Source organism: Heterodontus francisci, chromosome 8 (assembly GCF_036365525.1).
Source record: "Heterodontus francisci isolate sHetFra1 chromosome 8, sHetFra1.hap1, whole genome shotgun sequence".
In the NCBI taxonomy this organism is placed as follows: Eukaryota; Metazoa; Chordata; class Chondrichthyes; order Heterodontiformes; family Heterodontidae; genus Heterodontus; species Heterodontus francisci.
The window spans coordinates 4,174,266-4,318,444 of record NC_090378.1 but is presented as its reverse complement, the minus strand read 5'-3'; the positions used below and the strand labels follow the sequence as shown (position 1 = coordinate 4,318,444).

Here is a 144,179-nt window from a genome sequence, read left to right as displayed (position 1 = left end):
TCACTCTATCCCTGTAACCCTGCAAGTTTATTTCTATCAAGTGCTCGTCCAATTACCTTCTGCAATAATTCATCGTCTTTGCTTCCACCACCTTCATGGGCAGCAAGTTCCAGGTCATTACCACTCGCTGCGTAAAAATATTCTTCCTCACATTCCCCCTGTATCTCTTGCCCAAAATATTAAATCTGTGTCCCCTGGTATTTGTGCCATCAGCTAATGGGAACAGTTTTCTTTGTCTACCTTATCCAACCCTGTCACAATATTGTACACCTCTATCAAATCTCCCCTCAATCTCCTTTGTTCCAGGGAAAACAATCTCAGCTTCTCCAACTGAACCTTGCAACTAAAATCCTCCATCCCTGGAACCATTCCAGTAAATTCTTCTGCATCCTCTCACATACTTCCTTGTGGTGACCAGAACGCTCTAGTTGGGGCTTAACCAGAGTTTTACAATGGTTCAGCATAGTTTTCCTGCTCTTGTACTCAATGCCTCTATTTATGAAGCCCAGGATCCCATATGCTTTACTAACCACTCTCTCAATATATCCTGCCACCATCAAAGATCGATGTACATGCACTCCCAAGTCCTCTGTTCCTGCACATTCTTTGGAACTGTGCCATTAAGTATATATTGCCTCACCCTATTCCTTCTGCTAAAATGCATCACCTCACATTTGTCAGAATTAAATTCCATCTGCCACTTGTCTGCCCATTCTGCTGGCCTATCTATGACTCATCCTCACTGTCGTACCTCCAAGTTTGGTAGCATCGGTAAAGTTTGACATTTTACTAATATCCTAGTAATTTATATACATCAAAAAAGCAGTGGTTCCAGCACTGACCCTTGGGGACCACCACTGTCTACCATCTTCCAGTCTGAAAAATAACCATTTATCACAACTCGCTGTTTTCTCTCCTTAAGCCATTTTTTATCCAAGCGGACACTGACCCTCGCATTCCGAGCTTCAATTTTGTTAAAGTACTGCATAAAAGCAAATTAACAAATGCTTTCTTAAAATCCATATAAACAACATCCAATGCATTCCCTTCGTCAACCTGCTTTGTCACTTCATCAAAAAAATTCAATTAGGTTAGTCAAGCACGATCTGCCTTTTACAAATCCGTGCTGGCTCCTTAATTAATTCAAAGCTGTCCAAGTGCCTGCTGATTTTTTTCATTGACCGTTGTTTCTCAAATCACTGATGTTAAACTAACTGGCCTGTAGTTGCTGGGAGTGTCCTTACACCTTTCTTGATTAAGGATGTCACATTTGTCACTCTCCAATCCTCCTGCACCTTCCCTGTATCGAGGGAAGATTGGAAGGTTATGACAAGCATTTCCTCCATCGCCACTTCCTTTAGCAACCTGGGATGTAAGCCATCCAGACCAGGTGGCTTTTCCATTCGAAGCACAGCTGGTCTTTCCAATACATCCTTCCTATCAATTTTCACCACATCCATTACCTGTACAATCGCCACTTCTACCGATATTTAATCAGCATCCTTTTCCTTAAGGAATACTTGTTTTGGTGTTTACTAAGTATTCTAGTCTTGCCCTGCATCTCTAAACATATATCAGCCTCTTTGTACCCAACAGACCTCACCTCTTACTACCTGCTTACTATTTACATGGCCAAAGATGACTTTTGGCTTCCATGTTGCTGCCATTCTATTCTCATGTTCTTTCTTTCTTTGCCAGTCTTATTTTCATCACCTTCCCTTTCAACCTCTTATATTTGGCCTGGTTCTCACTTGAAGAATTCACCTGACGTGCATCACACCCTCTTTTTCTGTTTCATCATATTCTCTATCGCTCTCGTCATCCGAGAAGCTGTTTTCGGTTCCCTGACCTTTCACCCTTGTTGGAATGTACCCAGCCGTACCTGAAGTATTTTAGTATTTTAAGCTCGAAGGTTTTATTCTCACCACTGAATAGTGAATTAAAAAATATTGGTTCGATTCCAGCCAATATTTATACAGTTAAAAAAAAAATTGTTAAATAGTTTTGAAGATCAACATTTGCCAACGCTGCAATAGTTAGATTAGATTAGAGATACAGCACTGAAACAGGCCCTTCGGCCCACCGAGTCTGTGCCGAACATCAACCACCCATTTATACTAATCCTACACTAATCCCATATTCCTACCAAACATCCCCACCTGTCCCTATATTTCCCTACCACCTACCTATACTAGTGACAATTTATAATGGCCAATTTACCTATCAACCTGCAAGTCTTTTGGCTTGTGGGAGGAAACCGGAGCACCCGGAGAAAACCCACGCAGACACAGGGAGAACTTGCAAACTCCACACAGGCAGTACCCGGAATCGAACCCGGGTCCCTGGAGCTGTGAGGCTGCGGTGCTAACCACTGCGCCACTGTGCCGCCCAAGCTGTTCCTCAAGCTTGTGTTGAGCTTCATTGGAGCAGGCTAATGACAGAAAGGGCAAAACAACGGCAAGCTGGAACTGAATTTCAAAACATAACTAAGAGAAACAAAACATAACCTAGTACCACCCCCACCCCCAAAACCAACCCCATCCATATACACACTTCCCTTCCCCCCCCCCCACAAACACTCTACTTCCCCGTTCCACCCCCACACCCCCCCGTTCCCCCCTCCATAAATACCCCACCCACTCCCCCCCCCACAAACACTCTACCCGCTTCTCTCCCCCCTCCACAAACACTCTACCCCGTTCCCCCCCACCACGCACACTCGAAACCCCCCCCCCCACCACGCACACTCGAACCCCCCCCCCCCACCACGCACACTCGAAACCCCCCCCCCAACCACACGCTCTACCCCCCCCCCCCAACCACACGCTCTACCCCCCCCCAACCACACGCTCTACCCCCCCCCAACCACACGCTCTACCCCCCCCCAACCACACGCTCTACCCCCCCCCCCAACCACACGCTCTACCCCCCCCCAACCACACGCTCTACCCCCCCCCCAACCACACGCTCTACCCCCCCCCCAACCACACGCTCTACCCCCCCCCCAACCACACGCTCTACCCCCCCCCCCAACCACACGCTCTACCCCCCCCCCCAACCACACGCTCTACCCCCCCCCCCAACCACACGCTCTACCCCCCCCCCAACCACACGCTCTACCCCCCCCCCCAACCACACGCTCTACCCCCCCCCCCAACCACACGCTCTACCCCCCCCCCAACCACACGCTCTACCCCCCCCCCAACCACACGCTCTACCCCCCCCCCAACCACACGCTCTACCCCCCCCCCAACCACACGCTCTACCCCCCCCCCCAACCACACGCTCTACCCCCCCCCCCAACCACACGCTCTACCCCCCCCCCAACCACACGCTCTACCCCCCCCCCCAACCACACGCTCTACCCCCCAACACACACATCCACTTGACCCCTCCATCCCTCCCAGCACCCACACACCCCCGCAGAAACCACACACATCTGGTCACTCCCCCAACACCCACCCCTGGCATTCACTCTGCCTCTCACACTTACCCTCTCTCTTGATTCTGCCCCTTGCCAGCTGTTTCCTGGAAATGAACTCTGAGGGAATCTCCTCCTCTTCCTCCTCACTTTCACTTTTGGAACAGACAGGAGCAGGCTGAATCTTACCAAATCCTGAGTTTTGAGGCTCCGAATTCTCCTGTGACTCTGTAAATGTGATATTAGTTAAACAGTGCTCAACAAGTGTTCACAATTCACTGCCAATGGCCTCACCGAGTAGCCACTAGTTTGTTTACAGTAATTCCCATCTAGAAAGTGACGGGACTCGTAACTAAGGTCGTTATGATCTGCATTTATATAGCAACTTAAAAGCAGTAAAACGTTCCAAGATGATTCACAGAGTTGTAAATCAGACACTGGGCCACACAAGGTGACATTAAGTCAGGTCAGGCGACCAAAAGTTTGCTCAAGGAGGTAGGTTTTAAGGAGCGTCCACAGAGGAGACAGAGAGGTGGAGAGGTTTAGTGAGGGAATTCCAGAGGTCAGGGCCCAGGCAGCTGAAGGCACAGTAACCAATAGTGGAGCGATTAAAATCAGGGATTAGCAAGAGGGCAGAATTGCAGGAGCAAAGATATTGGAAGGTCGTAAGGCTGGAGGAGTTTGGAGAGAGATAGGAAAGAGGCAAAGCCATAGAGGGATTTGAATATGGGGATGAAAGTTTTAAAATTGAGATGGTGCTTGACTGGGAGCCAATGTATCATTCGTGTTCTAATTCACACTGTATTAAAGAGGAATTATATTTAGACAGTGTTAATTGTGTATCAATTGGTTGTTAATTGCATTCAAGTGGTGGGTATTATTTGGAGATTTACCTGGAGAGGCTGAAAGAGGCATTGAAGGTTGGAGGAGCATGATGTGCAACATGTGTCTCTGTAAATAACACACAACACTCCACAATCTTTTGATCAGAACTGAAGCTTATAGACACTTGTTTCACTGAAGGAATCATTACATGTTGTGACGGAACTATAATTATTTTTCTCCTCGGATTAAAACTGTGCCTTTAAGACTCTGTTAAAATTGTATCTTTAAGACAGTGAGAGAAGTTTTGGATTTCTGAGGCAGTGTGCTACAGCTGCATTTTGTTACCGAGGCAACAGCAGGAGAGGTGTCACATGGTATAATGTTTCGATGCGACTGTGTGTAAAACTGGCAAAAACCGGCCTGAGCCAGCAAACAGCGAAGCGTGCTACTGGAAAAAGGAGCTGTCTATTCTCTCCGAGCAGAAATTCTACAAGGAGCTACAGGTCAAGTTAATTGCCTGGGAAAGAAAAAGCTTTTTTTTTTTTGAAGAGACCAGTTTGTATTGCTGAAGGTAGTAATACTCCTTTTCTGTACTTCCAAGCCAGGAAGTATTTGCTTCATGATTGAATCTCTCTTGACTGATTGTATTTTCTGGAATTCGCCGGTGTTTGATGCCTGTTGCAGCTGACATATTTTGAGTGCCTATTCAGAGCAGACCATTGCATCAAATCCATGTGGAGACTTCGAGTGGTCTTTGACTATTTCTACATTAGAATACCTCACCCATCAGGAATGTAACCCTGTCAGGCAAACCCCACCTGCCAAGACTGAGGCACAGATTATTTCGCCAAATGAACATTAAAACTTAAAATTGCAAGCCTTGACCAGAAAGACATTTCCATGGAACAATGGGGATCTAGCAGTTGCTTCTCCAATATACAGAAGTGGTCAGACCAGTTTTGGACATATGACTGGCTGGCTGGCGCTTTTGAATTTGAACTTCCAACCAAGTTGGAGGTTGAGGAGATGGCTCCAGATAAGGAACTGGTCATATGACTAGCCTGCGGGGCAACCTGGGAGTCTTTTTTGAATTTGAACTCCCAAACAAAGGAATTGCCAGAGATACAAAGCCATATGCTCATGAAGTAAAGATCTTCTCCTGGGACCGAGAGCATCTCCTCTCCTGCCTGCCTGCTCATCTCTCAGGGAACTGAAACCATGTGAAACTCAAAGAGAAAAGGGTTTGCCACGTGAACAAAGTTTGAGGATGATTACTGGGCCCCAATGAATTGCGAGACCATATCTTCAATCAAGAACTACAGCAAGCTCAAGAAAGAGTAACAAGATATTGCCTCAAACTGTTTTAATTATCTTTTCTTCTGCTCTTTTCTATTCCTATCTTGCATGTTTATATCACGTGTGCATGCTAACGTGAGCACATCATATATCCGTAGGCATGAACCGTATAAGAGTTTAAGTTTTAAGGTTTTAATAAATTTCCTCTTTCCGTTTTAAACCAAAGAAAGCCTGTGTGTGCTCAGTTCTTTGCCTTATAATTGGAAACTACGAACATGGATTCACAAAAAGGGGAGATCAAAACACACTGTTTAAAATTAAACCCTGTTACAATAAGACCAGGTGAAGACAGTAAGAGAGCCCGAGACACATTGCTCACCTGGTCACAACAAAGCCACCAAGACTTACTTACTTATTTATTCTTAAGAAACAGCTAATTTTTAAAAACACCACTTTTAAAACAGGTTAACCGTAGTTTTTGAATTATGCATGTGAATGGGGGAGTTAGATTAAAAATAAATTCTAAGGTCTTTAGACATAGGTTTATCTTAATAGTGTTTAAGATTTAGTTTTAATAAACAGTTAATTTGTTGGTGTCTAAGGATACCTGGTTTGGTCTGTTTTATTCTAGGGGTTACTAGAGTGTTTAATTTTGCTGTTTTTCCAGTTGGGTGGGAAAACTTTAATATGCTGCGATCAGTAGAGTCATAGAGTCATACAGCACAGAAACAGGCTCTTCGGCCCATCGCGTCTTTTTTTTTAAGAACATTACAGCGCAGTACAGGCCCTTCGGCCCTCGATGTTGCGCCGACCTGTGAAACCATCTGACCTACACTATTCCATTTTCATCCATGTGTCTATCCAATGTCCACTTAAATGCCCTTAAAGTTGGCGAATCTACTACTGCTGCAGGCAGGGCGTTCCACGCCCTTACTACTCTCTGAGTAAAGAAACTACCTCTCACATCTGTCCTATATCTATCACCCCTCAACTTGAAGCTATGTCCCCTCGTGTTTGCCATCACCATCCGAGGAAAAAGACGCTCACTATCCACCCTATCTAACCCTCTGATTATCTTATATGTCTCTATTAAGTCACCTCTCCTCCTCCTTCTCTCCAACGAAAACAACCTCAAGTCCCTCAGCCTTTCCTCGTAAGACCTTCCCTCCATACCAGGCAACATCCTCGTAAATCTCCTCTGCACCCTTGCCATAGCTTCCACATCCTTCCTATAATGCGGTGACCAGAACTGCACGCAATACTCCAGGTGCGGTCTCACCAGAGTTTTGTACAGCTGCAGCATGACCTCGTGGCTCCGAAACTCGACCCCCCTACTAATAAAAGCTAACACACCATATGCCTTCTTAACAGCCCTATTAACCTGGTTAGCAACCTTCAGGGATTTATGCACCTGGACACCAAGATCTCTCTGTTCATCTACACTACCAAGAATCTTCCCATTAGCCCAGTACTCTGCATTCCTGTTACTCCTTCCAAAGTGAATCACCTCACACTTTTCCACATTAAACTCCATTTGCCATCTCTCAGCCCAGCTCTGCAGCCTATCTATGTCTCTCTGTACCTGACAACATCCTTCGGCACTATCCACAACTCCACCGACCTTAGTGTCATCTGCAAATTTACTAACCCACCCTTCTACACCCTCTTCCAGGTCATTTATAAAAATGACAAACAGCAGTGGCCCCAAAACAGATCCTTGTGGTACACCACTAGTAACTAAACTCCAGGATGAACATTTGCCATCAACCACCACCCTCTGTCTTCTTTCAGCGAGCCAATTTCTGATCCAAAGCTCTAAATCACCTTCAACCCCATACTTCCGTATTTTCTGCAATAGCCTACCGTGGGGAACCTTATCAAACGCCTTACTGAAATCCATATACACCACATCCACTGCTTTACCCTCATCCACCTGTTTGGTCACCTTCTCGAAAAACTCAATAAGGTTTGTGAGGCACGACCTACCCGTCACAAAACCGTGCTGACTATCTCTAATGTACTTATTCTTTTCAAGATGATTATAAATCCTGTCTCTTATAACCTTTTCCAACATTTTACCCACAACCGAAGTAAGGCTCACAGGTCTATAATTACTAGGGCTGTCTCTACTCCCCTTCTTGAACAAGGGGACAACATTTGCAATCCTCCAGTCTTCCGGCACTATTCCTGTCGACAATGACGACATAAAGATCAAGGACAAAGGCTCTGCAATCTCCTCCCTAGCTTCCCAGAGAATCCTAGGATAAATCCCATCTGGCCCAGGGGACTTATCTATTTTCACACTTTCCAAAATTGCTAACACCTCCTCCTTGTGAACCTCAATCCCATCTAGCCTCGTAGCCTGAATCTCAGTATTCTCAACAACATTTTCTTTCTCTACTGTAAATACTGACGCAAAATATTCATTTAACACTTCCCCTATCTCATCTGATTCCACACACAACTTCCCACTACTATCCTTGATTGGCCCTAATCTAACTCTAGTCATTCTTTTATTCCTGATATACCTATAGAAAGCCTTAGGGTTTTCCCTGATCCGATCCACCAATGACTTCTCGTGTCCTCTCCTTGCTCTTCTTAGCTCTCCCTTTAGATCCTTCCTGGCTAGCTTGTAGCTCTCAAGCGCCCTAACTGAGCCTTCACGTCTCATCCTAACATAAGCCTTCTTCTTCCTCTTGACAAGCGCTTCAACTTCTTTAGTAAACCACGGCTCCCTCGCACGACAACTTCCTCCCTGCCTCACAGGTACATACTTATCAAGGACACGCAGTAGCTGCTCCTTGAATAAGCGTCTCTGCCGGCCATCAAGCATCTATCTATTCGAAGCCCATTTTCCAGCACTTGGCCCGTAGCCTTGTACGCTATGGCATTTCAAGTGCTCAGCTGAATACTTCTTAAATGTTGTGAGGGTTCCTGCCTCTACCACCCCTTCAGGTAGTGTGTCCCAGATTCCAACCACCCTCTGGATCAAAAAGTGTTTCCTCAAATCCCCACTAAATCTCCTGCCCCTTACCTTAAATCTATGCCCCTTGGTTATTGACCCCCTCCGCGAAGGGAAAAAGTTTCTTCCTGTCAATGCCCCTCATAATCTTGTACAGCTCAATCAGGTCCCCCCTCAGCCTTCTCTGCTCTAAGGAAAACAACCCTAGCCTTTTCAGTCTCTCTTCACAGTTGAAATGCTCCAGTCCAGGCAACATCCTGGTGAATCTCCTCTGCACCCTCTCCAGTGCAATCACATCCTTCCTATAGTGTGACAGGACTGAATTGACAGTGCATTTCTCCCACCGCGATCGTAACATATTAATTGACAAAGGTATGAATAAGGGATTCACCAGCAGATGGACTGAGGCGAGGGTGGAGATGGGTGATGAGCTGGAGGTAGAAGCTGGTCTTTTGCGATGAGCGTCTTTCTTTATATTTTTGTCATGTCCCAAATGATAGTATGTTAACTACATATCAGCAGTAATTAATTGGCTGCAAAGGGTTTTGCAAAAAGGATAATAAATAAGGATAATAAATTCAATTTTGTTCTTTTTACAACTGGTAAAGCATTTAAACTGCCTCACAGAATCAACAACATCCTACCTGGCCAATGCTCTCCTCCTGCCTCCAGCAAGCTGCCAACATCGGCAGAGATGTGGAATTCTATTTTCTTTTGACCATGAGGCTGCGGTTGGTCAAAGACTTCAGACGTTGGCACAGCGGGATGCGAGCTGGGAAGGCACAGGAAGATGCAAATCATCCTCTATGGAAACCACTGACTGCGAGTCTTTCTTTACCAAAAGACCACGCGTCCTGGAATCTATTATTAAAGAAGTCTTAACATTGTACTTGGAAAAGCATAGTATGATTAGAACAAGTCAACATGGTTTTACTAAAGGGAAATCCAGTTTGACAAATTCATTAGAGTTTATTTATTAGATGTAGTATACCAGGATTTCCAAAAGGCATTCGATATAGTACCACATAAAAGATTAATAGGCAAGATAAGGGCTCAAGGTGTTGGGGGTAATATATTAGCGTGAATAGAGGATTGGTTAACAGACAGGAAGCAACAAATGGGCATAAACAGGGCATTTTCAAGTTGGCAGGCAGTGAATAGTGGAGTGCCGCAGGGATCAGTGCTGGGACCTCAGCTATTTACAATCTATATTAATGACTTAGATGAAGAGAGAGAGAATAATGTATCTAAGTTTGCTGATGATACAAAGGTAGGTGGAAAGGTAAACTGTGGGGAGGATATAGAGAGGCTGCAAAGAGATATGGACAAGTTAAGTGAGTGAGCAACAAGATGGCAGATGGAGTATAATGTAGGGAAGTGTGAAGTTATGCACTTTGGTCACAACAATAGAAAGAAGAATATTTTTAAAAGGTGTTAAAGTTGTAAGTCTCAATGTTCAGAGAGACTTGGGTGTGCTTGTACAAGGAATGTAGAAAGTCAACATGCAGGTACAGCAAGCAATTCGGAAGGCAAATGGCATGTTGGTTATATTGCAAGGGGATTGGAGTATAGGAATGAGGAAATATTGCTACAATTGTATAGAGTTTTGTTGAGACCACATTTGGAGTACTGTGCAGTTTTGGTCTCCCATTTAAGAAAGGATATACTTGCATTGGAGGCAGTGCAGCGAAGATTCACTAGATTGGTCCCTGGGATGAGGGGGTTGTCCTATGATGTGAGGCTGAGTAAATTGGGCCTGTATTCTCTGGAGTTTAGAAGAATGAGGGGTGATCTGATTGAAACATATAGTATTCTAAAGGGGCTGGACAGGGTAGACACTGAGATTATTTCCACTGGTCAGGGAACTTTTCTGATGAAAGGTCACAGACCTGAAACGTTAACTCTGCTTCTCTCTCTCCACAGATGCTGCCAGACCTTCTGAGTATTTCCAGCACGCTCTGTTTTTATTTCAGATTTCCAGCATCTGCAGTATTTTGCTTTTACTAAAACACAGGGGTACAGTTTCAGGCTAAGGGGCCGATCACTTAGGACTGACAATAGGAGAAATTACTTTACTCAAAGGGTTGTGAATTCCTGGAATTCTCTACCCCACAGGGTTATACATAGAATCATAGAATGGTTACAGCACAGAATGTTCCATTGTTGTACATATTTAAGGTTGAGATAGACAGATTTTTGGTCTTTCAGAGAATCAAGGAGTAAGGTAAGCAGGCGGGAAAGTGGAGTTGAATCCTAAGATCAACCATGATCGTATTGAATGGCGGAGCAGGCTCGATGGGCCATATGGTCTACTCCTGCTGCTATTTCTTGTGTTCTTGTGAGTCTGTTTACATTTAGAATGGTTGGTACGATCCCTACCAGTAATGGCAGGCACATTGGTGTGAACTCCATTTAGCTGATATCAACACGCTGGATACTGTAGCCAAGAAATGGAAGATTTCCCGTTAGGATGTGTAGTATTAGGGTGGAGGAATAGGTTAAAACTCGCTGTGCATTGACAGCCTATTGTGCCCTGCCTTCCAACAACCAGCTCCAAATGATACCAGCACAATGTTCACTGTATTCAGATAGTATGACGACTTCCCAAACAACAATCCTCCACCTGTGTGAGTGAAAGACATTTTACTCCAGGGTCAGGGTTGGGTCATATGTTGGAACAATGGTTAATCTCTCTCCTTCCTGCTGTACTGCACACCAACACATTTCAATAAGCATGAAGCACCTGATAGAGGTGTATACAGACTAGAATCTATTCAGATACGACACAGGTGATTGATAGAGAGAGCAGCTTCTTAGTTTTACTGTTCTTTGAGCTCTCCAACTAACTCTTGAAAACCATGTTTCTTTAAAACACTTAGTTTCCAAGTCACAGGTAAGACCTGACAAGGTACTTGTTCCTCAATCCTTTGAGAACCATCTGTTTACATAAACTGTCTCAGCTGTTAACTTCAAAGACACTTCCCTCAAACAACACTTACTGACCTATAGTCATTTGGTAGTACAGAACTTGAGTATTCAGGAAGGAGTTTGGCAGTGTTCGGGGGTGTCTGTTTCGGTGCAGGGAGAGCAGCAGGTGAAGTACGTGGGCTGGGGCACAGATGGACACATGGCAGTATGATATCATAGCTATCATCGCCACACTAAAGGAAGGACGTGATTGCGCTGAAGAGGGTGCAGAGGAGATTCACCAGGATGTTGCCTGGGCTGGAGCATTTCAGTTATGAAGAGAGACTGGATAGGCTAGGGTTGTTTTCTTTGGAGCAGAGAAGGCGGCTGAGGGGGGACATGATTGAGGTATACAAAATTATGAGGGGCATAGAGTACATAGGAAGAAATTTTTTCCCTTAGTGGAGGAGGCAATAACTAGGGGCATAGATTTAAGGTAAGGGACAGGAGGTTTAGAGGGGATTTGAGGAAAACTTTTTCACCCAGAGGGTGGTTGGATTCTGGAACACACTGCCTGAAGGGGTGGAAGAGGCAGGAACCATCACAACATTTAAGAAGTATTTAAATGAGCACTTGAAACGCCATAGCATACAAGGCTATGGGCCAAGTGCAGGAATATGGGATTAGAATAGATAGGTGCTGGATGGCCAGCACTATGGGCCAAAGGGCCTGTTTCTGTGCTGTAAAACTCTATGACTCTATTGCTGAAAGCTTTTTGTCTTGCACTCATCAGGACAATCTGCAAGAATACCAATGTAAGGGAAAACAACAACTTTATACTGTATAAGAGAACGCTGATTGATTGGCAAGTACATTCTGATTGGAAGAAGTGTTGCCATGGAGAATGCACCAGTTTACAGTGACCAACAGTTAACTGCCAAGCTTTGTTTGAAATTTAAACTAGGCAGCTTGACTCTGATTGGTCAAGACATTGCCCAGAGGAATGAACCAGCAAATGGCTGTCACTTATTGTGTTCAGTTGAAACAGCACAATGTTTGTACATGTTCTTTCTGTCTGCAAAGAACAGGGCTCTATGTATTAATATATGTAGCTTCCAGTACGCAAAGAAATCTCTTCTCATACTGTATAAAGTTGTTGTTTTCCCTTACACTGGTATTCTTGCAGATTGTCCTCATGAGCGCAAGATGAAAAGCTTGGACAACATGTCTCTATTTTCAGCAATACTCAACTTCCTAACCTGTGCGATTCTGAATCTTTTGAAGAGTAGTTTTATGAACATCTCAGCTTCTGTACTAATAGTTAATCGGCTCCCTCTGCCTGATTATTACTCTCGCCACTGAAGTTATACATAGAATCATGGAATGGTTACAACACAAAAGGAGGCCATTCAGCCCATCATGTCTGTGCCGGCTCTCTGCAAGAGCGACACACCTTGTCCTACTCCTCTGCCTTTTTCCCGTAGCCCTGAAAATTTTTTCCCTTCAGATAATTATCCAGTTCCATTTTGAAAGCAGTGATTGAATCTGCCTCCACCACACTCTCAGACAGTGCATTCCAGATCATAAACACTTGCTGTGTAAAAACGTTTTTCCTCATCTCACCGTTACTTCTTTTGCCAATCACCTTAAATCAGTGTCCTCTGGTTCTGGGTTGTAAGGGGGTAGGGGGTGCAGGGGGAAGATGGTGCGAGGGGGGGGCGGTGAGCTGAGAAAGTGGAGCTGGGAAGGGGAAGGGGGGGGAAAAGGGGGTGCAGGTAATAAGCCATTTCCTCAGTTCCCACCATCGACGCCTGGAAGGTGAGCGACATCCTCATGCACCGGTACCAGCATTGCTGACAGTGCGCTGCAGATGCTCTCTGAGCCATCTCCCGCGAGCGCTTTGAAATTGCGGCCGAGGAGCCGTTCGTGGCTTTTTGCGTGTTCGGGGCTTCCCCTCTGTGATAGACTTATTTCCCTAGGGTCCCGCTGCTCCTTCTTCTCTACAATGGACTTACCGCACGCCGTGGCCGCGGACACTCCGGACGGTGTAGACAGCAGGATCGGAGATCAAAGTATCAGCAGCTGTACTTTTCAGTTTCATCCGGATTTCGTTCAATTTCATTGAGAAAACAAAGAGCAGGTATGGCTGGGGGAGGGCAGTGGGCCCAGGCAACATAAACTAGCTGATAGCTTGTAGTTAGGGCTAAAATGAACTGATTAAAGAGCCAGGGGAGTTTAAACTGTGTAAGAGGGTACATTGGGGGAGAAAACACTAAGAATGGGAGCAGATGGCCATGGATAGAGTTGAACAGCAAGGGAGCTTCCTAGGGAGCTTACCCACCCCCACCGCCGCCTTACAGCCCCCTTTCCCAGCTCCCCTTCGCACCCCCTTCCCTCCACCCCTCCCCCTCGTCCCACCAGCATCCACCTACCCCTGAGCAGGGGCCTTAACATCCCCACTGCCTTGTGGGCGTCTCGGGAGAGACCAGGGCTAAGGAAGTAAACCCTAACAGAAAATCCGGAGCAGAACCCCGTAGGCGGTCATGTGTCACCTTTGGCATGTTTCCGGCAGTTCCTGCAGCCATACTGTTGCCAAACGTCGTGCTCTGCACTCCTTTGGACCCCACCAGAAAGGCCGAGAGGGGGGTTTTGACAATTGGGCAACTCTCAACCTCCATACATTCACCCAGGCATGCGCCATGGAGAGGTCACTCCACAGTCGTCTCACAGCGACTGAAACAACACGGAAGGCAGCAGTTACGGGTTATAAGTCCAGCTCAACTGGCGTAAAGATTGGGCGCCACAGGTTGCCTTTGTCGGTGGGAGAGATCATCGCATCTCACTGGACAGCTACCGCCCACCTCAAATCGGGCAGCCCCCGGTCAATAAGGTTCTGTCCCGCCACAGTCCACCTGCTTCAATGGGTGCTTGGAGCTCAGGGTCATTGCCTGACAAGTGGACTGTAACACCACACCAAACAGCACAACAAAAAAAGGAAAGAAGGTACCAGCCCTTCGTTTTGCAAGCTGGAACGTCAGAACTGTGTGTCCTGGCCTGTCGGAAGACCTTACACAAATCAACAATTCTTGGAAGCCCGCCATCATTAACAACGAGCTCAGTAGACACAATGTAGACATTGCAGCACTTCAGGAGACTCGCCTCCCCGCGAGTGGATCTCTCGCAGAGCAAGACTACACCACCTTCTGGGAGGGCAGGGATCCTGAAGAACCAAGCCAGCATGGAGTGGGCTTCGCCATCAGAAACTCCTTGCTCAGCATGATAGAGCCTCCCTCAAATGGCTCGGAACGCATACTGACCATCCGACTGCTCACCACCTCTGGTCCAGTACACCTACTCAGCATCTATGCTCCAACACTCTGCTCCCCACCTGAAGCTAAAGACCAGTTCTACGAGGAACTCCATAATATCATTAGTAGCATCCCCAACACCGAACACCTATTCCTGCTGGGGGACTTTAATGCCAGGGTTGGGGCCGACCATAACTCATGGCCCTCCTGCCTTGGGCGCTATGGCGTTGGAAGGATGAATGAGAACGGGCAGAGACTGCTTGAGTTGTGTACCTACCATAACCTCTGCATCACCAACTCGTTCTTTCACACTAAACCGTCACCAGGTTTCATGGAGGAACCCAAGATCGCGTTGTTGGCACCAGCTAGACCTCATCGTCACAAGGCGAGCCTCCTTAAACAGTGTTCAAATCACACGCAGCTTCCACAGTGCGGACTGCGACACCGACCACTCCCTGGTGTGCAGCAAGGTTAGACTCAAACCAAAGAAGTTGCATCATTCCAAGCAGAAGGGCCACCCACGCATCAACACGAGCAGAATTTCTCATCCACAGCTGTTACAAAAATTTCTAAATTCACTTGTAACAGCCCTTCAAAACACTCCTACAGGGGATGCTGAGACCAAGTGGGCCCACATCAGAGACGCCATCTATGAGTCAGCTTTGACCACCTACGGCAAAAGTGCGAAGAGAAATGCAGACTGGTTTCAATCTCATAATGAAGAGCTGGAACCTGTCATAGCCGCTAAGCGCATTGCACTGTCGAACTACAAGAAAGCCCCCAGCGATTTAACATCCGCAGCACTTAAAGCAGCCAGAAGCACTGCACAAAGAACAGCTAGGCGCTGCGCAAATGACTACTGGCAACACCTATGCAGTCATATTCAGCTGGCCTCAGACACCAGAAACATCAGAGGAATGTATGATGGCATTAAGAGAGCTCTTGGGCCAACCATCAAGAAGATCGGCCCCCTCAAATCTAAATCAGGGGACATAATCACTGACCAACGCAAGCAAATGGACCGCTGGGTTGAGCACAACCTAGAACTGTACTCTAGGGAGAATGTTGTCACTGAGACTGCCCTCAATGCAGCCCAGCCTCTACCAGTCATGGATGAGCTGGACATACAGCCAACCAAATCGGAACTCAGTGATGCCATTGATTCTCTAGCCAGCGGAAAAGCCCCTGGGAAGGACGGCATTACCCCTGAAATAATCAAGAGTGCCAAGCCTGCTATACTCTCAGCACTACATGAACTGCTATGCCTGTGCTGGGACGAGGGAGCAGTACCCCAGGACATGCGCGATGCCAATATCATCACCCTCTATAAAAACAAAGGTGACCGCGGTGACTGCAACAACTACCGTGGAATCTCCCTGCTCAGCATAGTGGGGAAAGTCTTTGCTCGAGTCGCTCTAAACAGGCTCCAAGAAGCTGGCCGAGCGTGTCTACCCTGAGGCACAGTGTGGCTTTTGTGCAGACAGATCCACCATTAACATGCTGTTCTCCCTTCGTCAGATACAGGAGAAATGCCGTGAACAACAGATGCCCCTCTACGTTGCTTTCATTGATCTCACCAAAGCCTTTGACCTCGTCAGCAGATGTGGTCTCTTCAGACTACTAGAAAAGATTGGATGTCCACCAAAGCTACTAAGTATCATCACCTCATTCCATGACAATATGAAAGGCACAATTCAACATAGCGTCACCTCATCAGACCCCTTTCCTATCCTGAGTGGCGTGAAACAGGGCTGTGTTCTCGCACCCACACTGTTTGGAATTTTCTTCTCCCTGCTACTTTCACATGCGTTCAAGTCGTCAGAAGAAGGAATTTTCCTCCACACAAGATCAGGGGGCAGGCTGTTCAACCTTGCCCATCCAAGAGCGAAGACCAAAGTACGGAAAGTCCTCATTAGGGAACTCCTCTTTGCTGACGATGCTGCTTTAACATCTCACACTGAAGAGTGCCTGCAGAGTCTCATCGACAGGTTTGCGACTGCCTGCAACGAATTTGGCCTAACCATCAGCCTCAAGAAAACGAACATCATGGGACAGGACGTCAGAAATGCTCCATCCATCAATATCGGCGACCACGCTCTGGAAGTGGTTCAAGAGTTCACCTACCTAGGCTCAACTATCACCAGTAACCTGTCTCTTGATGCAGAAATCAACAAGCGCATGGGAAAGGCTTCCACTGCTATGTCCAGACTGGCCAAGAGTGTGTGGGGAAAATGGCGCACTGACACGGAACACAAAAGTCCGAGTGTATCAAGCCTGTGTCCTCAGTACCTTGCTCTATGGCAGCGAGGCCTGGACAACGTATGTCAGCCAAGAGCGACGTCTCAATTCATTCCATCTTCGCTGCCTCCGGAGAATCCTTGGCATCAGGTGGCAGGACCGTATCTCCAACACAGAAGTCCTTGAGGCGGCCAACATCCCCAGCTTATACACACTACTGAGTCAGCGGCGCTTGAGATGGCTTGGTCATGTGAGCCACATGGAAGATGGCAGGATCCCCAAGGACACATTGTACAGTGAGCTCATCACTGGTATCAGACCCACCGGCTGTCCATGTCTCCGCTTTAAAGACCTCTGCAAATGCGACATGAAATCCTGTGACATTGATCACAATTCGTGGGAGTCAGTTGCCAGCATTCGCCAGAGCTGGCGGGCAGCCATAAAGGCGGGGCTAAAGTGTGGCAAATCGAAGAGACTTAGCAGTTGGCAGGAAAAAAGACAGAGGCGCAAGGGGAGAGCCAACTGTGTAACAGCCCCGACAAACAAATTTTTCTGCAGCACCTGTGGAAGAGCCTGTCACTCTAGAATTGGCCTTTATAGCCACTTCAGGCGCTGCTTCACAAACCACTGACCACCTCCAGGCGCTTATCCATTGTCTCTCAAGATAAAGAGGCCAAAGAAAGGTTCTGGGTCCTCTGGCAATGGGATCAGTTTCTCTCTATCTACGCTGTCCAGACTCCTCATGATTTTGAACACCTCTATCAAATCTCCTCTTAATCTTTTCTTCAAGAACAGGCCAAGCTTCTCCAACCTACCCACATAAATGAAATTCCTCATCCCTGGCATCATTCTCGTGAAACTTTTCTGCACCTTCTCTAATGCCTTAATATTCTTCCTGCAGTGTGGTGCCCAGTGCTGGACACCATACTCCAGTTGAGGCTGAACCAGTGTTTTACACAGTTTTATCATAACTTCCTTGTTTTTGTACTCCATGCCCCTATTTATAATTCCCAGGATACCATATGCTTCATTGACCACTTTCTCAACCTGCCCTGCCAACTTCAGTGATTTGTGCACATATATCCCCAGGTCTTTCTGCTCCTGCACCTCCTTTAGAATTGTACCCTTTAATTTGTGTTACTTTTATCACTCATGCTTGATGTCATCCTAGTCACCTATCTCTCTACTTAGGCGCCTGGTTACATTCCTGTTTATCCTGGAAAGCTTTTTGCTCAAACATACAAGACCGTTCACTCATTAACCCTCAACTTCTAAGATCAAACAGTCAATGGCCAAGATCCTGGAGTTGGCAGGCAATGTGATGATAGTACAGGTAGTTCTGAGTACAGTCGAAGGACGAGTTCATCGTTAAACTGAGATGTTTAAACCTGATTATAAAACCAAGCTTGGAGTTTGAGAGCAGGGATGGCAAAGGAAGAGGTTCTGTGATCAGCTGCTCCAAGCCCACTTAACATGGTTTAAGAGTCGCCTGGGGTGCTGGCAAATGCTAAGTGGCATTTGCACGATATGAGCAGCTGTGTGGGATCAACTAGGATGGTGCGGACTTTACATCCAGCTAACTGCTGCTTGTTAGATTTCACTGTGTTGAATGGCCACTGAGTTTTGCTACATAAACAGGGAATTGCGAGACTAAGAATGCCCAAGCTCCATCCAGTTATCCTTCGAACATCCTGCTAATCACACATTAGAACCACAGAAAGAGACCATTCAGCCCATCGTGTCTGCGCGGCCAAAAAAACTAGCTGCCCAATCTAATCCCACCTTCCATCACCTGGTCCATAGCCTCGCAGGTTACAGCATTTCAGGTGCAGGTCCAGGTACCTTTTAAATGAATTGAGGTTTTCTGCCTCCACCACCGATCCAGGCAGTGAATTCCAGACACCCACCACCCTCTGGGTGAAAAGGTTTTTCCTCATGTCCCCTCTAATCCCTCTACCAATCACCTTAAATCTGTGCCCCCTTGGAATTGACCTCTCCGCTAAAGGAAACAGGTCCTTCCTGTCTACTCTATCTAGGCCCATCATAATTTGTACACCTCTATTAAGTCAACCCTCAGCCTCCTCTGTTCTAAGGAAAATAACCCTAGCCTATCCAATCTTTCCTCATAGCTGCAACTTTCAAGCCCTGGCAACATTCTTGTAAATCTCCTCTGTACTCTCTCCAGAGTAATTATGTCCTTCCTGTAATGTGGTGACCAGAACTGTACACAATACTCCAGCTGTGGCCGAACCAACGTTTTATACAGTTCCAGCATTACATCCCTGCTTTTGTATTCTATACCTCGGCCAATAAAGGTAAGCATTCCCTATGCCTTCTTCACCACTCTATCTACCTGTCCTGCCACCTTCAGGGACCTGTGGACATGCACTCCAAGGTCTCTCACTTCCTCAACCTCTCTCAATATCCTCCCGTTTATTGTGTATTCCCTCGCTTTGTCTGCCCTCTCCAAATGCATAACCTCACACTTCTGTGGATTGAATTCCATTTGCCACTTTTCCACCCACTCAACCAAACCATTGATATCATTCTGGAGTCTACAGCTATCCTCTTCACAATCAACTACACAGCCAATTTTTGTGTCATCTGCAAACTTCACAATCCTGCCTCCCACATTTAAGTCCAAATCATTAATATATACCACAAACAGCAAGGGTCCCAACACTGAGCCCTGTGGAACGCCACTGGAAACCGCTTTCCATTCGCAAAATCATCCGCCGACTATTACCCTTTGTTTCCTGGCACTGAGCCAATTCTCTATCCAACCTGCCACATTCCCCTGTATCCCATGGGCTTTCATTTTACTGATCAGTCTGCCATGTGGGACTTTGTCAAATGCCTTATTAAAATCCATGTAGACCACATCCACTGCACTACCTTCATCAATCCTCCTTGTTACTTACTCAAAAAATTCAATTAAGTTAGTAAGACACGACCGTCCCTTAACAAATCCATGCTGACTATCCCTGATTAATCTGTGCCTTTCTAAGTGACAGTTTATCCTTTCTCTCAGAATTGATTCTAATAAGTTAACTCACCACCGAGGTCAGACTGACCGGCCTATAATTATTTGCCTGTACCTCACACCCTTTTTAAACAACGGTACAATGTTCACAGATGTCCAATCCTCTGGTACCTCACCTGTATCTAGTGAGGATTTGAAAATGATCCTTAGAGCATCTGCTACTTCCTCCCTGGCTTCCTTTAACAACCTGGGATACAATCCACCTGGTCCTGGTGATTTATCCACTTTCAAGGATGTCAGATGCTCTCGTACTTCCTCTCTCATTATGCTTATCATATCTAATATTTCACACTCTTCCTCTTTTACTACGTTACCAGGAAAATGGATTTGTTCGCTAAACACAGTCATCAGGAATGGCGGGGGAGGGTGGGAAAATAAATCGACTGAGCACTCTGCCTCTTCCTGTGACACACACACATTCTGAAAATGCAACGATGTATTTGAACTTCACGGTGTATCATATGCAATTTGTATAAAACTTCACCGAGAAGATTAAATGAAAATTACAGATTAAACCGTTTGAAGGTGAGCCAATTTTGGGGACATAGATATTTTCAAACACCAGCATTTTCTAATTTCCGAAGTTATACTTTCCTGCCTTCAGATTTTACAATTTAATAAGGGGTGGGGAGGGAAGGATAGAAATGAGCCTTCAGTGGATTCTGTGCTGCCTTATATCTCTTTCATACATTACTTCATGCAGCTTAGAAGGATATACTGATAGGGTGAGAAGAAGAAGGTGGGAGGAGGCTCATGAGCAGCATAAACACCAGTTGGGCCGAACAGCCTGTTTCTGTGTTGGAAATTCCATGTAATCTATCACATAATCTACAATAGACCCAGATATGAGGCAAGAAAAACCCTCAGCTGTTTTAGAAAACAACTTTTATATTTTTGGTCAAAGGATTGAGTTGAGAACACTCCATATTTACATTTCTATTCACTATTTTTTTTTTAATATTCATTGCCAGGATATGGGCTTCACTACAAGGCCAGCATTTAATGCCCATCCCTTGTTGCTCGTGAAACAGTGATGATACAACTGAGCGGCTTGCTGGGACTTCAGTGGAGTGTTAGCAGTTAGTCACCGGTTAGGGGTGCAGTGTTAAGAGATGTCACAGTGTGTGCAGTGTAGTACTGCCAATAGATGGCTCACTATAAGCCAGCAAGTGCAGATTAGAGCTCCGGTGCAAGATTCTGCCTGGAATAGGAGTCCATTCGATGAAATATCCCTGAACTTGCAATAGATTCCATACTGATGTAGTATTACATTTGTTAAAAAAACAGTATAGATGAGCCAAACATTAAATTTTATATTCATTACAGAAGTGGGGGAGATGAGGATTTTATTTTCACACAGTGAGTTGTTGTGATCTGGAACGCGCTGCCTGAAAGGGCGGTGGAAGCAGATTCAATAATAACTTTCAAAAGGGAATTGGATAAATACTTGAAAAGGAGAAATTTGCAGGACTATGAGGAAAGAGCAGGGGAGTGGGACTAATTGGATAACTCTTTCAAAGAGCTGGCACAGGTACAATGGGCCAAATGGCCTCATTCTGCGCTGTAGGTTTCTACGATTGTTTTAAGTTCCAAGCAGCAGAGTTAGTTTATTGATTCTTACCTTTTCGTAGGTGCTTTTGGCACATTAATCAAGTCCTTTAATCTGGGTCGTTTCCGGACTGAAACCCGTTTTCTCTTCTGTGTCCCTTTTGGTGGAAGTGAGGCTAATCCCATCAATCGTATCATTCTGCAGAGAAAAAGGAAAGGTTTTGGCTGTCAAACAGATTTCCAAGGATGAAGGTTTAGTCACTTAGAGAGGTTGGAGAAGCTGGCATGGTTCCCCTTAGAGCAGAGAACGTTAGGAGGAGATTTAATAAACGTGTTCAAAATCATGAAGGATTTTCAGAGTAAATAAGGAGATACTGTTTCCAGTGACAGCAGGGTCAATAAGCAGAGGGACACAGATTTAAGGTAATTGGTAAAAGAACCAGAGATTACATGAGGGGCATTTTTTTTTAAAAAGGGAAATGGATAAATACTTGAAAGAGAAAAAATTGCAGGGATATCGCGAGAGAGCAGGGGAGTGTGACTAATTGCATAGCTCTTCAAAAGAATGGCCTAGACTTGATGGACTGAATGGCCTCCTTCTGTGCTGTATAATTCTATCCCTTTGGGTGTCAGTGGGCAGCATTCTCTGCTGAGTCAGAAGGGTGTGGGCTCAAGTTGCACTCTAGAACTTTGAATACCTAATTCAGGCTGGCATTCTGAATATAGCATTGAGGGTGTGTGCCACACTGTCAAGATGCTGCCTTTAAGACCTGATGTTAAACTGAAGGCCTCGTCTGCCCTCTCAGCTGGATGTAAAACATCCAAGAGCACTATTTCAAAGAGCAGGGCAGTTTGCCCCTGTGCCCTGACCAACATTTATCCCTTGCTGTGCACAAATTGGCTGCTGTAATTCCTACTTTACAATAGTACTTCAAAAAGTACTTAAATGGCTATAAACTGCTTTGGGATATTCTGAGGCTGTGAGAGGCGCTCTATGAATGAAATACCTTTTTTCCTTTACCTATTGAGGCAACTGTGTGATGCTACAAACACATGTTGAACATTAATCAAAGGGGCCTTGAACCAGAAAAGGAAAGTAAAGTTGCTAAACTGATCATAGTGAGAAAACTGACAGATGGTAGATAAGCAACCAGAATGTTCCCACACTGAATCAGGACCCTGAGCTACCGAGTCTATACTCGTGCCTCCCTGCACACCACCACGAGCCACCTGTTCTAATCCCACTCTCCTTTTTTGTAATTCATTCATGTGATGTGGGCGTCACTGGCCAGGCCAGTATTTATTGCTCATCCCTAATTGCCCTTGAGAAGGTGGTGGTGAGCTGCCTTCTTGAACCGCTGCAGTCCATGTGGGGTAGGTACACCCACAGTGCTGTTAGGAAGGGAGTTCCAGGATTTTGACCCAGCGACAGTGAAGGAACGGCGATATAGTTCCAAGTCAGGATGGTGTGTGGCTTGGAGGGGAACTTGCAGGTGGTGATGTTCCCATGCATTTGCTGCCCTTGTCCTTCTAGTTGGTAGAGGTCATGGGTTTGGAAGGTGCTGTCTAAGGAGCCTTGGTGAGTTGCTGCAGTGCATCTTGTAGAAGGTACACACTGCTGCCACTGTGCGTCGGTGGTGGAGGGAGTGAATGTTTGTAGATGCGGTGCCAATCAAACGGGCTGCTTTGTGTTGGATGGTGTCGAGCTTCTCGAGTGTTGTTGGAACTGCACCCATCCAGGTAAGTGGAGAGTATTCCATCACACTCCTGACTTGTGCCTTGTAGATAGTGGCCAGGCTTTGGGGAGTCAGGAGGTGAGTTACTCGCCTCAGGATTCCTAGCCTCTGTCCTGTTCTTGTAGCCACGGTATTTATATGGCTACTCCAGTTCAGTTTCTGGTCAATGGTAGCCCATAGGATGTTGATAGTGGAGGAGTCAGCGATGGTAATGCCATTGAATGTCAAGGGGAGATGATTAGATTCTCTCTTGTTGGAGATGGTCATTGCCTGGCACTTGTGTGACGTGAATGTTACTCCTGTTTCGAGTCAGACCACACAGGAGGCCAGTTGTCCACTGTGCCTCTTTGAAAGAGCTGTCCAGCTAGCCCCACTTATTAGAACTCAGATAGCCAGTCAGTGAAGGCAAGTCTTTATATACATACAAACCTATTTACACAGATACACATTATCTCTTTGACCAAGCTTTTGGTCACCTGTCCTAATATCTCCTTATGTGGCAGAAGCTTAAAATTAGAGCCAGGCCGTTCAGGGATGATGTCAGGAAGCATTTCCTCACACAAAGGGGTGCGGAAATCTGGAACTCATGGGATCACAAGAAATAGGAGTCGACCATTCGGCCCGTCAAGCCTGCTCCGCCATTCAAACAGATCTTGGCTGATCACATACCTCTATGCCATTTTTCCCCACTATCCCATATCCATTGCTATCGTTAGTATTCAGAAATCTGTCTATTTCTGTCTTGAACATACTCAATGATTGAGCTTCCACACCTCTCTGGGGCAGAGAATTCCAAAGATTTATCACCCTCTGAGAGGAGAAATTCCTCCTCATCTCAGTCTTAAATGGACTGCCCCTTATTCTGAGACTGTGTCCCCTTGTTCTAGACTCACCAGCCAGAGGAAACATCCTATCCACATCCACCCTGTCACACACTAAGAATTTTGTAAGTTTCAATGAGATCACTTCTCATTCTTCGAAACTCTAGAGAATACAGGCCCATTTTCCTCAATCCCCCTTCTTGAGACAATCCTGCCATCCCAGGGATTAGTCTGGTGAACCTCCGTTGCACTCCCTCTATGGCAAGTATATCCTTCCTTAGGTAAGGAGACCAAAGCTGTACACATTACTCCAGGTGCAGTCTCACCAAGGCTCTATACAATTGAAGCAATACATCTTTATTTCTGTACTCAAATCCCCTTGCAATGAAGGCCAACATAGCATTGCCCTAATTGCTTGCTGCACCTGCATGCTAACTTTCAGCTGTTGAGGCTGGGAGTCAATTGAAAATTACATATCGTGAACCTCCAGCCCAACAAGCGCAGTTTCAGCCTGCTCCTATATATGAACACAGGCCCCATTTAATACCCCTCAAACACAATTAACATCCAATTAATATTCAATTAGTCCTTGCTTTTTCCCCACAGCCCTGCAATTATTTTCCTTTTCAAGTATTTATCCAATTCTCTTTTGAAAGTTATTATTGAATCTGCTTCCACCGCCCTTTCAGGCAGCGCATTCCAGATCACAACAACTCACTGTGTAAAAATAAATTCATCTCCTTTCCGATTCTTTTGCCAATTGCCTTAAATCTGTATCCTCTGGTTACTGTCCCTCCTGCCAGTGGAAACAGTTTCTCTTTATTTATTCTGCTAAAACCCCTCATAATTTTGAACACCTCTATTATATCGCCCCTTAATTTTCTATGCTCTAAGGAGAACAATCCCAGCTTCTCCACGTCACTGAAGTCCTTCATCCCTGGGACCATTCGAGTAGATCTCCTCTGCACCCTCTCTAAGGCCTTGACATCCTTCCTCATGTGTGGTGCCCAGAATTGGACACAATCCTCCAGCTGGGGTATAACCAGTGATTTATAAAAGTTTAGCATAATTTACTTATAGTTGTTTGGTCGTACAGAACTTGAGAATTGCTGAAAATAGAGACATGTTGTCGAAGCTTTTCGTCTTGCACTCATCAGGACAATACGCAAGAATACCAATGTAAAGGAAAACAACATTGAGGCCTCTTGCTAGTCCTCAATTTCCATCATTCCACCATTGATGGCTGTGCCTTCAGCTGCCTGGGCCCTAAGCTCTCAAATTTCCTCCCTAAACCTCTGCACCTCCCTACCTCTCTCCTCAAGACACTCCTTAAAACCTACCTCTTTGACTAAGTTGTTGGTCACCTGTCCTAATATCTCCTTATGTGACTCAGTGTCAAATTTGGTTTGATTACATTCCTGTGAAGTGCCTTGGGATTGAGAGAAACTATCTCCTCTGGCAAGGGGAGTCCAGAACAAAGGGGGGGGGGGGGGTAACCTTAAAATTAGAGCCTAAGCCGTTCAGGGATGATGTCAGGAAGCACTTCTTTATACAAAGGGGAATGAAGATCTGGAACACTCGTCCCCAAAAAGCTGTTGAGGCTGGGGGTCAACTGGAAATTTCAAAATTGGGAACAATGCTTTCTGTTGTTGGGCAGGGGGTGTTGGGGTTTGCAAAACCATGATGGGTGGATAGAGTTAAGCTACAAATCAGCCATGATCTGATTGAATAGAAGAACAGTGGAGGGGCTGAATGGCCTCCTCTAGATCTTTTGCTTGACTATGTTAAAGGCACTGTCTATATAACTTACTGTTGCTATTTTACTCACCTTTCTTTATCCTCTTCACTCCCACTTTCATATTCCGATTCTTCCTCACTGGATACGTCCATCTCTTCCTCTGGCAAAGGTGGTTCCTCAGGGGGTAGTGGAGGCATCGGTGGAGGAGCAGGAAAGTACTCCTCATACTAGGAGACATAGTTCAAAAGAATTCTTCAATTACCCAGGGAACAGAAGCTAGCTCAAAATATTATAACAACTCTATGAACATAATCACAGCTCCAAACGCTTATAGGAACAGAAGGAGGCCATTCAGCCCCTCAAACCTGTCACACCATTAAACGAGAGCATGGATGATCAGTATCCAAACTCCACTGACCCACGTTGGTTCCTGCACTAGCAAAAATCTGTCGACTCCAGATTAAAAATTATTTGAACTAGCATCGTCTGTTTTTTGTGGGAGAGAGCTCCACACTTCTTGAAGAAAGAAATACTTACATTTCAGTAGCACCTGTCACCAGCTCAGGACCTCCCAAAGCTCGTTCCAGTGAATTTGAAATGTTGTAATGTAGGCAACACAGCAGCTACTTTGCACACAGCAAACTCCCTCAAACAGCAACGTCATAATGATCAGATAATCTGTTTTCATGATGTTGAGTGAGGGACAAATATTGGTCCCAGGACACGGGGGAGAACTCCCCTGCTCTTAATAATGGTGGTGGAATATTTTACATCCACCTGAGACAAAAGACAGGGCTTCAGTTTACAGCCTCATCTTAAAGTTGTCACCTGCAACAAGCAGCTCTCCCTCAGTAGTGACCCTCCGGCAGCGCAGCGCGCCCTCGGAACTGACCCTCCGACAGTGCAGCTGTCCCTCAGTACTGACCCTCTCTCGGTGCAGTGCTCCCTCAGTACTGACCCTCCAACAGTGCAGCACTCCCTCAGTACTGACCCTCCGACAGTGCAGCACTCCCTCAGTACTGACCCTCCGACAGTGCAGCACTCCCTCAGTACTGACCCTCCGACAGTGCAGCACTCCCTCAGTACTGACCTGCTGACGGTGCAGCACTCCCTCAGTACTGACCCTCCGGCAGCGCAGCTCTCCCTCAGTACTGACCCTCCGGCAGCGCAGCACTCCCTCAGTACTGACCCTCCGGCAGCGCAGCACTCCCTCAGTACTGACACTCCAACAGTGCAGCTGTCCCTCAGTACTGACCCTCCAACAGTGCAGCACTCCCTCAGTACTGACCCTCCAACAGTGCAGCTGTCCCTCAGTACTGACCCTCCAACAGTGCAGCTGTCCCTCAGTACTGACCCTCCAACAGTGCAGCTGTCCCTCAGTACTGACCCTCCAACAGTGCAGCACTCCCTCAGTACTGACCCTCCAACAGTGCAGCAATCCTTCAGTACTGACCCTCCGACAGTGCAGCACTCCCTCAGTACTGACCCTCCAACAGTGCAGCACTCCCTCAGTACTGACCCTCCAACAGTGCAGCACTCCCTCAGTACTGACCTGCTGACGGTGCAGCTCTCCCTCAGTACTGACCCTCCGACAGTGCAGCACTCCCTCTGTACTGCACTGGGAGTTTGTGCTCAGCTCTCTGGAGTGGGACTCGAACCCACAACGCAATGCGCCATATCTGATCACCCTTTGAAGAGTAGGCCCTGGCAAAGTAAATGGACAATTATTTTTGTGGGCCCCGGAGAAGCCGGAGCGACCGACAAAACTCATTGGGGCCTCCCAGGGATCACCCCCGCTCCACCCCCATCATACTGCGATGGGTGGGAGCGCAGCCTCTTCACCAAATGGACGGTTAATCTGCACATGCTCCCCTGATCAGCTTCCAACGGCCAAACCTGTCAATCACTTTGCAGCTCAGTCTTGGTCTCTTCCTGGAGCAATTTAATCCCCCTGCCTCCACCAAGCATTCCTCACGCACCCACCCCCCCAATTCCAGTTCCAACTGCCTGTAACATCTCCCACTTCTGAGGAAAGGGTGATCAAGCAGAAACGTGAGCACAACCTTTGTCCCTCTTTCCGCGGCTTGGCCGCTGCCTGACCTGCTGAGCGTTTCCAACACGTTGCTTTTATTTCCAAAATATTTTCTTATTGCTTTCGCACCAAAAGAAAATTACACTCGACTCAAACATGAGGCTGAACTCCTCAGTTTTGCAGTTGCACCATAAGATCTTAGAATCACAGAATGTCTACAGCACAGGAGGTAGCCATTCGGCCCATTGTGTCCATGCCAGCTCTTTACAAGAGCATCTCACTTAGTCCCACTCCCCCGCCTTTTCCCTGTAGCTCTGCAAATTTATTCTCTTCAGATAATTGTCCAATTTTCTTTCGAAGGACTTGATCTTTCAGGCAGTGCATTCAGATCCTAACCACAGTCATTTATGGCACAGAAGGAGGCCATTTGGCCCACGCTGTTTTACAATGCTTTTTCTCATGTGGCCTCTGGTTATTTTGCCATTCACCTTAAATCAGTGTCCTCTGGTTCTGAATCATTCTGCCAAAGGGAACAGTTTCCCCCTGTGGACTCTGTTTAGACCTCGAATGATTCTGAACATCTCACTCAATATTCTCTTCTCCAAGGAGAACAATCCCAGCTTCTCCATTCTATCCACGTAACTGAAATCCCTCATCCCTGGAACCATTTTGTTAATCTTTACTCCACCCTCTCTAAAGACTTCACTTCTTTCTAGAAGTTTGGTGCCCAGAACTGGACACAATACTGCAGCTGAGTCTGAACCAGTGCTTTATACAGATTTATCATAACTTCCTTGTTCTTGTACTCTATACCTCTATTTACAAAGCTGACAGCACAGGAAGAAAACATTCGGCCCATCATGCCTGTGCCAGCTTTTTGAAGGAATTATCCAATTAGTCCCACCTCCCCTGTCCTTTCCTCATAGCCCTGCACATTTCACTTGTTCAGCCTCAACTGGAGTATTGTGCCCATTTCTGGGCACTGCACTTTAGAAAGGATGGGAAGGCTTTAGAGGGGGAAGATTTACGAGAATGGTTCTGGAGATGAGACATCAGTTACGTGGACAGATTGGAGAAGCCAGCTCGGTTCTCCTTCAAAAGAAGATTGAGAGATTAGGTCGTGAAGCTCAAAATCAGGAGAGGTCTGGGAAGAGTAGATTGAGAGCTACTGTTCCCATTGGTGGAAGCATTGAGAACCAGAGGACACCGATTTAAGGTCATTGGCAAAAGAAGCAACGGCGACACGGGGAAAAACCGTTTCATGTAGCGAGTGGTTCAGATCTGAAATGCACTGCCTGAGTGTGTGCTGGAGGCAGATTCAATCATGGCTTTCAAAAGAGAATTGGATAATTATCTGAAGACAAAAGAAAATGCAGGGTTGCAGGAAAAGGCTGGGGAGTGGGACGAGCTGCTCTTGCAGAGAGTCCAGCATGGACACAATGGGCTAAATGGTCTTCTGTTGTGTTGCAATCATTCGAAGAGTGTAAGGATTTATCCAATTCCCTCTTGAAAGTTATTATTGAATCTGCTTCCACCGCCCTTTCAGGCAGCGCATTCCAGATCACAACAACTCACTGTGTAAAAAAATTCTCATCTCCCCCTCTGGTCCTTTTGCTAATTATCTTCAATCTGTGTCCTTTGGTTACCAACCCACCTGCCACTGGAAACAGTTTATTTACTCAATCAAATTCCTCATGATTTTGAACGCCTCTATTAAATCTCCGCTTAACCTTCTCTACTCTAAGAATAATCCCAGCTTCTCCAGTCTCTCCACATAACTGAACTCCCTGATCTCTGGTATCATACACCAGTCGCTGAAGGTAAGCATGCAGGTGCAACAGGCGGTAAAAAAGGCAAATGGTATGTTGGCCTTCATAGCGAGAGGATTCGAGTGCAAGAGCAGGGATGTCTTGCTGCAATTATACAGGGCCTTGGTGAGGCCACACCTGGAATATAGCGTGCAGTTTTGGTCTCCTTATCTGAGGAAGGATGTTCTTGCTATAGAGGGAGTGCAGCGAAGGTTCACCAGACTGATTCCTGGGATGGCGGGATTGACGTATGAGGAGAGATTGAGTCGGTTAGGATTATATTCGCTGGAGTTCAGAAGAGCGAGGGGGGATCTCATAGAAACCTATAAAATTCTAACAGGACTTGACAGGGTAGATGCAGGAAGGATGTTCCCAATGGTGAGGGAGTCCAGAACCAGGGGTCATAGTCTAAGGATACAGGGTAAACCTTTCAGGACTGAGATGAGGAGAAATTTCTTCACCCAGAGAGTGGTGAGCCTGTGGAATTCGCTACCACAGAAAGCAGTTGAGGCCAAAACATTGTATGTTTTCAAGAAGGAGTTAGATATAGCTCTTGGGTCTATAGGGATCAAAGGGTATGGGGGGAAAGCGGGAACAGGTTACTGAGTTGGATGATCAGCCATGATCATAATGAATGGCGGAGCAGGCTCGAAGGGCCGAATGGCCTACTCCTATTTTCTATGTTTCTATGTCTATGTTCTGGTAAATCTCCTCCGCACCCCTCTCCAAGGTTTTAACATCCTTCCTCAAACCCCACATCATTGGGATAACTTTGGACACTCGGCGTATTATTTTTACAGTTTTCATTTCACAAGTTACCATTGGAGGGCGAGTGGTGATTGGTCCGAAGGGAGCAGGCAAATTCATTTTGTTCATCAGATGCAGAACCTGCAAGGACAATTGCAAGATTTTCATTACTGCATGAACACAAACCACTGTCTGTACAGAAAGGCTGGGATTTCATCACTTCAGGACGTCCCGAAACACTTTACAACCAAAGAAGTACTTTTCAAATGTAGTCACTGTCATAATGCAGCATACACGGCAGTCAAGCTGCACAAAAAATCCCACAAACAGCAATGGGATTATATTCAGATCATCGATCTTTTTAGCGATTTTGACTGAGGGACAAATATTAGCCGAGGACACCAGAGAGAACTCCCCTGCTATTCTTCTAAAGAGTGGCCCTGGGATGCATTCTGTCCACCTGAGAGGGGAGACAGGAGTCTCCGTTTAATGTCTTCTCTGAAAGACAGCACATCCAACAGTGCAGCACTCCCTCAGTGCTGCCCCTCTGACACTGCAGCGCGCCCTCAGTCCTGCCCCTTAAAAACTGCAGCACTCCCTCAGTACTGCCCCTGTGACAATGCAGCACTCCCTCAGTACTGTCCCTCTGACGGTGCAGCACTCCCTCAGTACTGCCCTTCCGACACTGCAGCGCTGCCCCTCTGACAGTGCAGCACTCCCTCAGTACTCCCCTCTGACGGTGCAGCACTCCCTCAGAACTTCCCCGACAGTGCAGCACTCCCTCAGCACTGCCCCTGCGACAGTGCAGCGCTCCCTCAGTACTGCCCCTCTGACGGTGCAGCACTCCCTCAGTCCTGCCCCTCCGACACTGCAGCACTCCCTCAGAACTTCCCCGACAGTGCAGCGCTCCCTCAGTACTGCCCCTGCGACAGTGCAGCGCTCCCTCAGTACTGCCCCTGCGACAGTGCAGCGCTCCCTCAGTACTGCCCCTGCGACAGTGCAGCGCTCCCTCAGAACTTCCCCGACAGTGCAGCACTCCCTCAGTACTGCCCCTCCGACAGTGCAGCACTCCCTCAGTACTGACCCTCTGACAGTGCAGCACTCCCTCAGTACTGACCCTCTGACAGTGCAGCACCCCCTCAGTACTGACCCTCTGACAGTGCAGCACTCCCTCAGTACTGACCCTCTGACAGTGCAGCACTCCCTCAGTACTGACCCTCTTACAGTGCAGCACTCCCTCAGTACTGACCCTCTGACAGTGCCGCACTCCCTCAGTACTGACCCTCTGACAGTGCAGCACTCCCTCAGTACTGACCCTCTGACAGTAAAGCACTCCCTCAGTACTGACCCTCTGACAGTGCAGCACTCCCTCAGTACTGACCCTCTGACAGTGCAGCACTCCCTCAGTACTGACCCTCTGACAGTGCAGCACTCCCTCAGTACTGACCCTCTGACAGTGCAGCACTCCCTCAGTACTGACCCTCTGACAGTGCAGCACTCTCTCAGTACTGACCCTCTGACAGTGCAGCACTCCCTCAGTACTGACCCTCCTGAGTGGTGAAATGTGAAACTTGCCACCACAGGGAGTGGAATAGCATAGATACATTTAAAGGGATGCTGGGTAAACACGAGGGAGAAAGGAGTCGAAGGATATGATGTTGGGATTAGAGGAGGAAGGATGGAAGGAGGCTCGAGTGCAGCTTAAATGCCAGCATGGAGCAGTTGGACCGAATGGCCTGTTTTGAGCTGTATATTGGATGTAATTCAACTAAGCAGTTCAGTAAAAGCAAAATGTTAAGACATCCCCCTTGCAGCAAAATGTTAAAATATATGAATCAATTCTTTTACCTGCACATAGAACTTGGGCACACTTGCCATGGCATTGGCGATATTGGCCAAAATGACACTGGTTGGCGGTGGATACAGGTATTTCAGGCAGGGGTTTATGGAATAGGTCAACCTGCAAAACAAGGAGGACAAAACTCATGCCCTGAGTATTTCACAGCTCAGAATTAGGACTTGCTGACACCCACAACCAAACACTAAAACCCATCACAGCAACTGACCAAGACTCCTTAGACAGCACCTTCCAAACCCGCGAACTCGACCAACGAGAAGGACAAGGGCAGCAAAGACATGGGAACACCACCACCTGCAAGTTCCCCTCCAAGTCACACACCATCCTGACTTGGAACTATATCACCGTTCCTTCACTGTCGCTGGGTCAAAATCCTGGAACTCCCTTCCTAACAGCAGTGTGCACCTACCTCACATGGACTGCAGCTGTTGAAGAAGGCAGCTCACCACCACCTTCTCAAGGGCAATTAGCGATGGACAATAAATGCTGGCCTGGCCTAATGCCTTAACTAAAAGATGGCAGCTTGAACAGCACAGCAATCCAACAGGGCAGTGAACACCTCCTCACCACGTGGCCCCTCAGTACTGACCCCCCGACAGTGCAGCGCTCCCTCAGTGCTGACCCCCCGACAGTGCAGCGCTCCCTCAGTGCTGACCCCCCGACAGTGCAGCGCTCCCTCAGTGCTGACCCCCCGACAGTGCAGCGCTCCCTCAGTGCTGACCCCCCGACAGTGCAGCGCTCCCTCAGTGCTGACCCCCCGACAGTGCAGCGCTCCCTCAGTGCTGACCCCCCGACAGTGCAGCGCTCCCTCAGTGCTGACCCCCCGACAGTGCAGCGCTCCCTCAGTGCTGACCCCCCGACAGTGCAGCACTCCCTCAGTGCTGACCCCCCGACAGTGCAGCACTCCCTCAGTGCTGACCCCCCGACAGTGCAGCACTCCCTCAGTGCTGACCCCCCGACAGTGCAGCACTCCCTCAGTGCTGACCCCCCGACAGTGCAGCACTCCCTCAGTGCTGACCCCCCGACAGTGCAGCACTCCCTCAGTGCTGACCCCCCGACAGTGCAGCACTCCCTCAGTGCTGACCCCCCGACAGTGCAGCACTCCCTCAGTGCTGACCCCCCGACAGTGCAGCACTCCCTCAGTGCTGACCCCCCGACAGTGCAGCACTCCCTCAGTGCTGACCCCCCGACAGTGCAGCACTCCCTCAGTGCTGACCCCCCGACAGTGCAGCACTCCCTCAGTGCTGACCCCCCGACAGTGCAGCACTCCCTCAGTGCTGACCCCCCGACAGTGCAGCACTCCCTCAGTGCTGACCCCCCGACAGTGCAGCACTCCCTCAGTGCTGACCCCCTGACAGTGCAGCACTCCCTCAGTGCTGACCCCCTGACAGTGCAGCACTCCCTCAGTGCTGACCCCCTGACAGTGCAGCACTCCCTCAGTGCTGACCCCCTGACAGTGCAGCACTCCCTCAGTGCTGACCCCCTGACAGTGCAGCACTCCCTCAGTGCTGACCCCCTGACAGTGCAGCACTCCCTCAGTGCTGACCCCCTGACAGTGCAGCACTCCCTCAGTGCTGACCCCCTGACAGTGCAGCACTCCCTCAGTGCTGACCCCCTGACAGTGCAGCACTCCCTCAGTGCTGACCCCCTGACAGTGCAGCACTCCCTCAGTGCTGACCCCCTGACAGTGCAGCACTCCCTCAGTGCTGACCCCCTGACAGTGCAGCACTCCCTCAGTGCTGACCCCCTGACAGTGCAGCACTCCCTCAGTGCTGACCCCCTGACAGTGCAGCAATGTGAGTTTCAGCCTAGATTTTGTGCTCAAGTCTCTGGAGTGGGACTTGAACCCCGAGCTTTTCAGCCAAGGCTGGTACTAGCTGAGTCACCGTAGTGGAATAATTGAGGATCAGTATCGTGCCGATTCCACTGGCTACTGATTTGAAGATGTGTTACTAACCCCAGGCTTGGTGCGATCCCATCCTCAATAACAGGAACTTTTGGTTTCAGAACTTTCTTCTCATCTTTGTTGATCAAAGCTCTCTCTGCACTACAATTACAAGCAGAATAAAAAATATTAGGAAAATCGCTGCATTTTATAAATCATGAATATAACTTGCAGTTGTATAATGTACTGTGTAATTAACATTGTAAAAGCTCCCAAGACACTTCACGAGTGGATTTAAACCAACATCTAACTCGAGGCACATAAGGGAAGGATCCGAGTGTTTAGGACCCAGGCAGCTTAAGGCATGGTCACCGATGGAGATCGAGGATGTGCAAGGGGACAGAATTGGAGGAGCACCGAGATCACAAAGGGTTGCAGGGCTGGAGGAGGTGAGAGAGATAGGGAGGGGTGTAGGGATAGAGGTTACAGAGATAGGGAGGGGTGTAGGGATAGAGGTTACAGAGATAGGGAGGGGTGTAGGGATAGAGGTTACAGAGATAGGGAGGGGTGGAGGGGTTGGAGGAGGTTACAGAGATAGGGAGGGGTGGAGGGGCTGGAGGAGGTTACAGAGATAGGGCGGGGTGGAGGGGCTGGAGGAGGTTACAGAGATAGGGCGGGGTGGAGGGGCTGGAGGAGGTTACAGAGATAGGGCGGGGTGGAGGGGCTGGAGGAGGGTACAGAGATAGGGTGGTAAGGCAACAAAGGGATTTGAACACAGGAATGATACTAAAATGGAGGCTTTGTCAGACCAGGAGCCAGTGTAGGTGGTGAGCACAGTGGGTAATGGGTGAATGGGACTTGGTTTCATGAAGGTGGGGATCAGGAACAAGCAGGATTGCGGTCCTCCCGACTGCAGGTCGATCCCCAGCAAGTTTGACAGAGTGAAGCAACCCTCAGGAAAGCTCCAATGTCAGAGCCTCTGCTGCCCTCCTGTGGATAGGAACTGACACTGCCAATTTCTATGAATAAGGGAGAGTTTTCAATCTGCAATCCTGTTAGGAACTGAATAAAATACTTACATAAAACTTCCAGCACAGAAACGGGTCATTTGGCCCAACCAGTGCACAGCATGTATATCACAGCTTTCGTGGTCTCAGGGTACATCCAAGCACTTTAGAGCCAATTAAGTGTTTAGAAGCACATTCACTGTGAATGGAATACTCTCCACAAGTAATTCACCTCCTGAGTCCCCAAAGCCTGTCCACCATCTACAAGGCACAAGTCAGGAGTGTGATGGAATACTCTCCACTTGCCTGATTGGGTGCAGTTCCAAAAACACTCAAGAAGCTCGACACCATCCAGGACAAAGCAGCCCGCTTGATTGGCACCCCATCCACAAACATTCACTCCCTCCACCACCGACGCACAGTGGTAGCAGTGTGTACCATCTACAAGATGCACTGCCGCAATGCACCAAGGCTCCTTAGACAGCACCTTCCAAACCCGCAACCTCTACCACCTAGAAGGACGCTGGGCAGCAAACGCATGGGAACACCACCACCTGCATGTTCCCCTCCAAGTCACACACCATCCTGACTTGCAACTATATCACCGTTCCTTCACTGTCGCTGGGTCAAAATCCTGGAACTCCCTTCGTAACAGCACTGTGGGTGTACCTTCCTCACATGGACTGCAGCGGTTCAAGAAGGCAGCTCACCACCACCTTCTCAAGGGCAATTAGGGATGGGCAATAAATGCTGGCCTGGCCAGTGACGCCCACATCCCATGAAACAATAAAAAACACTGACCCTCCGACATGGCAGAACTCCCTCAGCACTGACCCTCTAACTGTGCAGCACTCTCTCAGTATTGACCCTCCGACTGGGCAGCACTCCCTCGGTCCTCTACCGGGAGTGTCAGGCTTGAGGTCAATGTATGACCTCAAGGGCAGCACAGTGGCGCAGTGGTTAGCACCGCAGCCTCACAGCTCCAGCGACCCGGGTTCAATTCTGGGTACTGCCTGTGCGGAGTCTGCAAGTTCTCCCTGTGTCTGTGTGGGTTTCCTCCCACATGCAAGACTTGCGGGTTGATAGGCAAATTAGCCATTGTAAAAATTGCCCCCTAGTGTAGGTAGGTGGTGGAAGAATTGAGGGAAGGGGGGATGTGAGAGGGAAAATGGGATTAATGTAGGATTAGTAGAAATGGGTGGTTGATGGTCGGCCTGGACTCGGTGGGCCGAAGGGCCTGTTTCAGTGCTGTATCTCTCTCTGACTCTATGATCAGCTGAGATAGGGCTGACATGTGATCAGAGTCTGCCTCATGCTTGCATTGGAAGAAGTCCTTTACAGCTGGAGGCCCGTTTCTGAACTGGATTCAAACTGAGATCTCGGAGGCCAGTGCACAATCCACTCAAGCGCTAAGTCATCAGCTACAAAAATGACTGGACTCAAAGTACGTACCGTTTGCTTTTATCGGAGATTAGCGTCTGTTCTAGTAGGTCTATGTGCTCCTGCTCCCTCGCATACTCCACCACCAGAGTGTGACCCAGGAGTCTTAACTGGTGCAGCCTGGTCAAAGCCTGAAAACAACACATTGGAAGATCACTCCCCACTGGGTTCACTCTCACGTCAGACTGCGGATGCAAAGTGTAAAGACTTACCCTTTTCACAACCCAGAGGACTGAAAGGTTCAAGTCAACAACATAAACTTGTATTTCGATAGCACCCTTAACATAGTAAAGTGCCCAAAGTGCTCCTAAGGAGCGATTAGCAAACAAAATCTGACTCTCTGCCACAAAAGGAGATATTAGGACAGGTGACTAAAAGCTTGATCAAAGACGGAGGTTTCAAGGAGCATCTGACATGAGGAGAGAGAGGCAGAGAGGTTGAGGGAAGGAATTCCACAGCTTTGGCCCAGGCAGCTGAAGGTAAAGGCCAGTAAAGGGAGTGAGGGCTGGAAATTGGGGATGCACATGAGGCAAGAAGTCCTTTGAAGAGATCTCTGATTTGGTGCTTTGTAAAATACACATCCATTCGGGAATTGGCCTCTAAATAAGCTCCGACTATGAACCATCAGTCACCAGTAACTGTTCACAATGACAAATACATCTCATTCTCGATTGTTACTGCACAGAAACAGGCCATTTTGCCGATCAAGTCGGTTCCTGATGTTATCCCTTCATGAATCGCCAAATCTAATCCTATTTTAATTTTCCACATTTTAATCAACCATCTAGAATCATAGAATCCTATAGCACAGGAGGTCATTTGGGCCATCCTGTCTGTGCCGGCTCTTTGAAAGAGCTATCTGATTAGTCCCACCCACCCGCCCCATTCCCATAGCCCTGCTAATGATATCCAATTCCCTTTCTGAAAGTTACTATTGCTTCCACCGCCCTTTCAGGCAGCACATTCCAGATCACAACAACTCACTGTGTAAAAAAACAATTCTCCTTATCTCCCCCTCTGGTTCTTTTACCAATTACCTTAAGGCTGTGTCCCTCTGGTTATTGACTATCCTGTCACTGGAAACAGTTTCTCCTTATTTAATTTATCAAAACCATGCATGATTATGACATGACCTATTCAATCTCCCTCCCATCTCTCTGCTCTAAGAACAGTCCCAGCGTCTCTAGGCCCACTTCTTATAGCATTGCTTCCTGATTGCAGATGACTTCCCAAAGACCCTCTGCTGCTCCCAACCACTAGATCCCCTTTATGTTTGAGAGCAGACACTGAGTGACATGGGTGGCGCAGTGGTTAGCACCGCAGCCTCACAGCTCCAGGGACCCGGGTTCGATTCTGGGTACTGCCTGTGTGGAGTTTGCAAGTTCTCCCTGTGTCTGCGTGGGTTTCCTCCGGGTGCTCCGGTTTCCTCCCACATGCCAAAGACTTGCAGGTTGGTAGGTTAATTGGCCATTATAAATTGCCCATAGTATAGGTAGGTGGTAGGGAAATATATAGGGACCGGTGGGGATGTTATTGGAATATGGGATTCGTGTAGGATTAGTATAAATGGTTGGTTGATGGTCGGCACAGACTCGGTGGGCCGAAGGGCCTGTTTCAGTGCTGTATCTCTAAACTAAACATATCCAGTGCCCACCACCACAGGCTTCCTTCATATTATTCATTTTTGGGATCTGGATGTCTCCAGCAAGGGCAGCATTTATTGCTCATCCCTAATTGTCTACTGAAGGCATTTAAGAATCAACCACATTGCTGTGGGTCTGGAGTCACATGCAGGCCAGACCAGGTAAGGGTGGTAGATTTCTGGCCGAAAAGGGCTTTGGTGAACCAGATTTTTTTTTTTTTTTACAACAATCGACAACGGTTTCATAGTCACCATTAGACTGGCTTTTAATTCCAGATTTATGAATTGAAATCAAATTTCACCATCTGCTGTGGTGGGATTCGAACCCATGTCCCCAGGGCATTAGCCTAAGCATCTGGATTACTGGTCCAGTGACAATACCACTCTGCCACCGCCTCCCCAGTTGACGATTATTAGCTTCCCTTGAAAAGGTGGCAGTGAGCTGCCTTTTTTTTTCATCCACCTGAAAGAGATCAGGCCATAATTTAAGGTCTCATCCAAAACACTGACCCTCCGACAGTGCAGCACTCCCTCAGTACCGACCTTCCGACAGTGCAGCACTCCCTCAGTACCGACAGTGCAGCACTCCCTCAGTACTGATCCTCCGACAGTGCAGCACTCCTTCAGTAGCGACCCTCCGACAGTGCAGCACTCCCTCAGTACCGACCCTCGACAGTGCTGCACTCCCTCAGTCCTGATCCTCCGACAGTGCAGCACTCCCTCAGTCCTGACCCTCCGACAGTGCAGCACTCCCTCAGTCCTGAGCCTCCGACAGTGCAGCACTCCCTCAGTCCTGACCCTCCGACAGTGCAGCACTCCCTCAGTCCTGAGCCTCCGACAGTGCAGCACTCCCTCAGTCCTGAGCCTCCGACAGTGCAGCACTCCCTCAGTCCTGACCCTCCGACAGTGCAGCAATCCCTCAGTCCTGACCCTCCGACAGTGCAGCACTCCCTCAGTACTGACCCTCCGACAGTGCAGCACTCCCTCAGTCCTGAGCCTCCGACAGTGCAGCACTCCCTCAGTCCTGAGCCTCCGACAGTGCAGCACTCCCTCAGTACTGACCCTCCGACAGTGCAGCACTCCCTCAGTACTGACCCTCCGACAGTGCAGCACTCCCTCAGTACTGACCCTCCGACAGTGCAGCACTCCCTCAGTCCTGAGCCTCCGACAGTGCAGCGTTCTCATCAGTTCGCTCCCTGAGTAATTACGTGGTGTTTTAACATATAACCTACCTTAGCTGCTGTGTTGGCAGATGAAAAAGTGGCAAAAGCTGTATGTTTCTGCAAAAGAAGTACATTTTAAACTTAATGGAGTTCTGAGAACAGAATGCTTTGTTATTAATTAACACCAGAAATATTAGTGCCTCATCCCCTGGGAAGGAATAGCCTGGGCACCACCCCGAAGCAGCACAGAGGATGTCAATGTGTTCTCATCACCAGTCCACAACAACCCCCCTCGGTACATTAGCAGATTCCTAACCTGTGTCAGTACAGGTCACCCTGAGAATGTGCTCAGGGTTCCCTTCTTGGACCACTAGCTAATGACATGCTAGACCACTTCAGAGGGGAGTCCAACACTAAGAAATAACAAATGAACAAACTTACATTTCTATAGCGCCTTTCACAAGTTCAGGAAATCGCAAAGCTCTTTACACCTAATGAAGTATTTTTGAAGTCTAGTCACTGTTGTAATGTAAGGAAATGTAACAGCAAGATCCCCGAAACAACAATGTGATAGTGACCAGATAATCTGTTTTAGTTACCTTGATTGAGTGGTAAATATTGGCCAGAACACTGGAAAAACTCCCCAGCTCTTCTCCAAAACAGGGCCAAGGCATCCCCGAAAGGGCAGATAGGCCTCGGTTTTAACATCTCATCAAACAACGCACTCCCAATTGTGCAGCACTCCCTCAGTACTGGCCCTCGGACAGTGCAGCACTCCCTCAGTACTGGCCCTCGGACAGTGCAGCACTCCCTCAGTACTGGCCCTCGGACAGTGCAGCACTCCCTCAGTACTGGCCCTCGGACAGTGCAGCACTCCCTCAGTACTGGCCCTCGGACAGTGCAGCACTCCCTCAGTACTGGCCCTCCGACAGTGCAGCACTCCCTCAGTACTGGCCCTCCGACAGTGCAGCACTCCCTCAGGACTGACCCTCCGACAGTGCAGCACTCCCTCAGTACTGACCCTCCGACAGTGCAGCACTCCCTCAGGACTGACCCTCCGACAGTGCAGCACTCCCTCAGGACTGACCCTCCGACAGTGCAGCACTCCCTCAGGACTGACCCTCTGACAGTGCAGCACTCCCTCAGGACTGACCCTCTGACAGTGCAGCACTCCCTCAGGACTGACCCTCTGACAGTGCAGCACTCCCTCAGGACTGACCCTCTGACAGTGCAGCACTCCCTCAGGACTGACCCTCTGACAGTGCAGCACTCCCTCAGTACTGACCCTCTGACAGTGCAGCACTCCCTCAGTACTGACCCTCTGACAGTGCAGCACTCCCTCAGTACTGACCCTCTGACAGTGCAGCACTCCCTCAGTACTGACCCTCTGACAGTGCAGCACTCCCTCAGTACTGACCCTCTGACAGTGCAGCACTCCCTCAGTACTGACCCTCTGACAGTGCAGCACTCCCTCAGGACTGACCCTCTGACAGTGCAGCACTCCCTCAGGACTGACCCTCTGACAGTGCAGCACTCCCTCAGTACTGACCCTCTGACAGTGCCGCACTCCCTCAGTACTGCTGCAGGAGTGTCAGTCTGGATTTTGTGCTGATGTCTCTGGGAGAGGAATTGAAGCCACATCCTTCTGACTCAGAGAGGAGAGTGTTTCCCAAGGGCCAGACTGAGTAAGGATGACAGGTTCTCTTCTCAGAAAGACTTTCATTGACCACTTGGGTTTTTATGATGACCCAATGGCTTCATAGCTATTTTTACTGAGATCAGCTTTTTTACCTTCACAATTATTTTGTTTAAAATCTGAATTCAAATTCATGATGGGCTTTGAACTATCCTTTTCTGAATTATTAGTTCAGGCCTCAATCACCAATTTAGCAATGTGATCCCTGCAGTATACTGCCGTACCCTAAGATTTAAAATGAGAGAGAAGCTGCTGCCTGCGGATGGGAACACAATACCCTGTTCCCTCACTAATGCTACTTTGTAGTTCTCATACCAGTCTTCCTTTGTCTGATAAAACTCGCACAGACAGCGCTCCGAAATATTTCAGCAGTTCCCCCTTCTCGCTCTGTGTTAGCTCGGATGGCAGATGCCGCACCAGGATGGTTCTGCTGCCGATGGTTTGAAGGGAAACATTCGCCGCAGAGACTGTAGCAGCCATGACACTGAGTAGGCAAAGAAACACAGGACATTAGACAAGTGGCCATCGTACTAAAGAGCACCAGGTCCGGTCATTCAGCCGGACACTGGGGAACAGGGTGGGGGCTGGGTTTCTGCCCTCCCGCATACCCCTCAGAACAGAGTGGTGTTAGACTTGGGGTGCTTGGGGTAATGAGGGGCCCTCAGTTCTCCCCAGCACAGGAACTGGGGGTTAGAGGTGGTATTACGGGTGATGGGACTTGGGGGCCTCTGTCCCCCTCTAGAACGGAAATGGGGTGGTTAGGGTGGCTGTGGTATGGGGGGGGGGGGGGGGGGTGAGAGTTTAGGCTTGTTGGGCCCATTCTCCCACTGAACAGGAATACAGGTTGGGAGGGAGGTATGGCGAGTTGGGTTTGGGAGGGGTTAGGGTGGGTTTGGGGGTCTCTGTCCCCCTGGGCGGGGATTCAGGATTTTGGGGGTGGGTTTGGGGGTCTATTCCCCCCGGGCAGGGATTCGGGGTGGGTTTGAGGGTCTATCTCCCCTGGGCGGGGATTTGGAGTGTTGGGGGTGGGTTTGGGGGTCTATCCCCCCGGGTGGGTATTCGGGGTGTTGGGGGCGGGTTTGGGGGTCTAACCCCTCCTGGACAGGGATTCGGGGTGGGTTTGAGGGTCTATCTCCCCTGGGAGGGGATTCGGGCTGTTGGTGGCGGGTTTAGGGGTCTAGCCCCCCAGGCTGGGATTCAGGGTGTTGGGGGCAGGTTCAGGGGTCTATCCCTCCCCGGGCGTGGATTCGGAATGTTGGGACGGGTTTAGGGGTCTATCCCCCCGGGCTGGGTTTAGGGATGTTGGGGGCGGGTTTGTGGGTCTATCCCTCCCCGGGTGAGGTTTAGGGATGTTGGGGGTCTATCCCTCCCCGGGTGGGGTTTAGGGAAGTTGGGGGCGGGTTTGGGGGTCTATCCCTCCCCGGGTGGGGTTTAGGGATGTTGGGGGCGGGTTTGGGGGTCTATCCCTCCCCGGGTGGGGTTTAGGGATGTTGGGGGCGGGTTTGGGGGTCTATCCCTCCCCGGGTGGGGTTTAGGGATGTTGGGGGCGGGTTTGGGGGTCTATCCCTCCCCGGGTGGGGTTGAGGGATGTTGGGGGCGGGTTTGGGGGTCTATCCCTCCCCGGGTGGGGTTGAGGGATGTTGGGGGTGGGTTTGGGGGTCTATCCCCTCCCCGGGTGGGGTTCAGGGATGTTGGGGGCGGGTTTGGGGGTCTATCCCTCCCCGGGTGGGGTTTAGGGATGTTGGGGGCGGGTTTGGGGGTCTATCCCTCCCCGGGTGGGGTTTAGGGATGTTGGGGGCGGGTTTGGGGGTCTATCCCTCCCCGGGTGGGGTTTAGGGATGTTGGGGGCGGGTTTGGGGGTCTATCCCCTCCCCGGGTGGGGTTTAGGGATGTTGGGGGCGGGTTTGGGGGTCTATCCCTCCCCGGGTGGGGTTTAGGGATGTTGGGGGCGGGTTTGGGGGTCTATCCCCTCCCCGGGTGGGGTTTAGGGATGTGGGGGGCGGGTTTGGGGGTCTATCCCCTCCCCGGGTGGGGTTTAGAGAAGTTGGGGGCGGGTTTGGGGGTCTATCCCCTCCCCGGGTGGGGTTTGGGGATGTGGGGGGCGGGTTTGGGGGTCTATCCCTCCCCGGGTGGGGTTTAGGGATGTGGGGGGCGGGTTTGGGGGTCTATCCCTCCCCGGGTGGGGTTTGGGGATGTGGGGGGCGGGTTTGGGGGTCTATCCCTCCCCGGGTGGGGTTTGGGGATGTGGGGGGCGGGTTTGGGGGTCTATCCCTCCCCGGGTGGGGTTTGGGGATGTGGGGGGCGGGTTTGGGGGTCTATCCCTCCCCGGGTGGGGTTTGGGGATGTGGGGGGCGGGTTTGGGGGTCTATCCCTCCCCGGGTGGGGTTTGGGGATGTGGGGGGCGGGTTTGGGGGTCTATCCCTCCCCGGGTGGGGTTTGGGGATGTGGGGGGCGGGTTTGGGGGTCTATCCCTCCCCGGGTGGGGTTTGGGGATGTGGGGGGCGGGTTTGGGGGTCTATCCCTCCCCGGGTGGGGTTTGGGGATGTTGGGGGCGGGTTTGGGGGTCTATCCCCTCCCCGGGTGGGGTTTGGGGGGCGGGTTTGGGGGTCTATCCCTCCCCGGGTGGGGTTTGGGGATGTGGGGGGCAGGTTTGGGGGTCTATCCCTCCCCGGGTGGGGTTTGGGGATGTGGGGGGCGGGTTTGGGGGTCTATCCCTCCCCGGTTGGAATTTGGGGATGTGGGGGGCGGGTTTGGGGGTCTATCCCTCCCCGGGTGGGGTTTAGGGATGTTGGGGGCGGGTTTGGGGGTCTATCCCTCCCCGGGTGGGGTTTGGGGATGTTGGGGGCGGGTTTGGGGGTCTATCCCTCCCCGGGTGGGGTTTGGGGATGTTGGGGGCGGGTTTGGGGGTCTATCCCTCCCCGGGTGGGGTTTAGGGATGTTGGGGGCGGGTTTGGGGGTCTATCCCTCCCCGGGTGGGGTTTGGGGGTCTATCCCTCCCCGGGTGGGGTTTGGGGGTCTATCCCTCCCCGGGTGGGGTTTGGGGGTCTATCCCTCCCCGGGTGGGGTTTGGGGATGTGGGGGGCGGGTTTGGGGGTCTATCCCTCCCCGGGTGGGGTTTGGGGATGTGGGGGGCAGGTTTGGGGGTCTATCCCTCCCCGGGTGGGGTTTGGGGATGTGGGGGGCGGGTTTGGGGGTCTATCCCTCCCCGGGTGGGGTTTGGGGATGTGGGGGGTGGGTTTGGGGGTCTATCCCTCCCCGGGTGGGGTTTGGGGATGTGGGGGCGGGTTTGGGGGTCTATCCCTCCCCGGGTGGGGTTTGGGGATGTGGGGGGCGGGTTTGGGGGTCTATCCCTCCCCGGGTGGGGTTTGGGGATGTGGGGGGCGGGTTTGGGGGTCTATCCCCTCCCCAGGTGGGGTTTGGGGATGTGGGGGGCGGGTTTGGGGGTCTATCCCTCCCCGGGTGGGGTTTGGGGATGTGGAGGGCGGGTTTGGGGGTCTATCCCTCCCCGTGTGGGGTTTGGGGATGTGGGGGGCGGGTTTCGGGGTCTATCCCCTCCCCGGGTGGGGTTTAGGGATGTTGGGGGCGGGTTTGGGGGTCTATCCCTCCCCGGGTGGGGTTTAGGGATGTTGGGGGCGGGTTTGGGGGTCTATCCCTCCCCGGGTGGGGTTTGGGGATGTGGAGGGCGGGTTTGGGGGTCTATCCCTCCCCGGGTGGGGTTTGGGGATGTGGGGGGCGGGTTTGGGGGTCTATCCCTCCCCGGGTGGGGTTTGGGGATGTTGGGGGCGGGTTTGGGGGTCTATCCCCTCCCCGGGTGGGGTTTGGGGATGTTGGGGGCGGGTTTGGGGGTCTATCCCTCCCCGGGTGGGGTTTAGGGATGTTGGGGGCGGGTTTGGGGGTCTATCCCTCCCCGGGTGGGGTTTAGGGATGTTGGGGGCGGGTTTGGGGGTCTATCCCTCCCCGGGTGGGGTTTGGGGATGTTGGGGGTGGGTTTGGGGGTCTATCCCTCCCCGGGTGGGGTTTGGGGATGTGGGGGGCGGGTTTGGGGGTCTATCCCTCCCCGGGTGGGGTTTGGGGATGTTGGGGGCGGGTTTGGGGGTCTATCCCCTCCCCGGGTGGGGTTTAGGGATGTTGGGGGCAGGTTTGGGGGTCTATCCCTCCCCGGGTGGGGTTTAGGGATGTTGGGGGCGGGTTTGGGGGTCTATCCCTCCCCGGGTGGGGTTTAGGGATGTTGGGGGCGGGTTTGGGGGTCTATCCCTCCCTGGGTGGGGTTTAGGGATGTTGGGGGCGGGCTTGGGGGTCTATCCCCTCCCCGGGTGGGGTTTGGGGATGTTGGGGGCGGGTTTGGGGGTCTATCCCCTCCCCGGGTGGGGTTTGGGGATGTTGGGGGCGGGTTTGGGGGTCTATCCCCTCCCCAGGTGGGGTTTGGGGATGTTGGGGGCGGGTTTGGGGGTCTATCCCCTCCCCGGGTGGGGTTTAGGGATGTTGGGGGCGGGTTTGGGGGTCTATCCCCTCCCCGGGTGGGGTTTAGGGATGTTGGGGGCGGGTTTGGGGGTCTATCCCTCCCCGGGTGGGGTTTAGGGATGTTGGGGGCGGGTTTGGGGGTCTATCCCCTCCCCGGGTGGGGTTTAGGGATGTTGGTGGCGGGTTTGGGGGTCTATCCCTCCCCGGGTGGGGTTTGGGGATGTTGGGGGCGGGTTTGGGGGTCTATCCCTCCCCGGGTGGGGTTTGGGGATGTTGGGGGCGGGTTTGGGGGTCTATCCCTCCCCGGGTGGGGTTTAGGGATGTTGGGGGCGGGTTTGGGGGTCTATCCCCTCCCCGGGTGGGGTTTAGGGATGTTGGGGGCGGGTTTGGGGGTCTATCCCTCCCCGGGTGGGGTTTAGGGATGTTGGGGGCGGGTTTGGGGGTCTATCCCCTCCCCGGGTGGGGTTTAGGGATGTTGGGGGCGGGTTTGGGGGTCTATCCCTCCCCTGGTGGGGTTTAGGGATGTTGGGGGCGGGTTTGGGGGTCTATCCCTCCCCGGGTGGGGTTTAGGGATGTTGGGGGCGGGTTTGGGGGTCTATCCCCTCCCCCAGGAACACTGACTCAAGCGACTCACCAGAAGCTGCTCCGCGAAGCTCCACAACCTCCACACATGCGCACTGCAATTGCAATGACGCGCTGAGCTGAGCAGCCAATGGGTGAGTGGGAGGTGGTGACCCCGCCCCCTGTGGCTGAGTGACAGCTGTGGACCACGTGGGACAGAGACAGTGCCCAGGTCCAGCCAGGCTGGGAAAGTTTCATTAAATATCCCAACTTAACATTGAAATTAAAATCCAAATACAGACACTAAACAGGCCAAAGAAATGTATGAACTGTAGAATATTTACACTAAATACCAATCTGTGTAGATAAAGAAGAAGGATGTCAGGCAATGCCAAAACAGGAAATCATTCTCAATGCTCTCTGAAGCAGAGGAAGAATATCCAAGAGAATAAATTAGACACATAGAAAGAAAGGAGAACTTGTATTGCCATAGCATCTCGCACAACCTCAAGATGTCCCAAAACACTTTACAGCCAATGAAATACTTTTGAAGTTTTGTAACTCATTGAAACTTACAAAATTCTTACAGGGTGTAACAGGGTGAATGTGGAGAGGATGTTTCCTCTGGCTGTTGAGTCTAGAACCAGGGAACACAGTCTCAGAATAAGGGGTAGGCCATTTAAGACTGAGATGAGGAGACAGAAATAGACAGATTTCTGAATACTAACGACATCAAGGGATATGGGACAGTTGGAAAAAATGGCGTGGAGGCAGATGATCAGCCATGATCTGTTTGAATGCCGGAGCAGGCTCGATGGGCCGAATGGCCTACTCCTGCTCCTATCTCCTATGTTCCTAACTGCATGTTTTGAACTGATCATCATTACAGGCACAAGACTGCAGGTTTGAATCGATAATATTAACAAGATTCATGTTCCCAACAACTCACCAGGCTCCAAGCCAGGTGAGCACCCTTGGACCATTTTCCATCACAAGTCGTGCTGACCAGCATGATACCAGGGCTAAAAGGGTTAAATTATGAGGATTGCTTGCACAGACTCAGCTTGTATTTGTTTATTTATTTTATTTAGAGATACAGCACTGAAACAGGCCTTTCGGCCCACCGAGTCTGTGCCAACCATCAACCACCCATTTATACTAACCCTGCATTAATCCCATATTCCTACCACATCCCCACCTTCCCTCAATTCCCCTACCACCTACCTATACTAGGGGCAATTTATAATGTCCAATTTACCTATCAACCTGCAAGTCTTTGGCTGTGGGAGGAAACCAGAGCACCCGGCAAAAACCCACACAGTCACAGGGAGAACTTGCAAACTCCACACTGGCAGTACCCAGAATCGAACCCGGGTCACTGGAGCTGTGAGGCTGCGGTGCTAACCACTGCGCCACTGTGCTGCCCACTGTTTGAATACGGAAGATCTCATTGAGGTGTTTAAGATAATTGATGGAATTGTTGGGGTGAATACAGAGAAACTATTTGCTGGTGGGGGACTCTAGAATGGGGTAAGGAGGGGAAACAGCCCTAGAAATGGAGCTAGGCTGTTCAGGCTGATGGTAGGTAGTAATGCTTCACCGGTGGGAATCTGGAACTCTCTCCCCCAAAATGCTGTTGAGGCTGGTGGTCAGTTGAAGATTTCAGGACTGAGATTGATTTTTGTTTTGTCAGACAGCAGTGTTGGAGGTTACGGATCTAATGCAGCGAGTGGTAATGACCTGGAACTCGCTACCCACAAGGGTGGTGGAAGAGGAGTCAATCAATGACTTCAAAATGACATTGGATGGGCACTTGAAGGAAATAAACTTGAAGAGCTACGGGGATCGAGAGTGGGGGTAGGACTGGCTGAATGGCTCTGTGGAGACCCAGCATGGACTTGATAGGCCAAATAGCCTCCTTCCATTGCTGTAGATGACTCTAAAAAGAGACTCTAAATGAAGTTACAATACAGATCTGTCATGATCTAGTTGAGTGATGGAATAGGGGGTTGTATGGACTCCTCCTCTGTCTATAACTGTGACTAGGATATGTTATCCTTCGTGGTTCACTTTGAATCCTTTTGTAATAGTCAACCACTCCACGCTCCTCGACCATCTCTCATCTGTGGTCCATCTCTGCCCTCGTGTAGTTCCATTCCGAACAGGCCCAGCACAGCTCCAACAGGCACATGGAGTTAGCACTGCGGTTGCTGTGAAGCAGAAACAGCAAAACAGAACATCAATTCCCCCATTTGATCAATATTGTCCTCTCCTCATCCTTTGGTGTTCCAATCATTGACACTATTTCATCTGGAGTTATAATCCAAATCACTAATACACCACTACAACCTGCACAGTGACGCTCAGTTTGGGTTCTGCCAGGGCCACTCAGCTCCTGACCTCATTACAGCCTTGGTTCAAACATAGACAAAAGAGCTGAACTCAAGAGGTGAGGTGAGAGTGACTGCCCTTGACATCAAGGCAGCATTTGACCGAGTATGTCATCAAGGGGCCCTAGCAAAACTGGAGTCAATGGGAATCAGGGGGAAAACCCTTCGCTGGTTGGAGTCATACCTAGCGCAAAGCAGGATGGTTGTGGTTGTTGGAGGTCAATCATCTGAGCTCCAGGACATCACTGCAGGAGTTCCTCAGGGTAGTATCCTAGGCCCAACCATCTTCAGCTGCTTCATCAATGACCTTCCTTCAATCATAAGGTCAGAAGTGGGGATGTTCGCTGATGATTGCACAATGTTCAGCACCATTCGCGACTCCTCAGATACTGAAGTAGTCCATGTAGAAATGCAGCAAGGCCTGGACAATATCCAGGATTGGGCTGATAATTAGCACGTAACATTCACACCACACAAGTGCCAGGCAATGACCATCTCAAACAAGAGAGAATCTAACCATCTCCCCTTGACATTCAATGGCATTACGATTGCTGAATCCCCCACTATCAACATCCTGGGGGCTACCATTGACCAGAAACTGAACTGGAATAGCCCTATAAATACCGTGGGTACAAGAGCAGGTCAGAGCCTAGGAATCCTGTGGCAAGTAACTCACCTCCTGACTCCCCAAAGCCTGTCCACCATCTACAAGGCACAAGTTAGAATTGTGATGGAATACTCTCCACTTGCCTGGATGGGTGCAGCTCCAACAACACTCAAGAAGTTCAACACCATCCAGGACAAAGCAGCCCGCTTGATTGGCACCCCATCCACCACCTTCAACATTCACTCCCTCCAGCACCTGCCACCACAGTGGCAGCAGTGTGTAGCATCTTCAAGATGCACTGCAGCAATGCACCAAGGATCTTTAGACAGCACCTTCCAAACCCGTGACCTCTACCAACTAGAAGGACAAGGGCAGCAAATGCATGGGAACACCACTACCTGCAAGTTCCCCTCCAAGTCACACACCATCCTGACTTGAAACTATATCGCCGTTCCTTCACTGTCGCTGGCTCAAAATCCTGGAACTCCTTCCCTAACAGCACTGTAGTTGAACCCGCAACAGATGGACTGCAGTGGTTCCAAGAAGGCTCACCACCACCTTCTCAAGGGCAAGCGACCCATTTCCCGCACCTCTACCCTCACCCCTTCCCCTCCCTCCCAGAACCACGGCAGGGTTCTCCTTGTCCTCACTTTCCACCCATCAGCCTCCACATCCAAAGGATCATCCTCCACCATTTCCGCCACCTCCAGCATGATACCACCAGCAAACACATCTTCCCCTCCCCTGTCAGCATTCCGAAGGGACCGTTCCCTCCGCAGCACACTGGTTCACTCCTCAATCACTCCTGACACCTCATCCCCTTCCCACGGCACCTTCCCATGCAAACATAGGTTGGGTGGCCGCTTTGCAGTACGCCACCGCTCAGTCTGCCAGTTGCTTGCCATTTTAATTCCCCACCCTGTTCTTACACCCACATTTCTATAATATAAACAAAATACTGCAGATGCTGGAAATCTGAAATAAAAACAGAAAGTGCTGGAAATATTCAACAGGTCTGACAGCATCTGTGGAGACAGAAACATAGTTAACGTTTCAGGTCTGTGACTTGTCATCAGAACTGGCAAAAGTTAGAAATGTAAACCGTTTTGAGCAAGTGAAAGAAGGGAGGGAGAAAGAAGAACAAAAGAGAAGTTGTATGATAGGGCCAAGGGCAGGAGAGATTAACTGAAAAAGATGTCACAGAACAAAAGGCAAAAGGAGTGGTAACAGTTGTCAAAGACAAAGCATTTGTCCAGAGAGAGTGTTAATGACAGAATAATGAACAGCACTGTCCAAAAGCAAAAACATGAAAAACCAAGTTTAAGACAGGCACATGGTTAAACAATAAAATAAATTTAAAAAAATTTAAAAATGGAGGTCATGCTCTGAAATTGTTCAACTCTACGTTGAGTCCAGTAGGCTGTAGAGTGCCTCATCGGAAGGAGGCTATTCAGCCAACCGTGCCTGTGCTGGCTCTTTGAAAGAGCTATCCAATTAGACGCACACCTCTGCTCTTTCCCCATAGCCCTGCAAATCTTTCCTTTTCATCTATTTATCCAATTTCCTTTTCAAATTTACTACTAAATCTACTTCCACTTCTCTTTCAGGCAGCACATTCCAGATCACAACAATTCACAAGAAAATATCCCATCTCTTCTCTGGTTCTTTTGTCATTGCTTCCCAGTGAAGTTACAGATGTGGGCTGTGAGCACCTTGGAGGAATTTCTGGGCCCCAAACCTTTTGGCCTGCAGAGGAGGTGACTACAGATATCTGTAAGATAGTTGATATAACTTCTCCGTCTTCCAGGCCCTATCTGCCCTCTCAGGTGGGTGCAAAGGATCCCATGGCAATATTCCAAGAAGAGCAGGGGAGTTCTCTCCAGTGTCCTGGAGCCAATATCTTTCGCTCAACCAACATCATTAGAACAAGTTACCTGGTCATTATTCTAAAGGGGGTGCAGGGCCAGAGAGACCTGGGTGTATATGTGCATAAGTCATTGAAGGTGGCAGGACAGGTAGAGAGAGCAGTTAATAAATCATACAGTGTCCTGGGCTTTATTAATAGGGGCAGAGAGTGCAAGAGCAAGGAGGTTATGTTGAACTTGTATAAGACGCTAGTTTGGCCTCAGCTGGAGTATTGTGTCCAGTTCTGGGCACTGCACTTTAGGAAGGATGTGAAGGTGTTAGAGCGGGTGCAGAAAAGATTCACGAGAATGATTCCAGGGATGAAGAAACAAAGTTTTGAAGATAGATTGGAGAAGTTAGGACTGTTTTCCTTGGAGAAGAGAAGGCTGAGAGGTGATTTGATAGAGGTATTCAAAATCAGGAGGGTTCTAGACAGAGTAGATAGAGAGAAACTGTTCCCACTCGTGAAAGGATCGAGAACGAGAGGGCACAGATTTAAAGTATTTGGTAAGAGAAGCAAAAGCAACATGAGGAAAAACGTTTTCACGCAGCGAGTGGTTAAGGTCTGGAATGTGCTGCCTGAGAACGTGATGGGCTGAATGGCCTCCTTCTGCACTGTAACAATTCTGTGATTATCTCATTGCTGTTTGAGGGATCATGCTGTGACAAATTTGCTGCCACATTTCAGAGATTACAACAGTGACTAGACTTCAAAAGTACTTGACCAAAGCAATATATTGCAAGTGCTGGAAATCTGAAATTAAAACAGGAAGCTCTGACTTATTCTATGTGGATTCCAACTGAAATTCTACCCTTTGTGTTTCGGATCCACCCACGATTGCAGATATCGCCGAGACATTCAGCATTCCTCGAACTGCTGTTCTTGCCACTTACTGAGATCCACACTCAGTGTCATACACTGTCACATTCACACTCTCGACCTCTCTCTTCAGTAGTACCGACTCACTCTATCTTAAAGCTGTCCTTGTCCAGTTTCAATTCCTCCTTTGTCTCACCCACGCTTTAACAAAAAACTTTGTTTTCTTCCTTTCAGGTGTGAAGAATCACAAGCTGCAACAACTCATGGGTACCAGCACCCCTCTGGATACTTCTTCTCCTTTACTTCCCTCTGACCCCATCTCTTCTTCAAATCTCAACCCTTGCCGTGCATTCACGACACCCTCGGACCTTTTTACTCAGTCTCCAGTATTCTCCCTGCACCTGAACCCCTTCCCTCTGCCTTCTTACTCTCTTTTGATCTTTTCATTGAGAACTGCCACCGTGACATTGGCTGTCTCAATTTCTCTGCTCCCCTCACTCACTCTCGCCAGTCTCCCTCTGAATTTGCAGCACTCCATTCTCTCAGCTCCAACCCTAACTTCATCAGCAAACCTGCTGACAAGAGTGGTGCTGTTGTTGTCTGGCCAACCGGAGACCGAACACCAACTCTCTGACACTTCCTCCTACCTTCCCCGGACCATGACCTCATCACCAAACATCAAGACATCGGCTCCAAGGCTGTCACTGACCTCATCTCCTCTGGAGATCTTCCCTCTGCAGCCTCCTCATAGTTCCCCAGACAGCCCACTTCGACCTCCTTCCCTCCTTCCCACAGGACTGTCCCAGTTCTAATGAAAAGCCACAGATCTGAAACATTAACTCTGTTTCTCTCTCCACAGATGCTCCCAAGCCTGCTGAGTGTTTCCAGCGCTTTCTGTTTTTATTTCAGATTTCCAGCATCCTCAGTAATTAGCAGTGAATTGTGAACAAATTGCTGAATTCTTGGATCGAAAGGACAGTCCGGATTTTCTGAATTTGTTCTCCACTGTGGAAATCCCAAATTTCACTGGCGTGCACACACTTGTTACATTGGCCATAAAATCCTTGGGGATTTGACTGGGAAATAGCTGGAGCGTGGAGTTTATTTTAAAGGAAAAATCTGTCTAATGGAATGGAATGTGGAGCCAACTCGGGAAACAGCAAGCACAGGCCTGGGAGCTGATTAAAGGGAAATCACCCAAATACAGCTCCCCGGAACTGCGGGAAACCCGCCGTTGCCCCGCATCCCGAAAAATCCCACCGCTTACCCGGGGGCGTGGCCACTGGGGGCGGTGTCAGCAGGGGAAGGGGTAGCGGGGCGGGGCAGCACGGGGGGGGCGGGGGAGGGCCACTGGGGGCGGTGCCAGACGGGGGCGGGGCTGAATGGGGGCGGAGCCAACAATTCACCCAGTGTCGAGGATTGGTGGCTGCTCGAGACGCCGCGCATGCGCAGTGGCCACAGAGCGTCGGCGCGGCTGTTTCCATAGAAACCAGAAGCCCAGCATCGCCAGGATCCGTACTGGCACCGGGATCAACACCGGGATCGACACCGGGATCAACACCGGGATCAGGGCCAGGAGCAACACCGGGATCGACACCGGGATCAGGGCCAAGATCAACACCGGGATCGACACCGGGATCAGGGCCAAGATCAACACCGGGATCGACACCGGGATCAACACCGGGATCAGGGCCAGGAGCAACACCGGGATCAACACCGGGATCAGGGCCAGGAGCAACACCGGGGTCGACACCGGGATCAGGGCCAGGAGCAACACCGGGATCAACACCGGGATCAGGGCCAGGAGCAACACCGGGGTCGACACCGGGATCAGGGCCAGGAGCAACACCGGGATCGACACCGGGATCAGGGCCAAGATCAACACCGGGATCGACACCGGGATCAACACCGGGATCAGGGCCAGGAGCAACACCGGGATCGACACCGGGATCAACACCGGGATCAGGGCCAAGATCAACACCGGGATCGACACCGGGATCAACACCGGGATCAGGGCCAGGAGCAACACCGGGATCGACACCGGGATCAGGGCCAGGAGCAACACCGGGATCGACACCGGGATCAGGGCCAGGAGCAACACCGGGATCGACACCGGGATCAGGGCCAGGATCAACACCGGGATCGACACCGGGATCAGGGCCAGGATCAACACCGGGATCGACACCGGGATCAACACCGGGATCAGGGCCAGGAGCAACACCGGGATCGACACCGGGATCAGGGCCAGGAGCAACACCGGGATCGACACCGGGATCAGGGCCAGGAGCAACACCGGGATCGACACCGGGATCAGGGCCAGGATCAACACCGGGATCAACACCGGGATCAGGGCCAGGATCAACACCGGGATCGACACCGGGATGATGGTGTCCATCGGATATAAGCGGGAGGCGCAGAGCCCTAAGCCGGGCGCTGCTCCATCACTGGTAAGTTAATGTTTTCCCAGCGGCGGGGCGCGGACTGACAGTCCATTCGGCCCATCGAGTCCATGTGGGCTCTCTGTACAGCAATCCAGTCAGTCCCACTCCCCCGCTCTATCCCTGTATCTTTATCGCCCTCAGGTGCTCATCCAATTTCCTTTTGAAATCATTGATCATCTCCACTTCCACCGCCCTCACAGGCAGCGAATTCCAGGTCATTACCACTTGGTGTTTAAAAATGTTTTCCTTCATATTCCCCCTGTATCTCTTGCCCAAAACCTTCAAACTATGTCCCCTTGTACTATCAGTTAATGAGAACAGTTTTTCTTTGTCTCATTTATCTAAGCCTGTCATAATCCCTGGCCTGTCAGCCATGATCATAATGAATGGTGGAGCAGGCTCGAAGGGCCAAATGGCCTACTCCTGCTCCTATTTTCAATGTTTCTATAATCCTCTACAGCTCTATCAAATCTCCCCTCAATCTCCTCTGCTCCAGGGAGAACAACCCCAGCTTCTCCAACCTAACCTTGTAACTAAAATCTTCCATCATTGGAACCATCTCCTCTGCACCCTCTCAAGGACCCTCACATCCTTCCTAAAGTGGGACCAGAATTGGATGCAAGACTCCAGTTGGGGCCTACCCAGTGATTTATAAAAGTTCAGTATAATTTCTCTGCTTTTATACTCTATGCGTCTATTTATGAAGTCCAAGACCCCATATGCTTTACTAATCACTCTCTCAATATGTCCTACCACCTTCCCCCCCCCGGCTCTGGGGGAGATGGGACCTGTACAGACCGGACGGGTTGCAACTGAACAGAGAAGCCAGGATTGAGTTCCTTGCGGGATGTTTTGCTAGTGCTGTTGGGGAGGGTTTAAACTAGTTCGGCAGGGGGATGGGGACCTGAGGGTAGACTCAGCTGGGACAAAATCAGAAATTAAAATGGAAGGCAGAAAGTTAATGGAAGAGTCTGAAAGACAGAGGAAACAAAGGTTAGAAAATAGAAAAAAGAGATTGGCAGTGCTCAAGGGTATCTATTTCAATGCAAGGAGTATGGTAAATAAAGCAGATGAGCTGAGAGCACAGATAGACATGTGGCAGTATGATATCATAGCTATTACAGAAACATGGCTTAAGGAGGGACAGAATGGCAGCTCAACGTTCCTGGTTACAGGGTTTTCAGACACAATAGGGAGAAGGATAAGAAAGGAGGGGGAGTGGCAATTTTGGTCCAAGAAACTATTACGGCTGTGAAGAGGAATGATATAATGGAAGGTTCATCAAATGAGGCCATATGGATTGAGCTAAGGAACAAAACAGGGGCAATCACACTACTGGGAGTGTACTATAGACCCCCAAACAGTCAGAGGGAGATAGAAGAGCAGATATGTCGGCAAATCTCTGAGAAGTGCAAAAACAATAGGGCAGTAATAGTAGGGGATTTTAACTACCCTGATATTAACTGAAAGGAATTGAGGAGCAGAATTCTTGAGGTACATTTAGGAGAACTTTTTTGGCCAGTATGTAGCAAGTTCAACAAGAGAGGGCACAGAGTTAGACTTAGTTTTAGGAGATAAAGATGGGCTGGTGGAAGGAGTGGCAGTGGGAGAGCATTTTGGTGGTAATGATCGTAATTCAGTCAGTTTTAAAATAATTATGGAAAAGGACAGGGATAGAACAGGAGTTAGAATTCTCAATTGGGGCAAGGCCAATTTTACTAAACTGAGGAGTGATTTAGCGAATGTGGACTGGAAACAGCTACTTGAAGGTAAATCAGTATCAGAACAGTGGGAGGCATTGAAAGGGGAGATTCAAGGAGTTCAGAGTAAACATGTTCCCACAAAGAAAAAGGTTGAGGCGGCCAAATCTAGAGCCCCATGGATGTCAAGGTGCTTACAGGGTAAGATAAGGCAGAAAAGGAAAGCTTATGCCCAACACCGAGAACTCAATACTACAGAAAGCCGAGAGGAGTGTAGAAAGTGGAGGGTGAAATCAAAAAGGAAATTAGGAAAGCAAAGAGAGGGCATGAAAGAATATTGGCAAGCAAAATCAAGGTGAACCCAAAGATGTTTTATCAATACATTAAGAGTAGGAGGATAACTAAGGAGAGAGTAGGGCCCATAAAAGACCAAAAAGGTGTAGGGGCAGAAGATATTGGTATGGTTCTTAATGAATACTTTGCGTCTGTCTTCACAAAAGAGGGGGACGATGCAGATACTGTAGTTAAGGAAGAGGGGTGTGAAGTATTGGATGTGATCAACATCGGGAGAGAGGAAGTATTAATGGCATTAGCATCCTTGAAAGTTGATAAATCACCAGGGCCGGATGAAATGTACCCCAGGCTGTTAAAAGAAACAAGAGAGGAAATAGCGGAAGGTGTGGTGCCGGAGGATTGGAGAACTGCAAACATTGTACCTCTGTTTAAAAAGGGAGCGAGGGATAGACCGAATAATTTCAGGCCAGATAGTCTAACCTCAGTAGTGAGAAAATTATTGGAATCTATTCTGAAAGACAGGATAAACTGTCACTTAGAAAGGCACAGGTTAATCAAGGATAGTCAGCATGGATTTGTTAGGGGAATATTTTTTATTTATTTTATTTATTTAGAGATATAGCACTGAACCAGGCCCTTTGGCCCACTGAGTCTGTGCCGACCATCAACCACCCATTTCTAGCAAGATGGCTCCTGGGCTGTAAGCTCCCTAGGAAGCTCCCTTGCTGTTCAACTCTATCCATGGCCATCTGCTCCCATTCCTAGTGTTTACTCCCCCAATCTACCCTCTTAAACTGTTTAAACTCCCCTGGCTCTTTAAATCAGTTCATTTTAGCCCTAACTAAAAGCTAACAGTTAGTTTAGTGTATGTTACCTGGGCCCACTGCCCTCCCCCAGCCACACCTGCTCTTTGTTTTCTCAACGAATTGATCCGGACGAAACTGAAGAGCACAGCTGTCAATACTTTAATCTCCGATCCTGCTGTCTTCACCGCCCACAGTGTCTGCAGCCACGGCGTGCGGTAAGTCCATTGAGGTGAAGAAGGAGGAGCGGGACCCTAGGGAAATCTTGAGAAAAGGTGCCCGAACACCCAAAAAATCCACGAACGGCCCCCCGGCCGCAACTTCAAAGCGCCCGCGGGAGATGGCTCGGAGAGCATCTGCAGCGCACTGTCGGCAATGCTGTATGCCTTTATATAAACCACATCAAAAAACCCTTAGCGAATGTAATCACCTCTGTAAGTCTGCCAAAAGATGCTTCACCTCCCGAAGGACGTGGATGAGCTTTCCGGACGTCGATGGTGGGCACTGAGGAAATGGCTTATTACCTGCACCCGCTTTCCCCCCCCTTTCCCCCCCTTCCTCCACCCCTCCCCCTCGCATCCCCTCCTCCCACCGGCATCATCCTACACCTGTGTAGGGGCCCTAACATCCCCACTGCCTTGTGGGCGTCTCGGGAGAGACCAAGGCTAAGGGAGTAAACCCTAACAGATAATCCGGAGCGGAACCCCGTAGGTGGTCATGTGTCACCTTTGGCATGTTTCCGGCAGTTCCTGCAGCCATACTGGTGCCAAACGTCGTGCTCTGCACTCCTTTGGACCCCACCAGAAAGGTCGAGAGGGGGGTTTTGACGACTGAGCAACTCTTAACCTCCATAAATTCGCCCAGGCATGCGCCATGGAGAGGTCACTCCATAGTTGCCTCACAGCGACTGAAACAACACGGAAGGCAGCAGTTACGAGTTATAAGTCCAGATAAATTGGCGCAGAAACTGGGCGCCACGGGTTGCCTTTGTCGGTGAGAGAGGTCATTGCACCTCACTGGACAGCTACCGCCCGCCTCAAACTGGGCAGCCCCTGGTCAATAAGGTTCTGTCCCGCCACAGTCTACCTGCTTCAATGGGTGCTTGGAACTCAGGATCATTGCCCGAAAGGTGGACTGATACACCGCACCAAACAACATGAAAAAAGGAAAGAAGGTACCAGCCCTTCGCTTTGCAAGCTGGAACGTCAGAACTATGTGTCCTGGCCTGTCGGAAGACCTTACACAAATCAACGATTCTCGGAAGACCGCCATCATTAACAACGAGCTCAGTAGACTCAATGTAGACATTGCAGCACTTCAGGAGACTCGCCTCCCCGCGAGTGGATCTCTAGCAGAGCAAGACTACACCACCTTCTGGGAGGGCAGGGATCCTGAAGAACCAAGCCAGCATGGAGTGGGCTTCGCCATCAGAAACTCCTTGCTCAGCATGACAGAGCCTCCCTCAAATGGCTCGGAACGCATACTGTTCATCCGACTGCTCACCACCTCTGGTCCAGTACGCCTACTCAGCATCTATGCTCCAACACTGTGCTCCCCACCTGAAGCTAAAGATCAGTTCTACGAGGAACTCCATAACATCATTAGCAGCATCCCCAACACCGAACACCTATTCCTGCTGGGGGACTTTAATGCCAGGGTTGGGGCCGACCATGACTCATGGCTCTCCTGCCTTGGGCGCTATGGCGTTGGAAGGATGAATGAGAACGGGCAGAGACTGCTTGAGTTGTGTACCTATCATAACCTCTGCATCACCAACTCGTTCTTTCACACTAAACCCTGTCATCAGGTTTCATGGAGGCACCCAAGATTGCGTCGTTGGCACCAGCTAGACCTCATCGTCACAAGGCGAGCCGCCTTAAACAGTGTTCAAATCACACGCAGCTTCCACAGTGCGGACTGCGACACCGACCACTCCCTGGTGTGCAGCAAGGTTAGACTCAGACCAAAGAAGTTGCATCACTCCAAGCAGAAGGGCCACCCGCGCATCAACACGAGCAGAATTTCTCATCCACAACTGTTACAAAAATTTCTAAATTCACTTGTAACAGCCCTTCAAAACACTCCCACAAGGGATGCTGAGACCAAGTGGGCCCACATCAGAGACGCCATCTATGAGTCAGCTTTGACCACCTACGGGAAAAGTGCGAAGAGAAATGCAGACTGGTTTTAATCTCATAATGAAGAGCTGGAACCTGTCATAGCCGCTAAGCGCATTGCACTGTTGAACGACAAGAAAGCCCCCAGCGATTTAACATCCGCAGCACTTAAAGCAGCCAGAAGCACTGCACAAAGAATAACCAGGCGCCGCGCAAAGGACTACTGGCAACACCCATGCAGTCATATTCAGCTGGCCTCAGACACCGGAAACATCAGAGGAATGTATGATGGCATTAAGAGAGCTCTTGGGCCAACCATCAAGAAGATCGCCCCCCTCAAATCTAAATCAGGGGACATAATCACTGACCAACGCAAACAAATGGACCGCTGGTTTGAGCACTACCTGGAACTGTACTCCAGGGAGAATGTTGTCACTGAGACTGCCCTCAATGCAGCCCAGCCTCTACCAGTCATGGATGAGCTGGACATACAGCCAACCAAATCGGAACTCAGTGATGCCATTGATTCACTAGCCAGCGGAAAAGCCCCTGGGAAGGACAGCATTACCCGTGAAATAATCAAGAGTGCCAAGCCTGCTATACTCTCAGCACTACATGAACTGCTATGCCTGTGCTGGGACGAGGGAGCAGTACCCCAGGACATGCGCGATGCCAATATCATCACCCTCTATAAAAACAAAGGTGACCGCGGTGACTGCAACAACTACCGTGGAATCTCCCTGCTCAGCATAGTGGGGAAAGTCTTTGCTCGAGTCGCTCTAAACAGGCTCCAGAAGCTGGCCGAGCGCGTCTACCCTGAGGCACAGTGTGGCTTTCGTGCAGAGAGATCGACCGTTGACATGCTGTTCTCCCTTCGTCAGATACAGGAGAAATGCCGTGAACAACAGATGCCCCTCTACATTGCTTTCATTGATCTCACCAAAGCCTTTGACCTCGTCAGCAGACGTGGTCTCTTCAGACTACTAGAAAAGATTGGATGCCCACCAAAGCTACTAAGTATCATCACCTCATTCCATGACAATATGAAAGGCACAATTCAACATGGTGGCTCCTCATCAGACCCCTTTCCTATCCTGAGTGGCGTGAAACAGGGTTGTGTTCTCACACCCACACTTTTTGGGATTTTCTTCTCCCTGCTGCTTTCACATGCGTTCAAGTCCCCTGAAGAAGAAATTTTCCTCCACACAAGATCAGGGGGCAGGTTGTTCAACCTTTCCCGTCTAAGAGTGAAGTCCAAAGTATGGAAAGTCCTCATCAGGGAACTCCTCTTTGCTGACGATGCTGCTTTAACATCTCACACTGAAGAGTGCCTGCAGAGTCTCATCGACAGGTTTGCGGCTGCCTGCAATGAATTTGGCCTAACCATCAGCCTCAAGAAAACAAACATCATGGGGCATGGGAAATGCTCCATCCATCAATATTGGCGACCACGCTCTGGAAGTGGTTCAAGAGTTCACCTACCTAGGCTCAACGATCACCAGTAACCTGTCTCTAGATGCAGAAATCAACAAGCGCATGGGAAAGGCTTCCACTGCTATGTCCAGACTGGCCAGGAGAGTGTGGGAAAATGGCGCAATGACACGGAACACAAAAGTCCGAGTGTATCAGGCCTGTGTCCTCAGTACCTTGCTCTATGGCAGCAAGGCCTGGACAACGTATGTCAGCCAAGAGCGACGTCTCAATTCATTCCATCTTCGCTGCCTCCGGAGAATAGTCGTGGGAGTCAGTTGCCAGCGTTCGCCAGAGCTGGCGGGCAGCCATAAAGACGGGGCTAAAGTGTGGCGAGTCGAAGAGACTTAGTAGTTGGCAGGAAAAAAGACAGAGGGGCAAGGGGAGAGCCAACTGTGTAACAGCCCCGACAAACAAATTTCTCTGCAGCACCTGTGGAAGAGCCTGTCACTCTAGAATTGGCCTTTATAGCCACTCCAGGCGTCGCTTCACAAACCACTGACCACCTCCAGGCGCTTATCCATTGTCTCTCGAGATAAGGAGGCCAAAGATGAACATTAAGCCCATATTCCTACCACATCCCCACCTTCCCTCAATTCCCCTACCACCTACCTATACTAGGGGCAATTTATAATGGCCAATTTATCTATCAACCTGCAAGTCTTTGGCTGTGGGAGGAAACCGGAGCACCTGGCGAAAACCCATACGGTCACAGGGAGAACTTGCAAATTCCGCACAGGCAGTTCCCAGAATCGAACCCGCATCGCTGGAACTGTGAGGCTGCGGTGCTAACCACTGCGCCACTGTGCCGCCCTTGTCTGACCAACTTGATCAAATTTTTAAAAGTAACAAGGAGGATAGATGAGGGTAATGCAGTTGAGTAAAAGCAACATACTGCGGATGCTGGAAATCTGAAATAAAAACAAGAAATGCTGGAACCACTCAGCAGGTCTGGCAGCATCTGTGAAAAGTGCAGTTGAGGTTGTCTACATGGATTTTAGCAAGGCTTTTGACAAGGTCCCACATGACAGACTGGTTAAAAAAAAATACCATGGGATCCAGGGAAATGCAGCAAGGCGGATACAAAATTAGCTCAATGGCAGGAAACAAAGAGTAATTGTTGACGGGTGTTTTGACGACTGGATGGCTGTTTCCAGTCTGCAGGGCTCAGTACTGGGTCCCTGTTTTTTGTGGTATATATTAATGATTTGAATGTAAATATGGGGGGCATGATCAAGAAATTTGATACAAAGATTGGTCGTGTGGTAGATAGCGAGGAGGATCACTGTAGGCTGCAGAAAGATATTGATGGTCTGGTCAGATGGGCAGAAAAGTGGCAAATGGAATTCAACCCTGTGAAGTGTGAGGTGATGCATTTGGGAAGGTCAAACAAGGCAAAGGAATACACGATTAATGGGAGAATACTGAGAGGTGTAGAGGAAGTGAGGGACCTTGGAGTGAATATCCACAAATCCCTGAAGTTAGCAGGACAAGTCGATAAGTTGGTTAAGAAGGTATATGGAATCCTTTCCTTTATTAGCCAAGGTGTAGAATACCAAAGCAGGAAGGTTATACTGGAACTGTATAAATCATTGGTTAGGCCACAACTTGAGTACTGTGTGCAGTTCTGGTCACCTCATTACAGAAAGAATGTAATTGCACTCGAGAGGGTACAGAGGAGATTTACGAAGATGTTGCCGGGACTGGAAAAATGCAGCTATGAGGAAAGATTGGATAGGCTGGGGTTGTTCTCCTTGGAACAGAGAAGGCTGAGGGGAGATCTGATTGAAATGTACAGAATTTTGAGGGGCCAGGATAGAGTGGAGGTGAAGGGCCTATTTACCTTAGCAGAGAGGTCAGTGACTAGGGGGCATAGATTTAAAGTGATTGGTAGAAAAATTAGAGGGGAGATAAGGAAATGTTTTTTTCACTCAGAGGGTGGTGGGAGTCTGGAACTCACTGCCTGAAAGGGTAGTTGAGGCAGAAATCCTCAACTCATTCAAAAGGAGTCTGGATATGCACCTCAAGTGCTGTAAGCTGCAGGATCAAATACTGGATGGTGGGATTAGGCTGGGTGGCTTATTTTTCAGATGGCGCAGACACGATGGGCCAAATGGCCTCTTTCTGTGCTGTAAACTTCCTATGATATTGTGACTCTATGATTCTGTATTAAATTCCATTCCCACTTCTCTGCCCATTCTGCTAGCCTATCTATGTTCTGTTGTAGGCACTTTGTATCATCCTCACTGTTTGCCACTCCTCAAGTTTGGTATCATCGGCAAATTTTGAAATTCTACTCTGTATTCCAAGGTCCAAGTCATTTATATATATAAAAAATGCAGTGGTCCCAGCACTGACCCATGGGGAACAACACTGTCTACTGTCCTCCAGTCTGAAAAACAGCCATTCACCACGACTTGCTGTTTTTTGTTCTTAAACTGATTTTTTTTCCACTTGGACATTGACCCTCCTAATCCATGAGCCTTAATTTTGTTAACCAGCCTTTTATGTAATACTTTATCAAACACTTTCTTAAAATCCATATAGACAACACCCACTGCATTCCCTTCAGCAACCTCTGTTAGCTCATCAAAAATACAATTAAATTAGTCAAGCATGATCTGCCTTTTACAAATCCGTGCTGGCTCTCCTTAACTAACTCAAACCTCTCCAAATGCCTGTTGATTTTTTCCATGATTATTGTTTCTAAAACCTTACCCACCACTGATGTTAAACTAACTGGCCTGTAGTTTCTAGGACTGTCCTTACACCCTTTCTTGAATAAGTTTGTCACATCTGTCACTCTCCAGTCCTCTAGCATCTCCCCCGTATCCAGGGAAGATTGGAAGATTATAGCAAGGCTTTCCACTATTTCCATCCCCATTTCCTTTAACAACCAGTGGGGAGACGGTGGTGTAGTGATAATGTCGCTAGAATAGTAACCCAGAGCCCCAGGCTAATGCCCTGGGGACATGAGTTCGAATCCCACCACGGCAGATGGTGGAATTTGAATTCAATTAATAAATCTGGAAGTCTAGTGGTGATCCTAAAACCATTGACAATTGTTGTAAAAATCCATCTGATTCACTAACGCACTTTAGGGAAGGAAATCTGCTGTCCTTACCTGGTCTGGCCTACATGTGAATGCAGACCCACATTAACTGCCTAGCAAGCCACTCAGTTGTATCAAACTACTACGAAGTCGAAGGAAAGTCCATTCCAAGGAAAAGAATTAAACTGGACGGAACACCCGGCATCGACCGAGGCACCGGAAATAACAACGTCAAACCCAGCCCTGTTGATCCTGCAGAGTCCTCTTTACTAACATCTGGGGGCTTGTGCCAAAATTGGGAGAGCTGTCCCACAGACTAATCAAGGAACAGCCTGACATAGTCATACTTATGGAATCATACCTTACAGACAATGTCCCAGACACTGCCATCACCCACCAGCAGCACTGCCCAGTAGCAGCACAGACCCACCAGAGGTGGTGGCACACTGGTATATAGTCAGGAGGGAGTTGCCCTGGGAGCCCGCAACATTGATTCCCGACCCCATGAAGTCTGATGGCATCAGGTCAAACATGGGCAAGGAAACCTCCTGCTGATTACCACCTGATTAATGCTCCCCTCCCCTCGGCTGAGAGTAGCAAGGGCACAGAATGTACTCTGGTTGGGGGACTTCAATGTCCATCACCAAGAGTGGCTTGGTAGCACCACTACTGACCGAGCTGGCCGAATGCTGAAGGACATAGCTGCTAGAATAGGTATGCGGCAGATGGTGAGGGAATCAACAAGAGGGAAAAACCTACTTGACCTTGTCCTCACCAATCTACCTGTCGCAGATTCATCTGTCCATGACAGTATAGGTAGGAGTGACCACTGCGCAGGCCTTGTGGAGACAAAGTTCCATCTTCATATTGAGGATACCGTCCATCGTGTTGTGTGGCACTATCACTGTGCTAAATAGGATAGATTTTGAAAATATCTAGCATCTCAAAACTGGGCATCCATGAGGTGCTGTGGGCCATCAGCAGCAGCAGAAACTGTATTCAAGCACAATCTGTAACCTCATGGCCTGGCATATCCCCCACTCTAGAACAAAGAACAAAGAAAATTACAGCACAGGAACAGGCCCTTCAGCTCGCCAAGCCTGCGCCGATCCAGATCCTCTATCTAAACCTGTCGCCTATTTTCTAAGGGTCTGTATCTCTTTGCTTCCTGCCCATTCATGTATATGTCTAGATATATCTTAAAAGACGCTATCGTGCCCGCGTCTACCGCCTCCGCTGGCAACGCGTTCCAGGCACCCACCACCCTCTGCGTAAAGAACTTTCCACGCATATCCCCCCTAAACTTTTCCCCTCTCACTTTGAACTCGTGACCCCTAGTAATTGAATCCCCCACTCTGGGAAAAAGCTTCTTGCTATCCACCCTGTCTATACCTCTCATGATTTTGTACACCTCAATCAGGTCCCCCCTCAACCTCCGTCTTTCTAAAGAAAATAATCCTAATCTACTCAACCTCTCTTCATAGCTAGCACCCTCCATAGCAGGCAACATCCTGGTGAACCTCCTCTGCACCCTCTCCAAAGCATCTACATCCTTTTGGTAATGTGGCGACCAGAACTGCACGCAGTATTCCAAGTGGGGCCGAACCAAAGTCTTATACAACTACAACATGACCTGCCAACTCTTGTACTCAATACCCCTTCCGATGAAGGAAAGCATGCCGTATGCCTTCTTGACCACTCTATTGACCTGCGTTGCCACCTTCAGGGAACAATGGACCTGAACACCCAAATCTCTCTGTACATCAATTTTCCCCAGGACCTTTCCATTTATTGTATAGTCCACTCTTGAATTGGATCTTCCAAAATGCATCACCTCACATTTGCCCAGATTGAACTCCATCTGCCATTTCTCTGCCCAACTCTCCAATCTATCTATATTCTGCTGTATTCTCTGACAGTCCCCTTCACTATCTGCTACTCCACCAATCTTAGTGTCGTCTGCAAACTTGCTAATCAGACCACCTATACTTTCCTCCAAATCATTTATGTATATCACAAACAACAGTGGTCCCAGCACGGATCCCTGTGGAACACCACTGGTCACACGTCTCCATTTTGAGTATCTCCCTTCCACTGCTACTCTCTGTCTCCTGTTGCCCAGCCAGTTCTTTATCCATCTAGCCAGTACACTCTGGACCCCATGCGACTTTACTTTCTCCATCAACCTACCATGGGGAACCTTATCAAACGCCTTACTGAAGTCCATGTATATGACATCTACAGCCCTTCCCTCATCAATCAACTTTGTCACTTCCTCAAAGAATTCTATTAAGTTGGTAAGACATGACCTTCCCTGCACAAAGCCTATCACTGATAAGCCCATTTTCTTCCAAATGGGAATAGATCCTATCCCTCAGTATCTTCTCCAGCAGCTTCCCTACCACTGACGTCAGGCTCACCGGTCTATAATTACCTGGATTATCCCTGCTACCCTTCTTAAACAAGGGGACAACATTAGCAATTCTCCAGTCCTCCGGGTCCTCACCCGTGTTTAAGGATGCTGCAAAGATATCTGTTAAGGCCCCAGCTATTTCCTCTCTCGCTTCCCTCAGGAACCTGGGATAGATCCCATCCGGACCTGGGGACTTGTCCACTTTAATGCCTTTTAGAATACCCAACACTTCCTCCCTCCTTGACCTAGAGTAATCAAACATCTGTTCCTAACCTCAACATCCGTCATGTCCCTCTCCTCGGTGAATACCGATGCAAAGTACTCGTTTAGAATCTCACCCATTTTCTCTGACTCCACGCATAACTTTCCTCCTTTGTCCTTGAGTGGGCCAATCCTTTCTCTAGTTACCCTCTTGCTCCTTATATATGAATAAAAGGCTTTGGGATTTTCCTTAACCCTGTTTGCTAAAGATATTTCATGACCCCTTTTAGCCCTCTTAATTCCTCGTTTCAGATTGGTCCTGCATTCCCGATATTCTACCATTACAATCAAGCCGGGAGCCAACCCTGGTTCAATGAAGAGTGCAGGAGAGCATGCCAGGAGCAGCACCAGGCATACCTAAAAATGACAAGAAATGCTGGAACCACTCAGCAGGTCTGGCAGCATCTGTGGAAAGAGAAGCAGTGTTAACGTTTCGGGTCAGTGACCCTTCTTCGGAACTGACCCGAAACATTAACACTGCTTCTCTTTCTCCAGATGCTGCCAGACCTGCTCAGTGGTTCCAGCATTTCTTGTTTTTATTACAGATTTCCAGCATCCGCAGCATTTTGCTTTTATTATACCTAAAAATGAGTTGTCAGCCTGGTGAAGCTACAACCCAGGACGACTTGCATGCCATACAGTGAAAGCAGCATGCAATAGACAGGGCTAAGCGATCCCACAACCAACGTATCAGATCTAAGCTCTGCAGTCCTGCCACATCCAGTCGTGAATGGTGGTGGACAATTAAATAACTGACTGGAGGAGGAGGCTCCACAAACATCCCTATCCTCAATGATGGGGGAGCCCAGCATATCAGTGGAAAAGACAAGGCTGAAGCATTTGCATCCATATTCAGCCAGAAGCGCCGAGTGCATCCTCGGCCTCCTCCTGAGGTCCCCTGCATCATAGATGCCAGTCTTCAGCCAATTTGATTCACTCCACATGATATCAAGAAACAGCTGAGGGCACAGGATTCTGCAAAGGCTATGGGCCCTGACAACATTTCGGCAATAGTACTGAAGACATTTGCTCCAGAACTAGCCGTGCCCCTAGCCAAGCTACAACACTGGCATCTACCCGGCAATATGCACAAAAAGCAGGATGAATATAAGCAGGCCAATTACTGCCCTATCAGTCTAATCCCGATCATCAGCAAAGTGATGGAAGGGGTTGTTGACCGTGCTACCAAGCAGCATTTGCTTAGCAATGACCTGCTCAGTGATGCTCAGTTTGGATTCTGCCAGGGCCACTCAGCTCCTGACCTTATTACAGCCTTGGTGCAAAAATGGACAAAGGAGCTGAACTCAAGAAGTGAGGTGAGAGTCACCGCGCTTGACATCAAGGCAGCATTTGACAGAGTATGGCATCAAGGAGTCCTAGCAAAACTGGAGTCAATGGGAATCAGAGGAAAATCTCTCCACTGGTTGGAGTCATACCTAGCTCAAAGAAAGATGGTTGTGATTGTTGGAAATCAATCATCTCAGTCCCAGGACATTACTGCAGGGATTCCTCAGGGTAGTGTCCTAGGCCCAACCATCTTCAGCTGCTTCATAAATGACCTTCCCTCCATCATAAGGCCAGAAGTGGGGATGTTTGCTGATGGTTGCACAATGTTCAGCACCATTCGCGACTTCTCAGATACTGAAGCAGCCCGTGTCCATATGCAGCAAGACCTGGACAACATCCAGGCTTGGGCTGAAAAGTGGCAAGTAACATTCATGCCACACGTGCCAGGCAATTACCATCTCAAACAACAGAGAATCTAACCATCTTCCCTTAACATTTAGCAGTATTACGATCGCTGAATCCCCCATTATCAACATCCTGGGGTCACCATTGACCAGAAACTGAACTGGATCAGCCACATGTGGTTACAAGAGCAGGTCAGAGGCTGGGAATTCTGCGGTGAGTAACTCACCTTCTGACTCCCTAAAGCCTGTCTAGCATCTGCAAGATGCAAGTCAGGATTGTGATGGAATACTCTCCACTTGCTTGGATGGGTGCAGCTCAACAACACTCAAGAAGCTTGACACCATCCAGGACAAAGCAACCCGCTTGATTGGCACCCCATCCATCACCTTCAACTTTCACTACATCCACCGATGCACAGTGGCAGCAGTGTGTACCATCTACAAGTTGCACTGCAGCAACTCACCAAGGCTCCTTTGACAGCACCGTCCAAACTCATGACCTCCACTACCTAGAAGAACAAGGGCAGCAGATGCTCGGGAAAACCACCACCTGCAAGTTCCCCTCCAAGCCACACACCATCCTGTCTTGGAACTATATCACTGTTCCTTCACTGTCGCTGGGTCAAAATCCTGGGACTCCCTTCCTAACAGCACTGTGGGTGTACCTAAACCTCAACGACTCAGCGGTTCAAGAAGGCAGCTCACCACCAAGGAGCCCTGTTCACCACCACCTTCCAAGGGCAATTAGTGATGGCCAATGAATACTGGCATAGCCAGCAATATCCACATCCCCCGAATGAATAAAAAAATCCTAGGATGCAAGGCATCAGATCAGGTGACTTATCAACCCTAAGCACAGGCAGCCTTTCCAGTCCCTTCCCCCTCTCAATTTTTACACTATCCATTGCCTCCACTCTGTCCGCTTCTGCTGATATTTTGTCATCTTCCTCTTCCTTAGTAAACACCAATACAAAGCACTCATTAAGTATATTATCTTTGCCCTGCGCCTCCCAGCATATATTGCCCTCTTTGTCGCTAGTAGGCCCCACTCCGCCTCTTATTACCCATTTACTACTTACATGCCGGTAGAAGATTTTTGTGTTCCCTTTTATGTTGACTGCCATTCTATTCTCATATGCTCTCTTTGCCAGTCTTATTTTCCTCTTCACCTCCCCTCTTAACTTATTGTATTTGGCCTGGTTTTCACATGATGAGTTCACTTGGCATGCACCATACACCCTCTTTTCTTGTTTTATCATAATCTGTATCTCCCTTGTCTACCAAGGAGCCCTGTTCTTGGCTCCCCTACCTTTCACCCTTGTTGTAATGTTCCTAGCCTGCACCTGAGGCATCTCTTCCTTAAAGGCAGATTCTGCTTGACTAATCTGATTGATTTTTTTGGTGAAGTAATAGAGAAGGTTGATGAAGGGAATGGTGGATGTTGTCTATATGGATTTTAAATTGAGGCTCATGGCATATGAGGGTCAGTGTCCAATTGGATAAAAAATTGGCCTAAGGACAGAAAACAGTGAGTTGTAAGTGGTTGCTTTTCAGACTGGTGGATGGTGGACAGTGGTGTTCCCGAAAGGTCAGTGTTGGAAGCACTGTGTTTTTTGCTATTATAAATGACTTGGAATACAGAGTAGAATCTCAAAATTTACCAATGACACCAAACTTGGAGGTGTAGCAAACTGAAGATGATGGGAACTGCCTGCTCAGATCGGCGAGCAGAATGGACAGAGAGGTGGCAGACAGAATTTAATACGGACAAGTGTGAGGTGATGCATTTTGGCAGAAGGAATAGGGAAAGGTAATATATACTTAATGGCACTGTTCCCAAGGCTGGGATTTTACAAAGATCCCGATGTCGGGCTCCATGGCAGAAGGACCGGAAGATAATTCTGGCAGCAGCCCACCATGGAGCCTGACGTCAGGAGGGCCAGACCCGATCTTCCCGGTGGCGGTGAGGCTCCATGGTGGATAAGGCAATGGGACTAGGATTAAAATATTTAAATTAGCAGAATGCATACATTTAAATAAAATTGACTCCAGTCTTACCGTCGGGCCGCGATCTTCTGAGCGGCGGCCGGCACTCACACACCTTCGCTTCCCTGTCTGGGGAAAGCAGGTGCCGAGATGATGGGGAAGGGGGGAACTTAAGATTTTTAGTGCAGAGGGTGGGAGGAACAGGGTCAAATTTACATCATTAGTGTCGGGGATGGTGGAAAGGGATGACCTGTGTACTTTGTTCAATTTGGGGAGGGGAAAGGTCAAGTGTGGTAGGTAAGTGTTTGGCGGGGATGAAGGCAAATAATGAATTTTATTGTTATTGGGGGGTGGGAAACAACCACTCTCTGGATGAAGAAATCCCTCCTCATCTCAGTTCTAAATGGTTTACCCCTTATCCTTAGATTGTGACCCCCAGGTCCTGGATTACCCCGCCATCAGGAACATAATTCCTGCAATTAGTCTGTCCATTCCTGTTAGAATTTTGTAGGTTTCTATGAGATCCCCTCTCATTATTCTAAACTCTAGCGAATACAAGCCTAATCGACCCAATCTCTCTTCATACATCAGTCCTGCCATCCCAGGAATCAGTCTGGTGAACCTTTGCTGCACTCCCTCCATAGCAAGAACATCCTTCCTCAGATAAGGAGACCAAAACTGCACACAATACTCCAGATGTGGTCTCACCAAGGCCTTGTATAATTGCAGCAAGACATCCTTGCTCCTGTACTCGAATCCTCTCGCTACGAAGGCCAACATATCATTTGCCTTCTTAACTGCCTGCTGCACCTGCATGCTTACTTTCAGCGACTGATGCGCGAGGACACCCAGGTCTCGCTGCACCTCCCCCTTTCCCAATCTATTGCCGTTCCGATAATAATCTGCCTTTCTGTTTTTGCCACCAAAGTGGATAACCTCACATTTATCCACATTATACTGCATCTGTCATGTATTTGTCCACTCACTCAACCTGTCCAAATCACCCTGGAGCTTCTCTGCATCTTCCTCACAGCTCACATTCCCACCCAGCTTTGTGTCATCTGCAGACTTGGATATATTACATTTAATTCCCTCATCTATCATTAATATATATTGTGAATAGCTAGGGTCCTAGCACTGATCCCTGAGGTACCCCACTATTCACTGCCTGCCACACAGAAAAAGACCCGTTTATTCCTACACTGTTTCCTGTCTGCCAACCAGTTCTCTATCCATGTCAGTACCTTACCCCCAATCCCATGTGCTTTAATTTTGCACACCAATCTCTTATGTGGGACCTTATCGAAAGTCTTCTGAAAGTCCAAATACACCACATCCACAGGTTCTCCCTTAGCTGTTCTACTAGTTACATCCTCAGAAAATTCCAGTAGATTTGTCGAGCATGATTTCCCTTTCGTAAATCCATGTTGACTTTGTCCGATCCTGTCACTGTTTTCCAAGTGCTCTATTACATCTTTTATAATGGACTCTAGCATTTTCCCCACTACTGATGTCAGGCTAACCGGTCTATAATACCCTGTTTTCTCTCTACCTCCTTTTTTAAATAGTGGGGTTACATTAGCTACTCTCCAATCAGTTGGAACTGTTCCAGAGTCTGTAGAATTTTGAAAAATGACCAGCAATTCATCTACTATTTCTAGGGCCACTTCCTTAAGTACTCTGGGATTTAGATTATCAGGCCCTGGGGATTTATTGACCTTCAATCCAGTCAATTACCCTAACACCATTTCCCCACTAATACTGATTTCATACAGTTCCTCCTTCTCACTAGACCCTATGTTCCCCAACATTTCTGGGAGGTAATTTGTGTCCTCCTTTGTGAAGACAGGACCAAAGTATGTATTTAATTGGTCTGCCATTTCTTTGTCCCCATTATAAATTCCCTCGTTTCTGACTGTAAGGGACCCAAATTTGTCTTCACTAATCTTTTTCTCTTCACATATCTTTCGAAGCTTTTACAGTCAGTTTTTATGTTCTCTGGAAGCTTACTCGTACTCTATTTTCCCCTTCTTAATCAATCCCTTTGTCCTCCTTTGCTGAATTCTAAACTGCTCCCAATCCTCAGTTTTGCTGCTTATATTTCTCCTCCTTGGATCTAATACTATCCCTAATTTCTTACATAAGCCACGGTTGAGCCACCCTTCCTGTTTTATTTTTGTGCCAGACAGGAAAGAACAATTGTTGTAATTCATCCATGCGCTCTTTATATGCTAGCCGTTGCCTATCCACTGTCAACCCTTTAAGTAAAGTTCCCCAATTTATCATAGGAAACTCGCGCCTCATACCTTCATAGTTTCCTTTATTTTGATTCAGGACCCTAGTCTCGGAATCAACTCTCTCACTCTCCATCTTCATGAAGAATTCTATCATATTATGGTCGCTCTTCCCCAAGGGACCCCGCACAACAAGATTGTTAACTAATCCTTTCTCATTACACAATACCCAGTCTAGGATGGCCTGTTCTCTAGTTGATTCATCAATATATTGGTCAAAAATACCATCACATGCGCACTCCAGGAATTCCTCCTCTACAGTATTATTGCTTATTTGGTTTACCCAATCTATATGTAGATTAAATTCAGCCATAATTACAGTTGCACCTTTACTGCATGCATCTCTAATTTCCTGTTTAATGCCATCCTCTACATCACCACTGCTGTTTGGGGGTCTGTATACAACCCCCACCAACGTTTTCTGCCCCTTGGTGTTTCTTAGCTCCACTCATACAGATTTCACATCAGGATTCTCTGAGCTAATATCCTTCCTCACTATTGTATTGATTTCCTCTTTTACTAACAACGCTACTCCACCTCCTTTCCCTTTTTGCCTGTCCTTCCTAAATATTGAATACCCCTGGATGTTCAGTTCCCATCCTTGGTCACCCTGCAGCCATGTCTCCGTAATTGCAACTAAATCGTATCCATTTTTAGATTAGAGATACAGCACTGAAACAGGCCCTTCGGCCCACCGAGTCTGTGCTGAACATCAGCCACCCATTTATACTAATCCTACACTAATCCCATATTCCTACCAAACATCCCCACCTGTTCCTATATTTCCCTACCACCTACCTATACTAGTGCCAATTTATAATGGCCAATTTACCTATCAACCTGCAAGTCTTTTGGCTTGTGGGAGGAAACCGGAGCACCCGGAGAAAACCCACGCAGACACAGGGAGAACTTGCAAACTCCACACAGGCAGTACCAGGAATCGAACCCGGGTCCCTGGAGCTGTGAGGCTGCGGTGCTAACCACTGCGCCACTGTGCCGCCCTATCTACTTGCGCGGTTAATTCGCCTATCTTATTGCGAATACGCCGCACATTGAGACACAATGCCTTTAGTCTTGGCTTTTCAACATTCTTAGTCATCTTCGCATTTTTTCGCACTATGGCCCTATTTGTTTCTTGCCCTTGATTTCTATGCCTTCCACTTTTGCCTTTTTGTTTCCTGTCTTTCGTTTCTATCCTTGTTTCCTCCTCCTCAGTCTCCCCACTCAGGTTCCCATCCCCTTGCCATTCTAGTTTAAATCCTCCCCAACAGCACTAGCAAACGCCCCTGCGAGGACAGCAGTTCCGGTCCTGCCTGGGTGTAACCCATCCCTCTTGTCCCACCTTCCTTAGAACCATTCGCGATGTCCCAGGAATCTAAATCCCTTCCTCCTGCACCATTTCTTACCTATGTCATTGGTACCAATGTGGACCATGACCTCTGGCTGTTCACCCTCCCCCAGAAGAATGTTGTGCAGCCTCTCCGAGCCATCCTTGACCCTAGCACCAGGGAGGCAACATACCATCCTGGAGTCTCACAGTGAGAAGAGTCTCACTGTGGGAGCAGTCACTGTGGGAGGCTGTTTGCACTGTGGGAGGAGTCTGATTGTATGGGGGGGGGTCTCACTGTGGGGGTGGTCTCAGTGTGGGAGGTGTCTCACTGTGGGAGGAGTCTCACTGTGGGGGTGGTCATACTGTGGGAGGACTCTGACTGTGGGGGGGAGTCTTACTGTGGGAAGAGTCACACTATATTAGGTTTTTGATTTTAGATTTTTGGGCACTAAAGGAATTAAAGAGTTTGGGAACACGGTGGGGGTGCTGGGGGGGGGGGTGGGGGGGACAGTATAGTTGAGGTAGAAGATCGGCCATGATTTTATTGAATGGAGGAGCAGATTCGAGAGGCTGAATGTTCCATTCCTATTTCTATTTTCTATACTCTTATTTTCTGAAATTAATTCAAGAACTGAATTCATCAGTAAAAGTGAACATACCGCACACTCTTTGGCCTTTTACATCCTCCTTGGAGGTCAGATGGGACCTGGTTTAATCATTCCCAACAATGCAGCAGTGAAGAAAATCCGCTCAATAGTCATGCCCTCTGTCCTGGTTATAGTAAAATTCTTTTCCGCTGTCTCTCTCACTGTTTGATGTTGTTGTGTGTTCCACAGATCTCCCCAGATATAAGACGTCTAGTAGACAGCAGTCACCTTGTGTCTCCTTCAAAATCGTTAATCCTGTCGCGTGGAGAGATGGACCATATGTGCAAAGAGAAGAAACTGGAGGAGATTGTGGTAGTAAATTTGACAGGACATTATCTGAAAAACCTGGGCTACTTGACCAATTGCTCTGCTCTGAAGATTTGCATCCTACCCAGGAATTACATCACTGAAATTGATGCTCTCTCAAACTGTCCAAATTTAATCAAGCTGGATCTCCATGGAAACCATGTAAGTGATACAGAATGTGTGCTCAATAAGATGGATGTCACACAATTGGAAGTCTCAGAATCTAACAGATCTTTGTCCCAAAGTTAAATGTTTGTGAAACAACACAGCTACTAACCAGTGCACGGTGAGAGCTACTGAGTGAATCTCATTGCATTCCTTGTGAACATGAGCTGTTGAAAGAACTCAGGTCTCATCGTATCCCAAAGTGCTTGACCGGCAATGCAGTACTTTTTACAGGCAGTTGGTATAAAGAGTTAGCAGGAGGGAGAATATGCCCCAGACAGCCCAGAGCTCCACAGGGTAGAAGGGAATGGTGCAGACCCATGCTTTTCAACTTGGGGAACCCGGCTCCCAGCAGTGTCATAGAATCACAGAATTGTTACAGTGCAGAAGGAGGCCATTCGGCCCATCATGTCTGCACTGGCTTTCTGAAAGTGCAATTCGCTCAGTTCCATTTCCCCTGCCTTCTCCCTGTAATCTTGCACATTCTTCCTTTTCAGATAACTATCTAATTCCCTTTTGAATGCTTCATTTGAACCTGCCTCCACCACATTCTCAGGCAGCGCATCCCAGACCTTGACCACTCGCTGCGTGAAAAAGTTTTTCCTCATGTCACTTTTGCTTCTCTTAGCAAATACTTTAAATCTGTGCCCTCTCGTTCTCGATCCTTTCACGAGTGGGAACGGTTTCTCTCCATCTACTCTGTTCTGACCCCTCATGATTTTGAATACCTCTATCAAATCACCTCTCAGCCTTCTATTCTCCAAGGAAAATAGTCCTAACTTCTCAAATCTATCTTCATAACTGAAATTCCTCATCCCTGGAACCATTCTCATGAATCTTTTCTGTACTCTCTCCAATGCCCTCACATCTTTCCCCAAGTGTGGCACCCAGAAGTGGACGTAGTACTCCAGCTGAGGCCGAACTAGTGTCTTATACAAGTTCAACATAACTTCCTTGTTCTTGTACTGCATGGTAAAGCCCAGGATACTGTATGCTTTATTAACCGCTCTCTCAACCTATCCTGCCACCTTCAATGACTTATGCACAGAGACACTGAGGTCACTCTGCTCTTGCACCCACTTTAGAATTGTACCCTTTAATCTATATTGTCTCTCCATGTTCTTCCTACCAAAATGAATCACTTCACATTCCTCTGCATTGAACTTCATCTGCCACTTGTCTGCCCATTCCACCAACTTTTCTATGCCCTTTTGAAGTTCTACACTATCCTCCTCACAGATCACAATGTTTCCAAGTTTTGTATCATCTGCAGACTTTGAAATTGTGCCCTGTACCCCAAGGTCTAGGTCATTAATATATATCAGGAAAAGCAAGGGTCCCAACACTGATCCCTGGGGAACTCCAGTACAAACCTTCCTCCAGCCCGAAAAACATCTATGAGCCACTACTCTTTGTTACCTGTCACTCAGCAATTTTATATCCATGTTGTTATTGTCAATTTTATTCCATGAGCTACAAGTTTCCTTACAAGACCCTTGTGTGGCACTGTATCAAATGCCTTTTGAAAGTCCATGTACATCACATCAACAGCATTGCTCATCAACCCTCTCTGTTACCTCCTCAAAAAACTCCAGCAAGTTAGTTAAACATGATTTTCCCTTAAGAAATCCATGCTGGCTTTCCTTAATTAACTCGCATTTGTCCATATGACTATTGATTTTGTCCTGAATTATTTTTTCTAGACGATTTCCCACCACTGAAGTTAAACTGACTGGCCTGTAGTTGCTGGCCTTATCTTTACACCCTTTTTTGAACAAGGGTGTAACGTTTGCAATTCTCCAGTCCGCTGTCACTACCCCCGAGTCTCAGAAAGACTGAAAAATTATTGCCAGTGCCTCTGCAATTTCCACTCTCACTTCCCTCAGTATCCTTGGATGCATCTCATCCGCCCCTGGTGCTTTATCCACTTTAAGTACAGACAGCCTATCTAATACTTCCTCTTTATCAATTTTAAACCCCCCTAGTGTCTGAATTACCTCCTCTTTCAACATTACCTGGGTTGCATCTTTTTCCTAGGTAAAGACAGATGCAAAGTATTCATTTAATACCTCAGCTGTGCCCTCTGCCTCCATGTGTATACCTCCTTTCTGGTCCCTAATCGGCCCCACTCCTCCTTTTACCACCCTTTTGCTATTTATATGCTAATAGAAAACTTTGGGATTTCCTTTAATGCTAGCTGCCAGTCTCTTTTCATGCTCTCCCTTTGCTTCTCTTATTTGCTTTTCCATTTCCCCTCTGCCCCTTCTATATTCAGCCTGGTTCTCAATAGTATTTTCTATCTGGCATCTGTCATAAGCACACTTTTTCTTCTTTACCTTAATCTCTACCTCTTTTGTCATCCGAGGAGCTCTGGATTTGTTTGCTCTACTTTTCCCCTTCGAGGGAACATACCTTGACTGTGCTCGAACTATTTCTTCTTTGAAGGTAGCCCATTGTTCATCTACCGGTTTTCTTGCCAGCTTTTGACTCCAGTTTATTTGCCCCAGCTCCATTCTTACCCCATTGAAGTTGGCCTTCCCCCTGTTAATTATTCTTACCCTAGATTGCTCTTTGTCCTTTTCCATAGTCAGCCTAAACCTTATGATACAATAATCACTATCCCCTAAATGCTCTCCTACTGATACTTGATCCACTTGGCCCACCTCATTCCCAAGAACCAGGTCTAGCAGTGCCCCCTTTCTTGTTGGACTAGCAACATACTGTTATAGAAAACTTTCCTGAACACAATCTAGGAACTCTTGCCCCTCACTGCCCTTGACACTACTATTATCCCAGTCTATCTTTGGATAATTCAAGTCCCCCATTATAACTACCCTATAATTTTTGCACCTCGCTGTAATTTCCTTGCAAATTTGTTTCTCCACGTCCTTCCCACTAACTGGTGCCCTATAGACAACACCGAGCAATGTAACTTCACCTTTTTTGTTCCTTAGCTCTAGCCAAATTGATTCTGTCCTCGACCCCTCTGGGACATCCTTTCTCTCCAGCACTGCAATGCTCTCCTTAAAACCACCACCCTTCCCCCTTTTTTTCCCTCTCCTATCTTTCCTGAACACTTTGCATCCAGGAATATTTAACACTCAGTCCTGCCCTTCTTTGAGCCAGGTCTCTGTTACAGCCACAACAATATATTTCCACATAGCAATCTACACCTGTACCTCACCAGTCTTATTAACCACACGCTGTAATTCACATACATGCACATTAACCCTGATTCAGACTTTATTACTTTCTCCCTTACTCTGACCCCACCTAATAACGTACTATTCCCTACTCTCGTGCTATCTATCTCCCCCAGTATTCTGTGCACTTTTGTATTCCTCTCTAATACTTGCTCCTGGTTCCCACACCCCAGAAAAGTTACCAGTTTTTCTTACCTCCTATCTGAGCTCCCTCTCCTGACAATTTAATTTAAACCCTCCCCAACAGCACTAGCAAGTCTCCCAGTGAGGATATTCATCCCAGTCCTGCTAAGATGTAACCCGTCCATCATGTACAGGTCCCACCTGCCCCAGAACCGGTTCCAATGTCTCAGAAATCTGATGCCCTCCCTCCTACACCAGTTCTCCAGCCACATGTTCAATCACGCAATTCTCCTATTCCTATGCTCTCTTGCAAGAGGGACTGGGAGTAATCTTGAGATTACTGCTTTTGAGGTTTTTCTTTTCAGTCTCCTTCCTAGCTCCCTAAAATCTGCTTTCAGGACCTCATCCCCCTTCTTACCTATGTCATTGGTACCAATGTGGACCACAACCTCTGGCTGTTCACCCTCCCCCAGAAGAATGTTGTGCAGCCTCTCCGTGACATCCTTGACCCTGGCACCAGGGAGGCAACACACCATCCTGGGGTCATGTTTACTGCCGCAGAAACGCCTGTCTGTTTTCCTAACTAACAAATCCCCTATCACTACTGCTCTTCCACTCCTCTTCCTCCCCTCCTGTGCAGCTGAGCCCTCCCCTGTGGTGCCACAAACTTGGCTCTAACTACCCTCCCCTGAGGAACCATCACTCTCACCAGTATCCAAAATGGAAAATCGATTAGCGAGTGAGATCATATCAGGGGACCTGTGCACTACCTGTCTGGTTCTCTTGGGCTGCCTGGCGGTCTCCCATTCACATCTGCCTGCATGCTCCTAACCTGTGGAGTGACCACCTCCCTAAACGTGCTATCCACGTCGTTCTCTGCCTCGCGGATGCACAACTCCAGCCGCCACTCGAGTTCCGAAACCCGGAGCTCAAGCTTCTACAGCTGGTGACACTTCTTGCAGATGTATTTGTGCAGGTCACATGGTCACACTTCCCACATGTCACAGGCTGTACATTCCACTCGGCTGAGCTGCCCTGTCATACCTTAACTTTACAGACTATTTATTATAAGTAGAATATCTTACCAGGTACTCACCAAACAGCTCCTTCTAGAGGCCTGCTACCCGACCCGGACCCGATGACATGTGTCGGATTCGGGTCGGGCCCATCTTCAGGGTACGGCGTTCGGGCTTGGGTCGGGTCAGGCCGAGTCCAGGTCAAGTCGGGTCGGGTCGGGCCGGACACACTTGGTAAGTGCTCTGCTGGTAAGTATTGAAATTTTAAAAAATTTACCTGAGCTGGGAGTCCGGGACGAAACTGAGTCTACGCAGTGAGCGAGTGACGTCACTTTGATGTCATCACACATGCTCTGCAGCTTCTTGCAGGTTCAGTGTCAGGAAGTTAAGTAAAGAAATGGTCGGGCTCGGGTCGGGTCGAGTCGAGTCGGGGCGAGTTCAGGTCTGGTCGGGCTCGGGGCAAAATTGGAGGGACTTGGGCCGGGTTAGGCTCGGGTCCGCGGTGGTTCGGTCGAGTTCGGGTCAGGTTCTTTTTTCCCGACCTGAGCAGGCCTCCAGCTCCTTCCACTGCACTGAAGCAGGAACCAAATACTGGAGGGTTAAAAAAGTAGAAATAAAAGTAGAAAAATGGAGCACCTCCTTCCCCTTCACCAAACCCGCCACTCACCAAACCTGAATCTCCACATTCAGCTTGCAAACTGCACACCGTCTGGGGACATGTTGAGTCGAGGCTGTATGCTTAGAACATCACTGAGCAGTGAACCTTGCAAGGCTTTTGTCAGCTCAGTGATAGCGCTCTCATCTCTGAGTCAGAAGGTCATGGGTTTGAGTCCCACTCCAATTCCTGGAGCACATAATCTAGGCTGATGCTTCCAGTGCAGTACTATCTGCAGTCTTTGACACAGTTGATTACAACATCCTCCTCTAGCGCATCTTCTCCATTATCCAGCTAGGTGGGATGGCGCTCGCCTGGTTCCATTTTTATCTATCTAACTGTAGTCAGAGAATCACCTACAATGGCTTCTCTTCCTGCTCCTGCACCACTAATTCTGGAGCCCTCAAGGATCTATCCTTGGCCCCTCCTATTTCTTATGTACATGCTGCCCCTCAGAGACATCATCCAAAAACGATCATCAGTTTTCACATGTACCTCATCATCACCTCTCTCGACACAACCACTGTCTCAAATTAGTCAAATTAGGGAAGACATTGCAGTGTTGGAAAGGGAGGATGTCTTTGAGGGGGTAAGGACAGAATCCATTTGGTTACAGTTGGGAAGGAAAAAGGGTGTGATCACACTACTAGAGGTTTTCCATAGGCCTCCAAGATCTACAAGATGCACTGTAACAACTCACCAAGGCTCCTTCGACAGCAGTTCCAAACCCATGACCTCTACCACCTAGAAGGACATGGACAGTAGATGCATTGGAACACCACCATCTGCAAGTTCCCCTCCAAGCCACACACCATCCTGACTTGGAACTATATCACCGTTCCTTCACTGTCACTGGGTCAAAATCATGGAACTCCCTTCCTAACAGCACTGTGTGTGTACCTGCACCCCAAGGACTGCAGCAGTCAAGAAGGCAGCTCACCACCACCTGCCTAGTCAATGAAGCCCACATCCCTCGAATGAAGAAAGAAAAGTGTGACATGATGCATTTTGGCAGAAGGGATAGTGTGAGGCAATATTGACTTAATGGTGCAGTTCTAAAGAGTGTGAAGGGGGTGTATATGTATTGATCTTTGAAGGTGGCAGGACATATTAAGAGAGTGGTTAGTAAAGCATATGGAATCTTGGGCTTCATAGATAGAGGCATTGAGTACAAAAGCAGGATGCTGAATTTTTATAAAGCTCTGGTTCGGTCCCAACTGGAGTATTGTATCCAGTTCTGGTCACCAAGAAAGGATGTCAGGGTCCTTGAGAGGGTGCAGAGGAGATTTATCAGAATGGTTCCAAGGGTGGAGGATTTCAGTTGCAAGGTTAGGTTGGAAAAGCCGTGGTTGTTTCCCTGGAGCAAAGGAGATTGAGGGGAGATTTGATAGAGGTGTACAAGATTATGACAGGCTTAGATAAGTTAGACAAAGAAAAACTATTCCCATTAACAAATGGTACAAGGACTAGGGGACACAGATTGAAGATTTTGGGAAAGATGCAGGGGGAACATGAGGAAGAACTTTTTATCACAGTGGGTGATAATGACCTGGAACTCACTGCCCATGATTTCAAAAGGAAATTGGAAGGTCACTTGAAGGAAATAAACTCGCAGGGTGACAGAGATCGAGCAGGGCCGTGGGACTGACGGATTGCTCCGTGGACAGTTGGCATGGACTCGATGTACCGAATGGCCTCCTTCTGTACCGTAAATGACTCCATAACTCTACGGCCAGTAGTTTATGAGTCCCGTGGTGTTTCCGATGGCGGGACTGGAAGTTGGTGTAACTTCTGCCTCCATCATTTTTCCTGTTTCACCCACGATTTTATATGTAAATGAAACATGTGGCGATGGGCACAGGAGACATGCAGATTATACGGTGGGGACGGCCTTTCATTAGTGGAACCTGCTGTCACTGGGCCAAGCACCGTGATCGCCATGGCTATAATGCATTCCGTGCTTGCAGCCTCAAGGATCAGGAGACTTCCTGTCATGTAAGTCTCTGCATAGTAGCCTGAATTGAAGCTTGAGTTTAATTCAAAATGCTTTTGCCTCCCTTAATTTTTGTGATCCAGTTCCAACTTCACATCATTTATTTTTCTTTGCAGCACCAAAGAAAATGTCAGTGAGCAGACAACGTCCCGCCCCATGGTTCAGTGATGCCTCCCTGCAGGTTCTCCTCCAGGCCTTCAGGGAAAGAGGGGAGGTCCTCTTCCCTGCAGATGGAGTGCGAAGACCCTCCTGCCTGACGAAGGTGGCCTTGATGGAGGTAGCAGAGGAGGTCTCAAACTGTGGGGTGACTCATAGAATCTGGGTACAGTGCTGCAAACACATCAATGATCTGCTCAGATTGGTGAGGGTAAGTGGTCTTGGCGAAGCTGTTGCATTGATTTTCTCCCTGGCTCTGTCTTTTTAAGACAGAGGACAAACAAAGCATGCAGTGGATTGTGTGAGCAGCCTTGGTGCCATACACTAAGTGACTGTGCGCAAAATTTATGATTGGCAGTTTTGATGTCCTTGGATGTGTTGTGCGAAAGCCAGTCCTGAATGAGTGAAGTTTAAAATGGTTGCGATGCACCTTTTGAAATCTCATTCAATCTCCACTGTCGCCTGCAGGACAAATGCACCCACAATCAGCATGAGTGCGCCAAGACAGGTAGCAGTGTCCCAGACATCAGAGTCCTGACACTGACTGAAGAGGAGGCTGCAGAAATTGTGAGAGAGGAAGCAGAGCAATAGCAGATGGTGAGGCAAGATCCTCAAGGTGAAAGGATGAAGTGTCATCTTCAGTCTTGCAACCATGTGTGCACACCCAATGAAAACTCATGCGCAGCTGACGCTAAAGTGCCTCTGTTTGTGTCTCCACAGCAGGTGCCCGCACTTGAGTGTCCGGAAGCCATGAGGCTTCCTCTGGGGAGGAAGATGAAGCCAATGCCTCAAGGTTGCACCGTCACTTGCCTCATCTTCCACCTCCGCCAGCAGATACATCCACATAGTCTGCAGGGGTTGGGGTGGGGTGGGTTTAAGATTAGAATCTGGGTCACAATCTGATGTGCACTACACAGACACGTTCCAGCAGCTGAGGGAGCATGTGCCAGCCGGGTCCTGACAATCGGAGGACTGCTGGGGCCAAGCCTCTGCTCAGCCCCATGTTCTGCTGGATGTGCAGCAAAGACATGTGGAAAATATGTTGGAGATGCCTGAGGCGATGCGTGGCTTAGCATGTGCCATGGAGGAGCCATGAAGTCTGCCATGTCCCAGGCATTTGAGTGTTGCTTACAGTAGTGTGTTTTTGGTTCCATCGTAGCCCACAGAAAATTTCATCTGTTGGTCACATCAAAGTGCAGCAAAACTTCTCTTAGATTGCAGCAATGAATAAGACCTCAGGCATATGTGAAAACGTGTGGGGAATTTTTATGTTTCTGCTACGAATGTTCATTGATGAAGTGGCTTATTGTTGGCTGAAATGTGCAAATATGATGTTCTTCCTGTTGTCCCTTACATGTCTCTCCATGGCCCTCATATCCATAAAGACATCATTGACATTGTTGTCTTCCTCCTTACCCTCTTCATAGTCTTCCTCATCTGAGGGGGACTGCTGTTCCTCCTGTTCTACTGCCTGCAGAATGTTGCCACGTCTAATTGCAAAGTTGTACAAGGCACAGCAGACAATGATTAGTCCTGACAACCTCTGTGGCACGTACTGAAGAGCCCCTCCAGACCAGTCAAGGCAGCGGAAGCGCATTTTCAGCATGCCAGTGGTGTGTTTGATGATGGCTCTGGTGGATGTGTGAGCAGCACTGTACCTCTCTTCAGCAGCACTTTGGGGATGATTATCAACCATGTAAAAAAGGGGATAACCCTTGTCATCCTGGATCCAGGTGTCAACTTTGGCTGGTTCCTTAAAAACTTCTGGCAGTTGGGAGTTCCTCAAAATGCATGAATTTGCCCCACAGGACCCTGACGTTGACAGCAATCATCCCTCCCTTTAGGCCCCTCATGACCATCTGCTGACTGTAAAACTCAAATCAATCTACCACCCCATCAGCCGCCCACAGCCAGCTTCAGCAGCAATGGCAACCACTACACAGCCTGAACACTCCCCTCCTCCCTCCCCTGCTCCTCCATGTACCCGATCACCCCACCCTGTCTTCTCCGAGTACCCTCCCCTGCTCCTCCATGTACCCGATCACCTCACCCTGTCTTCTCCGAGTAACCTCTCCTGCTCCTCCATGTACCCGATCACCCCACCTTGTCCTCCCCGAGTAACCTCCCATGCTCCTCCATGTACCCGATCACCCCACCCTGTCCTCCCCGAGTAACCTCCCCTGCTCCTCCATGTACCCGATCACCCCACCCTGTCCTCGAGTAACCTCCCCTGCTCCTCCATGTACCCGATCACCCCACCCTGTCCTCTCCGAGTAACCTCCCCTGCTCCTCCATGTACCCGATCACCCCACCCTGTCCTCTCCGAGTAACCTCCCCTGCTCCTCCATGTACCCGATCACCCCACCCTGTCCTCTCCGAGTAACCTCCCCTGCTCCTCCATGTACCCAATCACCCCACCCTGTCCTCCCAGAGTAACCTCCCCTGCTCCTCCATGTACCCGATCACCCCACCCTGTCTTCTCCGTGTAACCTCCCCTGCTCCTCCATGTACCCGATCACCCCACCCTGTCCTCTCCGAGTAACCTCCCCTGCTCCTCCATGTACCCGATCACCCCACCCTGTCCTCTCCGAGTAACCTCCCCTGCTCCTCCATGTACCCGATCACCCCACCCTGTCCTCTCCGAGTAACCTCCCATGCTCCTCCATGTACCCGATCACCCCACCCTGTCCTCCCAGAGTAACCTCCCATGCTCCTCCATGTACCCGATCACCCCACCCTGTCCTCCCAGAGTAACCTCCCCTGCTCCTCCATGTACCCGATCACCCCACCCTGTCCTCCCAGAGTAACCTCCCCTGCTCCTCCATGTACCCGATCACCCCACCCTGTCCTCCCCGATTAACCTCCCCTGCTCCTCCATGTACCCGATCACCCCACCCTGTCCTCCCAGAGTAACCTCCCCTGCTCCTCCATGTACCCGATCACCCCACCCTGTCCTCCCAGAGTAACCTCCCCTGCTCCTCCATGTACCCGATCACCCCACCCTGTCCTCCCAGAGTAACCTCCTCTGCTCCTCCATGTACCCGATCACCCCACCCTGTCCTCCCAGAGTAACCTCCCCTGCTCCTCCATGTACCCGATCACCCCACCCTGTCCTCCCAGAGTAACCTCCCCTGCTCCTCCATGTACCCGATCACCCCACCCTGTCCTCCCAGAGTAACCTCCCCTGCTCCTCCATGTACCTGATCACCCCACCCTGTCCTCCCCGAGTACCCTCCCCTGCTCCTCCATGTAGACCCCCCCACCATGCCTTCACTGCCACCCCCTGAGAAGAATCACCCTTGCTGGTGCCAAGCTTGGAGGCAAACATCCAATCCAATGCTGGCGTTCATTTTGCCAATGAGTTAAAGAGAGAACAACACAGACCTAAGACTGAACTAGACAAAGCGAACTGTTGCACGCCATGGTGAAACAAACATGAACTGGGTGGCACGGGAATATCGCTCTCTGTTCACTTAATCTGCAGGTCAGACTTAATTGTAACTAAGTGTAGGGTAATGAATATTCATGACATGTAAGTGAATGCAAAGCTGCAAATTGCCACCTTACAGGAGATCCCCGGAATGCCGCAAACATGCCGCTGCCTTAATTTCTCTAAAATATCCCACCGTTGGGAATCCAGAAAACACCTCCCACCTGATTTGGCACGCTGCCAAATCCACTCTTGCAAGTCCATAAAATTCCACCCTATGACTCGAAGCTGCTTGTCTGACATACAGTACTGGATGAGCAGAAATTTCCTCTATCTAATTATTAGGAAAAATGAAGCCTTTATCGTCAGTCCCCACCACAAAGTCCTTTCCCTCGTCACAGACTCCATCCCTCTCTCTGGCAACTGTCTGAGGCTGAACCAGACTGTTCACAACCTGGTATCGTATTTGACCCTGTGATGAGCTTTCCAACACTTATCTGCTCCATCATCAAGCCCGCCTGTTTCCACCTCCATAATATCGCCCAACTCTGCCCCTGCCTCAGCTCATCTGCTGTTCAAACCCTCATTCGTACTTTTGTTACCTCTAGACTTGACAATTGCAATGCTCTGCTGGTCAGCTTCCTATCTTCCACTATTTATAAACATGATCTGATCCAAAGCTCTGCTGCCCAAATCCTGATTTGCATCAATTCCCATCATTCCCTGTGCTCACTGCTCTACATTGGGTCCCAGACCAGCAATGCCTCAATTTTAAAATTCTCATCCTTGCTTTCAAATCACACCTTGGTCTCACACCTCTCTATCTTTTGACTTCCTCCAACCCTACACCCCTCCGAGATGTCTGCGCTCCTTCAATTCTGGCCTCTTGACCATCCCTGATTTTAATTGCTCCACCATTGGCGGCCGCACCTTCAGCTTCACCCTAAGCTCTGGAATTCCCTCCCTAAACTTCTCTGTCTCTTTCTCTCCATGGTTAAGATGCTCCCTAAAATCTACCTCTTTGACCAAACTTTTGTTCACCTGTCCTCATGCTCCTTATGCAGCTTGGTGTCCAATTTTGTTTGGTAATGCTCCTGTGAAGCATCTTGGGATGTTTCACTAAATTAAAGGTACTATCTAAATACAAATTGTTGTTTTGTTCTTTTTTGAGTCCTCTTCCTACTAGTTGTTCCATGAGCAAAAAGGAGTTTGAATTAATACAGCTCCTTTCAAGTTGCTTCCCTCTGTTCAAAGTGCCTCACAGCCAATAAATTACTTTTGAAATTGTGTTGTTGTTTTGTAATTTAATGGGGTAGCCAGTTTGCACACAGCAAGATCCCACAAACAGCACATGAGTGAATGACCTTTCATTTGTTGGTTGAAGGATGAATGTTGGCCAGGAGGTCGGGAGAACTCCTTGTCAAAGCAGAGTATGTTTAGAACAAGTCAGCATGTTTTTACTAAAGGGAGATCCTGTTTGACAAATTTATTAGAGTTTTTGAGGATGTAACTAGTAGGGTAGATAAAGGGGAACCAGTAGATGTAGTATACCTAGATTTTCAAAAGGCATTCGATAAGGTGCCATATAAAAGATTAATAGGCAAGATAAGGACTCATGGTGTTGGGGGTAATATATTAATGTGGATAGAGGATTGGTTAACAGACAGGAAGCAGAAAGTGGGCATAAATGGGCATTTTCAAGTTGGCAGGCAGTGAATAGAGGGGTGCTGCGAGGATCAGTGCTATTTACACTCTATCTTAATGACTTGGATGAAGAGACAGAGAGTGCAAAGAGATATGGACAGGTTAAGTGAGTGGGCAACAAGATAGCAAATGGAGTATAATGTAGGGAAGTGTGAAGTTGTTCACTTTGGTCGTAAAAATAGAAAGGCAGAATATTTTTTAAAAGGTGTGAAACTGATAAATGTTGATGTTCTTGACTTGGGGTACTCGTACAAGGAACGCATAAAGTTAACATGCAGGTGCAGCAGGGTATTAGGAAGGCAAATGGCATGTTGGCCTTTATTGTAAAGGGATTGGAGTACAGGAATAAAGAAGTCTTACTAAAATTGTACAGGGCTTTGGTGAGACTGCACCTGGAATACTGTGTGCAGTTTTGGTCTCCACATTTAAGAAAGGATATACTTGCACTGGAGGCAGTGCAGCGGAAATTTACTAAATTGGTCTCTGGGATGAGGGGGTTGTCCTTTGATGAGAGGCTGAGTAACTTGGGCCTTTATTCTCTGTAGTTTAGAAGAATGAGAGGCGATCTAATTGAGGCATACAAGATTCTGAAAGGGCTGGATAGGGTAGAAGCTGAGAGATTGTTCCCACTGGTCGGGGAATCTAGAACACGGGGACACGGTCTCAGGATAAGGGGTCAATTATTCAGGACTGAGATGAGGAGAAATTACTTCACTCAAAGGATTGTGAATCTTTGGAATTCTCTATCTCAGATGGTTGTGGATGCTCCATCATTGAATACATTTAAGGCTGGGATAGATAGATTTTTTGTCGCGCCGGAAGTCAAGGGATTTGGGGAGTGGGCAGGAAAGTGGAATTGAAGCCTAAGATCAGCCATGATCGTATTGAATGGCGGAGCAGGCTCGATGGACTATCTGGTCTACTCCTGCTCCTATTTCTTGTGTTATTGTGTGTTCTTGCTGTTCTCTGAACAGTGCTCTAGAGGGCCCTGTACATCCACCTGAGCAGGCAGTCAGGCTTCAGTTTAACATCTCATTTGAACATCAGCACCCCTTCAGTACCACATCAGAGGATCAGTCTGGATTCCACACTCATCTCCCAGTGTGGTGCTTGAACCCATAGCCTGACTCAGAGGCGTAAAGTGCTGCAAAACAGAATGATAGAACACAGAAGGTGACCGTTCAGCCCATCGTGCCCTTACCAGCTCTTTATAAGAATTATCCAATTTGTGCCACACCCTGTTCTTTCCCCACAGCCCTGTAACTGGCTATGATGTACTAATGTTATCTTTTTGTTTACTTTTGCCCTATTATCAGATTACCGATCTCCCAGATGAATACTTTTGGTCCGATATGAAGTCTCTCCAGGTTCTCTATCTCCATAACAACATAATTGGAGACATGAACAGCGTCGAATCCCTGTTTCAATGCCCAAGTCTCGTTGTTCTGACCCTGTTTGACACCCCGGTCAGCCTCGTCCCGAAGTATCGGCATCACATTGTCAACAGCATCTGGTCTCTCAAAGCCTTGGACAACTTTGTCATTGCAGATGCCGAAGTCATTGAGGACTGGCCAAAAAGTGACCAATTCAAAGCTTTAAGTCCGCATTTCTTTCTTCATTTCCCCTTACCTCCACAGGTTAGTATCTGTATCTGAAGGCAAGAAACAGTTTGGTTTCCACATGGGAACAGGCTGAAAATCAAAAATAATAAATGGAAAGGTGCAGCAAATCTGTCAAGATTGAAAGAGAGGAAAGAAAGGTTAATTGTTTCAGGCATAGATCCTTTTTTATAATTATTCATTCTTGGAATGCGGGGATCGCTAACAAGGCCAGCATTTATTGGCCATCACTAGTTACCCCTGAGCTCACAGTATTGGGGGTAATGTATTAGCATGGTTTGAGGATTGGTTAACACACAGACCACAGAGAGTCGGGATTAGTGGGTCTTTTTGAGGTTTGAAAGACGTAACTAGTGGAGTGCCACGAGGATCAGTCCTAGGGCCTCAATTATTTTCTATCTATATTGGACTATTTGACTTGGAGGTGGGGACAGAGTGTAACATATTCAAATTTGCTGACAATACAAAAATAGGTGGGAGGGCATGTTGTGATGAGGACATAAGGAATCTGCAAGGGGATATAGATAAGTTGAGTGAGTTGGCAAAAACTTGGCAGATGGAGTTTAATGTAGGAAAGTGTGAGGTCATGCACTTTGGTAGGAAGAATCAAAAGGCAGACTGTTATTTAAATGGAGAGAGACTCCAAAAAAGTGCAGCACAGAGGGATCTGGGTGTTCTTGTGCATGAAACACAAAAGGTTAGCATGCAGGTGCAGCAAGTAATTAAGAAGGCAAATGGAATTTTGGCCTTGATTGCTAGGGGGTTGGAGTTTAAAAATAGGGAAGTCTTGTTACAACTGTACAGGGTGTTGGTGAGGCTGCACCTGGAGTACTGTGTACAGTTTTGATCCCTGTATTTAAGAAAGGATAGACTGGCATTGGAGGCAGTTCAAAAGAGATTCACGAGGCTGATTCCTGGAATGAAGGGATCAAGAACGGCTAAACAGGTTAGGCCTTTGTTCATTAGAGTTTAGAAGAATGAGGGGTGATCTTATTGAAACGTACAAGATTCTGAGGCGGCTTGACAGGGTAGACGTTGAAAAGATATTTCCACTAGTGGGGGAATCTCGAACTAGGGGACATAGTTACAAAATAAAGGGACACTCATTTAAAACTGAGATTCTTTCAGATGGTAGTGAATGTCTGGAATTCTCTACCTCAGAGAGTTGTGCAGGCTAGATCACTGAAAGTATTTAAAGAGCAGGTAGATGGATTTTTGAAATATTGGGGAGTTGAGGGCAATGAGGAGTTGAGGTCTGGGGCAGATCAGCCATGATCTTACTGAATGGCGGGGCAGGCTTGAGAAGCCGAATGGCCTACTCCTGCTCCTATCTCTTATGTTCTTATGTTCTTTGTTATTGAGAAAGTGGAGGTGAGCCACCTTCTTGAAGTACGTGTGGTGAAGGTGTTCCCACAGTGTTGTTTGGCCAGAACTTCACGGATTTTGGGCAGAGCTTTAATATGCAAGTGGAAGAGGAAGTTCCAGTGTGGGTAGAGTGTGGGCGGGTGTAAATCTGCAAAAAATGCCACTGTGTCGGAAAACCTCATGATCCAGCTCAGTTCTACCTTTAATTGGCTCACGTTTGGAAGTGTATGGGAAACCCCAGTGAGGTCATCATTTGAATAGGTTATGAGGCAATTATTTGTAAATTTAACCCAGCATTCTGCCTTTAACAGCCTCCACATGGGTTTCCAGAGCTGTGTGAAACTTGCCAAGGTCAGCAAGGTGAAAGCATAGCGGATATTAATGGCTCTGTCAAATTGACAGGCTGGAAAGATTGTAAAGACTGCCGAGGTGAGAGGCCTTTGTTCACAGGACTTGTTCTGAGTGTGTGCTTTCACTGCCTTGCAGGTGATTTCCAACATTTTGGAAGTCATTTCTGCAGCCTTGGATTTATTCACCTTGATTTTCAATTCCGTGCCATCAACCTTCACTGCAGCATGGGAGCAGCTTATGCTCTAACCTGGACCTCTGCTAAGGAACAGGAGGAGCAGCAGCAACACCAACAGCACCAAAAGCAGCACCAGCAAGAGCAGCAACACCAGCAGGAGCAGCACCAGCAGGAGTACCAGCAGCAACACCAGCAGGAGCAGCACCAGCAGGAGCAGCAGCAACACCAACAGGACCAGCACCAGCAGGAACAGCACCAGCAGAAGCAGCACCAGCAGGAGCAACTCCAGCACGAACAGCACCACCAGCAGCAGCAACACCAGCAGGACTAGCACCAGCAGCAGCAACACTAGCAGGACCAGCACCAGAAGGAGCAGCAGCAACACCAGCAGGACAAGCACCAGCAGGACTAACACAAGCACCAGCGGGAGAATCACCAGCTGTGGCAGCACCAGCAGTAGCAACACCAGCACCAGCAGGCCCAGCACCAGCAGGGACAGCACCAGCAGGAGCAGCAGCAACACCAGCAGGACAAGCACCAGCAGGAGCAGCACCATCAGGAACAACGCCAGCAGGAACAGTACCACCAGCAGCACCAACACCAGCAGCACCAGAAGGAGCAGCAGAAGCAGCACCAACAGGAGTAACACCAACACTAGCAGCAGTAGCAGGAGCAGAACTAGCAGGACCATCAGCAGCAGCAGAAACACCAGCAGGACTAACACCAACACCAGTAGGACCAGCACCATCAGGAGCAGCACCAGCAGGACCAGCACCAGCAGTAGCAGCCCCAGCAGCAGCAGCCTTCTCCTCAGCCACATGCCACTCTAGAGCACCGAACAGATGGACACAGACCTGCAGCTCAGAGGAGGACCAGCTTCTCAACATTACTGAGCATCAGTGTCTCAGGAAGCTGAGACTTTCAGGCAGGTCATTGCTCCCATCTGCAACCTGCTGGAACAAGACCTCCTTCCAAGTGGACCAGGTGGATATGCATTGCTGTGGCCATCAAGGCCACCACACCTCTGAATTTCTCTATCTCCAGCTCTATCCAAGGATTGGCTGGTGACACCTGCAGGATTTCACAATCTGCTGCCCACAGGAGTATTGCCCAGGTGAAGAATGCAATGTTTGCTCAGGCCACCACTTATGTCTGCTTTGCTACTGCTGTGGCTGAATATGTTACAAGGGAAATGGAGATTTAAAATAAAGTTCATAATTCATTAATATTTTCAAATACATTAAGATAATGACATACAACCCCCAAATGAATCCCCTTGTGCAAGTAAAATGTATTTCTCTTCTTTTCCTATTTCTTCTACATGGTGCAACCCCTTTAGCAGAGCTCGAGGTAGGTTGCTCGTCCCCCTGTTCTGACTGCTGAGGTTCCCGTGGCCAACGTTCTCTGGGTTTTGGGGTCTGTGAGGGCCCCCCCAAATACTGTCCCTCCCGTACCAGTGCAGGGGCAGACATGTGTGGCACTGACTGGACGGTGGGGCGTGGGGAGGAGCAAGGGATGAGATGTGGGGAGCACCTTGAGCAAAGTCCCCACATCCTTTTTGTCCTTTCTCCATATTTGATGACTATCAGAGGCCCTCCCCACATGGCCTGATCATCCTCTAATTTAGGAAACACTTGTTTCTGTAATTATTAAAAATGTGGCTGTGGGGAGTGGGCGATCGTTGCAAACTTATTGTCCATCCTGAGAATGTGGTGATAGGTCATCTTGAACCAGTGGAGTTCTGTTGGATATATTACTCCTACAATTGTGTCAGGTGGGTAGTTCCCCAGAAGAAACATTCAACAGTGCGGTTCAACCTTTCTATAAAGCCACCTTCAATCCTGCTTCCTAACAGATATCATTGTATTTTCCTCTCTGGAGCAGGTCCATTATCCTGTGGAAAAGTAAGTTTTATCTGATCTCAAACCTTGCTGGAGGCTTGTAAAATTCTTAATGGGGGTTCAGTAGTGGAGTGATTCGTCAATGGACTAGTAATCTAGAGGTCTGGATTAATGACCTGGTAACAAGAGTTCAAATCCCATCACAGCAGCTGGGCAATTTAAATTCAATGAATTAAATTAAGCAAGATCTGTAGCTAGTCTCAGTAATGGTGACCATGCAACTGCTGGATTGTTGTAAAAGCCCATCTGGTTCACTAATGTCCTTTAGGGAAGGAAATCTGCCTTCCTTAACCGGTCTGGCCTCCATGTGACTCCAGACCCACAGCAATGTGGTTGACTGTTAACTGCCCTCTGAAATAGCCAAGAAAGCCACTCAGTTGTATTTAGGAAGGTGGCTCACTACCACCTACTCAAGGGAAATTAGTGATGGGCAGTAAATGCTGGCTTAGCTAGCGATTCCCACATCCCATGAATGAATTTAAAAAATACATTTGTGAGTTACTTCCAGTCCTGTGCTCATAGCTCATAAGTAGATTGTTCTCATCTGTATCTTTCACTTTGGCTATTAAGCGTTCATGTTCAGCATATAATGACTCTCAGTAGTTTGGGTGCTCATCCAAAATTCTACTGCCCATATCCTAACATGAGGATATTGAGAGGGGCAGAAGAAGTGAGAGATCTTGGAGTGCCTGTCCACAGGTCCCTGAAGGTGGCAACACAGGTAGATAGAGTGGTGAAGAAGGCATATGGAATGCTTTCTTTTACTGGCCGAGGTATAGAATACAAAAGCAGGGATGTAATGCTGGAACTGTATAAATTGCTGGTTAGGTCACAGCTAGAGTATTGCGTACAGTTCTGGTCACCACATTACAGGAAGGACATAGTTGCTGTGGAGAGAGTACAGAGGAGATTTATAAGAACGTTGCCAGGGCTTGAAAGTTGCAGCTATGAGGAAAGATTGGATTGGCTAGGGTTGTTTTCCTTAGAACAGAGGAGGTCGAGGGGTAACTTAATTGATGTGTACAAAATTATGAGGGGCCAAGAGTAGACCTGTTTCCCCTAGCGGAGAGGTCAATTACCAGGGGGCACAGATTTAAGGTGATTGGTGAAGGATTAGAGGGGGCATGAGGAAAAACCTTTTTCACCCAGAGGGTGGTGGGTGTCTGGAATTCACTGCCAGGAATGGTGGTGGAGGCAGAAATCTTCAATTCATTTAAAAGGTACCTGGACATGCACCTGAAGTGCTGTAACCTGCAAGGCTGTGGATCAGGTGCTGGAAGGTGGGATTAGATTGGGCGGCTACTTTTTTTGACCAGCGCAGACACGATGGGCTGAATTGTCTCCTGTGCCGTAATTTTTCTATGATTCTAACTTACATCAAGTCCTGTCCATTACCCTCTCTGCTCACTAACCCACATTGGCTCCCAGTCCAGCAACACCTAGATTTTAAAATTCTTATCCTTGTTTTCAGATCTCTGTAGCTTCCCCATCTCTGTAATCTCCTCCAGTTCTTCATCCTCTGAGATCTCTGCGCTCCTCCAATTCTTGCCTCTTACATATCCCTGATTTTCATCGCCCCACCATTGGCGGCTGTGCCTTTAGCTGCCTGGGCCCTAAGCTCTGAAATTGCCTCCCTAAACCTCTCTATTTCTCTCTCTCCTGCTTAATGACACTCCTTAAAACCCACTGCTTTGAGCAATCTTTTGGTCACCTGTCCTTTGATGGTAGAAAATCACCATTTCCTTATATGGCTCACTGTCAAATTTTGTTTGATAATCGCTACTGTGAAGTACCTTAGGATGTTTTACTACATTAAAGGTGCTATATATTTGACAGTTGTTGTAAATTCTACCAGGAGTATTTGATATCAATTGAATGTTCCGCATTAAAGGAGATAACCAAATTCTTCTTTCTCGAACCACATGACAATGAACAGTGTTAGCTGATGAATTTCCAGTGTTGATGCTGTATGAACCAGCACTTCGATCTCATGTTCTAATGTCTCCTTCTTTCTCTCAGTGTTATATTTTTGTCTGATTACACTCCTATGCAGTGCCTTGGGACGTTTTAAGGATGATGTATAAGTGTGAGCTATTGTTACTGTATGAACAAGTGCTTTGATATCTCACTGAAATGGAATCATCTGCTGGTGTTTGTACCTCTCACACAGATCTCGACCTGGCAGAGTGAGTTGAAGCATATCAGGAATCTGATCGCTACCATCAACAACATTCTTGCCCATCAGTCTCCAGTGCTGATCCTTCAACGACGGTTCCGTGGATACTTGGCCAGAAAGAAGCTGGGGTATTTTTTTATGTATTCTTGTTTCATAAGCTGTATTCTATACATTGGATTGATAGTCACCTGCTGCTACAGTGCAAAACACAAAAATAGAAAAATCACAGAATCGCAAAATTATTACAGTACAGAAGGAGGCCATTCGGCCCATCATGTCTGCACCATCTCCGAATGAGCAATTTAACTAGTGCCATTCCCCCACCTACTCCCCGTAACCTTGCACATTCTTCCTTTTCTGATAATTCCCTTTTGAATGCCTCGATTGAAGCTGCCTCCACCACACTCTCAGGCAGTGCATTCCAGACGTTAACTACTTGCTGCATGAAAAGGTTTTTCCTCATATTGCTTTTGCTTCTTTTGCCAATCACTTTAAATCTGTGCCCTCTCGTTCTCGATCCTTTCATGAGTGGGAATATTTCCTCCCTATCTACCCTGTCCAGACCCCTTATGATTTTGAATAACTCTATCAAATCACCTCTCAGCCTTCTCTTCTCCAAGGAAGACAGTCCTGATTTCTCCAATCTATCTTCATAACTGAAGTTCCTCATCCCTGGAACATGTTGTATAAGGGTCTGAAAGGGGTAATGTTTGGGACAGTGAGAGTAACGCTCCCACTGCAATGATGATGTAAGAGGTCACATGTGTAATAAGCTTGGGAGAAGCAAGAAGCATCATGAGAAGCAGAAGCGAGACAGCCTTATGGAAAGTGTATATAGTCCATGTAACTATAATAAATGAGTTACTGTTTAGATTTATAACGACTCCGACATCTCTGTAAACCAAGCTCAACCCAGCATCTAAAGTGCGAGCAACAATATGCAACAGAACCATTCTCGTGAATCTTTTCTGTATTCTCTCCAAAGCTTCCACATCATTCCGAAAGTGCAGTGCCCAGAACTGGATGGCAATCTCCAGCTAAGGCAAAATTAATGTCTCATACAAGTTGAACATAACCTCGTTACTCTTGTACTCTATGCCCCTGTTAATAAAGCATAAGATACTGTACTTTATTAATCACTCTCTCAACCTGTCCTGCCACCTTCAATGACTTATGCACATATACACCCAGGTCCCTCTGCTCCTGCACCCCCTTTAGAGTTGTACACTTTATCTTATATTGTCTCTCCATGTTCTTTCTACCAAAATGAATCATTTTACACTTCTCCACATTGAACTTCATCTGCCACTTGTCCGTCCATTCTACCAACTTGTCTGTGTCCTTTTAGTGTTCTACACAATCCTCCTCACAATTCATACTGCTTCCAAGCTTCGTATTATCCGCAAATTTTGAAATTGTCCCTTGTACACCAAGGTCTTTGTCATTAATATATATCAGGAAGAGCAGGGGTCCCAACACTGACCCCTGGGCAACATACAAACATAGGAATTAGGAGCAGAAATAGGCCATTCAGCCCCTCTATCCTGCTGCGCCATTCAGTAAGATCATGGCTGATCTGTTTGTGTTTCAAATTCCACACTCCCATCTACCCCGATAATCTTTGATTCCCTTGCCTAACAAGAATTTATCTACCCCCGCCTTAAAATTATTCAATGACCCCGCCTGCACCACCTTCTGAGACAGAGAGTTCCAAGTCGCACAACCCTCTGAGAGAAAACATTTCTCCTCATTACTGTCCGAGAAGGGCAACCCCTAATTTTAAAACAGTGCCCCGAGTTCTGGACTCCCCCACAAGAGGAAACTTCCTTTCCACATCCACCTTGTGAAGACCGTTCAGGATCTTATATACTTCAATCAAGTCTCCCCTCACTCTTCTAAATTCCAGTGAAACAAGCCCAGTCTGTCCAACCTTTCCTCAGAAGACAACCTGCTCATACCAGGTATCAATCTGCTAAACCTCCTCTGAACCGCCTCCAATGCATTTACATCCTTCCTTAAATAAGGAGACCAAAACTGCACACAGTATTCAAGATGCGGTCTCACCAATGCCCTGTATAACTGAAGCATAACATCCTTACTTTTATTTTCAACTCCTCTTGTAATAAAGGATAGCATTCCATTAGCCTTCTTTATTACCTGCTGTACCTGCATACTAACTTTTTGTGACTCGTGCACTAGAACGTCTAGATAGAACAAAGAACAGTACAGCACAGGAACAGGCCATTCGGCCCTCCAAGCCTGCGCCGATCTTGATGCCTGTCTAAACTGAAACCTTCTGCACTTCCGGGGACCGTATCCCTCTATTCCCATCCTATTCGTGTATTCATCAAGATGTCTCTTAAACGTCGCTATCGTACCTGCTTCCACCACCTCCCCTGGCAGCAAGTTCCAGGCACTCACCACCCTCTGTGTAAAGAACTTGCCTCGCACATCCCCTCTAAACTTTGCCCCTCACACCTTAAACCGATGTCCCCTAGTAACTGACTCTTCCACCCTGGGAAAAAGCTTCTGACTATCCACTCTGTCCATGCCGCTCATAACTTTGTAAACCTCTATCATGTCGCCCCTCCACCTCCGTCGTTCCAGTGATAACAATTCGAGTTTGTCCAACCTCTCCTCATAGCTAATGCCCTCCAGACCAGGCAACATCCTGGTAAACCTCTTCTGTACCCTCTCCAAAGCCTCCACGTCCTTCTGGTAGTGTGGCGACCAGAATTGCACGCAATATTCTAAGTGTGGCCTAACTAAAGTTCTGTACAGCTTCAGCATGACTTGCCAATTTTTATACTCTATGACCCAACCGCTGAAGGCAAGGATGCCGTATGCCTTCTTGACTACCTTATCCACCTGCGTTGCCATTTTCAGTGACCTGTGGACCTGTACGCCCAGATCTCTCTGCCTGTCAATACTCCTAAGGTAGATAAGTCCCCAGGGCCTGATGGGATCTACCCCAGAATACTGAGGGAGGCAAGGGAACCTTAGAGTTTTGCAGTCATTCTTCGTTTAAGTAATACTCTACTTTTTTATTTTTCCTGTCAAAGTGAACAACTTCACATTTTCTCGCATTATACACTGCCAGATTTTTGCCCACTCACTCAACCTATCTATATTGGTCTGCAACCTCCTTCTGTCCTCTTCACAGCATACGTTCCTACCTATCTTTGTGTCATCTGCAAATTTAGCTACCATGCCATCTCTCCCCTCATCTACGTCATTGATATAAATTGTAAAAAGTTGAGGCCCCAGCACAGACCCTCTACTCGTCACATACTGCCACTCAGAAAAGGACCCAGTTATGCATACTCTCTGTTTTCTGCCAGCCAGCCAATCTTCTGTCGATACAAATATGTTATCCCCTACACCATGAGCTCCTACTTTGCGCAATAACCTTTTATGTGGCACCTTGTCAAATGCCTTCTGGAAATCCAAGTACAGTACGTCAACAGGCTCCCCTTTATCCACAGAACATATCACTCCTTCAGAGAACGCCAATAAATTGGTTAAACTGATTTCCCTTTCACCAAAACCATGCTGACTATTCCCGATTACCTTGAGTTTTTCTAAGTGCCAGCTATAGGTCCTTTAATGATCGATTCCCATGCCTTCCCCACGACAGACATCACGCTAACTGGCCTATAGTTACCTGTTTTCTGCCTCCATCCATTTCTTGAATAGAGGGGTTATATTTTATATTTTTCAGTCTGATGGAACCTTTCCAGAATCTAGCAAATTTTGAAAAATTTACACCAATGCAACTACTATCTCATTAGCCACCTCTTTTAAGACCCTAGGATGAAGCCCATCAGGACCCAGGGACTTGTTAGCCAGCAGCTCCATCAGTTTGCTCAGTACCGCTTCCCTGGTGATTATAATTTCATCAAGTTCCTCTCTTCCTTCCACCTCCTGATTTACAGCTATTACTGGAATGTTTTTTGTATCCTCTGTAGTGGAGACTGAAGCAAAATATTTGTTCAGTTCATCCACCATTTCCTTATTATCGACTATTAGCTCCCCATTCTCACTCTCTAGAGGACCAACACTCACTTTACTTACTCTTTTCCTTTTTAAATACCTGTAGAAACTCTTGCCATCCATTTTTACATTTCTACCTCCACTTCAAACCTTTCTCCAGCCCGAAAAACATCCATTAGTCACTAGTGTCTGTTTCCTGTCACACAGCCAATTGCGTATCCATGTTGCTATTGTCTCTTTTATTCCATGAGCTATAACCTTGCTCACAAGTCTGTTGTGTGGCACTGTATCAAACGCCTTTTGGAAATCCATGTACACCACATCAACAGCATTGTCCTCATCAACCGTCTCTGTTACCTCTTCAAAAAACTCTAGCAAGTTAGTTAAACATGATTTTCCCTTGACAAATCTGCGCTGGCTTTCTTTAATTAGCCTTCATTTGTTCATGTGCTTATTAATTTTGTCCAGAATTATTGTTTCTAGAAGTTTCCCCACCCCCAAAGTTAAACTGACTGGCCCTGTAGTTGCTGGGCTTATCTTTACACCCGTTTTTGAAGATGGTGTAACGTTTGCAATTCTCCAGTCCGCTGGTACCACCCCCGAATCTAAGGAAGACTGGAAAATTATGGCCAGTGTTTCCACAATTTTCACTTTCACTTCCCTCAGTCTCCTTGGATGCATCTCATCCAGTCCTGGAGCCTTAACAACTTTAATTATAGAAAGCCTATCTAATACCTCTTCCTTATCAATTTTAAATCATTCTAGTGTATTAATTACCTTCTCTTTCACTGTGGCCTGGGTAGCATCTTCTTCCTTAGTAAAGACAGTTGCAAAGACAATAGCATCTCAGCTATTCCCCCTGCCTCCATGTGTAAATCCCCTTTTTGGTCCCAAATCAGCCCTACTGCTTTTATCACCTTTTTACTCTTTATATGCCGATAGAAGACTTTGTGATTCCCTTTTATATTAGTTGCCGGTCTCTTTTCATACTCCCTTTTTGCTTCTCTTATTTGCTTTTTCGCATCGCCTGTGAACCTTCTATAGTTTCAAACTAAGGGGGAAGTCACTTAGGACAGAGATGAGGAGAAATTTCTTTACTCCGAGGGTTGTGAATCTTTGGAATTCTCTACCCCAGAGAGCTGTGGAAGCTCAGTAATTAAATATGTTTAAAGCAGAGCTTGACAGATTTCTAAATACAAATGACATAAGGAGGTATGAGGATAGTGTGGGAAAAAGGCATTGACGTGGAAGATCAGCCATCATCATATTGAATGGCGGGGCAGGCTTGATGGGCTGAATGGCCTTCTCCTGCTCCTATGTTCCTACGTTCCTATTCAGCCTGGTTCTCCATTGTATTATCCACCTGACATCTGTCATTAGCACACTTTTTCGTCTTCGTCTTAATCCCTATCTCTTTTGTCATCCAGGGATCTCTGGATTTGTTTGCTCTACCTTTCCCCTTCGAGGGAATACACCTTGTCTGTGCCCGAACTATCTCTTCTTTGCTCAGCTTGTATTTTTCCTGTCAACCTTTGATTCCAATTTATTCGGCCCAGCTCCATTCTTATCCCGTTGAAGTTGGCTTTCCCCCCAGTTAATTATTCTTACTCTAGATTGTTATTTGCCTTTTCCATAGCCAACCTAAATCTTATGATACAATGATCACTGTCCCCTAAATGTTCTGCTACTGATATTTGATCCACTTAGTCCACCCTATTCCCAAGAACCAGGTCTAGCAGTACCTCCTTTCTCGTTGGACTGGAAACATTGCTGTAGAAAATTTTCCTGAACACACTTTAGGAACTCTTGCCCCTTTCTGCCCTTTACACTACTACCATCCCAGTTTCTATTTGGTTTGAACGAAAGGTCACAGACCTGAAACATTAACTTTGCTTCTCTCTCCACAGATGCTGCCTGACCTGCTGAGTATTTCCAGCACTTTTTGTTTTTGTTTCAGATTTCCAGCATCTGCAGTATTTTGCTTTTACTATATTCGGATAAACTAACTTAGCAGGGGTGTGGGAACCAGGTGGAAATATCAGAGAGGAATACCAAGGTGCACAGAATACTGGGAGAGATAGATAGAACTAGAGTAGGGAATAAAAGAACACAAGAAATAGGAGCAGGAGTAGACAATATGGCCCATCAGGCCTGCTCCGCCATTCAATACGATCATGGCTGATCGTAGGCTTCAACTCCACTTTCCTGCTTGCTCGCCATAGCCCTTGATTCCCTGAGAGACCAAAAATCCGTCTATTCCAGCCTTAAATGTATTCAATGATGGAACATCCACAGCCCTCTGGGGTCAGTAAGTTATTAGGATACATAGGAAATAGGAGCAGGAGTAGGCCATTCGGCCCCTTGGGCCTGCTCCACCATTCAACTAGATCATGGCTGATCTTCTACCTCATTGCCATTTTCCAGCATTATCCCCATATCACTTTATATCTTTAATGTCTAGAAATCTATCAATTTCTGTCTTGAACATACTCAATGATTGAGCTTCCCACAGCCCTCTGGGGTAGAGAATTCCAAAGATTTACCACACTCTGAGTGGAGAAATTCCTCCTCATCTCAATCTTAAATGGCCAACCTCTTATTTTGAGACTGTGTCCCCTGCTTCCAGACCCCCAGCCAGGGGAATCATCCTTCCTGCAACAACCCTGTCGAGCCCTGTAAGAATTTTGTATGCTTCAATCACCTCTCTTCTAAACTTGAGAGAATACAGGCCCACTCTCCTAAATCTCTCCTCATATGACAATCCCACCATCCCAGGAAGCAGTCTGGTGAACCTTTGTTGCGCTCCCTCTATGTCATGTATATAATTCCTTAGGTAAGGAGACCAAAACTGCGCAAAATACTCCAGGTGTGGTCTTACCAAGGCTCTATACAATTGGCGCAAGACATTTTTACTCCTGTACTCAAATCCCCTTGCAATAAAGGCCAACATACCATTTGCCTTCCTAATTGTTTGCTGCACCTGCATGATAGCTTTTAGTGACTCTTGAACAAGGACACCCAGGTCCCTTTGGACATCAACAATTTCCAATCTCTCACCATTTAAGAAATGTTCAGTCTTTCTGTATTTTCTACCTAAATGGATAACTTCACATTTATTCACATTATATTGCATCTGCCATGTTCTTGCCCACTCACTTAGCCTGTCTCAATCCCCTTGACGCCTCTTTGCATCCTTCTCACAACTCATGTCCCCACCAATTTTGTGTCATCAGCAAACTTGAATTTATTACATTTGGTCCCTACATCCAAATCATTGATATAAATTGTGAATAGCTAGGGCCCAAGCACTGATCCTTGTGGCATCCACTAGTCACAGCCTGCCAACCTGAGAATAACCCGTTTATTCCTACTCTCTGTTTTCTGTCCGTTAACCAATTCTCAATCCATGCCAGTATATTACCCCCAATCCCATGAGCTCTAATTTTGCTTACTAACCTCTTATGTCGGACCTTATTGAAAGCCTTCTGAAAATCTAAATACACCACATCCACTGGTTCCCCCTTATCTATTCTGCTAGTTACATCCTCAAAAACTCCAACATGCTTGTCAAACATAATTTCCCGTTCATAAATCAGTGTTGACTCTGCCCAATCCTACCATTATTTTCTAAGTGTCCCGTTATAACATCCTTTACAATAGATTCTAGCATTTTCCTTATGACTAATGTCAGGCTATCTGGTCTGTAGTTCTCCATTTTCTCTCTCTCTCCTTTCTTAAATAGTGGGGTTACATTTTTAACCTTCCAATCTTCAGGAGCCACTCCAGAACCTATAGAATTTTGGAAGATAATCACCAATGCATCCACTATCTCGACAGCTACCTCTTTCAACACTCTGGGATGTAGCTCATCAGGTCCAGGGGACTTATCACCTTTCAGTCCCATTAATTTCTCCAGTACTACTTTTCTTTTACTAAGAGTCATTTCTTTCTGTTCTTCATTCTCACTAGTCCCTTGGTTCTGTAATATTTCTGGGAGGTTTTTTTGTACCTTCCTCTGTGAAGATAGACACAAAATATTTGTGTAGTTGCTCTGCCATTTCCTTATTTCCCATTATAAACTCCCCTGTCTCTGCCTGTAATGGGCCCACATTTGTCTTTGCTAATCTTTTCCTTTTTACATGCCTGTGAAAGCTTTTACAATCCGTTTTTATGTTTCTCGCCAGTTTACTTTCATTTTCTATTTTCTCTTTCTTTATCAGTTTTTTGGTCCTCCTTTGCTGAATTCTAAAATGCCCCCAATCCTCAGGCTTACTACTCTTTTTGACAAATTTGTAAGCCTCTTCCTTTGATCGAATACAACTTCTCTTGTTAGCCATAGTTGGATCATTTTTCCTGCTGGATTTTTGTGCCTCAAAGGAATGTAAATTTGTTGTAAACCATATATTAATTATTTAAATGTTATTAAGTGGGGTCAGAGTAAGGGAGGAAGTAAAAAAGTCTAAATCAGGGTTAATGTGCATGTCTGTGAATGCACGGAGTGTGGTTAATAAGATTGGTGAGGTACAAGTGCAGATTGGTAATATGATGTGGTGCCTATAACAGAGACCTGGCTCAAAGAAGGACAGGACTGGATGTTAAATATTCCTGGATACAAGGTATTCAGGAAATATAGGAAAGGGAAAAAAGAGGAGTGGTAGTGGTATTGATTAAAGAGAACATTACAGTCCTGGGGAGAGAAGGTATCCCAGAGGGGTCGAGGACAGAATCAATTTGCCAAGAGCTAAGGAACAAAAAAGATGCAGTTACATTGCTTGGTGGTGTCTATAGGCCACCAGCTAGAAGGATGCGGAGAAACAAATTTGCAAGGATGGAGGACTTTAATTATCCAAATTCTTTTGGGCCTCCTTATCTCGAGAGACAATGGATACGCGCCTGGAGGTGGTCAGTGGTTTGTGAAGCAGCGCCTGGAGTGGCTATAAAGGCCAATTCTGGAGTAACAGGCTCTTCCACAGGTGCTGCAGAGAAATTTGTTTGTTGGGGCTGTTGCACAGTTGGCTCTCCCCTTGCGCCTCTGTCTTTTTTCCTGCCAACTACTAAGTCTCTTCGACTCGCCACAATTTAGCCCTGTCTTTATGGCTGCCCGCCAGCTCTGGCGAATGCTGGCAACTGACTCCCACGACTTGTGATCAATGTCACACGATTTCATGTCGCGTTTGCAGACGTCTTTATAACGGAGACATGGACGGCCGGTGGGTCTGATACCAGTGGCGAGCTCGCTGTACAATTATCCAAATATAGACTGGGATAGTAGTAGTGCAAAGAGCAGAGTTCCTAGAGTGTGTTCAGGAAAATTTTCTACAGCAGTATGTTTCCAGTCCAATGAGAAAGGAGGCATTGCTGGACCTGGTTCTTGGGAATGAGGTGGACCAAGTGGATCAAATATCAGTAGGAGAGCATGTAGGGGACAATGATTATTGTATTATAATATTTAGGTTGGCTATGGAAAAGGACAAAAAATATTCCTGATTTTAATAGTTTAATTGCTTTTCTATTTGTAACTTATTCGTTGAAATACCTTTTCTCTTTTTATGCTTCATCTGTTGTTTTCCATTTTCATTTATTTATTGTAGCTACTCTTTCGCTCTTATTTTGGTATTGATGCTATTTTTTATGCTTTTGGTTTTTAAATGGTTGTTTTTGGTAAATATTTTGCCTTGTCTCCTGAGGCATTGACCCTGTGCTGGGGTGTGTTTCCACATGGACAATTCCCCCTCGGACAGATGTTGACCCTGAGCTGGGATTTGTTTCCACAGAGACAATTCCCCCTCGGACAGATGTTGACCCTGAGCTGGGGTTTGTTTCCACACGGACAATTCCCTCACGGACAGATGTTGACCCTGAGCTGGGGTTTGTTTCCACACGGACAATTCCCCCTCAGACAGATGTTGACCCTGAGCTGGGGTTTGTTTCCACAGAGACAATTCCTTCACGGACAGATGTTGACCCTGTGCTGGGGTTTGTTTCCACACGGACAATTCCCCCACGGACAGATGCTGACCCTGAGCTGGGATTTGTTTCCACAGAGACAATTCCCCCTCGGACAGATGTTGACCCTGAGCTGGGGTTTGTTTCCACACGGACAATTCCCTCACGGACAGATGTTGACCCTGAGCTGGGGTTTGTTTCCACACGGACAATTCCCTCACGGACAGATGTTGACCCTGAGCTGGGGTTTGTTTCCACACGGACAATTCCCTCACGGACAGATGTTGACCCTGAGCTGGGGTTTGTTTCCACACGGACAATTCCCCCTCGGACAGATGTTGAAGCTGAGCTGGGGATTATTTCCACGTGGACAATTTCCCCCTCGGATAGATGTTGACCCTATGCTGGGGTTTGTTTCCAGAGACAATGGTGCCTTTCGTAATCGCAGTCCTGTATGACCTCAATGGGCGATAGGCAGGCTGACTGTTCCCTACCCTCCTGCCAGTGGAAACAGTTTCTCCCTATTTAATCAATCATTACCATCGTGAATTTGAACACCTCTAGGTTTGCTAGTAGTGTGGCTCGGAGTCTCGGGGACAGTGACAGATTTCCACATGCAGCGTGGCAAACTGCTTACCTAAATCTACCTGTGGCTGACATTCAAAACCAGTCAGCAATAACGCTGCCAGCTCGATTCCATTAGCATCACCTGCAGCAGTCAATTAGGTTTTCTTTCATATGAACATATGAATTAGGAGCAGGAGTAGGCCACTCAGCCCCTCGAGCCTGCTCTGCCATTCGACCAGATCATAGCTGATCTGATTGTAACCTCAACTCCACATTCCTGCCTACCCCCCAATAACCTTTCACCCCCTTGCTTATCAAGAATCTATCTAGCTCTGCCTTAAAAATATTCAAAGATTCTGCTTTCACCGCCTTTTGAGAAAGAGAATTCCAAAGATTCAATGTTGCCATCATCCTATTAAAAACTGAACATTGTAGTAACTGGTACTGAAATACTAACGTTACGGTATTTTATTTTACTAAACCAGAGCTGCCTCAATTCCACATAAACAACAAAGATTTGCATGTAATAAGGTGAACGGAGATTTATGCAGCAGGGGTATCCATGTACTGGAGGATGGCAGTATGTGGGTGAGTAAGCACGATGCTGGGACACGTACATCAGCCACTTTTGACCCCCAAAAAATGATGGTACGTCTCTGTACTAGCACTGGGTGGGACTGTGTATCAGAGCACTGCGTGGGACTGTGTATCAAAGCACTGTGGGACTGTTTTTCAGCACTGGGTGGGACTGTGTATCAGGGCACTGGGTGGGACTGTTCATCTGTTCTGGGTGGGACTCTGTGTCAGCTCTGGGTGGGACTCTGTATCAGGGCACTGGGTGGGACTGTGTATCAACACTGGGTGGGACTGTGTATCAGGGCATTGGGTGGGACTGTGTATCAGCACCGGATGGGACTGTGTATCAGGGCACTGGGTGGAACAGTGTATCAGCACTGGGTGGGACTGTTTATCTGTACTGCGTTGGACTGTGTATCAGCTCTGGGTGAGACTTTGCATCAGAACTGGGTGGGACTGTGTATCAGGCACCGGGTGGGACTGTGTGTCAACACTGGGCGGGACGGTGTATCAGGGCACTGGGTGGGACAGTGTATCAACACTGGGTGGGACTGTTTATCTGATCTGGGTGGGACTGTGTATCAGCTCTGGGTGGGACTTTGTATCAGAACTGGGTGGGACTGTGTAGCAGGGCACCGGGTGGGACTGTGTGTCAACACTGGGTGGGACTGTGCATCAGGGCACCGGATGGGACTGTGTGTCAACACTGGGTGGGACTGTGTATCAGCAATGGGTGGGACTGTGTATCAGGGCACTGGGTGGGACTGTGTATTAGGGCACTGGGTGGGACTGTGTATCAGGCACCGGGTGGGACTGTGTATCAGGGCACTGGGTGGGACTGTGTATTAGGGCACTGGGTGGGACTGTATATCAGGGCACTGGGTGGGACTGTGTATCAACACTGGGTGGGACTGTTTATCTGTTCTGGGTGGGACTGTGTATCAGCTCTGGGTGGGACTTTGTATCAGAACTGGGTGGGACTGTGTATCAGGGCACCGGGTGGGACTGTGTGTCAACACTGGGTGGGACTGTGCATCAGGGCACCGGATGGGACTGTGTGTCAACACTGGGTGGGACTGTGTATCAGCAATGAGTGGGACTGTGTATCAGGGCACTGGGTGGGACTGTGTATTAGGGCACTGGGTGGGACTGTATATCAGGGCACTGGGTGGGACTGTATATTAGGGCACTGGGTGGGACTGTATATCAGGGCACTGGGTGGGACTGTGTATCAACACTGGGTGGGACTATCTGTTCTGGGTGGGACTGTATATCAGCTCTGGGTGGGACTTTGTATCAGAACTGGGTGGGACTGTGTATCAGGGCACCGGGTGGAACTTTGTGTCAACACTGGGTGGGACTGTGTATCAGCAATGGGTGGGACTGTGTATCAGGGCACTGGGTGGGACTGTGTATTAGGGCACTGGGTGGGACTGTTAATCTGTTCTGGGTGGGACTGTGTATCAGGGCACCGGGTGGAACTTTGTGTCAACACTGGGTGGGACTGTGTATCAGGGCACCGGGTGGGACTGTGTGTCAACACTGGGTGGGACTGTGTATTAGGGCACTGGTTGGGACTGTGTATCAGGGCACTGGGTGGGACTGTGTATCAGCAATGGGTGGGACTGTATCAGGGCACTGGGTGGGACTGTGTATCAGGGCCCTGGGTGGGACTGCGTATCAGCAATGGGTGGGAGTGTATCAGGGCACTGGGTGGGACTGTGTATCAGGGCACTGGTTGTGACTGTGTATCAGGGCACTGGGTGGGACTGTGTATCAGCAATGGGTGGGACTGTGTATCAGGACACTGGGTGGGACTGTGTATTAGGGCACTGGGTGGGACTGTTAATCTGTTCTGGGTGGGACTGTGTATCAGCTCTGGGTGGGACTGTGTATCAGGGCACCGGGTGGAACTTTGTGTCAACACTGGGTGGGACTGTGTATTAGGGCACTGGTTGGGACGGTGTATCAGGGCACTGGGTGGGACTGTGTATCAGCAATGGGTGGGACTGTATATCAGGGCACTGGGTGGGACTGTGTATCAGGGCACTGGGTGGGACTGTGTATCAGCAATGGGTGGGACGGTGTACCAGGGCACTAGGTGGGACTGTGTACTGGGGCACTGGGTTGGGGACGGTGTATCAGTACTGGGTTGGGGACTGTGTATCAGTACTGGGTGGACGGTGTATCAGGGCACTGGGTGGACTGTGTATTAGGGCACTGGGTGGGACTGTGTACTGGGGCACTGGGTTGGGGACGGTGTATCAGTACTGGGTTGGGGACTGTGTATCAGTACTGGGTGGACGGTGTATCAGGGCACTGGGTGGACTGTGTATTAGGGCACTGGGTGGGACTGTGTACTTGGGCACTGGGTTGGGGACGGTTTAATTCCAGTTTCAGTTCCGTGGGTTTAATTGTGTTATTTGAATCTGTGAGCCTCTCTCCCTCTTTATATTTTACGCCACAGTGAGCAGCACTGGTGGAGATAGGAAGCAGCCTCTGCTCTTTTCACCTGACAGCAGGTTTCATTCAGAGAGCTGCTGGTGATGTAAAGTTAGTATTTATTTCCAGCTTGTACTGTTTAATTTTACTGGTACAGTGGTTAGCACCGCAGCCTCACAGCTCCAGGGACCCGGGTTCGATTCCGGGTACTGCCTGTGTGGAGTTTGCAAGTTCTCCCTGTGTCTGTGTGGGTTTTCTCCGGGTGCTCCGGTTTCCTCCCACAAGCCAAAAGACTTGCAGGTTGATAGGTAAATTGGCCATTATAAATTGTCACTAGTATAGGTAGGTGGTAGGGAAATATAGAGACAGGTGGGGATGTTTGGTAGGAATATGGGATTAGTGTAGAATTAGTATAAATGGGTGGTTGATATTCGGCACAGACTCGGTGGGCCGAAGGGCCTGTTTCAGTGCTGTATCTCTAATCTAATCTAACAATATTGAGATTGAGAAATTTAAAAATTGAGTCCAGTCTTAATCTTCAGATTTTTTCAAAATTCCTTGAATGATTTCTGATTAATATTTCTTTAATTGTAGATTTGAACAGTACATTTAGTGATGGAAATGTTTTATTGATTATCTAGGTAACAGGGAGCAGCAGCAAACAGGATGATTCGTGCAACACTGTCCATTTAAAGATAGACAGAAACAAACTACATATTGAGTTGTTGGAGGTACATCTGATTTCATGAGCTGTTCATCTGTCTGTACTGCTTGATACAAGGGGCAGGATTTTGGATTTTGAGTCAGAGCTCTGATGTTAGGGTCGAATGGGGGTTATGACACCACACTATGTGGGAAACAGTCATCTGGAAGTGATTTTCGCCTAATTGGCCAATTAGTAGCCAGAGAGTGCGTTCGCCGCCCAATTCAGGACAGCAGGCAGGCTTTTGAAACTGGAGGGCCAATACGTGGCCCTCCAGCGTGGAAGAAGCAGCATCCCACTGTTCAGGTAAGGGAGAGAGGGGTGTCTCCATCTTGAGGCAGCCTCCCTGCAACTTTAAAAATTTTCAATTAGAAAAATTTCCTCAGCAGCCTGGCTTCCATTGTGGAGGGGGATTCTTTCACAGGACAGCCAGTGGCCACAGCTGTAACTAGGCAGGTGTGGAAAATTCCAGTTGGCCTCTGACAATAGGCTTTAGTAGGCCATTAACTCCCCTTAATTGGCTATCCTTCGCTTGCGGGCAGGTTGCCCTTGCAACCCCTATCCCAGCTTCGGTTAAATGGCTTCGGAGCGGGCTGGTGCCATCAAACTGATACGTCAACTGGCCGCGGAAATTTTTTGTGCTTGCCCGCCTCGTACCTGCCCTATATGGCGGCACAAAGTGTGCCCTAGGTGTTTGTTCATTTAGATACAGCTGATAAAGCACATTATTAACTACACTGCAAGTAACAGTCCTCATTTTTAATGAAAATTTGAAGATAGTTCATTGACTCAATTTCTCTATGGAAACAAATTATCTCAGACCTAGCAATTTTATACTTACTAACTTTAAAGAATTAATTGACGTAGGAAATGTTCTGTGGTTCAATTTCTCAACATAATTCTACCTTGTAATCAATGCTAAAAGTTATTGCTGAGTTTCTGGAGATGTTATTCGAAGCTGTCCCGCTGGGTCTGGGAGTGAAATGTTCCATGTGATGTAATGCTGACTGGGAAGCCCCATGTTTGTTCCTTGGAGAAAGCTGTTAGCTAGGACAATGTCAGGAGTTACATTCAGCTAGAAGAGTGGAAAACTGACCAGAATTGCAGCTCCTGTGTGTGTGTGTGTGTCTGTATTGTTATGGAGAGGTGGGTGATGGTGCGACTGGTTTCCACTGTTCACCTCCCAACTGACCACAGGCAGTGTTTTTGTATTATTACTGTTTCAGTCCCTGTGTTTTGTTTGCTAAATAAACAGACAGAGACAGGTTTTCTCATAGGTTTAAAACAGAATATTAAATATTTATTAAATTATAATCACCCAAAATAATTCGCAACACCACCCATGCATGCATTCACTCTCTCAAGCACACTCAGGGAAAGTTAGATAGAGATCAAGGGTAAGAGGTGTTAGGAGTTCAAGGTGTAAAAGTCTATTGTTTCAGGAAAACCTGTGGAATCCTCTAGAAAGGTGAGTTTTAAAGTTGCAGGCCTATTTGCTGGATGTCTTGTGTGTGTTGAGTTGCTGAAGACTTCTGGCCGTTCACTTCAGTTTGAAGACAGTACTGATATTTTTAGTTCAGTTTTCAAAGGTGGAGGAGTTGTTTCAAAGGCACTGTCTTTTCTCTGCTGCAGTTGGCTTTCAGCTTGTCTCAGCAGGGTTCAAATGTTAGCTGAAACTGGTCTCTGTCTCTCTCAGCCTTGTGCTGAAATTCATGATGGCTTTCGATGTTGACCGTGTGGCTGCAGAGAGACCAGGCTGAGGTTGATGACTTGATGACTGAACTGGAAAGACTCCTTTGTTCTTCAAAACGATAACCTTTAAAGGTAAACTCATTCAGTGTTAGTTTTGCCTATGTGAATTTAGGTTTTAGTTCCTGTTGGCTGTACAATGGTTTTTGACAGCCCTATTTTGATAATATGAGGGCTGTTCACACTCTATAATGGCAAAGGGTAGCTGGAGATGTAGAGTCCAGGAGTACCTTTGTTTTAGCTCATTTTGTGTATAGCTCACATCCATGTGTAATGAACTGTCTCAATTCCATGTAGATGGGGTTAATTGGGTTTAGTTCTAGTAGACATGGAGGTGTATTGCAGTGCAGGAGGTGGTATTTTTCATGCGACTGTGTCCTCCATCTTGTTGAAAGCAAACGTACTGGTCTTTAAAATTGTTCTAATTTTTTAACTCTTCAGTTTAGTTTTTTGTATTTTCATCACTGCACTTCTCATGAGTGTGACAGTATGCATGGCTGTGTGCAATATACCAGGGTGATGCCAGTGCCAAGCTTAGCCTCAGAGGCTGCTGGACCTGTTACAGGGTTAGAGCATTTTTGTTTCTACTTCAGATTGACAGCATTTGCATTTTTCTTTTTATCTCTGTACTTGATAAGCTGTTCGCAACAGATAATTCTATATTTTAAACAGTTTATTCTCAATACATTTTGTTTGCTTAGGATCGGTGTGAAGCCAATGAAATAACTTCTGGCCTTTACCCACACATTTCACGGTGGAACAGGTGGAACACTCCAAACTTTAAGCCTACAAAAAGCAGCGTTTTCAGGCACAGAGCATTCAGACAGCCAGACTTTGCCCCAGCAGCAGGTAAGGTGAACTCTGTATGAACATACAAAAATTATGGACAGGAAAGGAGCCTCTGCTTGAACGGTTGGAGGCGTTCAAAACGTATTGGTAGAATACAAGACTCCTAAAAGGGCAAGAACTCTACATCTCTACATGTATAGTTAAATAACCTTGGCCAATAAGGGAAGTAAGCGATTGTATAAAACAGAAAAACAAGGACATGGCCAAAAGCAAAGAAGAGTAGAGATCCCATGGACTGGGATGGAATGAAAATGGTAAGAGCTGCAAAATGGTCATATGAGAAAAAGCTTGCGAGGGACATCAAGAACAATACTAAAGGTTTTACAGATATTAAGAAAAAGTAGCTCCTTATGACAGACACAGGTGAAATTGTAATTGTAAATTAGGGAATGGCAGACTTACTAAATATCCACTTTTTATCATACCTCCACAGTAGAGGATGCAGATTGAATACCAGAGAAACAAAGAAATCTAAAAATAAATCAAGTGGAGGAAGTAGCTAGATTCAATGAGTTTAAAAAATGATGATGAAACTAACGAGATTAAAGATAGTCAAATTTCCAGGATCCAATGGTTTCCGCCCTAGCATATTAAAAGAAGTGGGGAAATTGTTGATGCTCTTGTCATGATCTTCCAAAACTCTCCGTTCAGGAATTTCCTTCTTGCATTGGAAACTGTTAATGTCACTCCATGATTTAAGACAGGCTGGAGGCAATTATACGCCTACTAGTCTAAGGTCAGTTATAGGGAAGTAACTTGAATCTGTTATAGGAATAGAATGACTGAGCATTTGGACAAATATGAACTGATCAGAGAAAGCCAGCATGGATTTCGAAAGGGTAAAAACCAAGTCTAACGAATCTAGTTGAATTTTTTGAGGAGGTAACTAACATGGTAGTTAAGGGAGTATCTATGGACGTTATTCATATGGACTTTCAGAAGGCGTTTGACAAGGTTTCACATAAGAGACTGAACAAAATGAGAGCATGTGGAATTGGAGGTAACTTATTGGCTTGGATAAGGATTGATCAGGAAGCAGGAGACAGGACAGAGAGTAAGGATGATAGATGATATGTGCTCATATTGGCAGCATGGGACCATTGGGTCAGGATTTTCCTTCTGGGAGTGGGAAACAGAAGTTGGGACTGTTTCTGGGTCCCGAGCCACCCCCCCCACCACCCCGCCCGGGGGAACAGTCACTGACCACCATTTTGCACGGCCTGGAGATGTGTTTGATGTCCAATTACAGGCTGCTAGGGTGAGACTGAGGTGGGACTGTTGAAGTCTGGGCCCAATTAAAGCAGACCACAGCAGTCATTACTGTGGCTGCCATTTCACTTCCTTACCTTCAGTTTTGAAGATCAGAGAATCATTGAATTATAGAATGTCTCAGGAAAATCAGAAACCCGGGACCCGGAGCAGAGCAGCCCCTCTATTCGCAGATGTGGACCTTGAGGTCCTCCTCAAGGCCATAGGGGAGAGGAAGAACCTCCTCTTCCTGGTGATGGGAAAAGGAGGCCAACCACCCAGACCAAGCAGGCCTGGATGGAGATAGCTGAGACAGTCAGCAGAAGGAGTGTGCTGCACAGAAATTGGATCCAGTGTAACTTGCCGTGCCCCTAGCCAAGCTGTTCCAGTACAGCTACAACATTGGCATCTACCCTGCAATGTGGAGAATTGCCCAGGTATGTCCTGTACACATAAAGCAGGACAAGTCCAACCCGGCCAGTTACCGCCCCATTAGCCTACTCTCAATCATCAGTAAAGTGATGGAAGGTGTCATCAACAGTGCCATCAAGTGGCACTTGCTTAGCAATAACCTGCTCAGTGACGCTCAGTTTGGGTTCCTCCAGGGCCACTCAGCTCCTGACCTCATTACAGCCTTGGCTCAAACATGGACAAAAGAGCTGAACTCAAGAGGCGAGATGAGAGTAACTGCCCTTGACAACAAGGCAGCATTTGACCGAGTATGGCATCAAGGAACCCAAGCAAAACTGAGGTCAATGGGAATCAGAGGGAAAACCCTCTGCTGGCTGGAGTCATACCGAGCTCAAAAGAAAATGGTTGTGGTTGTTGGAGGTCAATCATCTGAGCTCCAGGACATCACTGCAGGAGTTCCTCAGGGTAGTGTCCTAGGCCCAACTATGTTCACCTGCTTCATCAATGACCTTCCTTCAATCATAAGGTCAGAAGTTGGGATGTTCGCTGATGATTGCACAATGTTCAGCACCATTTGTGACTCCTCAGATACTGAAGCAGTCCGTGTAGAAATGCAGCAAGACCTGGACAATATCCAGGCTTGGGCTGATAAGTGGCAAGTAACATTCGCGCCACACAAGTGCCAGGCAATGACCATCTCCAACAAAAGAGAATCTAACCATCTCCCCTTGACATTCAACGGCATTACCATCGCTGAATCCCCCACTATCAACATCCTAGGGGCTACTATTGACCAGAAACTGAACTGGAGTAGCCATATAAATACCATGGCCGCAAGAGCACGTCAGAGGCTAGGAATCCTGTGGCGAGTAACTCATCTCCTGACTCCCCAAAGCCTGTCCACCATCTACAAGGCACAAGTCAGGAGTGCGATGTAATACTCTCCACTTGCCTGGATGGGTGCAGCTCCAACAACAGTCAAGAAGCTCGACACCATCCAGGACAAAGCAGCCCCTGATTGGCACCCCATCTACAAACATTGACTCCCTCCACCACCGACGCACATTGGCAGCAGTGTGTACCATCTACAAGATGCACTGCAGCAATGCACCAAGGTTCCTTAGACAGCACCTTCCAAACCCGCGACGTCTACCAACTAGAAGGACAAGGGCAGCAAATACATGGGAACACCACGACCTGCAAGTTCCCCTCCAAGTCACACACCATCCTGACTTGGTGTTCCTTTACTGTCGCTGGGTCAAAATCCTGGAACTCCCTTCCTAACAGCACTGTGGGATACCTACCCAAATGGACTGCAGCGGTTCAAGAAGGCAGCTCGCCACCACCTTCTCAAGGGCAGTTAGGGATGGGCAATAAATGCTGACCTGGCCAGTGACACCCACATCCCATGAATGAATTTTTAAAAAGGTGCAGACGTCGAGGCAATGAGACCATCACCGTCACCATCACCGGGTCAAGAGCAGCTGCTCAGAAGAGGAACCATTGCATCTTACAAGCACACCCTCCACCAGCACAGATACAGCCACCTCGGTGGGTCCTCGCACATGTTTAGATAGGGTGGGATTGGATGATAAGCATGGCACTAGTGTGCAGGAGGAGGTGCCAGAGGCAGAAGCAGCTGTGGGCAGTCCTCCTCGGAGGATGAAGAAAAGACACAGCCCTGCTCAGCTGGGCACAGATGTAGGGCCTCAGGAGTCACAAAAATGGTGACTTTACCTCGAGCAGCAGCAACAGACGTGCCCCCATGTGATCGAGTTCCCTGAGGCAATGCAGGGTCATGGGCAGGGAATGGAGGCGTCCATCCAACTCATGTGCGCCCACCATGGATCAGGGCTTTGAATGCATGAGCTCTTCCATTGAGAGTGTGGCCAACCTCATGGAGAGCCATATGTAGCAGTATGTGAAGTGCATGGAGGAACTGCACACTGACGGTCACAGGATGCAAGCCGCACTGTGTAGCCTGGACCAGTCAGTGGCGCTAATGGCACAGGGATGTTTGGAGGGGATGCCAGTTATGCCCCAGCTTGCACTCCAGTCCAGCCATTCGGAGTGCCAGCTAAGGGTTAAGGAAGTCACCGAGGAGGATAAGGATGCCACCCCTCACGGAGTACCATCATCATCATCATCAGCCTTGGCCCCTCTGATGGAGGGAGAATCTGTGCAATAGGGCCCAGTGATGGAGGGCTGGAAGGCTAGGAACAGATGAAGCACTTGAGGAATATAAAGACAGTAGGAAGGAACTTAAGCAAGGAGTTAGGAGGGCTAAAAGGGGTCATGAAAAGTCATTGGCAAACAGGATTAAGGAAAATCCCAAGGCTTTTTATACATATATAAAGAGCAAGAGGGTAACCAGGGAAAGGGTTGGCCCACTCAAGGACAGAGATGGGAATCTATGCGTGGAGCCAGAGGAAATGGGTGAGGTGCTAAATGAGTACTTTACATCAGTATTCACCGAGAAGGACTTGGTGGATGATGAGCCTAGGGAAGGGAGTGCAGATAGTCTCAGTCATCTCATTATCAAAAAGGAGGAGGTGTTGGGCGTCTTGCAAAGCATTAAGGTAGATAAGTCCCCAGGGCCTGATGGGATCTACCCGAGAATACTGAGGGAGGCAAGGGAAGAAATTGCTGGGGCCTTGACAGAAATCTTTGCATCCTCATTGGCTACAGGTGAGGTCCTAGAGGACTGGAGAATAGACAATGTTGTTCCTTTGTTTAAGAAGGGTAGCAAGGATAATCCAGGAAATTATAGGCCGGTGAGCCTTACGTCAGTGGTAGGGAAACTATTAGAGAGGATTCTTCGGGACAGGATTTACTCCCATTTGGAAACAAACGAACTTATTAGCAAGAGGCAGCATGGTTTTGTGAAGGGGAGGTCGTGTCTTACTAATTTGATTGAGTTTTTTGAGGAAGTGACGAAGATGATTGATAAGGGAAGGGCGGTGGATGTTGTCTATATGCACTTCAGTAAAGCCTTTGACAAGGTCCCGCATGGCAGACTGGTGCAAAAGGTGAAGTCACACGGGATCAGAGGTGAGCTGGCAAGATGGATACAGAACTGGCTCAGTCACAGAAGACAGAGGGTAACAGTGGATGGGTGTTTTTCTGAATGGAGGGATGTGACTAGTGGTATTCCGCAGGGATCAGTGCTGGGACCTTTGCTGTTTGTAGTATATATAAATGATTTGGAGGAAAATGTAGCTGGTCTGATTAGTAAGTTTGCGGACGACACAAAGGTTGGTGGAGTTGCGGATAGTGATGAGGATTGTCAGAGGATACAGCAGGATATAGATCGGTTGGAGACTTGGGCGGAGAAATGGCAGATGGAGTTTAATCCGGACAAATGTAAGGTAATGTATTTTGGAAGATCTAATGCAGGTGGGAGGTATACAGTAAATGGCAGAACCCTTAGGAGTATTGACAGGCAGAGATATCTGGGCGTACAGGTCCACAGGTCACTGAAAGTGGCAACGCAGGTGGATAAGGTAGTCAAGAAGGCATACGGCATGCTTGCCTTCATCGGTCGGGGCATAGAGTATAAAAATTGGCAAGTCATGTTGCAGCTGTACAGAACTTTAGTTAGGCCACACTTAGAATATTGCGTGCAATTCTGGTCGCCACACTACCAGAAGGACGTGGAGGCTTTGGAGAGGGTGCAGAGGAGGTTTACCAGGATGTTGCCTGGTCTGGAGGGCGTTAGCTATGAGGAGAGGTTGGAAAAACTCGGATTGTTTTCACTGGAACGACGGAGGTGGAGGGGCGACATGATATAGGTTTACAAAGTTATGAGCGGCATGGACAGAGTGGATAGTCAGAAGCTTTTTCCCAGGGTGGAAGAGTCAGTTACTAGGGGACATCGGTTTAAGGTGTGAGGGGCAAAGTTTAGAGGGGATGTGCGAGGCAAGTTCTTTACACAGAGGGTGGTGAGTGCCTGGAACTTGCTGCCAGGGGAGGTGGTGGAAGCAGATACGATAGCGACGTTTAAGAGGCATCTTGACAAATATATGAATAGTAAGGGAATGGAGGGTTATGGGCCCTGGAAGTGCAGAAGGTGTTAGTTTAGGCAGGCATCAAGATCGGCGCAGGCTTGGAGGGCCGAATAGCCTGTTCCTGTGCTGTACTGTTCTTTGTTCTTTGAGGCTGCCTCTGCAATGATGCGGATGCAGCAGCTTCTGGAGGTTCCCCCATGTGCAGCTGCACGATGAAGATGACTACCACATGGATCTCAGCTGCAAGCAGAGGCAAATGTGCAGGCTGCCTCCACCTTATCCGAGGCCACAAGGAGAACCACCGCACAGAAGTGGCTAACCGCTGAGGTCACCATGTCATGCAGAGCACTGAGTGGGTCACTGGGGTGTCTTCTACCTTAACTGTTCACTGTTTTCCTTTATGAGCATCATGTAAATACTGACACATGAAGCCAAACATGTGGGACAAAAAAAAGAGGTGTGAAGTGGAGAAGATGAGCAAGGGTCTGTCTATGGTGATAGTGAAACCTCTGGGCAGATGTGTATCCTTCAGTGGTGGCAAGAGTCGACATGTTCCAGGCTGCATCTTCAATAGAAGTGTTAGCACAGGCAGCTCAGAGTGAATTCCATACCATGCTCTTCCTCCTGGGTTAGAGGGCTCATCTAAAACTGATGATCACAGGATGTAAGCCGTACTGTGTAGCCTGGACCAGTCAGTGGCGCTGATGCCTGGATCAGATGAACCCTGATGTTGCTGGCATCCTGACGAGACCCTTGAGCCCCAGCTGGGCACCTCTGACCTCTGAATCTTACTCCTCTGTCTCATCCTCCTTCTCTTTCGCATCCTGCTCCTCCTCTTCCTCTGATGAGCTGTGTCCCGCCAGGGCCTCATCCTCTTCAAGGTTCACACCTCTCTGGAGGGCCATGTTAGAAAGAGTGCAGCAGATCACCACAATGAATGAGACCCTTGCAGGGCTGTATTGCAGGGCTGCACCCGATCAGTCCAGGCAATGCAACTACAACTTTAGAAGCCCAATGGCCTGCTCAATGGCTGTTCTAGGCATCAGATGGCTTCAGTTGTATTGCCTGTCTGCTTCTGTCTCTGTCACTTGTACAGGGGTGAGTAGCCATCCCTTCAAGGGATATCCCTTGTTCTCTAGACTCCACCCACAGAGGCTGGGGGGTGGAGTGAAGAGCTGCGACAGCCTGGACTGGGCCAGGATGAAGGAATGAAGGGTTTTGAGGGGCAGGGAGGAATGTGGAGTTAAGGCCACAATCAGATCAGCCATGATCTTATTGAATGGTGGAGCAGGCTTAAGGGGCCGAATGGCCTACTCCTGCTCCTATTTCTTATATTCCTATGAGTCATGGCAGCTGCCAGGAAAGCGAGCGCACATGGAGGAAGCTCTTGTTGTGGTCGCAGACCAGCTGAACGCCAGCGGAGGCCCTTCCTGTTGATGAATCTGACTGAGCGTTCAGTTGGGGTCTTGGTGGCCACATGGTTGCAACTAATGATCCCTGCACCAGGGGAAATCCAGCGATGGAGGCAAAACTCAATGCCCTCTGTCCCTGCAAGTCTGTGTCTGTTGTGAAATGTCTGTTCAGTTCTGGCAAACAGGGCAACAGTGACCTGCAGGATGCAGTGGTGTGCAGCCATTTGCAAGATGCCACCAAGGTCCACAGCTGATCTTTGGAAGGAGCCAGAATCGAAGAAGTTCAAGGCCACAGTGATTTTGATATCTATTAACAGGGCATGGTGAGCAGTGCTGCAAGGTGTGAGGTATTTGGTGAGAAGGTCACAGAGCACTGTGACCATCTAACTGGAGGGTCGCAGTTTCCTGAGGCACTGGTTCCTGGTCATCTCAAGGTAGCTCCATCTGCGGTGGTAGATCCTATGCTGAGGGTATGGCGTCCGTGCCCTTCCTCACCTACCTTCCATTTCTGTGCTCTCCTAATGCCTGGGGCTCTGCCCTTCCTGCAGAGGGTGTTGCTGCTCATCGTTACTAGACCCAAAGCCTCACATTTGTGCCCCCATTTCCAGCTGCTGCCTTCCCTGTGGTGAGATAGCCCCTCAATTGTATTTGGCAGCCTTGCCCCCTCCTCTTATGCCTCCGTGATGCCTGGAGGGTGACAACCCTCTGCACTGCCGAAGCGCTTACCCTGCCCATTACCCTCTGCCCCGTTCATCCTTTCATGGGGCCCATCTAATTCCCTCGGCTGCCATGACTGGCTTATGTCTACCTCCATTCACCTGGTCTGCTCCAGACAGTACATGCAGCCATTGCGGCCCTATCAAAATCAGAACATGTCCCTTAATGAGCTCTCAATGAGCTCTTTAACAATGTTAATTGGTTGTTACGACCAGATGAGGAAGGGGTCTCAGGCTCCCCTCTCAGCCCTTTCCCTGGTTTGGCCATAACAGGGTTTACCTTTTTAAAGCACAGTGTCTTTAGCTTCACCTCAGTGAGTCCTTGCTCACCGCTTTCTAATTGTAATTGTAAACGAACCAATGAGACAGACGTTCTTAAGTTTAAACAGGAAAGATGTAAGTTTATTAATCTTAACACTCTAACTCAGTTAAAATTACTAAAAGTATGCGATGCAACCACGCCAGCATGCATACGCAATAAACACACACGCAAATAGATACAGAGGAGGAGAAATAATTAAGGGGGAGGGTGGTTTGGAGTAGTAAATAGAATTCAGTTACTGTTTTTGGTTTGGATGTAAAGTCCTTGATTGAAGTTAAGGCTTCCAGTTCTTGTTGGGGCCCAGTGCACAATGTCAAAGGTCCTCTGCCTTGAGGCTTAAGTTGCTTTCGTGGGTCCCTGGGACTTTGCTGGAGAGAGACAGCGAGACAGGGAGAGAGCGGTGCTTTCTTCTTGAAGTTCAATTGCAGTCTGCCCAAACCTTTCTGTGAGGCACAATTTGATCAATTCCCAGGTTGTTGATCCTTCAAAGCTGATTATACACACACAGTGGTGGTGGGATGGAGGAGTGGTGGAGTGCTGGCCGTTACACAGACAATGACATTCAATGTCTTTTGATCATCACAAAACCTATCTGGCTAATTGAATCAGGAAGCACTCCCATTGTCTCTCTATGCAACTGTCTTTCAGAATGCAAGTCTGCAGCCATATTTACAGCCATTCAGCTCTGTGGTCTTTTTAAACAAGTTATGTTCAACGTCCAGTAAAGGTTCAAATAGTGTTCCCTATGACAAAATTGATATGTTTCCATTTGGCAGTTGTGGTTTCTCACACCTCCAACTCTCGCTGAATGAAATGCGACATTAGGGGGAGCATTTCATTATAAATTAGAAGGAAGAGAAAGTACAGGAAAGCACACATGCATTTCTCTCATTCATTCTCATTCATCCAGAAATCATAGAATCATAGAAAGTTTAAGGCACAGAAAGAGGCCACTTGGCCCATTGTGTCTGTGCCAGCCGAAATACGATCCACCTATTCTAATCCCACATTCCAGCATTTGGTCCGTAGTCCTGCAGATTACGGCACTTGAGGTGCATATCCAGACTCCTTTTGAATGAGTTGACGGTTTCTGCCTCAACTACCCTTTCAGGCAGTGAGTTCTAGACCCCTACCACCTGCTGGGTGAAAAAGTTTTTCCTCATCTCCCCTCTAATTTTTCTACCAATCACTTTAAATCTATACCCCTTTATCACTGACCTCTCTGCTAAGGTGAATAGACCCTTCAACTCCACTCTATCCAGGCCCCTCAAAATTTTGTACATTTCAATCAGATCTTCCCTCAGCCTTCTCTGTTCTAAGGAGAACAACCCCAGCTGATCCAATCTTTCCTCATAGCTGCATTTTTCCAGTCCCGGCAACATCCCCGTAAATCTCCTCTGTACCCTCTCTAGTGCAATTATATCCTTTCTGTAATGAGGTGACCAGAACTGCACACAGTACTCAAGTTGTGGCCTAACCAATGATTTATACAGTTCCAACATAACCTCCCTGCTTTCATATTCTGTACCTGGTCTAATAAAGGAAAGGATTCGATATGCCTTCTTAACTACCTTATCTACATGTCCTGCTACCTTCAGGGACCTGTGGACATACACTCCAAGGTCCCTCACTTCCTCTACACTTCTCAGTATTTTCCCATAATTCTGTATTCCTTTGCCTTGTTTGACCTCCCCAAATGCATCACCTCACACTTCTCCAGGTTGAATTCCATTTGCCATTTTTCTGCCCATCTGACCAGACCGTCAATATCTTCCTGCAGCCTACAGCTATTCTCCTCGCTATCTACCACACGACCAATCTTTGTGTCATGTGCAAACTTCTTGATCAAGCCCCCTACATTTATGTCCAAATCGTTAATAACACAAAAAAACAGGGGACCCAGTACTGAGCCCTGCGGAATGCCACTGGAAACAACCCTCCAGTTGCTTAAACACCCGTCAACAATTACTCCTTGTTCCCTCCCACTGAGCCAATTGTGTATCCAACTTGCTACATTTCCCTGGATCCCATTGGATTTTATTTTTTTAACCAGTCTGCTATGTGGGACCTTGTCAAAAGCCTTACTAAAATCCATGTAGACCACATCAACTGCACTACCCTCATCTATCTTCCTTGTTACTTCTTCAAAAAATTCGATCAAGTTGATCAAACAAGATCTTCCCTTAACAAATCCATGCTGACAATCCTTGATTAACCTGTGCCTTTCTGAGTGACAGTTTTTCCTGTCTGTCAGAATAGATTCCAATAATTTGCCCATTACTGAGGTTAGACTGACTGGCCTCTAATTATTACATCCTGTCTTTCCTTTGTAGCAGTGCTGCTTTAAACAGCCCTTTTCCCCTTGAGGTGGGCCTGAGATAGTTATGTGTTGCCTAAGGGGATTAAAGTTTCTTCACTATCAGCCTGCAATATGTTGGGAATGGGCATCCCAATAAACATGCTTTTTGGGGACGTTTGAAGTTTGCACATTTCCATGATTGTCTTGGATGCCTTTGTTCCTGTTGGGGTCAGCAGAGGGATGTTGGATTTAATTAGTTTTGGGTTGAAGCTCTGATCATGGAAGTTGGCAGTGGGTGGATCCACTCGGAGTTCCGAAGAATGGTCACTGACCCGAAACGTTAACTCTGCTTCTCTTTCCACAGATGCTGCCAGACCTGCTGAGTGGTTCCAGCATTTCTTGTTCTCTGCTAATCTTCCCTTTGTCCTCTGGGACATTCCTACATGCAGGTATTTGTCGAGATTCCACTGCACTCCCCTGTGGCACTGCAACTAGGTGAGGCATCACTCTCACGGTTTCTCTGTCCTCTTGAGGACTTCCTTTGTCGCTGCAGGTTTCTGTAAATGCTGTTAGCAGCCCTGGGTGCTTTGGGTGTCTACATTTACATAGGAGGTTGTGGGGTCTAATTTTTCCAACATTTCAGGGTTGGCTGACTGGACAGTAAGGGTTTTCATTTGGGAACCCTCCCGGACCTCCTTTAACTTGTCCTCTTTGTCCCTTTTATCCCTTTCCTCTCTAGCTTTTGCCAGCCCTGTGCCTGTCTGTACCCTTTTGTTCTCAGCAGGGGTCCCTTACAGTCCACCAGCCCTCTGCTGGAGGGTTTCCCAAAAACCAATACAGGAATCAGGGGTGCAGATGTCACTGCAGGTTGGGGCTTCCCTTCAACCTGGCACATGTGGCAACTCCTACAATACTCCACCACATCTTTGTGGAGTTTTGGCCAGTCAAACTGCTGTTTTATGCGGGCTTTGGTTTTTCGTATATTGACATGTACAGCCACTGCAATCTCATAGGCCATTCTTAATATTTCTGTCTAGTACCTCTGCGGCACAACTACCTGGTGAACCACTGTCCAGTCCTTGCTCTCAGGTCTGTGAGGAGAACTCCATTTCCTCATCAGCACCTCATTCTTTAGATACTACTAATCAGGGACTCCCTCTGCTTCACTTTCAGACTGGGCAGCCTGTGCTAACTCTCTCAGTACTGAGTCAGCTCGCTGAGCCTCAGCTAGGGAATATAGAGAGAGATATAGAGGGAAGATCCATTTAATTCATTTACTGGGTCCTCTAACTTTCGAAAGAAAGTTTCAGACAGACAGACCTCATGGTTACCTGTCTGCAGTGCCAATGTTCCCTCCTCTGGGGGAGCTGGTTTGATCATGGCCTGATTCACTACACATTCAGGGGAACTGCAGGGGACCGTCTCCTGCTACTGCCCTGTCTCTCTGACCTCCTTCGATCTCTCTTGCACTACTGGGGAAGCTATCACCTTCACCCCCACCAAATCATTACCCAGGAGCAGGTTAACCCTGTCCACAGGCAAACTAGGGACAATTCCTATGGTTACCCGTCCTGAACTTAGGTCGCACTCCAAGTGCACCCAGTGTAAGGGTACAGGCGTACACTGCCCTCCAATACCATTCACCACCATTCTGGTATTTACTGCACTCTCAGCAAAAGGGATCTGGTGGCCCCTGTATTCCTGAGGATTATTATGGGCTTGCTTGCCTCACTCGAGGGGCATGGGGTTACTCTCTTTTAGACACAAAATCCTGATAACCTTCAGGGATCCTATTAAATTTTCCTGCACCCGCACCAGTATTTTTTCGGGGTCTTACTATTGCTGCAGATAAAGCAACAGCTTGTTCAGCTGTGCTTTCAAGGGTCCCTTCTCCTTCACTGAGCGGGTGTGTCCTGATTAACACTACAGGTTTTCCCTGTAGTTTTCAGCAGTTAGCTCTTAGAGACCTGCCTTATTACAATGGAAGCACACAGGTCTCCGGGTCTCACTCCTACTTACAGCACTATCCTTTTTGGCTGGTGGAGGGCCCCATGTGTGTCCTGCTTTTCTTTCTCTCCCAGGACTGCTTGGGCTTCTATCACCTTCCCACCCTTTGTCCTTTTTGGATTTGTGGGGGTGATTAGGAAAGGTTCTCCCCTGGGGAACTGACTTGTATATTAGAGCAAACTCATCAGCCAGAACTGTGGCTTGCCTCGCTCTATGAACTTTTTGTTTCTCCACATGGGTCTTTATTGAGAGGGGGAGAGAGTTTTTAAATTCCTCTAGCAAAATCACCTCTCTCTGGTTTTCATAGCTGGGCTGCACTTTAAGAGCCCTCAACCACTGGTCAAAAGCCAGCTGCTTACTTCTCTCAAACTCTAAATAAGTTTGATCAGCTTGTTTCTGGAGGGTTTGGAACTTCTGGCGGTAGGCTTCCGGTACTAGCTCATATGCTCCAAGTAATTTGATGAACTCTCATTTGGCAACAGGGAATAAACCTCATTGGCTTTTCCTGTTAGCTTATTTTGCAGCAGAAGAGTCCAACTCTCAACCGACCATTTTAACTGCCTTGTAAGTTTCTCAAAAGACGCATAAAATGCTTCCACATCTCCCTCATTGAATTTTGGAATCAATTGGGAAAATTTTAAAAATTCAGTACACAGTCCCGCACCACTTGTATTTTCCATGCTTTCACTGTCGTCGCCTAGCTAACTCAAGCCACGTCAGCTCTCCTCCCGTTCCTTCTGGAAATTTCTTTCTCTCTCTCTAGCTTCCAATTCAAGTTTCCTCTGTTCCAATTGTATCTTTACTAGCAATACCCTGTCAGAGTCTATTTCTAGCCCTGTCTCTGATTCTTCAGATTCGAGGGAAAAATGGTTGGCCACCACTAGTCTTAGGAGTTCGGATTTCCTAGCCTTGGCACAGAAAGTGATCCCACACTGCTCAACTCCTCCATAGACTGTGCATTTAACTTATCCCAGGTTACTTCACCCTAGCTAGGGGAGTTACTGGCTTCAGTCAGGGGAGGTGGTGGCGTAGTGGTATTGTCACTGGACTAGTAACCCAGAGACCCAGGGTATTGCTCTGGGGACATGGGTTCAAATCCCACCACAGCAGAAGGTGGAATTTGAATTCAATTAATAAATCTGGAATTAAAAGCTAGTCTAATGATGGCCATGAAAACATTGTCGATTGTTGTAAAAACCCATCTGGTTCACTAATGTCCTTCAGGGAAGGAAATCTGCTGTCCTTACCTGGTCTGACCTACATGTGACACCAGACCTATAGCAATGTGGTTGACTCTTACATGCCCTCTGAAATGGCCTAGCAAGCCACCCAGTTGTGTCTAACCGCTACGAAGTCAATAAAAAGGAATGAAACCGGACGGACCACCCGGCATTGAACTAGGAACCGGAAATGACAACGGCAAACCCAGCCCTGTCGACCCTGCAAAGTCCTCCTTACTAACATCTGGGGGCTTGTGCCAAAGTTGGGAGAGCTGTCCCACAGACTAGTCAAGCAATAGCCTGACATAGTCATACTCACGGAATCATACCTTAACGACAATGTCCCAGACACTGCCATCACCATCCCTGGGTATGTCCTGTCCCACTGGCAGGACAGACCCACCAGAGGTGGTGGCACAGTGGTATACAGTAGGGAGAGAGTTGCCCTGGGAGTCCTCAACATCGACTCTGGACCCCATGAAGTCTCATGGCATCAGGTCAAACATGGGCAAGGTAACCTCCGACTGATTACCACCTACTGCCCTCCCTCAGCTGATGACTCAGTACTCCACCAAGGGCACAAAATGTACTCTGGGTGGGGGACTTCAATGTCCATCACCAAGAGTGGCTTAGTAGCACCACTACTGACCGAGCTGGCCGAGTCTGAAAGGACAGCTGCGAGACTGGGTCTGCGGCAGGTGGTGGGGGAACCAACACGAGGGAAAAACATACTTGACCTCGTCCTCACCAATCTGCCTGCCACAGATGCTTCTGTCCATGACAGTATTGGTAGGAGTGACCACTGCACAGTCCTTGTGGAGACGAAGTCCTGCCTTCACATTGAGGATACCGTCCATCATGTTGTGTGGCACTATCACCGTGCTAAATGGGATAGATTTCAAACAGATCTAGCAATGCAAAACTGGGCATCCATGAGGTGCTGAGGGTCATCATCAGCAGCAGAATTGTACTCAACCACAATCTGTAACCTCATGGCCCGGCATATCCCCCACTCTACCATTACCATCAAGCCAGGAGACCAACCCTGGTTCAATGAAGAGTGCAGGAGGGCATGCCAGGAGCAGCACCAGGCATACCTAAAAATGAGGTGTCAACCTGGTGAAGCTACAACACAGGACTACTTGCATGCCAAACTGCGTAAGCAGCATGCGATAGACAGAGCTAAGCAATCCCATAACCAACGGATCAGATCTCAGCTCTGCAGTCCTGCCACATCCAGCCGTGAATGGTGGTGGACAATTAAACAACTAACTGGAGGAGGTAGCTCCACAAATATCCTCATCCTCAATGATGGGGGAACCCAGCACATCAGTGCGAAAGATAAGGCTGAAGCATTTGCAACAATCTCCAGCCAGAAGTGCCGAGTTGATGATCCATCTCGGCCTCCTCCTGAAGTCCCCAGCATCACAGGTGCCAGACTTCAGCCAATTCGATTCACTCCGCGTGATATCAAGAAACGACTGAAGGCACTGGATACTGCAAAAGCTATGGGCCCTGACAATATTCCGGCAATAGTACTGAAGATCTGTGCTCCAGAACTTGCTGTGCCTCTAGCCAAGCTATTCCAGTACAGCTACAACACTGGCATCTACACTGCAATGTGGAAAATTGCCTAGGTATGTCCTGTACACATAAAGCAGGACAAGTCCAACCCGGCCAATTACCGCCCCATCAGCCTACTCTCAATCATCAGTAAAGTGATGGAAGGTGTCATCAACAGTGCCATCAAGCGGCACTTGCTTAGCAATAACCTGCTCAGTGACGCTCAGTTTGGGTTCCACCAGGGCAACTCAGCTCCTGACCTCATTACAGCCTTGGCTCAAACATGGACAAAAGAGCTGAGCTCAGGAGGTGAGGTGAGAGTGACTGCCCTTGACATCAAGGCAGCATTTGACCGAGTATGGCATCAAGGAACCGTAGCAAAACTGAGGTCCACGGGAGTCAGGGGGAAAATCCTCCACTGGCTGGAGTCATACCTAGCGCAAAGGAAGATGGTTGTGGTTGTTGGAGGTCAATCATCTGAGCTCCAGGACATCACTGCCGGAGTTCCTAAGGGTAGTGTCCTAGGCCCAACCATCTTCAGCTGCTTCATCAATGACCTTCCTTCAATCATAAGGTCAGAAGTTGGGATGTTCGCTGATGATTGCACATTGTTCAGCACCATTCGTGACTCCTCAGATACTGAAGCAGTCCGTGTAGAAATGCAGCAAGAGCTGGACAATATCCAGGCTTGGGCTGATAAGTGGCAAGTAACATTCGCGCCACACAAGTGCCAGGCAATGACCATCTCCAACAAAAGAGAATCTAACCATCTCCCCTTGACATTCAACGGCAATACCATCGCTGAATCCCCCACTATCAACATCCTAGGAGCTACAATTGACCAGAAACTGAACTGGAGTAGCCATATAAATACCGTGGCTACAAGAGCAGATCAGAGGCTAGGAATCCTGAGGCGAGTAACTCACTTCCTGACTCTCCAAAGCCTGTCCACAATCTACAAGGCACAAGTCAGGAGTGTGATGGAATACTCTCCACTTGCCTGGATGGGTGCAGCTCCAACAACACTCAAGAAGCTCAACACCATCCAGGACAAAGCAGCCCGCTTGATTGAGACCCCATCTACAAACATTCACTCCCTCCACCACCGACGCACTGTGGCAGCAGTGTTTACCATCTACAAGATGCACTGCAGCAATGCACCAAGGCTCCTTAGACAGCACCTTCCAAACCCGTGTCCTCTACCAACCAGAAGGACAAGGGCAGCAAATGCGTGGGAACACCACGACCTGCAAGTTCCCCTCCAAGTCACACACCATCCTGACTTGGAACTATATCGCCGTTCCTTCACTGTTGCTGGGCAAAATCCTGGAACTCCCTTCCTAACAGCACTGTGGGTATACCTACCCCAAATAGACTGCAGCAGTTCAAGAAGGCAGCTCACCACCACCTTCTCAAGGGCAATTAGGGATGGGCAATAAGTGCTGGATTGGCCAGCGAGGCCCACATCTCATGAATGAGTAAAACAAAAGTTGCAGACATGTTAGTATTCTAGCACACACAACCACAAGAAAACCTGTATTGAAATCTTTGATTGGGATCAATCTGATTTCCCACTTCCAATTTCTCATTTGGCTGTGGGTCCAATCCAGACACTAGCCCCTAAATTTCTGTTATGACCAGGTGAGGATGGGGTCTCAGGCTCTCCTTTCGGCCCCTTCCTGGTTTGGCTATAACAGGTTTAACCTTTTAGCTTCACCTTAGTGATTCCTTGCTTACTGCTTTTTTAATTGTAATTCTAAACAAACCAATCAGACAGACCTTCTTAAGTTTAAGCAGGAAAGATGTAGTTTTATTAACCTTAACACTCAAACTCAGTTAAAATTACTAAAAATATGTGACACAACCATGCTAGCATGCATACGCAATAAACACACACACAAATAGATATAGAGGAGGGGAAAGAATTAAGAGAGGGGCTTTGGACTAGTAAATGGAATTCAGTTACTGTTTTTGGTTTGTAAGTACAGTCCTTGATTGAAGTTAAGTCTTGCAGTTCTCATTGGGGCCCAGTGCGCACTTTCAACCTTGCTTCTGGTATCAGAAGGTGAAGAGGTCCTCTGTTTTGAGGCTTAAGTTGCTTCTGTGGGTCCCTGGGACTTTGTTGGAGAGAGAGAGAGAGACAGGGAGAGCACGGTGCTTTCTTCTTGAATTTCAGTTACAGTCTGCCCAAACAAGTTATGCTCAAGGTCCAGTTCAATTTCAAATAATGTTCCACATGCTGAAATTGATATGTTTCCATTTGGCAGGTGTGGTTTTGTCACATGATACTGTTAATGGATTGGACGGGATCTCGGAGCCACACTCCCTCCGCCCTGGTGAAACTCGCCAACACCAGGAATGGTGTTTGGAAATCGGCACACCGGCCAGTGCCGATACTTTCATCTCCCCACCTGCCTCTGTTACCACCCCTGGCGGGACCTGAAAATTCAGCCCCTGGTGTCTGTCAAAGATCTCTATTGGGGCCTCAACTTTTCACTATATTTTTAAATGACTTGGATGAAGGAATAGAGAGTTGTGTATCTAAGTTTGCTGACATAACTAAGTTAAGTGGCGTGGTAAATAGATTACATAGAATTATATAGTATTCACCATACAGAAACAGTCCATTTGGTAAAAATGGTCCCTGTCAGTGTTTTTGCTCCACACTGGCCTCCTTCCACCCTACTTCATCTAACTCCAATGCTTAATTGTCTCATCACTTCTGGTACATTTCCCGCTACTAGATCCAGTAGTGCTCCCTCTCTTGTAGAACATTTTACATACTGGGTAAGAAAGGAGTTATCCGCACACTGGGCTGAATTTTATGGGCCCCCTAGGGATGGGAACGGAGGCAGGGGGGGCCCATAAAATTGTGTGGGAAGGCAGTGGGGTGCAGTGCCTGCCACCTTCCTGACACCTTGGAATTTAGTCTGGGGCAGGGAAGGCAGAGGATGACCTTCTCACCCAGAGACCAATTAAGGTCCTTAAGTGGCCCATTGATGGCCTGTTAAAGGCCTCTTCCTGCTGCCGCTGTTATTTTACCAGCAATGGAGTTGCCTCCACAACATGACAGCCTCCCTGTGGGCTTGGGGGAAGGAGCTCTCCTCCATGGGCAATCTATGACCGACAGAGGGTCCCTGTTGGCAAAGGCTGCCACTCGGCAAACACCCCCCCCTCGCCCTCAACAACCACCCACACCCCAACCTTGCCAGGTCCTGTCTGACTGCCCCGGTGAGCCTGCCACACTTACCTGAGGTCTGGGGCTCCAGCGCTGGTCTTGGTCCCAGGCCTCCTGTGGTATCGGCAGTGGCCACTGTTCCTCTGATTGGCCTGCAACTTGGAGGTGAGATCCCATCCTTAAAGGGACCGGGAGCCCGACGGCAGGCAGTTAATTGGCTGCCCGCCATGGAATTCGGCCGGGGGTCCAAAACAGGGCTGAGGGAGGGTCACCTCCTGCCTTCCAGTCCAGCGCTGGGATCCCCGCCATCTGCATAAAATTCAGATCATTGTCAAAACTCCGTTCCCTCGATCCCTCTCGATACCTCTTCCTGCTAGTTTATCTGGGGCAGTTCAAATCTCCAATGATTATTATTTTATGTCCTTTACTCATTTCACATATTTACTTACATATTTCTTCCTTCACCTCCTTTTAACCATTAGGTGATCTGCAGTTAACCCCTATTAGTATTATCGATCCCTTCTTACCTGTTGTTCTAATCCATTTGGATTCTGTTTTTAACCTTCTGTGAGTTATATCCCTTTATTGTACTGCCACTATACTATCTGCAATTAGTACAACTACCCCAACCCCTCCTCCTTTCCCTATCCTTTCTCATTATCTCCTAACCTGTAATATTTAGTTGTCAGTCCTGATATTTATGTTAGACATGTTTCAGTTATCTCCACCATCTCATAATTCACTGACATCCATCCAGTATCCTGTTCATATTTTGAGAAAGGACTATACTATATTTTTAGTGTTCTCTCTTTTGAATACAGGTATATTTGAGTTAATGACAGAAGAAGAGGTGGAGGATGAGGAGGATGAGGAAGAAGATGAAGAGGATGCTGACAAAGATAGCCATGAGATTTTGAAGTTGTATCCAATTACCTACCAAGCAGACCCTGCATATTCAATGCTGCTCTCCCGGCTGGCGTCAGGGGCAGATGTCCGTCTCGGCATTCAGCAGCTTCACGAGATGCTCCGGAACAAACCACAACCCAAATTCACTTACCAGCCACCAATAAGCCTGGAAAAGAGGCTGTATGCCAAATCCTATGGCTGCATGACCCTGGCGCCATTCATGGCGATTCAAAAAGCCTATGGGGACAGGGAAAAAGCAGCAAAGCAGCGCCTGCGAATGGAACGGACCCGCAAGCTCAAATTGGTTGAAGACACTTTGAGGAGCAACCTTCACAGCCAGGCCCTCATGAATAGTTATGATCCTTTCCGCAAGTATAAGGAGGACAAGATCCGTGGGGAGCAGGTCTTACTGCAACGTAAAATAGAGCAAGCAGAGACGCAGACACTCGTTCGCCACAATAACTTTCTGTTCCTCCAAGAGAAGAGTCGCCGAGCATTGGATCACCAGTTAGCCAAGAAATTTAGCTCCAGCTGCAGCTTGATGTCAGAGATCGCGCTGAAGCACCAAATCAAGGAAAAGAATGAAATTATACATCAGCAGAAAGTTGACTTTGTGCAGCGCGCCAAGAAAAAAGCAGAGCAGCTAAAGAAAGAAATAAGGGATGTCATGATGCACAAGTGAGTTCACAGCCATCAATCATCTTCCAATATCAGTGAAGGTTCCAGAAAGACTTCATGTTAATGCAAGTTGCCAAGTGATTCCATATAGATTGCTGAGCTAATTTCCCGCCTCCGTTTGATTACTGAGCATAGTTCCCACCTCCTTATAGATTACTGATCACAGTCCCTACCTCCCTATAGATGACTGAGCTCAGATCCCCCTCTGGATAGATTACTGAGCACAGTTCCCGTCTCCGTATAGATTACTGATCACAGTCCCTACCTCCCTATAGATTACTGAGCTCAGATCCCACCTCCGGATAGATTACTGAGCTCAGATCCCACCTCTGAATAGATTACTGAGCGCAGATCCCACCTCCGGATAGATTACTGAGCTCAGTTCCGCCTCTGGATAGATGACTGAGCTCAGATCCCCCTCTGGATAGATTAATGAGCACAGTTCCGCCTCTGGATAGATGACTGAGCTCAGATCCCCCTCTGGATAGATTACTGAGCTCAGTTCCGCCTCTGGATAGATGACTGAGCTCAGTTCCGCCTCTGGATAGATGACTGAGCTCAGATCCGCCTCTGGATAGATTACTGAGCTCAGATCCGCCTCTGGATAGATTACTGAGCTCAGTTCCGCCTCTGGATAGATTACTGAGCTCAGTTCCGCCTCTGGATAGATGACTGAGCTCAGATCCCCCTCTGGATAGATTACTGAGCTCAGTTCCGCCTCTGGATAGATGACTGAGCTCAGATCCCCCTCTGGATAGATTACTGAGCTCAGTTCCGCCTCTGGATAGATGACTGAGCTCAGATCCGCCTCTGGATAGATTACTGAGCACAGTTCCCGTCTCCGTATAGATTACTGATCACAGTCCCTACCTCCCTATAGATTACTGAGCTCAGATCCCACCTCTGAATAGATTACTGAGCGCAGATCCCACCTCCGGATAGATTACTGAGCTCAGTTCCGCCTCTGGATAGATGACTGAGCTCAGATCCCCCTCTGGATAGATTAATGAGCACAGTTCCGCCTCTGGATAGATGACTGAGCTCAGATCCCCCTCTGGATAGATTACTGAGCTCAGTTCCGCCTCTGGATAGATGACTGAGCTCAGTTCCGCCTCTGGATAGATGACTGAGCTCAGATCCGCCTCTGGATAGATTACTGAGCTCAGATCCGCCTCTGGATAGATTACTGAGCTCAGTTCCGCCTCTGGATAGATGACTGAGCTCAGATCCCCCTCTGGATAGATTACTGAGCTCAGTTCCGCCTCTGGATAGATGACTGAGCTCAGATCCCCCTCTGGATAGATTACTGAGCTCAGTTCCGCCTCTGGATAGATGACTGAGCTCAGATCCGCCTCTGGATAGATGACTGAGCTCAGATCCGCCTCTGGATAGATGACTGAGCTCAGATCCCCCTCTGGATAGATGACTGAGCTCAGATCCCCCTCTGGATAGATGAATGAGCACAGTTCCCGCCTCTGAATAGATTACTGAGCGCAGATCCTACCTCCGGATAGATGACTGAGCTCAGATTCCCCTCTGGATAGATTACTGAGCTCAGATCCCCCTCCGGATAGATTACTGAGCTCAGTTCCTGCCTTCGCATAGATTACTGAGCTCAGTTCCCGCCTCCATATAGATTAGTGACCTCAGTTCCCACCTCCATATAGATTACTGAGCACAGTTCCTATCTCCGTGTAGATTACTGACCACAGTTCCCAACTCCGTACAGATTACCGAGCTCAGTTCCCGCCTCCGTCTAGATTGCTGAGCTCAGTTCTTGCCTCTGTGCAGGTTGCTGAGCTCAGTTCCCGCCTCCATATAGATTACTGAGCTCAGTTCCCACCTCCATGTAGATTACTGAGCACAGTTCCCCCCTCTGTATAGATTAATGAGCACAGGTCCATCTCCGTATAGATTACTGAGCTCAGTTCCCGCCTCCATATAGATTACTGAGCTCAGTTCCCGCCTCCGTATAGATTACTGAGCTCAGTTCCCGCCTCTGTATAGATTACTGAGCACAGTTCCCCCCTCTGTATAGATTAATGAGCACAGGTCCGTCTCCGTATAGATTACTGAGCTCAGTTCCCGCCTACATGTAGATTACTGAGCTCAGTTCCCGCCTCCATATAGATGACTGAGCTCAGTTCCCGCCTCCGTATAGATTACTGAGCTCAGTTCCCGCCTCTGTATAGATTACTGAGCACAGTTCCCCCCTCTGTATAGATTAATGAGCACAGGTCCGTCTCCGTATAGATTACTGAGCTCAGTTCCTGCCTCCATGTAGATTACTGAGCACAGTTCCCCCCTCCGTATGGATTACTGAGCACAGTTCCCGCCTCCATATAGATTACTGAGCTCAGTTCCCACCTCCATATAGATTACTGAGCTCAGTTCCCGCCTCCATGTAGATTACTGAGCACAGTTCCCCCCTCTGTATAGATTAATGAGCACAGGTCCGTCTCCGTATAGATTACTGAGCACAGTTCCCCCCTCTGTATAGATTAATGAGCACAGGTCCGTCTCAGTATTGATTACTGAGCTCAGTTCCCGCCTCCATATAGATTACTGAGCTCAGTTCCCGCCTCCATATAGATTACTGAGCACAGTTCCCCCCTCTGTATAGATTAATGAGCACAGGTCCGCCTCCGTATAGATTACTGAGCACAGTTCCCCCCTCTGTATAGATTAATGAGCACAGGTCCGCCTCCATATAGATTACTGAGCTCAGTTCCCGCCTCCGTATGGATTACTGAGCACAGTTCCCGCCTCCATATAGATTACTGAGCTCAGTTCCCACCTCCATGTAGATTACTGAGCACAGTTCCCCCCTCTGGAGAGATTAATGAGCACAGGTCCGCCTCCATATAGATTACTGAGCACAGTTCCCGCCTCTGTATAGATTACTGAGCACAGTTCCCCCCTCTGTATAGATTAATGAGCACAGGTCCGCCTCCATATAGATTACTGAGCACAGTTCCCCCCTCTGTATAGATTACTGAGCTCTGTTCCCGCCTCCATATAGATTACTGAGCACAGTTCCCGCCTCTGTATAGATTACTGAGCACAGTTCCCCTCTCTGTATAGATTAATGAGCACAGGTCCGCCTCCATATAGATTACTGAGCACAGTTCCCCCCTCTGTATAGATTAATGAGCACAGGTCCGCCTCCATATAGATTACTGAGCACAGTTCCCGCCTCCGTATGGATTACTGAGCACAGTTCCCGCCTCCATATAGATTACTGAGCACAGTTCCCCCCTCTGCATAGATTAATGAGCACAGGTCCGCCTCCGTATAGATTACTGAGCTCAGTTCCCACCTCCATATAGATTACTGAGCTCAGTTCCCGCCTCTATAGATTACTGAGCACAGTTCCCGCCTCCATGTAGATTACTGAGCACAGTTCCCCCCTTTGTATAGATTAATGAGCACAGGTCCGCCTCCGTATAGATTACTGAGCTCAGTTCCCGCCTCTGTATAGATTACTGAGCTCAGTTCCCGCCTCCATGTAGATTACTGTGCACAGTTCCCCCGTCTGTATAGATTACTGAGCACAGGTCCGCCTCCGTATAGATTACTGAGCTCAGTTCCCGCCTCCGTATAGATTACTGAGCTCAGTTCCCGCCTCCATATAGATTACTGAGCACAGCTCCCCCCTCCGTATAGATTAATGAGCACAGGTCCGCCTCCATGTAGATTAGTGAGCTCAGTTCCTGCCTCCGTATAGATTACTGAGCTCAGTCCCCTCCTCCGTGTAGATTACTGAGCTCAGTTCCCGCCTCCGTATAGATTACTGAGCTCAGTTCCCGCCTCCATATAGATTACTGAGCTCAGTTCCCTCCTCCGTGTAGATTACTGAGCTCAGTTCCCGCCTCCATATAGATTACTGAGCTCAGTTCCTGCCTCCGTATAGATTACTGAGCTCAGTTCCCTCCTCCGTGTAGATTACTGAGCTCAGTTCCCGCCTCCATATAGATTACTGAGCTCAGTTCCCGCCTCCGTTTAGATTACTGAGCTCAGTTCCCGCCTCCGTATAGATTACTGAGCTCAGTTCCCGCCTCCATATAGATTACTGAGCTCAGTTCCCTCCTCCGTGTAGATTACTGAGCTCAGTTCCCGCCTCCATATAGATTACTAAGCTCAGTTCCCGCCTCCGTTTAGATTACTGAGCTCAGTTCCCGCCTCTGTATAGATTACTGAGCACAGTTCCCCTCTCTGTATAGATTAATGAGCACAGGTCCGCCTCCGTATAGATTACTGAGCACAGTTCCCCCCTCTGTATAGATTAATGAGCACAGGTCCGCCTCCGTATAGATTAATGAGCACAGTTCCCCCCTCTGTATAGATTAATGAGCACAGGTCCGCCTCCATATAGATTACTGAGCTCAGTTCCCGCCTCCGTATAGATTACTGAGCACAGTTCCCGCCTCCATATAGATTACTGAGCTCAGTTCCCACCTCCATGTAGATTACTGAGCACAGTTCCCCCCTCTGGAGAGATTAATGAGCACAGGTCCGCCTCCATATAGATTACTGAGCACAGTTCCCGCCTCTGTATAGATTACTGAGCACAGTTCCCCTCTCTGTATAGATTAATGAGCACAGGTCCGCCTCCATATAGATTACTGAGCACAGTTCCCCCCTCTGTATAGATTAATGAGCACAGGTCCGCCTCCATATAGATTACTGAGCACAGTTCCCCCCTCTGTATAGATTAATGAGCACAGTGCCCGCCTCCATATAGATTACTGAGCACAGTTCCCCCCTCTGTATAGATTAATGAGCTCAGTTCCCGCCTCTGTATAGATTACTGAGCACAGTTCCCCCCTCTGTATAGATTACTGAGCACAGTTCCCCCCTCTGTATAGATTACTGAGCTCTGTTCCCGCCTCTGTATAGATTACTGAGCACAGTTTCCCCCGCTGTATAGATTACTGAGCACAGTTCCCCCCTCTGTATAGATTACTGAGCTCTGTTCCCGCCTCTGTATAGATTACTGAGCACAGTTTCCCCCTCTGTATAGATTAATGAGCTCAGTTCCCGCCTCCGTATCGATTACTGAGCACAGTTCCCCCCTCTGTATAGATTACTGAGCACAGTTCCCCCCTCTGTCTAGATTACTGAGCTCAGTTCCCCCCTCTGTATAGATTACTGAGCTCAGTTCCCCCCTCTGTATAGATTACTGAGCACAGTTCCCCCCTCTGTATAGATTACTGAGCTCAGTTCCCCCCTCTGTATAGATTATTGAGCTCAGTTCCCCCCTCTGTATAGATTAATGAGCTCAGTTCCCGCCTCCGTATCGATTACTGAGCACAGTTCCCCCCTCTGTATAGATTACTGAGCACAGTTCCCCCCTCTGTATAGATTACTGAGCACAGTTCCCCCCTCTGTATAGATTAATGAGCACAGGTCCATCTCCGTATAGATTACTGAGCTCAGTTCCCGCCTCCATTTAGATTACTGAGCTCAGTTCCCGCCTCCGTATAGATTACTGAGCTCAGTTGCCGCCTCCGTATCGATTGCTGAGCACAGTTCCCGCCTCCGTTAAGATTACTGAGCTCAGTTCCCGCCTCTGTATAGATTGCTGAGCTCAGTTGCTGCCTCCGTATAGATTACTGAGCTCAGTTCCTGCCTCCGTATAGATTGCTGAGCACAGTTCCCGCCTCCGTGTAGATTACTGAGCACAGGTCCGCCTCCGTATAGATTGCTGAGCACAGTTCCCGCCTCCGTATAGATTGCTGAGCACAGTTCCCGCCTCCGTATAGATTACTGAGCACAGTTCCCGCCTCCGTATAGATTACTGAGCTCAGTTCCCGCCTCCGTATAGATTACTGAGCTCAGTTCCCGCCTCCGTATAGATTACTGAGCTCAGTTGCTGCCTCCGTATAGATTACTGAGCTCAGTTCCTGCCTCCGTATAGATTGCTGAGCACAGTTCCCGCCTCCGTGTAGATTACTGAGCACAGGTCCGCCTCCGTATAGATTACTGAGCACAGTTCCCGCCTCCGTATAGATTACTGAGCTCAGTTCCCGCCTCCGTATAGATTACTGAGCTCAGTTCCCGCCTCCGTATAGATTACTGAGCTCAGTTCCTGCCTCTGTATAGATTGCTGAGCACAGGTCCGCCTCCGTATAGATTACTGAGCAGAGTTCCAGCCTCCGGATAAATCTGCATGCGTAATGTAGGGGGGAAGGGGTGACCACTGCACTTTGTGCATTTTGGGTGGCGTCGACGTTCACATATTAAATGTTTTGGGGTTGCGTGGGGGTGGGGGGGGGGGAAACAGGGCAGCCACTTATCTTCTTTCTATTGGGTAGGGTTGTGGGTTACGGGCTAAAAATCAGTTCACGGTGTTTTTTTGGTGGGGGGTGGGGGTGGTGGTACAGGTCTCAAATGTGGAGGTCTAGCAGCCCCTTAAAAATGGCACCAGCGCCTGTGCAGAGGCAGCTGACATGTTGCTGGTGCCACAGAGCCCACCCCCACCACGTGATTGGAGGGAAGGACCGCCCAAGGTATGCAGATGAGCGCTAAGTGGTGGTGGAATGGCGGCATGCGGCCCACATGTGCAGGCTGACATATTTTTTGCCTTACTGAGTATAGATTACTGTTCCGGTCTACATATCTCACCCAGTCTCCATACTCACTTGGAGTACTGTCCACAGTTCGAGTCTGCCTATCACACTTGGAACTCTGAGCACAGTTCTGGTCTCCATATTACAAAAAGGTATAGAGGCTCTGGATAAGGCGCAAAACGATTCACAGGGATTCTACCTGAACTGAGAGGTTATAATGATCAGGAAATACTGAACAGTTTGGGCTCTTTAGAAAGGGGAAAGCTGAGGAATGAGCTGATAGAGGCCTTTAAAATTATGGAAGGCTTTGATAGGACAGGCATAGAGAAAATGTTTCCATTTATGGAGGGACCAGAACTAGGAATGATAAATATAAGAGGGTCACCAATAAATCCAATAGGACGACAATGATAAACTGTGGGACAATTATAACCAAGCAGCAGTGATTATAGCAATCAGCAGGTGTTAACGTGCAGTGTGAATTTTATTAGGATGTTGACCTCTGTGAATGCGAGTGCTGCATTTGACTGTAAGGGCACTCTCATTTTTCTCCCTCCACAAGGCAATTGATTATGCAAGCAGAGAACATTGCTGCGAGGACGGCTGTGAATACTATTCTCTCCGAGGCGACAAGAGACAGATTGCTACACGCTAGAGCAATGGTGGTAGTCCGGAAGGCACGCCAACACACTGCAGACAGCACTGGCCCAGCCACAGCTGAACAGAGAGCCTCCTACCCACAGACATTACCAGGCATTTCTCCTCATCCCTCACCGACCCAGTCTGAGACATATACTCCAGAAATATGACAGCCAGGATGTCTGGTCAGGTCCTGAGACACAGTCGCAAGTGACACGACTGCATGATTTGTGGTGCATTTTACCCAGCACTGATCTGATATTTTCGTATATAATTGCCCCCACCTATATTGTATAAGTTAGTAATTATTTAAATGATCAATGATTACAGACTGTATTACAGAGCTGGAGGTTTTGTAAAATTTGAACATAAATAAACAAAGGGGCTGATTCTAACAGTTATTCACAAGTCCCACCCTGGTTCTACTATGTGGGAGTGCTCGGAATGTGCATGTCTTAGTGTCAGCTCCTGTACCATTGTTTAAAAAGGGTGTGAGCGATAGGCCAAATAATTATAGGCCAGTCAGTCTACCTCGGTGGTGGGTAAATTATTAGAATCAATTCTGAGAGATAGGATAAACTGTCACTTAGAAAGGCACGGATTAATCAGGGATAGTCAGCATGGATTTGTTAAGGGACGATCGTGTCTTATTATCTTAATTAGATTTTTTGAGGAAGTAACAAGGAGGATTGATGAGAGTAGTGCAGTGGATGTGGTCTACATGGATTTTAGTAAGGCATTTGACAAGGTCCCTCATGGCAGACTGGTCAGAAAAATAAAAGCTCATGGGATACAGGGGAATGTGGCAGGTTGGATCCAGAATTGGCTCAGTGACAGGAAACAAAAGGTAATGGTCGACGGATGTTTTTGTGAATGGAAAGCGGTTTCCAGTGGCGTTCCACAGGGCTCAGTGTTGGGTCCCTTGCTGTTTGTGGTATATATTAATGATTTGGACTGAAATGTGGGAGGCATGATTGGGAAATTTGCAGATGACACAAAAATTGGTCGTGTAGTTGATTGTGAAGAGGATAGCTGTAGACTCCAGAATGATATCAATGGTTTGGTTGAGTGGGTGGAAAAGTGGTAAATGGAATTCAATCCAGAGAAGTGTGAGGTAATGCATTTGGGGAGGTCAAACAAAGCAAGGGAATACACAATAAAAGGGAGGATATTGAGAGGGGTAGAAGAAGTGAGAGACCTTGGAGTGCATGAAGGTGGCAGGATAGGTAGATAGAGCAGTGAAGAAGGCATAGGGAATGCTTTCCTTTATTGGCCGAGGTAGAGAATACAAAAGCAGGGATGTGTTGCTGGAATTGTATAAAACACTGGTTAGGCCACAGAAGGAGTATTGCGTACAGTTCTGGTCACCACATTACAGGAAGGACATAATTGCTGTGGAGACAGTACAGAGGAGATTTACAAGAATGTGGCCAGGGCTTGAAAGTTGCAGCTATGAGGAAAGATTGGATCGGCTTGAGTTGTTTTCCTTAGAACAGAGGAGGCTGAGGGGTGACAATTGAGGTGTACAAAATTATGAGAGGCCTAGATAGAGTAGACAGGAAGGACCTGTTTCCCCTAGTGGAGAGGTCAATTACCAGCGAGGTCATGAGGAAAAACCTTTTCACCCAGAGGGTGGTGGGTGTCTGGAATTCACTGCCTGGATCGGTGGTGGAGGCAGAAAACCTCAATTCTTTTAAAAGGTACCTGGACCTGCACCTGAAGTGCTGTAACCTGCGAGGCTATGTGGGATTAATTTGGGCAGCTAGTTTTATCAGCTAGCGCAGACATGATGGGCTGAATGGCCTCTTTCTGTGCCGTATCTTTTCTATGGTTGAATGGTACTGTACACGGCGAGTATATTGAAATGATTCATGGAGCCATAGAGTCATTTACAGCACAGAAGGAGGCCATTCAGTCTATCAGGTCCATGCTGCCTCTCCATGGAGCTATGCAGTCAGTCCCACTCCCTGGCTCGATCTCCGTAGCACCTGATTAGAGTCATAGAGTTACATAGCACAGAAACAGACCCTTCGGCCATCATGTCCATGCCGGCCATGGAGCACCTATCTATTCTAATCCCATTTTCCAGCACTTGGCCTGTCGCCCTGTATGCTATGGCGTTTCAAGTGCTCATCTAAATACTTCTTAAATGTTGTGAGGGTTCCTGCCTCTACCACCTCTTCAGGTAGTGTGTTCCAGATTCCAACCACCCTCTGGGTGAAAACATTTTTCCACAAATCCCCTCTAAACCTCCTGTCCCTTACCTTAAGTCTGTGCCCGCTGGTTATTGACCCCTCTGCTAAGGGAAAAAGTTGCTTCCTATCTATCCTATTAATGCCCGTCATAATTTTTTGTATACCGCAATCAGGTCACCCCTCAGCCTTCTCTGCTCTCCCTGCATATCTGAAATGCTCCAGCCCAGACAACATCCTGGTGAATCTCCTCTGCACCCTCTCCAGTGCAATCACATCCTTCCTATAGTGTGGTGCCCAGAACTGTACACAGTACTCCAGCTGTGGCCTAAGTAGCATTTTATACAGCTCCAGCTTAACCTCCCTGCTCTTATATTCTATGCCTTGACTAATAAAGGCAAGTATCCCATATGCCTTCCTAACCACCTTATCTACCTGTGCTGCTGCCTTCAGTGATCTATGGACAAGTACACCAAGGTCCCTCTGACCCTCTGTACTTCCTAGGGTCCTACCATCCATTGTATATTCCCTTGCCCTGTTAGTCCTCCCAAAATGCATTACCTCACACTTTTCAGGATTAAATTCCATTTGCCACTGCTCCGCCCATCTTACCAGCCCATCTATATCGTCCTGTAATCTAAGGCTTTCCTCTTCATTATTTACGACACCACCAATTTTTGTGTCATCTGCGAACTTATTGTTCATACCTCCTATATTTACATCTAAATCATTAATGTACACTGCAAACAGCAAGGGTCCCAGCACCGATCCCTGTGGTACACCACTGGTCACAGGCTTCCATTCGCAAAAACACCCCTCGACCATCACCCTCTGCCTTCTGCCACTTAGCCAATTTTGGATCCAATTTGCCAAATTGCCCTGGATCCCTTGGGCTCTTACCTTCTTAACCAATCTCCCATGTGGGACCTTATCAAAAGCCTTACTGAGGTCCATGTAGACTACATCAACTGCTTTACCCTCATCTACCCATCTAGTCACCTCCTCGAAAAATTCAATCAAATTTGTTAGACATGATCTCCCCCTGACAAAGCCATGCTAACTATCCCTGATTAATCCCTGCCTCTCCAAATGGAGATTAATCCTGTCCCTCAGAATTATTTCCAATAGTTTCGCTACCGCTGGCGTTCGACTCACTGGCCTGTAATTACCTGGTTTATCGCTGCTACCCTTCTTGAATAATGGTTCCACATTCGCTGTCCTCCAATCCTCTGGTACCTCTCCTGTGGCCAGAGAAGATTTGAAAATTTGTGTCAAAGCCTCTGCTATCTCCTCCCTTGCCTCACATAACAGCCTGGGATACATCTCATCTGGGCCTGGGAATTTATCCACTTTTAAGCCCGCTAAAACCGCTAATACCTCCTCCCTTTCAATGCCACTTTGTTCAAGTATATCACAATCCCCCTCTCTGATCTCTACACCTACATCGTCCTTCTCCATAGTGAACACAGATGAAAAGTAATCATTTAACACCTCACCTATGTCCTCCAGCACCACTCACAGATTGCCACTTTGGTCCCTAATGGGCCCTACTCTTTCCCTGGTTATCCTCTTGCCATTAATGTACTTATAAAACGCCTGGGGATTTTCCTTTATCTTGCCCGCCAGTGTTTTTTCATGTCCCTCTTCACTCTCCTAATTACTTTTTTAAGTACCCCCCTACACTTTCTACACTCCTCTGGTGCCTCTGCTATTTTCAGCGCTCTGAATCTGCCATAAGCCTCCTTTTTTTCCCCTATCCTACAAGTCTATTTCTCTCAGGTGGCCATCCAACATCCTCTTGAAGTCATTGATCATGTTTGCTTCCACTCCCGTCTGGGACTCTCCTGCTCAAGTGCCTGAGTGTCAGCTCCTGTACATGTTCAGTACACACAGGATATTATTAATAACACAGTCTCACACTGTATTGGACAGCAGGTTCTGAGCCCTGGGTGGCAGTAACCAGGTCCTTGAAGTGATGGAGTTGAACCTCCTCTACTGCCTCCTCACAAGAAACAAAGTGCGCTGCATTAACCTGACCCTCTCAATCACGCAAACACATGGCCGCTTGCCCTGGCTCACCCCTCCATGTATTTTTTCTAGGCCTAACAGCTATTCTCCTGCTCCCGGCGCCACCAGCAGCTTTGCTTGCATGGCTTCGAGCGAAGGGCCACCCTTCTCACCCCTACTCTTGGTCCACGCTCGATGATTGACACAACAAACCTTTCTAGACCTCTCCTACTGCTCAGTGTTCAAACTGTGCATCTTATTAATAACTGGCATGATCTGCAACCACCTCTTTATCGTTGGTGTAAGTGTCAGCTGTGGCTCAGTGGGTAGCGATCTCAGCTCTGAGTCAGAATGTTCTGGGTGCAAATTCCACTTCAGAGACTTCAGCACAAAAATCAACAGTGACACTCCAGTGCAGTACTGAGAGAGTGCTGTGCTGTTCGGAGGTGCCATCTTTTGGCTGAGACGTTAAACTGAGGCCCCGTCTACCCTCTCAGGTGGACATAAAAGACTCCATGGAACCATTTCAATAAAAGGCCGGGGAGTTCTCCCCGGTGAGCAATACTTATTCTCAATCATCATACAAAAACAGATTATCTGGTCATTATTACATTGCCATTTGTGGGATCTTGCTGTGCACAAATTGGCTGCTGTGTTTCCTACATTGCAACAGCGACTACACTTCAAAAGTATTTCATTGGCTGTAAAGCACTTTGGGACATCTGGGGGTTGTGAAAGGCGTTAGGGAAATGCAAGTCTTTTCCTTTTTCACCCTGTCAGTTTCAGCTGCTTCAGGCCCTGTTCGAAACCTCCAGCCAGCAGTTTGTTTGTAGGTGCTCATGAGCATGATCCATTTAGGTAGTCTTCTTCTTTGGCCTCCTTGTCTCGAGTGACAATGGGTAAGCGCCTGGAGGCGGTCAGTGGTTTGTGGAGCAGCGCCTGGAGTGGCCATAAAGTCCAATTCCAGAGTGACAGACTCTTCCACAGGTGCTACAGATAAAATTGGTTGTTGGGGCTGTTACACAGTTGGCTCTCTCCTTGCGCTTCTGTCTTTTTTCCTTCCAACTGCAAAGTCTCTTCGACTCGCCACACTTTAGCCCTGCCTTTATGGCTGTCTGCCAGCTCTGGTGATCGCTGGCAACTGACTCCCACGACTTGTGATCAATGTCACAGGACTTCATGTCACATTTGCAGACGTCTTTAAAGCGGAGACATGGACGGCCGGTGAGTCTGATACCAGTGACGAGCTCGCTGTACAATGTGTCCTTGGGGATC

At 48.0% G+C, this 144,179-nt stretch overlaps 2 protein-coding genes across 5 annotated transcripts in view; one reads left to right on the top strand and one right to left on the bottom strand.

The window, feature by feature from the left end:
- Nucleotides 1-46,254, bottom strand: part of rnpc3 (RNA-binding region (RNP1, RRM) containing 3) — a 54,393-nt gene extending 8,139 nt beyond the window's left edge. For all 3 annotated transcript variants that reach the window (XM_068036559.1, XM_068036560.1, XM_068036562.1), the window contains exons 1-11: nt 46,217-46,254; nt 41,437-41,605; nt 39,495-39,542; nt 36,633-36,751; nt 34,246-34,335; nt 32,279-32,390; nt 30,503-30,571; nt 25,934-26,070; nt 21,622-21,747; nt 9,149-9,276; nt 3,494-3,649 (exon numbers count right to left, since the gene is read on the bottom strand). In XM_068036559.1, coding sequence (XP_067892660.1) covers nt 3,494-3,649; nt 9,149-9,276; nt 21,622-21,747; nt 25,934-26,070; nt 30,503-30,571; nt 32,279-32,390; nt 34,246-34,335; nt 36,633-36,751; nt 39,495-39,542; nt 41,437-41,605; nt 46,217-46,254 — 1,192 coding nt within the window. The remainder of the gene's footprint in view (nt 1-3,493; nt 3,650-9,148; nt 9,277-21,621; nt 21,748-25,933; nt 26,071-30,502; nt 30,572-32,278; nt 32,391-34,245; nt 34,336-36,632; nt 36,752-39,494; nt 39,543-41,436; nt 41,606-46,216) is intronic.
- Nucleotides 46,255-53,971: 7,717 nt separating this feature from the next.
- Nucleotides 53,972-139,081, top strand: LOC137372468 (leucine-rich repeat and IQ domain-containing protein 3-like). 2 transcript variants are annotated; one of them, XM_068036327.1, is made up of 9 exons: nt 53,972-54,312; nt 74,554-74,832; nt 88,432-88,752; nt 94,697-94,830; nt 105,694-105,796; nt 108,868-108,957; nt 111,380-111,527; nt 130,732-131,494; nt 138,629-139,081. In XM_068036327.1, exons 1-9 carry the CDS (start codon nt 54,247-54,249, stop codon nt 138,873-138,875), a joined length of 2,151 nt encoding a protein of 716 aa, XP_067892428.1. In that variant the 5' UTR covers nt 53,972-54,246; the 3' UTR covers nt 138,876-139,081. The 2 variants fall into 2 exon arrangements, with proteins under 2 accessions (XP_067892428.1, XP_067892427.1); XM_068036326.1 differs by having other exon boundaries at nt 105,694-105,856.
- Nucleotides 139,082-144,179: the final 5,098 nt, after the last annotated feature.

Excerpts from the sequence above, each read along its gene's own strand:
- LOC137372468 (XM_068036326.1), top strand. The coding sequence starts at position 54,247 with ATGATGGTGTCCATCGGATATAAGCGGGAGGCGCAGAGCCCTAAGCCG. Across the intron at positions 105,857-108,867 it reads TTGACCCCCAAAAAATGATG|GTAACAGGGAGCAGCAGCAA; the intron begins GTACGTCTCTGT and ends TTGATTATCTAG. Across the intron at positions 131,495-138,628 it reads AGGGATGTCATGATGCACAA|GCAATTGATTATGCAAGCAG; the intron begins GTGAGTTCACAG and ends TCCCTCCACAAG.